At 44.9% G+C, this 117,011-nt stretch overlaps 3 protein-coding genes and 1 long non-coding RNA gene across 4 annotated transcripts; 3 read left to right on the top strand and 1 right to left on the bottom strand.

Annotated features, from left to right (window-relative positions):
• The first annotated feature begins 13,942 nt into the window (after positions 1 to 13,942).
• Positions 13,943 to 31,010, top strand: LOC8030749 (transmembrane protein 181). The gene is made up of 13 exons (XM_029987484.4): positions 13,943 to 14,049; positions 16,354 to 16,540; positions 17,564 to 17,654; positions 18,498 to 18,631; positions 18,723 to 18,848; positions 18,941 to 19,021; positions 19,170 to 19,269; positions 19,356 to 19,483; positions 21,034 to 21,183; positions 22,774 to 22,876; positions 27,163 to 27,387; positions 30,427 to 30,493; positions 30,765 to 31,010. Exons 1-13 carry the CDS (start codon positions 13,970 to 13,972, stop codon positions 30,829 to 30,831), a joined length of 1,539 nt encoding a protein of 512 aa, XP_029843344.4. The 5' UTR covers positions 13,943 to 13,969; the 3' UTR covers positions 30,832 to 31,010.
• A 447-nt stretch (positions 31,011 to 31,457) lies between these two features.
• LOC8030755 (E3 ubiquitin-protein ligase listerin) lies at positions 31,458 to 91,673 on the bottom strand. Its single transcript, XM_029987483.4, has 31 exons — positions 91,450 to 91,673; positions 86,280 to 86,495; positions 76,904 to 77,002; positions 71,794 to 72,024; positions 68,345 to 68,397; positions 66,535 to 66,706; positions 65,401 to 65,571; positions 64,548 to 64,738; positions 64,232 to 64,379; positions 56,890 to 57,657; positions 55,123 to 55,327; positions 54,102 to 54,250; positions 53,922 to 54,006; positions 53,611 to 53,761; positions 52,351 to 52,525; positions 51,340 to 51,594; positions 51,146 to 51,255; positions 50,910 to 51,029; positions 50,555 to 50,688; positions 48,373 to 48,520; positions 43,162 to 43,300; positions 42,851 to 43,070; positions 41,817 to 42,039; positions 41,613 to 41,681; positions 38,656 to 38,842; positions 37,387 to 37,546; positions 35,378 to 35,507; positions 35,198 to 35,285; positions 34,715 to 34,909; positions 33,130 to 33,297; positions 31,458 to 31,580 (listed from the first exon to the last, which is right to left on the bottom strand). Exons 1-31 carry the CDS (start codon positions 91,492 to 91,494, stop codon positions 31,521 to 31,523), a joined length of 5,265 nt encoding a protein of 1,754 aa, XP_029843343.2. The 5' UTR covers positions 91,495 to 91,673; the 3' UTR covers positions 31,458 to 31,520.
• Positions 91,674 to 91,890: 217 nt separating this feature from the next.
• LOC115326554 (uracil phosphoribosyltransferase homolog) lies at positions 91,891 to 95,260 on the top strand. Its single transcript, XM_029987481.4, has 7 exons — positions 91,891 to 92,133; positions 92,309 to 92,351; positions 92,936 to 93,005; positions 93,177 to 93,239; positions 93,343 to 93,504; positions 94,672 to 94,770; positions 95,000 to 95,260. Exons 1-7 carry the CDS (start codon positions 91,961 to 91,963, stop codon positions 95,104 to 95,106), a joined length of 717 nt encoding a protein of 238 aa, XP_029843341.2. The 5' UTR covers positions 91,891 to 91,960; the 3' UTR covers positions 95,107 to 95,260.
• A 7,289-nt stretch (positions 95,261 to 102,549) lies between these two features.
• Positions 102,550 to 103,778, top strand: LOC121836365. The gene is made up of 2 exons (XR_006077900.1): positions 102,550 to 102,832; positions 103,555 to 103,778. It is a non-coding gene; the product is annotated as an uncharacterized LOC121836365 (long non-coding RNA).
• The last annotated feature ends 13,233 nt before the right edge of the window (positions 103,779 to 117,011 follow it).

Here is a 117,011-nt window from a genome sequence, read left to right as displayed (position 1 = left end):
CTTTCGGTTCAGTTCCGGGGCGCAAAAATAACGGTTCGAACCGGTTTGAACCGCTAAATTGAGAATATATTTTCTGCGTTGTTCTGTCAATAGGCACTATTTAGGCCATGAAACTAACTGCTGTTAACAATCTGATTTTTGCGAGGACCTATTTTTGAGAATTTCGCGAGTCGCCTACAATTCGCGAAAAATGGGTCCCGCGAACAATTTCGGTAAAATGTAAACAGATTGAAATTTATAGTGAGATTCCACCGCGTCGAGAAAATTACAACCCACGAATTATTCCAAAACGTCAGCTTTGACCTAAATCGCGAAATATTGAGCCCACGAAAAATAAGTCGTTTACAGTATATAGTTTTCTTTTTTTTTATCGTTTGTTCAATCCAGTTTTATTTTCAGGTACAAAAATTATAAAATTCGGTTAATTATACCTACACAACAAGAAAGGAAAATCTCCATTAACATGCCTGACGTCGTGTTTATACGACTCAACCTCCCTTCGTTTACCAGAGTCACATACATTGTACCTGAATCGAAATGTTTTCGCGAAGTGAAGTAGGTTGCCTAAAATACCCGTGGCAGGTACAACTTTGTATTGCAGTATTAGATGTTGAATCGTGGTTTTGCCCTTGAACTAAGAAATTAATTACAGTGAATAAAATCATGAAATGGGCACCTCGTCGCCATATATACCATAAAATGTGTTTTACGGAATACGTTTCACAATATATATATGACGACGAGACGACTGATCTTAAGGCAATATAATTTTAAAAATGTCACGGAAGTCACAGGACAAGTCCTTCCACTCTATATTTTATAAAAACACTAAGCGACAATCGCAATGCGTTTTTTCTAACTAGCATTGTTTGCTCTCAGCACCATGATGCGGGCGACGAATCATGCGAAAAGGAGTGGCTGAAATTGTTCACTCTAACCTATGAGCACCTTCGTACTGAGATCGAATCTGACCTAAAACAGTGCTTACCCATGCGAACATTTTCTATATTGGATAAACTGGCATAGCCTGGTCCTGAGGTTTGCTCTTGACAAAATGCCGGTCAATTTAATTTGCAAATAAGCATCACCCTCTCTAATTGATGATTTTTATCAAATAGAACAAAGGGGGATTTCATGCTCTACTCAATTCGGAAGCTACTTAATTGGACACTTTCTGAGAGTTTAAGTGTGCAATCGTCATAGTTCCATCATTTGTTCCAGTAAAAAAAGGCGATAATAAAAACACATAAAAAACGCAATAATAAACTTCTATATATTTGAGAAGTTATATATGCGTGAGGAACACATGTAGTTATTTAAATTAGCTTCAAAATAAAATAAAAAACAACATTATTAAAGCTTTTCCAAATCACCTATAACGTGTCTATAGAGGATAAAAGCGCCGAAAAAGATTTGCAGAACAACTTTCAGATAATTTAAAAGTGTGTTTACTTATATATCTTTGAGGTGAGGATCTTCTATTTATGCTGCCAAATCTTCAGACAGGAATTAAGTATATTTTTATTATCATCGATAAATTTGACTTTATGAAGTTCACATAACCGCCTGAGACCGACACGGAAGGACGATACTCGAAAATACGCCAGCTGTTGAGTCTTCGGCAACGTGCTTTTGTTAGCTGTTTTGCAGTGTAAAATACTGGGTTGCAGGGTATGCCAAAAAACAATGTGGTCACATGATATATCGCAAGGCAAATACACGAAATGTGCAGAAATAAGGAGATGACACGCAATTTTTTCTAAATAATCCCTTACACAACGCTTTACTGCAAAAAGAGATGCATAGAAATGCATAAAATGATATTCCTAATTAAACATAGATTCCTCGCAGGGCAAATGAAGATTTTTAGAATCCTAATATAACTCACTTTTGGGCATCAGCTTGCCTCAGCTCGAAACGTCGCGAGATACTACTAATGTTATCTTAGGTTTTACGTGCACTTGTTTTGGGACCTTACTTCACGACTCTGTTCTTTATCAGTCATGTGCTGCAACATTTCATTAGGCTGCCGTATATCATCGCGAGACTGCTATAAATACTACACAACTTTACACCTTGGACGTCTACTGCTAGTGTTGCGAACGTCGCACTTCACCAGAAAGCTGATGTGACGTAATCGCGCTAGATACTGGTTGTCATTGCGAGTTGTTCTTGCTGAGAATATCAAATCTGATGGGGCAAAATGCACGCTGCAAAATTTTCGCGCTCAGTGCAAGCTATGTATTTGAGAGGCACACATTTTTCTTGTTGGTGCATCGTCGTTAGACACGGCGCGAGTATCTGGCGCGGCGAAAACGTTCTTTCTGGCAAGAGTGTTTTTACAAATAAAAGTTGTACCAACTACCCATCTGTCACTATCGTTTCCAGGCCACGCTTTCTAGTCTGCGCCGAAAGTGCGCGGTAGAGGAATCTTTACGACACAGTATGCTTTAAAACTACCCCCCTCCCCACTCCCTTTTTTTTAGTTGCTCCTCAAGATACTTTTTATTCCTCAGGGATTGCCTGCTCCGTATTGAATGGTGTTCACTCGACAATTATATTTGTGTCACTCGTTAACAGTAATTCTTCCTTGCTTTTACTTTGCACCAAACTGTGAAGGTTAAACAAAATACAGGGCGGTCGAAACTTGGAGAACTTGAGAACGACACTCCTGTGAGACTTAGAGCGGCTGCCAACGTTTGGCTATCCCCATGAGACCACTAGGATCTTTCTTTTCAGCTATCCCTCACGTACACACTAATAGTTTCATGTAACGTCGGACTAATACGTCACATTTAGACCCTTTAACACTTCTATTCTCGGTACAACTTTCTGAGGCAGTTCAGCAATAACGAAAACATGTTTGGGAGCCTCAATGGTGTGCATACATGTAAAATGGGCCGTGCAGCATTTTTTTTACCTTCAGTTCAATAAATACCGCCAAGCTGTAATCCCTGACGTTGATAACTTGCAAAAGCATCCATTAGTTTGTTCCTCCGAGAAATGAGAGACAGTCGAAAGGAAGAAATGAAACAGCTTTCCCCTCCTCAACTCGCAATTAGAACTATCAGCCACGTGATCTGATCCTAATATATGCAGCGTCAGTGTTTATCATAGTCATAAGCAGGGGTGGCAAGGCGAAGCATGGGCTAATCTTCAGATATAGTTTTAGTTGGGCTATAATGGGGCCCGAGCCCCACTAAAGCGACAAACAGAAACAAACGACAGCGGCTAGCCTTAAACCAGAGTATTTCGCGATTTGACAGGCTTTGTAGAATAAAGAAGGCTATGCTCAAACACGAGTATCATGCACACGATGGTACCATTTGCAGGCTTGTAAACACTCCTGCTAACTTCGCGAGCACCGAACAACTCAAAGCCGTATAAAGGTACCATCGCGAACATGCTGCATGTGTCTGAGGCTTGTCGCTTTCGTTTGCTTCTGCTTCTAGCTCTAGTGGGACTCGGGCCCATCATAATCTTTGAGTTGAACACGAGCCGTTACCCGAATGTTTGGCGATACTGGGTGTCATGAACCAGAGCATTTGACTCGGGATCATGGCAATCGGGTACATCATGGTGTCACGGGACTCTCAGTGCGAAGTTGTGATGTCATGTGACGTCACGGTATCAACAACGTTAATAGATCTAGCGACGTCCTCAATTTGAATCGACTTTACGCGGTGAGTCACGTGACGTCACGGGGTCACGTGATATGACATTACTTGACAGCATGTCTTGACATTATGACGTCACGTGACGATGTGACACATGGCTATTCATAGTGCCAATAAGAAAGCGCCGCAAAAAAACAGGATTTATTATACATTGGAATTCTGTATATGACGATTTGATCAATACTTAGAGGAATTCACGTGCCAATATTTTATTCCCAAATATTAAATTTGTAATACTAACAAAAAAAATTACCGTGAACCGTTTTGAACCGGTTACCGTTATATTTTTTTCCGGTTCCGTTCCGGTTCAGTTCCAAGATGGCGGCGAAGATTTCGGTTCGGTTCAGTTCCGGTTCGGCTAAAAATAACGGTTCTGTTCCGGTTTTCGGTTCGGTTCGGTTCCGGTTCGACACCCTGGCCTAAAGTGAGGATTTATGCCTTGGACGAATCGACAGTAGTGACCTTCCATGCTGTCCCCCCCGGGTTTCTGCTCCCCACGTGTTTACGTTTAGGAGGTGCCGTCCATAAATGGCATTTGACTTTCAACGAATTATAGTAAGAAAGTATAATTTTAGAAATCCCCTCAAAAGAAGGAAATGTTCTTATTACTGTTCTGGCTCTAGGCAATCTAAACTTGGTTCTGACAGAATTGTGGTACGAAGATAATTGTGGGTTCTCACAAGGAGAAAATGATTACTACAATGCGTCTCTCTTTTGACAGCTTGCCTGGTTAAGTCTGAGTGCTCATCTGTCCAAGAGTTGGAGAAAACCTTGGAGGAGTTTAGCCTGTCTGGCTTGGTTCGGTGAATAGGCAACTCACTCCCAGTCTTCAGGGTCACACCTGGTCGCACTCCCAGTGACGTCATTCGGAGTGCCGTGTAGCTTCCCGTGTGCTAACTCGGAGGACGCTCCCTCTCCCCCTCTCTGCTGACATTAGCGGGCGTTAGGCTGCAGCTTAGAGCCGAGCGAGGTCACGTAATCTTTTCGCCGTAGTTCCTTCGGCTGCCACTTGGGGCTGCAGGTGGGGGAAAAGGGGAAAAAGCTCGACTTTTGCTTTGCGATTATGCAGCGGAATCGGGACATTTTTAATGAAGGAAGTGTTTTTTTATATTCTCCGGGACAGGATAAACAACGTAAAAATGATGAGATGCAAATTCTTTTAATCATAAAATCGTTGCACCGCCCCTTTAAAGAAGACGAAAAGAAGGGACGCTTCTCTCGCTCGGAATCTGGTTTGTGTAGCCGGACAGAGCCATTGTCCCCCTAGAAGATTAGCCCGTCGTTCAAAATTCAGACAAAAGTTGCTTTCCCCACCCCGTTCATCCCGAAGCTGACAGTACTGTTGAAGCTACGTGCTTGTTGGGCCAGCCACACTTGCCACGTGAGCGTGGCAAATGGGGCTGCAGAGAATGAGGTTAGGTGATGAAAGGGAGGCGGCTGATTGGTCCGGCAAGCGCGTGGCTTCCACCACAATGTCAGCTTAGGGGTGAAGGGAATAAGTGAGGTCCGGTTGCGTGTGACGTCAGTTTGGACCCGACGACGCGCTTTTGGGACCGCGGATGTATAACAGTGAAAAGGCAGAGAGGTTGCGAAGGGGAGGAGGTACGAAATAGTCCGCTCTGTTTTCAAATTTTCGCACTGAAAGTCGGGCTTTTGACTTTCTACCTTTTTTCTTTTGGTTCACTGAACGATGTGCTATTAGTAAAATCCCAATCTAAAATGATTTATCCCAACCCAAAAATCGTTTCATGGGCCCTTTAACTGTTTCAGGAGGATCGTGACGTCATAGCCCTCGCTCTTGATCGTGCCCTTCTTTTCCAAAAGTACGGCCATCCGTTTGAGATATCGGTGACTGAAGTTCGTAGCGTTCCGTTGAACGCTTCTGCGGCTTTATTTTGCGAAATGCAAATTTTTATATATCAGTCTAATTTTACTTAGTTTGAAATCATTGGGCTTTTCAATGATCTCCAGGCAGAGCCTGGCCCCTTCCCACTTCTCCTCCTTCTGCTTGTAGGCTCGGATGTGAAACTTTAGAAAAACTGCTTCCCCCACAAAGTCCATGTAAGGATCCCGCCCGACCGCAGGAGCGCCGCCCTATAATTATTTGATTAATCACATGCCGTAACTTCAATTTGCTTGTTTTTCCTTGTGTGTTTATGCGTTCCATGAGAATGTCGTCTGGGCTTGTTGCTGTACCTGCTGGAACCTTACTTTCTGCCTTATCCCATTCTTTTGCGGTCGTTTCCATTGTTACTCAATTCTGCTCCTCCTTTACACTGGTGCTGACCGGTCTATTCACTGTACCCTCTGCTCAAGCTGGAAGAAAGCCCCTTCGATTCCCCGTCTGATATATTCACGTGCCTCTTCCCCCTCTACTCTTCTCCCTCCCTGTGTGGTCAGTAAGTGTTGGAAACCCTCTGCCTTTCTCTCCTACGCTTTATGTCTCCCAAAACTTTTTTTACTGCATTCCTACCTTTTTTTATTTATGTCCATCATCCACTGCACTTTTGCACTCCCAATTTTGGCTTGTATTAAAGCTGGTGTCTCCCTTAATTTTCCACTCTTTGATATTGATGCTACTTCAGCTGGCAAGGCTCCCCTTTCCCTAAACGCATCTTGGCGCCGTAATATATGGCTGCTTTGACCTCCTTATCCCACCAGCTTTTTTATTTGTGTCTTCATTTTTGCTTTCCTCTTTGTTTAATTCGGCGCTTTTTTTTATTCTTTTAAAAATTCCTATTAATTCGTCCATTCTCTTTCTGGTTATTTCAATACTATGCTCTCCATCATTTTAGATACTTTCTCTATTTGAGCTTCCCTTAGTTTCGGCTTACCCGCTTTGTAGATTGTTTCGCCACATGCTGCGGTCCGACGTCGGAAAATGTCATCGTTGAGTCATTCCACAGGCGGGCTACACGGTTGATGAACGCGCTGGCGCGGCGAGTGTACCTTCCCGTTTCGACCCGGCTCAAAACGACCTTCCCGTTTCATCCTTTCCCATTTCGCCCTTTCCCGAAACAACCTTCCCGCTTCAGCCATCCTTCGGTTCGTTCGTATTGTTCGTTAACAGTTGATTAGGTTCAAGTGTCCAGTGTCTGTTCTCCTTGCTCACATCACTTCTCCCTCTCCCGAAACAACCTCGGAGACATGGCGCCGTAAGATAAACGCTGTGTCAGGGAGGGCTCACCCGAACATTTACAACTTTATCGACCTGCAAACGGGATGGGGCCTTGACAAGGATATCGCTGCAGCAGCTTGAAAATGGTGTTGCCGTGCGGGCCAGGTGACCGCCGCGAACTATCACAGTTGGAGTGTCGCCTTTCTGATGGCGCGATTTGCCTGCTCGAGTTCCTCAACCAAGGCGATAGCATTTTATGGTTTATGATTTTTGCCTGTGTACGCGACGGTTCTGTGTTTGAACTTGTAAGAAAATGAAGTCGCAATCATATGCCCGTCAGCCTGTCTGATTTATCACTTTTAAAAATATCCCGCTCACTATAAGGAAGTTTTAGAATAACGTACGCAAGCGCTTTGGGTAACCTAAAAATAGCGTCGCGATATACAAACTTAGGCAACGCTAATTTTTGCTTACTCAAAGTGCTTGCCTGCGCTACTCTAAGACTTCGTCAGGGAGTTTTCGTAGACCGCGTTTCCTCTTTCGCTAAGCCCTCCGCAACGAAGAATCCGCTACTGCGCCTGCGCGCCGATGGCCTTGACTCTAGAGTTCTGGGTATCGTAGCGGGTTGCGGAGGAGCGTCCCGTGACGTCGAAAACGGTCTACGAAAGCTCCCTGTTATGGTTTGCAGAGCACGAAACCGTTAGCGCGAACAAGGGACTGTTGGTTTTAGCTGTTTGTCTAAAGAAAAATCAGAAGACTGCCATCAATATTACTAATGTGTTTGAAAGTGCTTATCTGGGCCACTAACCTAAGCGGTAAAATGTGGTACCTTCTAATACCATTTCGAAGAAAAATTCCAAAAATCACCAACATCGTGTTGGTAACGTTGTCGCGCAGTGTACATATTTTGGGGACCATCTTGAAAGAAACATTTTAAGTAGTTCAAGTAGAAATATATTTCGTTGAAGCTTGTCTGAAAGTATTGCATATTTTAAGAATACGTTTACAAGCAAAAATATTTCACAACATAACTGAATTGCTCGCCTGTACCTTTGCATTAATTACATCAACATGATTTCGGGACATATTCCTAAGCAGAAAAACTGTGCAAACCAGGATTAGAACGATGGACACTTTTTGCGAAGAGGTTGAGATGTGCGGGGCTTTTTACCAACGGGTTCGAACGGGACGAATTCAAACGTAAAATATATCTTGACTACGGGTTCAAATATGAAGGGCGTTTCGGCAACGGGTTGAAACGGGACAGGTTCAAACGAAAAGGTCGTTTCGGGAATGGGTCAAAACGGCACGGGTTCAAGCGGGAATGGGTTGTTTCGAGCTACACTCGGCACGGCTCTCCGACTCTCCGAACACGGTTGAGCCGCCAGAGTGAATGAGGGATTAACCTATCAACGACTGTAGATAAACAAGTAAAATGGAAATTCCTTACCTCCGTCCTTTGAGAAACATTGAGCTAGGTCTTCTCCATGTGACGACGAGTATCCAATCATTCCGCAGCGCTGAAGAGGCCATGAAATGACTTTTTAACTTCCTCCTCCTCAGCTGTTCTCCTCAACTCAAAGGCAAAATTACGTAATCGTGACGTAGTATTTCATCGGATGCGATGACGCCAAGCTTCTACCGTCCTTTCTAAGCACATCATGGAACATTATCATTCGCGAGTGATGATAAGAACCGTCACGGCACTCAGTGGCCACGAACGCGAATCCAAATATTCGTCAGTGGATCGATTGTTGACGAGTGCGTACGTTCGGATGACGCAGTGCTCGTGTCCCATTCGTGGGCTGGGGCCGGCTGACGTGCTTTAATTGAGTGCCGCGGATGTATCAAAGTGAAAAGGCTGAGAGCTTTCGAAGGAAATGAGGTACCAAATAGCCCGCTGTTTTCACATTTTCGTACCGAAAATCAGGCTTTTGACTTTTTTTTTCTTTTTCTTTTGACCCACTCAACGATGTGCAATTCGTAAAACCCAAATCTAAAATCATTTATCAGAGCCCAAAATTAATTTAATGGGGTTGTGACACGCCAAAAATAAATTATATGAAATAACTCTTATGCTAGGACCCATTGTATGTTCTTATAAACCTGCTAAATTTGTTTTGAAAATGGCGCGATAGTTTCGCGGATAAACCTATTTATATGCGGGTCCCTCGGGTCCGCCCCATTCGAAAAGGCCTCGGTGGCTGGGAGGCTGGTGACGCAGCCAGCCTCCCGCGCGGCGTCCCCCGCACGCACTTTCAGACCTGGCTCTCTTGCCGTCTCAAGCTTGAGCTTCCTCGTTTACCTTCCGCGTTTCGAGCATGCGGGCTGTGACGATTATACATCTACGGCATCACTCGCCTTGTTGCAAAATGGCAGCAGCGGTGAGAGTGATTGATTTAAAAAAATGTCGGAAGCTGTTCATTTTTGACTGCGAACCGCTGGCGACCAGCTCCAGCGTCGGCGAGTTACGGACGAGCTCGCCGTGGTCACCATCGTCCGGGAGTATCTCGCAGGGGCACGCAGGATGGAAGGTCAACGGGCCGGGGGCGAGAGCGAGAATAGCGTTCGGACGTCCGGGTTGCCGAGTTGCGTGAGCGGTCTTTCCAAAAAACGCTCCTAGGCCGCCGCCATGTTGCTGATGCTGATGCGGCTGGTGTGACTCTCGCGCCCTCTATCAGCTAGGAATTTTCTGCCACTCTCTTGGACTGTGAAGACCCACTCAGCGCGGTTCTCTACCTACGTTTTTGCGGTTCTACATTCGACGTTTTCTCGCACTTCTTGAAAGTTTCCACTTAATGTTTTTTATGCGTGCTGCGTACCCTTTTTGTGTTATCTTCCATTGTGAGAAATAAGGCTGGTAAGTGCCTGCCATTCAAGCTTTTCTGCTCGACATTCACGGGAAACGAAGAAGGTGAAGGGCGTCGAACGACCCTCGACGCGATTTTGCGAACATCGTTCTCCCCCCTCCCAGAGATAATCCGCGTAGAATCCTCAGTCATCTCCAAAAATAGTTGTTCGGGTTGGGGTGAGAAACGGGTCAGTCGCGTTTGTTTCTTTGCCTTGGTGCGGTTGTGAAAAAAGGAAGCTCTCCCCAAAACGAAGTCATCTCGGATTCCGTCCGTTCGTCAAGATGTGACTGTCGTCGACTGTGATTGTGTTATTTGAGATCTTTCTCAAATAAATTCTTTTCGGATAACGCTGCATCATGTTGTTATTGTATATATTGTTCGAATGTTAAAGGGATACTTCAACGAAATTGAAATATTCCCGTCGTGTTCAAAAATAGGTTGAATATGATCCACAATATCCGTAAATGACAATCACACGTTTGTATTTTGATCCTGGTGGCTGTATTTTTCGTTATAAACGGCCCACTCTAGCAAGCGCTCGGAGAAGGCCCAGCTTAGAGCACGTGACATCCAACGCAATCGTGACGTAGGTCGTCTCAAGACGAGCAAAGCTACGGCGAGGCTGACGTTGAGAGGATGGCCTAGTCGTTCCAGCCACCGAAGCGGCTGCTTTTGTACGAATTTTGAGTGACGGGTTAATCTTCTATAATCGTCTAGGGGGACAATAGCGACTTCTGCGACACACAAAAGGGATTCTCGGGAAGAGGGGAGTTCCTCCTTTCCCCCTTCTCTCGTCGTGGCCGGAGACGAGACAACCTCCGTCACTAGCTGTCAAGGTTCCTAGACGAGCATTACAAACGAGGCGTTAGCGACATCCACCAGGTGCTCTTTGCTAATCGTTTAATTCGTTTTAAAATTCCTTTTCGAGACTTTTTTAACAAGATATTGGTATGTTCCATGTGATACTGCTCTTTTGAACACATATAGACCAAAAAATGAGCGCCGAAATTTCGTTGTAGTATCCCTTTAACACTTCCTCAATTGTATGTCCGTGTCCTGTCCATCGGTAAACACGTTATTTGTGAGCGTGAAAAAGGCATGCCTTTCGGCCCTCTTCTGTTGTTATTTATTTTTGACAGCAAAGCGCTTTGTCGTTTCGCATGCGGCGAATCCCGCGGCGCCGTCAAAACTTACCGTAAGAAAAAAAACAAATAACGAACTATGCATTCCAGTCGCATTCGTTCTGTCGCGCGCGTACCCAACAAAAATTGTTTACAGTTTATTTATTTATTTTTTTGATGTGGCACAATGCTTTCTCAATGTCCTCGGGAAAATACATGTACAATGAAACACAAAATATAGCGGGAAAAGACGAGAATTTAGCCGCCAGCAGCGTTTGAAACTGCGCCTACGCAGGCTGCGCCTATTGAAATCACAGTCCACTCGGTTAGGGTTAAGAGAAACGCCGGTGAGAGTCCAGCCTCGAACTCAGTGACTGGGCTCGAAAACGGTTTGTTGTCGAGTGTTTTTTGGAAAGGTGTATGCCGCGGCAAGGAGAGCTTGGGCTATCATGGGGGCGCCTAGAATGAGAGAGCGTTCATGGTCACGTGGTTTATAGACACCATGGTGCAACTAACTCGGGCAGTGTTGCCTGGTCGCTAGATGAAAATAATTTCGTAAATTGATGATTGCAACTACCAGAGCTCTAAAAATCGCGTAACTTGGCGGTAGCCTATGAGCATTCCATTTCAAGAATAATCTTATCCGTTTAATTTTCGTGTCATAACCCCTTTCTTTAATCATTAGGAAAGCCGAACACGTGCACATCGGGCTGTGACATCACGTGACGCCGCGACGGCATGTGACACTGTTGAAACCGTGACGTCCCCCAATGTGTAGCATGACGTCACGCGACACTCTGGCGTCAACTGATGTAACTACGTGATATCGTGACGCACGATGCCAAGTGATCTGACGTCACGTGGTCACGTCATATCAAATGACACCATGACATGATATGACGTCACGTACCGCAAAAACGTCCCGAAGACTTAACACTCCGCGCGGTTATCCCTGGAATTAGCAACTGTATACACACTGGCAGAAACTACCGAAACACCAAAGGTTTCATATAATGTTTCGTTATTTTGTTATTTTAAAAGTACGAGAAGTAATCCGTAGTTCGAGCAAGATATTCATAATATTCAGTTAAAACAAGTTACACATTTTAAGCACTTTTTTTGTTTTGCTAATAATTCGAATTACGAGATTATGTCTTGTACATTATTATTTTCTGCCGGCTGTTATGCGGTGTATATGCCATAATTGCTTATTGTTTATTGTTTTGCGTGTAACTGATATCTATAGATGATATCACCATACTATAACATTACTATGTGGGTTCGTAAAAAACACAAACCCACTCAAGATTTTTTTTTTTTTTTGGGGGGGGGGGGGAGGGTTTTTTTGTACGTTCTTTTTTTTTTTGGCACCATGTAATTTCTGCAAGTTCAAATAAAATATGATCTGATTTGAAAACATATCTTTGCGGGAATCAAAAAGTTATGAAAACCTACGTTCCCAGGTCCCAATCAAAAACAACCCTATGATATACTTCTCTTTCTGAAATGCCATCCAAACAAAGACCATAAAACGCAGATGGAAAATTTGAACGGGATTCGTCCCCGAGTGTGGGCAACAAAACAAAAGTATCGCTTTTTTTTTTTTTTTTTGCTGCCTAATTTAAGGAATAAAAAAAAATGCTCCCCCCCCCCCCCCCCCCCTTCCCACCCCTACTGCGCTCTTCCGTTTCAAATGTCTAAAAATAACTTGTACAAACGACTGATTTTTTTTTTTTTTTTGTTACGGAAAAATAACTGTTAAGCAAAAGAAAAAAGAAGCATTTAAAGGAGCGATGCAACAATTTTTGTACTTTGCGCAAATACCGTTTAAAACGGATCCATAACGTTAATGACCTATGAAACACGCGTTCGTTTTTCACCCCACGCAATAGAAGTCCCAGAAAAAAATTAAAGAAAATCGAGCTGCGTTAACCCCCTCAACTCGCAGCCAGAACAAGCGGCCACGTGATCTGGAGCCGATTATATGCCGCCAGTGTTGATCATAGCCACGCGCTGGGGTTGGCAAAGCGCAGGACACGCGCTGAGTTCCAGACATTTTTATGGCTCGGCTGTTGTCGTCGTTGCAGCGATTGGACACGGGTCACTACCCCAATGCTTCTCCAGCTTGCAATTATCACGAGCCCAAGTCGAGTGCCCACGCAATGCTCGGCTCCAATCTATGAACCGCATTCAAATATCGTCACTTGGGTGTGCTGCGATCCCCGAGTTACGTCATCAAATTTTGCAAAGGAGAGATTGAATGAAAATTATCGCTTTTGTCCTTGAAATTACACCGCAACAAAGGAGTTTCTTGGCCAGTGGCGTTGCATGTGAGTATCCTTGAGTCCCAGGTGTGCCAGTAAGCTCGTGTCAAGTGAAAAACATTCTAATTGAATATCGTTGCACAGCTCCTTTAAGTATTCTCTGTAGCATCGTACAAGGTTTCGATCGGAACACAACTTCAGCTGCGATATTCCCAGTGTCGACCAAAGAACGACTCAATAGCCCTGAAGTCAACGTAGAGCACTTAATTTGTCGCGCCGGAGCTGGAAGTACGTACCCCGACCAGAGACGAGTGACGAGAACGAGCGAACACACCAGCGAATCACGCATATGCTCTGAGCAGCACCAGACAAGGGGGAAAGGGGGATCGAAAAAGAAGATGCAACCATATTTGATGCAACGCATGCAACGTCTATTTGGAGGAGGGCGCCATTGTTTGGTTGTCTCCCAAAGCCTAGATTTACGAGAGGGAGCAACCCATATCACGGAAAACGTTTGCAATTTAATGGCGGACATCACCCGCGCAGATTGATAACTTATGCGCATGCGTGCATCACGGCGTGGTGAGAATAAGCGGCGGTCGCAATAAGCTGAGCTAAACTCGGAGACGCTCGACCGACGCTCTCGCCTCCTCCTCGCAGCTTGCATTGCAAACGCGACCCGTAAACCACGTTGGATGCACTCTCGAATCTAGGCGCGCTACTCTCCCTAGGTCTCCCCATCTCTTTCCCCTATCTTCCGCCCTCCGTCTCTGAGAAAGGGGAGAGAGACCAAGCGTGGCGCTGCGTAGCGCCACCGCGCCGCTCCTGCCGAGAACCTCGCTCCACCAGCATGCCTCACCCGACCAACAGCCATCCACCCGGCGCGCCTCGTCGCATGTTCGGTAACTTCGCCAGCTGGAAACTCAGAACGCGATACATGCTCTCGCACTTCGGCTTCTTCTTCAGCCAGTTCGGCAGGTTCATCGCACCCGCCTACTACCATGACCGCTGCGAAAGGTAAGGCGCACTTCGAACGCGTCGTCGCTTCGACCCATCGGGTCCCCGCGCCGCCCAAAGTGCGTCGTCGCTTCCATGGCTGCTCGCGTCGGCCGCGGAGAGGGGCGGCTCTAAGCAAAACTAGCGGCGCCTCGCAAGTGTCCCCAGGTTTCAGCCGGCAGCGAGGTCCTTTGAGCGAAATACATATTAATCACGTAGTATCTCGTTTTGCAGCGGTAGCTCTAGCACCGCCCGGAGGCAGTGTGACGTTTTGTTTACCTACAGAGCGAAACATCCGGATTAAAAGTGCTGCTTGAGGGTCACTTCTCCGCTGATTGTTGTCGTCATCCCGATTCGTAGAAGGAGTGATGCAAGAACGAAATATGAAACGCTATAAAACCAAGAGCGATGTCTGTTATGCTTAGTTACTAACTACGGCGATAGTGTGGTCGGTATCGATTTTGAGACGGAAAGAAGTTAGTCACGCGAGCACTTTCGCGGTAAAACCATCCGGGTTCCGGTTATATTAGGAAGCATAAAAAGTGAGCGTTCGCTTCACGACTTTCAATGAAACTATATCGGTTTATTTTTGTCATTAAAGGCAGATAGTAGTGTTGGAAGTAGATTATTGCACCGTTCAACCTTGCAGCGTTGCGAAGAGCCTCCGGCTCCTGCGCGTCAGGCTCCGCCGCAGCTGTACCCACCATGCGGCTAAGCACGAGTCTCAGGAGCCTACGGCGGTTTCCCGCCCCCGATTCCCCCACTTCGAGATCAAGGCAAAACTAAACGTGTATTGAGGCAAGCTGTCGCGACTTTGTAAACGTTTACGCACATTAAGATGCAGTAAGGCCGTCACAATAACGTAAACACGTCTGGTATCCACTTCAAACAACAATAAAAAACTGTTGAAGTTCCACTTTCCTTTTCATATTATCCTTTGCACATAATGGTTGCACTTTCCTCCCACGTCTAACAGTCCTCGTTGCGACAACGTTTTGTTTCCACTAACTAAAAAACAAAAGGTGTCGCGTGAAATGGTTTGTTTTTTTCCTAATTTATTTCTGCCCAAACGATAACATGCTATCAGATGCAGAAAACAAGTCGTTTAGCACTCTGCGCGCCCGCATCTGACACGGAGCATCTGACCCGTAGGCGCTACTCCTGCTCCAACCTGATGACCCAATTTAGGTGAATTTGACAGGCCGCGCTTATCCGTCACGGGTAGCGTAGCGGCGGCGCCCTTGCATCATTCCCAGTGTCTCGGCTGCCCGCATGAAGCGTGCCGATGCAATCTGCTTTCCCCTTTGTGTGCTTTTATAAAGCCATATATGCCGCACTCCGTGTTAGAGAAAAAACAAGAAAACAAACAAACAAACAATAAGTCTATTAGCAATGCTCTTTGCCCGTCTAACAACGCCATTTATTATCTCTTTCTCTCTCTCTGATCTAGCAATGATTAGAGGGAAGATGAAACTTGGTACTCGATATTTGCGCGTGTTTGTAACTCACCCTGGGGACCATCGATAGAGCGCTTCGCTGGGCCTTGCACGTTCCCAAATCAACTCCGCAGAAGCGTTTACGCACGTAAATTGCCTTTACACGCACTTTTTGCTCAAATTAAACAGTGATAGGATCCCCAAATCGAGGTGTGCTTCCATTAATTTTCCGGAGGCATCCACCACGTTATATGAAATGCGAAACATATATACCAACTATCGACGAGAGTTATTACGAACTGCCTCACAAAAATGAGCCTTAGATCACTCGAAGCCGGTGACAGTGATTCATCCGGCTTAATTGCTTCACCGAATACGTCCGAATCAAATATGCTCGCTTATATACGTCTCTGCGTAACAGGCCGGGACACAAGACCTATGCAGAGCGCAAGTTCGTCCGCTTCTTGCCCAGGGCTTGTTGTGACGTCAGAACGACGAGCTCTGATTGGCTCCGATAGTGGGTAGAGCTCAATGCTAAAGGAACTTGCGCTCTGCACTGTGGTACTCGGGATACACAACCGCGGTGTCTTTAGCCAGTTGTTTATCCAGAATTTTCCTTTCTTTTTGGCCGGGGGAGGGGGGGAGGGGAGGGGGGCAGGCGCTGATATATAAATTATTGTCTTTCGCATATTCCGTGGTCTTCCCTTCCTCCCTCTTAAGTACAGACATCGTCGCTGCTGTATCGTCGAAAGCAAGACTTGCATGACGATACTGTGCTTGTATAATCATTAGCCAATAGTGCTATTGTTTCGGTTATCTTTCTCCTTTCTGCCGCATTTTCATCCTGTTTGCATGGAGAACGAGTTCGGAGCTTCCTCCTCCTCCGCAGGTCGGTCCAGATGCGGTTGTACACGATGCACAAGCGCGAGTTCGTGGTCGTCTTCCTGGTGTTCTTCGCCTGCCTCTGTCTCTGCCTGTTCGTCGGCCTCGCCGGACCGCCCATCACCTCCACGGTCGTCCGCACCGCCTCCGAGCTCACGCCTCCCGGGGAGAACGTCACGAGCGTCAACATGGCCGTAAGACTGCGCCGAGCTGAACAAAAAAAAAGAACAAATGAGATGGCCGAGAGCTTCCGTTGTCCCGCATGCAGCGCGAGCCTACTACCTGCGATAACACGTCGGCGCCTCGTGCACCTCTCGAGCGCACTCCCGCAGCCAAAGCACGGCGGTAGACATGGACGTTCTGAACCACGGTTAAAAGCGCTAAAAAGATAAATACAAGAGAGAAGACAAACACAGGCGCTCGCGGCCTCACCAACTAGCCCAACAAAAAGTACTTTTACGGCAGACACGGAGCGGGTGCCGGAGGCCGGGCGTTCCTAAGACGCCGCCCTGCAGTCCTCGTTTCGTCGGAGACTGACCGACGTCGTTGTAACAGCCGGACCGCGTTGGTTTCCGTGTCGAGAAACTGAACAACCTGTTGGTCATGTATGGGCGTGCGTAGACCCGGTTCGTTGTAACAGCTTAATGCAAAGAGATGGTGTACAGCTTATCTACATTGGCCTAAACTAATTTTTGTGACAGTGTTCCAGTTATTTGACCAATTAGAGCGTGCTGTTAAAGTTACGCGGATAAAGAAAAACAAAATGAACAGCGGAAAGGACAGGACAAAACATGTTTTGCCCTGTCCTCGGTTTTTTTTTTTTTTTTTTTTTTTTTTCGCTGTTCAAGTTGATTTTTTTTTTTTTTTATCCCCGTAACTCCCACTTATGCTTGCTAAGGAACATTAGTTTACTAAATTTCTTAACTTGATTCAGATGCATGCATTCGGAGAGTCCAAAAGTGGTCTTATATCGTTTTAGGAAAGTTTCAGAACCCGATAAGCGTTTTATAGGCGAAATAAGCGAACAAGTTATAATAGCTACCAGCCATACAAGAGGATCATTAAAACATATTAGACAATAATTAAGACACCCGCGAGTGTTGTAGTCAAGTATAAATGGCTAAACATAGTATATCAGTGTCTCAATTTTAAGACAGTGAAATCAGCAAACCTATTCGCAGTTTTGCGAGGCAGGTGTCTTCATTGTCACATTTCAGACAGGTCCTTTTGTCCTCAAGACGCCGCCACTCACCGCCTACAGTCAGCAACTTTGGGTCATTGCACAGATCAGCATGAAGGAAGAAGATGGTAATTGTGCATTCTGCTTTCTCTCTGCGCATTTTAACAACCGCCGACATACAGGGTGTTTCCGGAAACGTGGGCAAAATCCTCTCCTGCAAAAACCGCGCATCGCACAGAAAAAAAGGTTCATGCCATAGTGGTCTATGACAAAGGGCCCATTAAGGAAAGCTTTCAATATAATTGAGTAATTAAATTGGTTATTGATATTAAAGGAATGGTTTAAATTAGAATCTTGTTGGGCATCATCGAAAGTTACTAAATATATCCACATTGTAATGATGTAAGGCACGCGTAACATCCTACGGCGCTCCGAAAAGAATGCTCAATTTGAACGTGTTTCTGGGTTTCAGTTTCTTGTCGGAGTGCATCACCGCTCGGGCAATCCCACCCTCCATGTCTAAAACGCGCAACACAGACGTCAAAAAGGCAAACCTCATGCGCGTGTTAGACACGGGCGGCGGGATTGCCCGCGCGGAGATGCGCTCCGATAAGAAACCGAAACCCAGAAATGCGTCCAAATTGAGCATTTCTTTCCGAACGCCGTAAAATGCTGCGCGTGCCTTACATCATTGTAACGTGGGTGTATTAAGAAGTTTTCGATAATGTCCGGCAGCATTCCCTTTAATATCAATAATTAACAATTACTTAAAATTAATTACTTAATTATATTTAACGGTAATCCTTTTCCTTACTAGGTCATTTGACACAGATCACTACGAAATCAACCTTCTGTGCGACGCGTAGTTTTCGAAAGAGCGATTTTGCCCAGCGTTTCCGGAAACACCCTTATATATAATCACCATAAAAAGTTAAAAACTTTTTGCTTATTGTAACTATGTTATGTTTCAGAGGATGAAACATTCAGAAAGTCATTCCACGTCCGAATAAAGATCCAGGGTATCACAACGAAAGGTCAAGTGGTGGATGTCTCTGGAACAACAGAACCGCACATAAGAACACGAGAATTGGTGTGTTCCGGAAAAGTAAGTGTGTTAGATTTTGCCTTTTATGTGTGCAGAAATTCTGGTTCAGCATTTCGAGTCGATGCTGCAGCTCCCGATACCTCAACAACAGGTGTGCGAGGGTTTCACGGTTCTACACCTGGGCTTCCTGGATTACTCTCGTTATTTACTCACCGTAACATTCTATGGCCTTGAGACGATAGACGAGAAATATCACATTGAAGACGTCACGTTTTATGTAAGTGCATCTCAAATTGCCGTTCAGATCAAACCGCTAGTTCCGTTCATCGGCAGAAAGAGCCATAAATGACCCTATTCGTTTCCATCTAGTACAAGAGCTACAATGCTTCGTTCACACAATTGGAAATCTGGTTCAGGTTTATCTTCCTTCTCGCAACATTTGCAGTCACGGTAAGTAAAACATTGCATCTTGCTTCTGAGTAGTGTTGAGTGCCAGTGGAAAACTAGCATGAGGCATGCTGGTGTAATGTGTTAAAATATGTATATATATAAATAAAAAAAAATATCTAGGTAACTTGACTTTTCAATCCTTCTGCAGTGTTGGTTTGCCCACACATTACGGAGATTTGTGTTCAGAGACTGGTCCATCGAGCAGAAGTGGATGTCGGTTTTGCTACCATGCCTCTTGCTACACAACGGTAAACGCACCATCAACAAGCTCTCTGCATTTAGCCAGAAACTGCCCGAGGGACGTTAAGACCAAAGTTATGTCGATCTCTTCCAGACCCAGTGTTTCCAATGTCGCTGCTGGTGAACAGCTGGGTACCCGGAATGCTAGATGCCATGTTCCAGGCCACTTTCTTGTGTGCTCTGCTGCTGTTCTGGCTGTGTGTTTATCATGGGATCAGACAGGTGAAGTGTTCCTTTTTCTTGTAATCTGAGGCCTAATCACAAAGTATTCTAGGGTGAGACTGAGAAAACGACAAAATGAAGTATTTCCAAGAAAGGACGATTTGTTTTTGCCAACAAATGACATCCAGGAAGGACCAAATGTGGTGCAGTGCATCCATGACTACCCCAGCATCTTTTGCATCTTTGCTGTCCTTCCTTAGTTTTTTTAGTGAACTGCAACTGTCATCATGGATAGGAGCTAAAAGGAATCCCAAATTTCACTTTGGACTCGGCACTCTTTTTTATTGATACGACGCCACAGCACTGTCGCCAAATCAAACCCAGGTCAAATATGAGCTGTTAGCCAATGCAAACTAACCTGCCGAGATAACATAATCGAAAATCAAGTATTTTGTAATGCCTCTTCTATTCTTCGTTAGTGAGGCCTTCCAAAGCCAAACAGTTTTCTAGCATTTTTGTCATATTAAGTCAGAGTGCCATTACAAGCCAGACATTTACTTACTATGAACATAACCATGACGGAAATCTGTGTGGGGAAAAGACAATACCGAAGGTAAAACCCTGACGTACGTGTCCTCTGTGTTTGTCCTGGATTTTTGTGCACTTTTTATTTCATCATAAACCACTAATAACTACCGTTACCCCTTTAGAACGAACCCACTACAACGAATTATTGTCGATATCGAACTCACGAAAAATTTAAATAAAAATGCATGTAAAAAATACTTTTTATAACGAATAAAATTATGGCTATATCGAACTTTTCCCCCTTGGGAAGGCTTCCAAAAACGAGCAAACGATCGTCTTCTAGCCTGTCCCTTCCCCCCAAAAAAAGCTAGGAAAGAAAGAAAATTCCAAAAGCTCAAGTTGCGAACAAAATTGAGCGAAGAGAAGCGATTCAGAAGGGGGAAGAAAGCTAAAAAAATACAGTCTGCATGCATGCACGCACACACACACAAAAGTTTTTTTTTTATTTTAAAGCGTTTGCCCACGAAAAGTGATTCAAAAGGGGAGACAAGCTAAAAAAAAGAACAAGCTCTGCACGCATGCAAAACAAAAAGAAAAAGAAGAAAATGTTTTAGCGTGGGGTTACAAGGCGGAAGTGAAGAGATGAGAAAGAGAGAGAAGCTCTCGCCTTACAACGAAAGCATCGTGGAAGTTTGTTGTAAATGTTTTTTGCTATTTTGAACTGCTTGCTATATCGAACTGATCGTGGCGTTTCCTGCTGTTCGTTATAAACGGGTTTGACTTAGCTTAGCTCTCAACCCTGCTCTAATTAAGGTTTATTAATAAACACAAATCACAACCTTCCGATACCGCTTCACTATCCTGGACGAGAGAAACATGACGTTCCAAAGTGGAGCCTAATATCTGCTACCTTGGTTATTTGGTTTTGTCAACCCACAGATGCAATTGGCGGGTTATGTTTTCTTGCTTCCTTTAACGAACAATCAGTATTTATACTTGTGTTTGTCTTGCTTCTTGATCCAAATAAACTGGTCTTCAGAAGTAGTAGTCCGCAAATTAATTTTAATTGGCCGACACTGCAGAATGAACGACATCTAGCAACTTTCTACCTGCCCAAGCTTTTTGTCGTTGGGATGCTGTGGACGTCAGCCTTTGTCTTAGCTTCCTGGCAACGCTACAACGAACTCAGGGACCCCACTTACAACTACAAGGTGGACACACAAGCATTTGCGGTAAGCCATCCTGCAATTGCTTGCTCGAATATATATACCGTAAAATCCCGTAAGGACGCCCACCCCACATTAAGAGATAAATGGTGAAAAACATGGGGTGGGCTACCTTTGGTGATGCCGCAGCAAAACTTTATCAAAAATTAATGGTAAGCGCGGGGGAACCCGCTACAAACCACGTGACGCGGGAACCAATACCGCAGATCGCGACACGGCGAATTCGCGTTTCACGATGCGATAAACACGCGGGAATTCGCTACAAACTCCTGTGTCACGGGAAAAAAATACCGCAAGTGGCCGACGCAGCAGATTCGCGTGTCACGATGCGAAGGACTCGCGGAAACCCGCCGAGAACTCGCATCTCACGGGAACGAGTGCGGCAGATCGCGGACACAGCAGATTCAAGTTTCATGGTGCAATGAAGACGCGGAAACCCGCTACAATCTTGCCTGTCACGGAAACCGATATCGCGTGCGCAGACCGCGGACAAAAACACGGGAATATGCTACAAACTCGCATGTCACGGAAACAAATGCCGCCGATCGCGGACGCAAGAAAATCGCATTTCACGATGCAATATACACGCGGGAATAACTCGCGTGTTACACGAGCCGATATCGCGCGCAGATTGCAGACAAAAACGCGGGGACCCCGCTATAAACTCGCTTCTCGGACACACCGGTACCGCCGATCGCGCCATTGATGCGCGATTCCCGTCGAACATCGCTTGACGTCCAACGGGAGTCGAAGGGTGGGCGATGTTTCGGAATTTTTATGTTACAGATACTTAGAAAAACGGGATGGGCGATCTCTCGGGGGAGGGCGCCCTTACGGGATTTTACGTAGTTGTCTGCATTAACAAGTAAGAAAAAAAAAACATTGCACAGTTGATAATATTCAAAGTGACAAGAGGAAAATAAAACATAGGTGTTTTTATTTAAAATCCTCCCCATCTTAATCGAAAAATTTAATTTTGATTAAGATAGGGTGCACATGTACTAGATAATAAGGTGCTCATGTAAGTACTAATATTACAATGTGTGAAAATTGAGAACATACCTTGGCCAACCAAATATTGTTAATTGGATTCTTTAGGTTAAAAGTTGAACCCTCTAAACACCCAAAGGGCATAATTTTCATAATGTTCAAAAAGAGTAGCAGCCATGCTCTTTGTCAGTTTGGAGCTAATTTCAGCTTCACCAAGGGCAAGAGAGAGAGAGAGAGAAGCTGATGGAACTGTAAGAAAACAAAAGTTATACTTTTTGAAGCCACCTTCTAACAAAGGCCCTCATGCATAGCAGCTGATGCAGTACCCAAACCTTCTACTATAGTCAATGACAGGCGAAAAGTTCAGGACGCCCCTGCAACCTCTTCCAACCTGAGCAGAGCGATTGCTGGAAGGTCGCCTCCTCTCTAACGTTCGCTCTGCTAAAGTGGAAAGCGACTATAGACATACATGCACAGACTATAGATATGCATGCACAACTTGCATTTTCTAGGTTCATAAAAGGAGGGCAGTAGCAACCATGAAACAAGCATGGACAAGATGTGCCACCAGTCTCTAACAAAAGAGCTCATCTTGTTTCACTGCAGGGGCTCAAGATATTCTTCTTCACCATGGGATCCATATACCTTGTCTACCTGCTGTACCTTGTGGTCCAAGCATACACAGAGCTTAGGTCTATGCCTTATTTTGGTGAGTGCATTTTATTTTCCATTCCATATGCCAGGGAGTCTATAACTTCCCAACCTCGAGAAAGCCTTGACAACCCTGAATGGCAGCCGTGGAACCCCCCCCCCCCCCTCCCCCCCCCCCCCCCCTTCAGTCTCGGCATTGAAGCCGTAAAGCAGTGCGGAAGCTTAGAAACACAGTGATGTGATTGGTCAGAGTAATTTTGAAGCACTCTTTGGAGCAACCAAAAATCCATTTTGGAGTAGATAAAACTTTTGGAGCATACGCACACATTTCATTTTCCTCAATACCACTGCAAATAGAATGTTCAGATTTCTGTTGGCCTGTTGAACTGAAAGACGGTGTTGACTTTGCCTTTCCACTTTTGTGAAACCTTTCGTAAGTGTCAGTTGCACGGCAGGTTTGATTCCCTTGAACACAGAATATGCTTAGTTGTGCCTAGAAGCAAAAACGCGGCAACTAGATATTGATTGATAAATGACATGAGCTGGAGTGCACAGTTAATATTGGTAAAGAATCAAGGATAACGCAAATAGTATATTTCACTAAAATAATGATAACAGGATAATTGAATGCACGTATATTGATGTTTTGTTCAAGTTCTAAAGATTCTAATAAAACTGCAATTCTTAAATCAGATTTTAATAATGTTTATCCCTCCTCCTCTTAAAGGGACACTGACAGGGTATTTATGCTCGCCGAGGTTTTGATTTGTACGTGACATATGAGAGCTCAACTACCCAGAACAGAATTTGCGGCTCGAAATTCGGTTTCTTTCCGCCCGAAAACCGCCGATCAAGAACTGGTCGGTTCGAGTCTCGCTCACTCTCTTTTCCGCGGTCACGGGCCGTTTTCTAAGGTATCGATGCGACCACCAAATTTAATCAAAGTCGTAGGTCACTGAAGGCACACACTCAATATTAAAAATAGAAAAAAATATGAAACCAACTTTTTGTGGCTTCTAAAAAGCTGCAAATACGTTGATTGAAAAAAAAGTTCCACAGACAACCGGAAGCATTCTGTGCGTTCGTCTTTTCGCGTATCGTGGTACTCGCGGGGACGGCGGTGGCAGCGGACGACGGGCGTGGGACCTCTATTTCAGAACTGTCGTTCGCGGTACCGGCGAATTCTGTCTACCTTTAAAAGAGAAATTTGGGACTGATCAAAAGAATTGGTATTCATCCCGTACGACACGGCCGACCACCAAGCCGATTTGCACGAAGACTTCGCCGAGCCGTCGCTCCCTTCTCGTGGCTGAAGACATCGCTTGCGCAAACGTCAAGCACGATGTGTCTACTTCGAGTTGAATATGCACGCGTACGATTTCTTTACAAGGTGCGAATGTCGCCAATGCGTGGTGCTTCCCGACTTCGACCCGGGAGTGCTTTTGCTAGAGGAAAATCGGCAGCTAACTCCAACTTACAGTTTACCGGCTGAATTATTACTAAGAAAAGAGATCCCGTGACGAAGCGTTGCCCCGTAGCTCAGTGGGAAAGACGCCCGCTTCACACGCGCTAGAACCGGGTTCGATCCCCGTGAAACCTTTTTTTTTATTTTTTGATGTTTACATATCTTTTTTTTTTTTTACAATTATCACTGAAGAAACAAACACAAAAATAACAAACATATGTTGTGGACGACACTTCGCTGAATTAAATGGTATGGGATTTCCTTTTTGACACCTGGGAACTCAATGTAATCACTTTCCACAAAATGCAAGGAGCATATAAATCAGGTAACGTCCGCTTTCCGAGGTGTCCGTATATGTTCTACAGGAATTGCAGCCAGCCATTGGTTCCGATCCCGTTGATCTTTCGAAAACTCTGTCGCACAATGCCCCTTTTTTTTTTCGGACGCAGGACATGTGAGCCAGCTCTTCACGCAACATCTTGGGTGTATTCTTTTCGGAGCCGATCATGGAAATTCACCACGGGCACTCACTACTCATCTCCAACTTCTCAATGTACAAAACAACTCATCTTGGAGTTCAGAACAACGAGCGGAACAAACATAACTCACGGTGAACAGTTCCCGCACGCCGCATCGCACGCCGCATGTCCTGTCGTCTGCTACCGGAGAGGAGAAAAAAAAAAAAAAAACGCACGGTCGGGTGTAGCCACGTGACTTCCGCCAGTCACTCTCTTCTCTCCACTTCTCCGACCTCCGTCGGGTTTCGGTTTCGGTTTCGAGCAGTTGCGTCTTTTGGCTTTATTAAAAAAATACGCTACGCTGTTGCAAAATATTAATTGGGTAGTCCTCCGACACCATAATGAAGCGCCTGGCAAAATATGAAAAAAAAATTTTGGGGGGTGTCAGTGTCCCTTTAAGTCAGATAAAAAAAAAGCTGCTGTATTTACTATGAACATCAATAACATTTTATGTCTAAAGCTTACAAAAATTGCCATGTGAATGACAGATATAAGTGCTATTAAAAAACAATCCCACCGAATTCGTTAAAGGAGCTGTGCAACAATTTCAGGGCTTTGCTTAAATAATTGTGGAAGTTGATGCCTGACACTTCTGCAGTGTACAGAAAACAGATTTTGCCTCGACACCCTAGTTTTTATTTTAAAAAATAAAAAAGATCCAGGTTTTTGCCGCCTCTCAACTCGTACATCGTCTTCCAGGTCACGTGCGCAGTGACGTCACTTGAGTAGGCGCGGGGTTCCGGAAAAGTTCTCTCTTTAGAGCCATCAGCAAGCAGCGAGAACTCATCCGCTCGCGGCCGCGTGACCACGTGCTGGCAGGCGCCCCGCGAAATATACGGTGAAAGGAGGAAAGTCTCATCCGGGTCCGGTCATACCCGTCCTTGTCCGTCCGGCGCCGTTTCCCTCCCCCTCCAGCTCCTGGCGGCTATTCGCGGTTTCGTGGACCTAGGATAGATGGCGCCTCTAAAACTCCGTATAATAAAAGTTTTGTCGATGATACCAGGGTTTTAACGCATTTATATATATGTTGGAACGACAAGATTTATAGAAAAGTTACCTTTTATCGAGCAGGTATTTGCACAACTTGCTATCTTTTTTACAACTACCCAAGTGACGTCACGCCGGTTGTTTCTCATGGCCGCCGCTCGTGGCTGCAGGTCGAGAAATATTCTAAGTTTTGCCTCGCTATTACGCGGCGGAATCGCAACATTTCGATGAAAGGAGGTGTGTTTTCTGCCATTTGTGACACAGTGAACAATATCAAAAGCAGAAAATGCCAATTCTTTCAACGTTAAAATCGTTGCACAGCTCCTTTAAGGTTGTTTTGGGGCTTCTGTCCACTGCTCCAGATAATTGTTTTAGTGTATTCTGTTGACTGTGTTATCGAATAGATATGAAGACATGTAAAGGTGATAACTAAACAAAAGAGTCGACATCAAAAATAAATCGATAGAGCAGTCCACAGAAATCGTTTAGCAATACTCAATTATCCTTGCCGAATCTCACATTTTAAAAATATATTATCAGAATATTGCAGTTCATTATACAATATATAATAGCCATAGCTTTATTAAGAAACCTCGTCATATCCTGCCCTGGAAAGGTGCTTTCCCTTTAGCATGCAAGTGCACTGTGACAAAACAAGATATGGAAAATCGCGATGTCCATTTGGCGATATTCGCTTCATTGTATTGCACAACTGCGTGGTGAGAATCTCACTAAACAAAGCTAGCTAACCTGCTAGGTCAAACTATACGCATAAGGAATATTGTGAAACTTCAGAATACTGTCAGAGTTTGACAGAGATGAAATTAAATAGTGCAGTATTTGACGCTGTAATCAAAAGTTCTGAAAATTTGACAAAGCCTAACGTAGCAATCCGGCCGTGTAGCGGCGCCTGAGCTATTATATTTTAAGTATTTTAAGCGATCTTGACTTTTGGCATCATGTTGGTGCAGATTCCTCAAATATGTTGTAACCAATAATGCAGATTATTAGGCAGTGTCTGGACTACAGTTGAGCACCAATGGGTGGAATTTAATGTGCTAAAACACCACTTAAACTGGAAATATACTTTACTAAGAGACTGGGAGAGTTGGGGAAATTTCTGAATTCAAGGAAGCAATAGGGCATTCTGGGGAACACCTGCGATCCTCGGAATCCAGTAAGAGAAGCAATTCCATATGCAACGTAAAGAAATAGTTTTTGCGGTCAGTAGAAACAAAATTCGAGGCAAAATCTTCTATATTTCGGTGTTTTCCGAAGCTTTTCCAGTTACCTATAACGATCAATATCAAAACAAAATTTCTATTTAAAAAAAGAAATCACAAAAAGCACAAGTCCTTAAATCTGCTTCAATAGATGTCCGGCTCAAGTTTATGACGTCGCTGATGCTGATCGTCCTGACGCTGAGTGTGGTCATCACCGTGATGCGGTTCGGCATCTCTGTGCTGGAAGACAACTTTGTGGCCGACCTCTCGACCAGCTACGGGAGCTCGGCAGAGTTCATGTCCTTCTACGGCCTGCTCAACTTCTACCTGTACACCATGGCATACGTCTACACCCCACCTCCAAACGCTTTTCTAGGTAATGACCTTGGCAACAATGGGCTCATTTGATTGACCTGTACCAGCCTGCACTGGTGCAGAAAAGGACAGGGCAATGTACTTCTAGCTGTGTTTTGAGATAGGCTGCAATTGTAAATTGAATACGGCAATCTGCACTGAGTGCAGCTGGTGCAAGTAAATTGAATGAAGCAACCAGCGATTGCAATAATTCCTAGACAAAGCACAAAAGGCGATAAATTGTCCAACACGACTAACACCAAACATTCCGGGTGCTGTACGATTAGGCCCGCCAAGGTACTGTATCACAAAGCTCAAAATGATACCCTCTCACAGTATTAGGGAGTTTTAGAATAGCGTATGCAAAAGATAGCATCGTCGCCACTGCACATGCGCTGAACACCAACCGTGTTTTGCGCTTTGCATGCTCTACCTTTCAGAAATTACGCGTATATAAAAGGTCTTTGCGCTCCTCCAAGGAGGATTCGTGATGTGCGAGAAGTTGACTAAAGCCAAGATGAGCACAGTTAGAAAGTGGCAGCTCCCAGGATCACAACTGCGGCTGCTTTGGCGGTTGTCATGAGCGCAGCGTCGGAAACATCCTCGCTACTGCGATTCTCAATACAAGACGACATTGCACTTCTACGGGAGGTGCACGTCCCAAACGGTTTAGAAGACCCAGCAGGTGGGCAATAATTGCCGGAAACTAGCTGCTAGCGATGCGCAAGCAAACATTTTTCGGTGAACGTTCGTCGGCTACTTGCGCAAGCTCAGTACACGAGACCTCTCGTGCTGAGGGGACGCTTGCGTCCCGTTCTCATGTTTAAACAAATTTAACATGTTACCCTAAGTCAAAAAGCTGCTTCTTTTTTTTTTGGCATGTTACATTATTTTGTGTATGGAATAAAAATTTTTACTCTATCTTGGCAACACTGCAAGCGTGAGACGGTTGGGTCTTTCCGTCACGACGGAGGAACACCATTCTAAAACTCTTTCGTAGCATGCACTAATGCAAGCTAAATTAAGCGCTAGCGCGCACAAAAAGTGCATACATTATTCTAAAGCTCCCTACTAAACTTATTTGCAGAGGGAAATCGTAAGTAAATCAGACACCTATAGTACCTTAAAAGTAAGGGTTGAGAAGAACAGCGATTACAACTATAGTCGCTGACAAGGTGAGAATGACAGGGCGTTTCTTTCGAACTTGCCCGATGCCTTCCGCCGTGCTTTGACTACGCGTGCCTGCTCGAGGCTCACAAGACGCACAAGCGTCATCGAAGCTGAGGAGCTTGCGCTGGAGGCGGGACATATTTTGAGGTTGGGACTCGTTGTAAAAGATAGCAAAATAACTGCCCCCTGTGTCCGCTCCTGCCAGAGGCACTGCAGACTAGAAGCATATTTTAATAAGAATGAATTGGATCATATGATCAAGTGCGAAATTTCAGGAAAAAGCCAATTGGGGACTAACTATTGTAAAAATAAAGCTGGGCGCCGCCAAGCGAACAACCCAGGAAGGACCCGCCGGGAAGAGGACCCCGAGACCCCGGCCCCCATCCGACCCTATCCAGGACGAAGAGGGCATGAGTGTGTGGCACAGTGGGTCAACGAAACTGCAAGGCAACCATAACTGAACCAGGCGGTCCCGCTGCAGTGATCTTTTATGTTCCCACGGTGCGGAGGCGGGACAACTGGAACTCCTCCCTGCCGTTCTCATCTTGTCATTGAATATACCCATGAAATCCCGGGAGATGCCCCACCCCCGAAAGATAACCCGCCTCCTATTTTTTATTTCTTTAAAAACGCCAAAAGATAACCCACTTCTAGTAATTACAGGGCCCTGGCCGATGTTGACCTCAGAATGAAATGGTGTTACTTAGCCATGGCGGGAGATAAGCGAACATTGCTGGCTGGAAAGGACAATTGTCTTTGGTTCCTCGCCCCTCCCTGTGATTACAAGTTTCACAGGTCGCAAAATTTAAACCTAGAATTTTTCAACTTTTTTTTATTGCCCACAGAAAGTTTGTTTACTCATTGTTTTCACACGATTTGCTTTTGATTTTAGGCGGGCTACCTGTCGGGATATTATGGTAGTTTGATTTTCATTTATTCCCAACTTGAAAATGGACTTATTTTCATTAGGAGTTGTGCAATGTAGAGCAGTGCTCGGCCTTACATAGGCAGTTAGCTTATAACTAATTATGTATTATCATTATTCAGGTGCCGACCGATTTTTCGGACACGTTCGATTATTCTGACTTTTTCGCCAAACCGTCACTTACCTCACAGAGTTAATGTTATAACATTGACCAAAATCGGACGCCATAAAGCTTATTGCTCGATATTTCGGACATAATTTGCGTGATTTCCTCAGTTTACAGCCACAAAACAGCCGCCGCAATAGTGCCGCGAGCTTAGCCGTTGCCATTTTGGTTGCTTTGATTTTGCCCCGTAGCCTCGATACCAAATCCTACGCAATAAACAAGATGGGTTGAGGCTATAGTCGGGTTTTCCAGTTCTGCTATAGCCAACATGCCAGTCGTCTGCCCATTCTTATGGCTCTTCCAGTTCTTCTCGTGGTCCGTGTTTTTTTAGTGCGACCGCGACGAGATCGGCTGTCTGCCGTTCTTGTGGTCTTGAGCGAAAAGGTTTTTTGGCGATAGGCTTAGTATTCAAAACGAGCTTAGTGGACTACACATTGTCTCCAAATAGTGCCAAATAGCGCCAACTTCAACTTCGCTGTTTGTGTCAACGAAGACGTAGACAAAGTGCAGCATCATCATCAAACAGACCAACAAACAAGTGAAAAGTGAACAATATAAAGCGGAAGTTGCACGCGAACTTAGAATTGACATCAAGCAAGCAGAAAGTGGCTTATACACATCGGAATATGCGTAGAAGTTTGATATTTTGGCTGAAATCGATTTTTCAGACCGCTTGATTATTTTGAAAATTTCGGGGTACCCTCAGAGTCCGAAATATTGGTCGGTGACTGTACATTCACTACTGCAGTATTCAATGGTGCCATCATGAACTGGGATTTCGATGCGACATTGCCTTGCAGAACCTCACATCAAGGACAACCCAACCCTTTCGATGATGAACGACTCCGACGAAGAAGTAATATATGGGTATGGACTGGAATGTATTTCTCTAATGCGGTAAAAACACTTTAGACTGAAGTCAACTTACAACCATTTTTTTTTTACTACTCTATTAGTATTTGTCGCATAGTATCAATCATTAAAATGGCTTTTTGAGCATTTAAAAGTTTACAACATTTTTATACAAGAAAGCCAAAGTTGTAGCGAGCTTGTAATGATAGTAAGCTATTTGAGCTACTGATATAATCAAGTACCGACGTTCTAGTAGTGCTTCAAGCCATGCTTGGAATGTATTCAGGTCAGATACGGAAGAACGGCTGCTGAACCCCGTGCGCTTGGGACAAGACAAGGAGGAAAGCGACTGAGTGACGACATATCAAGCTCGGTGAGGACATCTGGCATTCAGCTACCGATCGAAGATACAAGGTTTACGGACCGGCCGAGAACATCTGGGCTTGCAGATAACTTCAAAAACGACACTTGCAATGTAATACAGGGCTGACAATAAAAGCAGATATTTTTTTATAAGCTTGTTTTCCTACGGCAGTTGCAACTACTGCTCCTTTTCCAATAAAAAATAATGAAAACAAAATTAATAATAACAACAAAAAGCATAAGAGCACTATCACACTTTTTCTCTAACACAGTTTAATTAATGGGTGAAATCCAAGATGCTGATATCCTTACAATTATCGGCTGAGGGCCAGAGCAGAACATTCAGCTGTTCTATTTACAATACAGGCATTTAAACACCTGCACAGTCATAATTCTTCCAGCACATTTGTCTTGAAAGTTAGAAAAAAGCATTTTACACATGCATTTCTTCGCAATATTCAGCAGGTGCTGCATTTTAGGAGATTTCGGGGCAAGTGATGTGGGGTTCCGGAGGGCCAACTACATCGCTGCCCCCAATATGCAGAAAACACATTGGGTATTAACTGCAAGCAGTGATAAGGACTAAATAAGAAACTTGCTAAAAAACAATCTCTTCTGAAACGCAAAAACAGCCAGTTCTTTTATTTACCTATATTACATTGCGAGAGAGTTCCAGAGCCTAGAACACATTCCGGCAAAGGGGGCAGGTGGAATTGTTGCTTGTGCTGAACCATTTGAACTGTGTCAAGAAAAGAAATAAATGGCAAACCGTTAGAAGTTAGTCAAATTATTAAAAACGTGACAGTATAGAATCAACACCAATCTTATCTATAGAGCCTTTTCGTGACAAATGCCACTAGGCAGTGCTCCAGTCTTTGACGTCCAAGAGAACTTCAGGTTCATAAAAATAATGAACAAAGCCCCCCTTAACACCGCTGCTTGAATGTCGATAAAACATTTAACCACCAATTCTACACGTGAATGCCAAAAGAACAAAGAAGTGCGAGATCTGTTAAAATTTTTCTAATATTCTTCCAAACCAACTTGCCTCCTCTGAGACATTAAATTGCACAGCCAAAGGCTCTCATTAAATCTCCAACTTTGTTGTCCATGTAGCATTAATACTTTCTAGCACCGGTGACATAAGCAAGCTAGTCAAGCTTGCAAAGATGAAGCGATCGGAAGTCGCTTGGGGCGCAGGCCGCAGTTCATGCTTGTATATAAACAGTAAAAGGGGTCTATATAGAACTTCATGCTTATAAAGTTTATTTTTTTCAAAACTTATTAATTTCCCAGTTTTTTTTTTTTTTACTTTGAACCGTGTCTGGCTTTATCTCCCAAAACTGACAATACTATGCTGAACATTATAGTGCACAAAGGACAAGGACAAAGGAAAGGAACACACAAGACACACAAGTGCTGTGTTCCTTTCCTTTGTCCTTTGTGCACAGTTATATTAAACATGTGATTGTACCAACTGGCCCAGCTCACCACCCTTCTACATGCAATAACCACAAAAAAAAAAAAAGTTATGAAGGAAAGTAAACAGAAAACAAAAGCTAGCTAACAAAGTTGAACACGAGCACTAAAAAAAATGAAGGCAGCAGCAAAATCTAGTGGGAAAAGTATGTCTAGTCTTCCGTCAAACTTTAGTGCATTTGAAATATGTTTGCAGGTATCCAGGTATCAGGTGACACCAGGATGACATGTAACAAGATCTGGTAAACTTCCCCGCTAAATTTAGTGGGAAAAGGATGTCCGTGACGTTAAGTCTGACTCTGACGTTACTACCCTAAGAGTGGAGGCCGACGTTTCGGTAATGGGCTTACCTTCTTTGGGACAATACAAAGCCAAAAATCTTAGTGAAACAGGTTATACCTTCGAGGCTACCAGTAAGTTCCTTTGAACATGAGTTCCTTATTTTACGATGTGTACAGGGCGCGGAAATATGAGTTGACCCAGCGGCATCCAGTCTTGGACAGCACAAAAGCCATGTGGGAACCCCTGGCACAACTAGGTGATAAGAAAGAAGGCAGAAACGGACTGGCACACTTCCCATTGTCGCAATGTGGTAGTCGGTTTCGTAGCTTAGCATGCCAGAGGTACCCCGTGCGGCATTTTACCCATTTCGGCTGGCACTGAACTTGGCCAACTCGTACTGCCTCCGACTGTATGGGATAGGTAACCCACTGAACGGGGGCAATGATCTAGGCACACAGGCAGCAGCAGATGAAGGTGACAGAGCAAGACTATGCCGAACAATGTAAAAGTCCAAGTGTCATCCTCACCAGACAGGCAGAGTGGAACCTCTTCTTGCAGGTCCGGCAAGTGAGCTTGGGCAGTTGGCAGGTGGCCCCGTGCAGGACGTAGAAGCAGATCATGCACTCCTCCACACCCTCAAACCGCTTGTCCACGTTGCGCTTCCACAGCGCCAGCCCGTCCAGAATGGAACCGTTCTGCGCCGCGGGGAGGACGCCCTTCCTTTGTCACGCTGGAACCCTCTTTTATGAATACACATCCCGACGTTGTTGCGGCAAAAAAAAGTACATTCTGGGGATTTACGTGCCAAACCAACAAAGGGCATCTGGCACGCCTCGCAAAAAACAGGATCACTGTAAAACTCTTTCTTAATGTTTGCGAGCCCATAGCTTCATCCAATTTTAAGGGCATGCAAATATTTCGATAGTATAGAGAGAAGAATTCCGACCTTCAGAATCCGCAAAATTCAGCGGTTGTGAGAAACCAAGGCCATGAAAATGAAGGACTTTGCAGTAATTTTGACCGCCCGTGAACCTCTCAACTTGCAACCAAAGGTTCGGTTACGTGGCACCTTCTCCGCGACCAGCCTCCGTCAAATTTCAGCCATTTCGGCTAGAGTTTGAAGTTGGCAACTGAGGATCCGTACGCTTTGCCTTGGGGCCCCAGGAGTGGCCGAATTTGTCATGGCAACGACGTAAGTGCAGAAATGAGGCTGAATCGAAAGTGAGCTGGACGTGACTTTGGATTGAAATCATTATGTTTTTCTGACAATGACATTTGCAAAAAAATTTAGTTTGGAGATTTCGAGGCTCATGTTGCCGAGCTGTGTAATCACCCATCAGACATTGCGTTCCATCGGAAAGTGCTTAATTAAGATTAACAAACGTGCAAACACACTTAAAAAAATTCACACGGTCTCTTATGTTATCCTTAAGACAACTTGAAGGCGAAAGCCCAAGCGCCGATCCCAGTAATAACGAACCTCCGAAAACAGCACGGTCTCCGACGACGCACTTTCGGTGCCATTAATCTTAAGGCATGTCGCATGCGTGCTCTTCACCGCTGCCCCAGCGAGAGTGCCCTCCTCTCCCGCTGGGTTTGCGTCGCGCGCGCGCCTCCGCCAATTTTGGTACAAGTAACACCAACTTGTGGTCCAGTGGCGAACCGTGGGTTTTGGTACCTCCCGTGTCGCCGACACATTTGCGCTCAAGGACTGAACGATGAGACATATAGAACCTTAAAATAACATAGTCTGGACGCTGCTTTCAGACTTGTAAGCAGTGCTAGAATGCAGGCGAGCTGGTAATGAATCAACATCTTGTGGACCCTGAGATGGGGAACAATAAAAAAACGGACGAAGACAACAAAATCTCAAACGAAGCTGAAACCTATTGATTTGAACACACCAATAAATAGACTTCTAAACAAGTCTATTTATTGGTATGCTCAAATCAATGAATTTCAGCTGCGTTTCAGATTTTGTTGTCTTTGTCCGTTTTTTTATTGTTCCCCATCTCAGGGTCTACAAGATGTCGTTTCCAACTTGCTGGTTAAGAAAATGAATAAACGACGAATAAATGAAATGGAAGGTCAGACACATGGCTCGGTATGTACCTGGTGGGTGAGGAAGGTCGTGAGTTGCAGCAGCCAATGGCGCCACTGACTCTGGTTTACGCCCACTCGGCGCCCGCTGTCGATCACCACCACTCCGAGGGGGTGATTGGCTGGCAGCTTCACCACTAGCTCGATGGCCACCTCCTCTATGGTGTAGGTTGCCACGACCTCCCTAGCTGAGGGCCGCCCCTTCACCTGAAGCATCGGAAGGAAAAGACATACCTGTCGACTGAATTCTTCGCAAACCACTGGAGTGGTAAATGCAGCAGAATGTTGGCAGATCATCAGAGTTGCTAGACTCACTGTTGTTGTTCATGCAAGCTTCAATAGATGGCTATTGTACAGTCGACACTAAAAACTCTAAGGAAACACCAGTCAAATTAACTAGAGATGTATGCGAAGAAACCCAAGTCAGTCAACATATTTATCTTCCCAAGTATGCGAGAAAAGAGACAAAAGCAAAACAAGGCACAATATACGCACGGTCATGTTCTCGAAAGTGACATCGGCACTCTGGACAGCCTGAATTTCCATGGAAGAGATCACGCCGGTCACATGGCGGGATGTGAATCTGCACAAAGTAGGTTTAGACATGTGAAAGAATTTCTTGCTCATTTCTAAGAGAAAATCGGACTAATGAAAGAGCAACGGTGGATGACACACTTTTCAACGTGGTCCATGATCCGCTTGTTCTGGCTGCTCCACCAGCTCCTGACAAGAGCCGGCAGCTTGCAGATGGTGTCCAGGTAGACACGGCAGGCAACATGCTGCAGCTTTGCAGAGCTGAACTCTTCTGCTCGCAGAAAAACGACAAGAGACAGTGTGGTGGGTCAGAACACTTGGTCCTGTTGTGCTCAAGGAACCTTTGGGTTTGACAACCAATCAGTCATGCAAACACGAGCATCTTGTTTCTCGTTTTCGTCGTTACACACCAGACTGGTATGATGACAGAATGTTGAGCATCAATATCATTTGTCTCGTGGAAGCGTAACTAGCGATGCACTCAAACAAACTATGAGCTGCCTACATAAAGCTGGTACCTGTCGGTTAGAAAACACCATATGAAACGCTTCACTTGCAGTCACGCAGGGGTATGTGACTAGACAGGCCGTTTCCTTCCCGAGCTCTAGGTGGATACGGTAGGAAGCCACAATATTGATCGTGCTGTGCCCCTGCTGATTGCAACTGTGTTTCCAATCAGCAGGTGATAAGCCTAATTAATACACAAATTAGACAAATTACCGCAATATTGCGAGTCATTGTCCATTCCCCTGCCGCCTGAAATTTATAAAAAAAAAAAGGGGGGGGGGGGGGGGGTGGGCCATGTCTCGGTGGGTAAGCACAAAAAGTTTAGAAAAAGCTAAAAAAAAAACACCCATTTTTCTGTACATACCTAGGGCGGCTGTACAAGAGATACTTGAAACTCAAAACAGTTTACAGAATGTTAGGGTGGAAACGAACAGGAGTCTCAATATGAGGTGCCTGTTCTTCCTCTCCTTCATTGCTGTCTTTCTCCCTAATCTAAGGGTTATAGTTCATAGAACAGTTCCATTGTTTTATGCAAGAAATGCTCATGAAGGAACGTTTCACTATCGCAAAGTTCATTGTTTGCATACGAGCAATGAACACCGCCGATCGGCATACAGCACGAAAGTTTGTTCCGTGAAAGCATGTTTCTAACACTGCTATGTTATCTTCGTTAGTAAAAAAAAGAAGAAAAAGAGTCACCAAGAAGACAAAACCAACCAGGCGCAACGAGCGAGCGGGCAAAAGAAGCGACGAAGAGCGATGCTGGGAAAGCGGGAAAGCCGGTGATCGTGTTGGGGGCCAATGCTTTAGCATCGGGCCAAGATGGCCACTTTGTCAACCACAAGGAGCAGGCTCTTGTGCAACTTTCTTGTTTGGTGCATACATGCGTGCATCCATGCGCAGCATGCTATCAACGTGGGTTGAAACGGTGTTGCTGCTTGGCATGGATGGCACCACGAATGCAGAGCTCGAAATGGGATGCTTTACAAACATCTGTGTGTAGTGTTCAGCAGACCTTTATTTACCCGTTGGCTTCATCCCCAACATTGCACAACCCTACCAACCACGGTCGTGATGTTCCGAGGGAGAAGCGGGTTTGCGGTGAACTTATTTTGGTGGAGCCAGACCTTATACTCGGCGGTTACATTCCAGGATATGAGGCATTTGCTGACCTTGCGATCCCTAAATAAGTTGTTATCTTTCCGTCTTTTTATTTTTTTTGTCCGAACAAAGTTTTTTGTAAGCAAAACAAAGTTTAATTTTGTTATCTCTGTTGTTTTTCTTTCGCACGGATGTATTCCGACTTTGGGGTTACGAAAAATGGGGGGGGAACGTGTGAATGAACTGAAGTGTCTCTCCCTAATTCGTTTTACTTTGTTACAAACGTCTTCCAATTGTAGGATTCGTGGCCGCATTGTTCGGGTCGGATGAATGTTCGCAGATTGCGGAGTCCACGTGTTGGGGTATTTGCAGGGGTGGGCAAACACTCTGCGTTTTTTTTTAATTGATATTTTCCCAAAATGTGGGGTGGTCAATGACTCGGGGATGGGCAATGAGTCTGGATATTACGGTGAGTCTTTTCAGCTGCAAGCTCAACGAACTAATGCTTGACTTTCCGGTGGTTAAAACCTTTGAAAACTGACCTTGGGGGTTGAGGGTGGCAGGTTCGGTGAACATGGTCCTTCCTCTGGAAGGGGAGGCCGTGGGCACGCTGATGTTGCTGGGCATCAGGCAGAAAAGGTGCTTGAGGAGTGACGACAGCATCCCTGACCCATGCAGGTAGCTCGCATACTCTGACCGAGCCTAACCAAAAAAAGAAAAGAAAAAAAGAAAACAAGCAATTTTACCACAAAAAAAAAAAAAAATACATACAGAAAGCACCAACATTGCTTTTCTCGCATCACATCTGAATGGAGGTCCCTTCCGGAAGCTAATTTTTCAATCACCTAATTTAAATCAAGCCCTTGAACAGTATTTTATTCGCTAACACGGCTTTCATGCAGTATAATTTACTTTTCCCTTTTCATAATTGTCGATTAAATAATGTTGAATTTCACCTCTGGTTTTGAATTTTTGGATTGTTGCGTCATTTGTCGTACACGCAACATGCATAGTAACATGTTTTTCGCCCCCCTTGCTTGGGCCAGGAATCTGGCCTGCAGTAGATTAAAATAAATAAATAAATAATGTCAAGGAAGAAGGCTGGGAGTCGAATCACAAATATCCTATTACATTGGTTCTCAAACTTTGCAATCTCAAGGAACCCCATTTCGCTCCACTGATAGCCGAGGAACCCCAGCAGCCTCTGCATTGCAACAATAAAGCAACGCACAAAGCATGCAGGCTTAGTAAACAATAATTCACATACTAAGGAGTGTTTGGCTCATAGCTGCGCATAAATGGGAGGCTCAGATATGCCAGAATATAACTTCAAATCCCGAGCAAGCGCCCACTAAACATTTGAAAATAATGATGTAACACTGGGGGATGGGCGCTCCTTAGGTCAACAATATGTAAACCTATGTCCTTCACATATTTTTCAAATGCTACAAAATTGAGAGGTGGGAGGATGGATGCTCTGTATTTTACGGTAGTGTTTAAACTGGAAAAACACTTATCTTGAAAGCAGGGAAGGTCAAGAAAATTTTACAGCTTGGGGAACCCACAAGGGTACTCAAGGGAACCCCAAGGTTCCCAAGAAACTAGTTTTAGAACCCCCTTTCTAGCAGACGACACGAGGTGTAGGGTCAGCAGAGATTTAGGGACTAGAGAAACTTCGTAACAGGCAACAAAATTAACCGCCAAACTCCGTCTTTGCCCCGAGAAGATACCTACTAGGTACAGAAAGCGAAGCTCGGGAAACGCCCGGCGGCCCGCGGACAAGCAGACGCTCCGATCAAGGGTTTGCCCACCTCGGCGGGGGAGGCCCCGAAGAAGGAAAGCAGCTGTAGCCAGGAGAGCAGGTAGCCCAGGGTGTAGGTGTAGCTGTCCGTGCCGGGCACCACCAGGCAGCAGTCGCCCACTTCGAACTCAGACAGCAGGACTTCCACCACCTGGCCCGTCTCCCGCAGGGCCCTCAGCAGGGGTTCCGGCGGGGGCCTGCGCATCGCCAGGAGTGCACAAGTGGCGGCCCGTCTAGTCAAAACCGCGCAACGGCTAAAGCCGTCCCATAATACGACAAACAAAGAAAAAAGAGAGAAAAAAAGAATCTGTCTTGCTATTATCTTGCGTTAAGGTTATCATACCTGAAGCTACAGTCACTTTAACATCGGTGGACCAAAATTAATTTTAAAAAATTAACTATGCAGTGAAAACAAATAAAACTTTCTGAGAATACTCTCTAGGTGTTTGCAAATATAAATATAGCATTTTTCAAAATAAACTTTTTTTGCAGAAATATTTTTTTCTGGGTAGCGTCTCCCCTTAATGTGCGTCATGCAGTCTCGATTTGTGACTGCACGCCGGTACAATGCTTGTTCAGATGGAAACAGGCAGGGGTGGGGACCGAACCCAGGATTCCTCAGTTCTGTGGTACGAGCTTTCGGTTAAGTGCTCCGAGCCACGGTGCATTGACGCACTAGGCCACAACCAAATGCAGGAGTAGTAGCCGGTGCAATCGAAACTAGACAACAGCCATAGCTATGCAGTGACATAGGAACCAAAGTGAGACACAGCCCGGATTTTTCCAGCAGCACACCATGCAGTCGCCTAAAGGATGCAAGACACACTTCACTTTGTGTCACTTGGAGACTTTTCCTAAATCATTAACATCTAACAATAAAGTGTAAGAAAGAAAATCCCTGTATGCTCTATGACGCCGTCATCTTAAGTTAGTTTAAGGACGTTTATAACTGATGCTAGAGCCAAAATGCAAGTGATAAGACCGGCATTGCATTCCTGAAGAGTAGAAAAAGGACGACACAAAAAGCCAATTTGCGCAGTGGAAACAAAGAAAAGGCAGCCTTTCCTTCGTCTCTGCCCTGCAAGGTTAGTAGGCCGCCCTTTCTCTTTGTTACGATGTACCCGGCTCACCGAAAGGAGATGGCCTTGCTTACACGTGTCAAGTATGAATAAAAGCTTCCGCAAGATACCACCGAACAGATACATCTCGAAAATTGAAAAATAGCATTGTCAAAACCAAAGTTGGGTACTTGTTTGAAACAGATTTGCTTTCATTGTCCAGTCCAGGGGTCTCTAAACGTTTTGGCTAGGGGCCGGTTCGGGGACCTGTCGCAGTCTCGAGGGCCAGAAATCGGACAAGACAATGTAAACGAGGAAATAGTAGATAAATCAGTCTAAAGAAGCATTTTTAAAGGAGGACACTACCCAAAAGGATCAACTTTCCAACCAATGGCTCAATGTAAATGAAATTTACAGTATATACTGGCAGTTGAGAGGCAGAATGCAGTGCAAATTTTTATCTGAGTACATGAATTGCAAAAGAAATTATACTTGTTTTAAAAAAAAAAACACTCTGACATTGCTTAGAAAAAGTTATTGTTAGAAAATTAATGTAATATCAAGTACTATTTATACCAAGTAGAAAGGACTAGGCACCCGGGCCCGTTTGCTCGAAGCCGGTTAACTTCAACCGCGGTTAAGAGTTCCCTGCCCTTCCCTAGTAGGTACCTACAAGTACCTAGCCAAGTTGTTGAAGGCTAGATGAGCGATAGCTCCGTGTTTTATTATGGGGTGGTAGCTGGTGTCACCTAGTGGTTGTAGCGAATATAAGTGGCTTCCGTGGAAAGAGTTCCCAAAAAGGGGGGACACAAAAATGCGCACTACCAGGTTTTCGTGACACAGCGCGACATACATTTGAGCTTAAGAAATATTTTTGTTGCCTGTGGTACAGATACTAGGGTAAGGTAAAACTAAATTAACCCTTGTTCGGAAAATTTCTGAATACTTGGCTATTTGAATTGAAGACAATAATACCCTTTGAAATTTCCTTCCAAGTTTGAAAGAGGACGACGAAGTTCAGTCCTAGAAACAATAAGGAAGAAGTGAGCAGTGAAAGGCGGGTGGTACACCGGCAGCGTGGTTGGCCAGCATGTAAGAACTGCATATAACACCATCATAAATTGAAACGCCTGTTTATTTGGCTCCAGTGAAAATAAACCTATTGGTAAATTACCCAAGCATCGAGGAGAACGCTGGAAGTATAATTCTATGATCCGCGCGCTGGTCTTCCCGTCATAAAAGATTTGAAGTAAATAATCATAATAAGGCTTTGACGAACGTGCGTGCAAGGCAAAATTTGTTTTAGACTTTTTGCTTTAGAACAGTTACTACTGCAGACGCCAGCATGTGCAGCGCGTGTGACTACACTTGTAGCATGCACCTCGGTGCTTGGGACGCTGTCTGCTTCTGCGTGCTATCAATACCCGGTTGATTGAGTCAGGGCAATCCACTTTCCGAAGACGTTGCCATGCCGACAATTATTGTGTTCATTTAGACTTAAGAATGGCCAGAATAGAAAGATTATCTAAAAAGTGCGGCGAGGTTATTGCTCATGCTTTGCGATTCAAGTGAGGTAAGGCAAAGCAAAAGCCTCTTGAACCATTCATTACTGACTAACGCGCCCGATATTGCAGCTGCAACGACATACTAGTTCCAAAGCGAGCGGCGCTCTCTCACCAGGCACCGCCATGTTTCCCCGCCGTCCTTACTCTGCCGCTCACGTGGCCTCAAATTTCCCCTTCGTAGGGAAACGCGGTTAACTTCTAACCGCGGCTGGAGTTAACCAGCTTCGAGCAAACGGGCCCTGGTCTAGTCCTTTTTACTTTATATAAATCACCATGCCTTTCACAAACTTTCTGTCGAATCACTGCATCACGACAAAATTCAATGGGTTCTTCCACCTCCTTACCTCGAGGTTTCCTCGTCGTCCGACTTCGCAAAACCCTGCGCCTCTTCTCTGGCTATGGATGGCACGATCCTGGAAAAGTCGACAATGGTATGAGTCACAATTTCCGGACAGGCGTACGAAGAAAACTTCTCGGCCACAGAGTATTCTTTTGAAATTCTTAATCCAAAAATGACACAGCATTTGAAGCACGAAAGCTCCGCTTACTTCTGAAGCAGTGTGTGTGCTCCAAGCTGCAGCGCAATGAACTGGGATGTGATGAGGGGCGTCAGCTTGGAGAGAACCCCGACGAGCGAAGACTGGTTTTCTGAGGAGCTCTCCTGGAAGCACTTTGTGAACTCGATTGCCTGCTTTTCACTCACAAACTCCAGGGCCGAAGACAATTTCTCGAAAACCAGTGATGCAGCCTCGTTTGAACTGCTGGAAAGCTCTGGGAATAAAAAGAGACAGACCATGCATACTTTATCACTCTTCCAAATAGTAGCACCACGTTTCATAAAACTTTTGGGTCAATTAAAGACACCTTTAGCCATGCATATAAATTGAACACTATCAGAAGTATAGAGATAAACAGTGCAACATATATTTTTCTGCATTTTTCAGATTAGTAGTTGCTGCAAGTCTCATGATATACCCCACTTCTCAAGTTGTGCCTCTTCATACACTTGCTCATCATTTTTAAAGATTCTCACAGTTTTGGGGTAACTTTTTAACATGAAGAAATTACATGCATCTTAATGGGCCAAATGCAATGAAATGCAGTAGCTTTACAAAAACATTGTTAGTGAAAAGAATTGGGAGAGGAAATGGTATGCTGATGAAATGGTTGTAATATGCCGCACACATCGAGGATGACCTTTAGGACGAGTAAAGGACGTCCTAGAGATCGACCTCTAGAACGACTTCAAGGACGCTATGAAGGATGAACTTCTAGAGGACGATGTCAAGAATGACGTCTAGGGCAACCTTTAAAACCAACCCAAGGACGTCGACAACGTCAGGTCACATCAGCTTCAGCTACCGGTGCTTACGAGTGTATGTGAGTGGCTCTTATGCGAACAGAGCTTACGCAACAGGCGCTTACATGACTTCGAGCTTCAGCCACAGGCGTTACGTGACTTTGAGGGCGAGGACATGACCTTGAGTCTGGTTCGCCCTATAAAGCTACTGCTTTAAAAGAATGGGATGTGTTTTCCATTATCCATTATAGCTTTCCTATCAAACAAGAATGACTTTCTCACGGGCAATGTCCACGAAGCCAGGAACCAGAACGGAAAAGACAGCCCTGGTGTAAAACTCGCTCCATTCTGTGTCAAAGTTCTCGGGGAGCTTGCAGCTGCTCCTCACGGATGATGTCTTGTCAGTCACGTGAGTGACCTCGAGAAACAGACTCAGCAACTCGCAGGCAAAAATGAGGTCTCTTGTCGGAAACATTTCCACTGCCTTCCTCCAGCTAAATTTCTGAAAGAAAAAGCACGAGCCGCTCGTTATGCTCACTTGCACGTTTTGGAGCAGCTGCAATGCTGCTCTTCTAAATGAGGAGAGTAACTACCTCAGTCCACATTGCAAGGCTGAGAAGGACAAAATCCCAGTTGCACGACGACAGAGCCTCTGGGCAGCACTTGAGCACGACGAAGAAAAAGCGGCACGACATTCGGCTCAGTTCACATTCGTCTTCTGTGAGATCATCCCTGCGGAGGGAAAAAGTTGGAGTGAGCAAGAAGGGACCGATCAGAAGACCCTTCAAAAGCGGTACCCTATTTTTCGGTGCCTAGTCTGCACATAAAAAATTCTCATACACAGCGCACCTTGACAAATGTCTGCTTTATTAGCTCGCAAAGCTTGTGTCATACATAAATCCTCACTAACATACCCTGTCCTTCACAAAGTCCATCACATCTCGTCGTAATGGATTATCTAGGAAAAGACGCCCCTTTGCCCTACTAGCGTGGCAGAGGCAGTGGTGACACAGAACGTGATGTGTCAGTGGGGAGAAACTGCGTACAGATGTGGAGCCTGGGTGGCACTACAGTCACTAAATAAGCTACGCTTTCAGAGTACCGCATTCCTTTTCTTTGGCATTTTGCCGACAATACAGTCGCTCTATTCAACAACATTCTGGTTCGCTGCGGCATCATTGGACAGCGGCAGCCACGTGAGTCGCTATCATCCTCATCGCGTTTTTTCAACGCCACCATCTTGGGCTCAGCGATCCGCTGCCTACTGCTGTTTCACTGTTTACTGCGTGCGCACGCTGAAGTCCGTCGCTCAGCACGCGCTTTTTCCTTCTGAAGTCGAGATACGAACAACACGACCTTGATTCGCTGCCACAGCTGCGTCTGCGACAGCTGGCGCAGGCGACGGCTACAGCTCGGCTTGGCTCAGCTATAGTCACTCCTCCATCTGCGTGTGAATTCAAGATGGCGGCGCCCGACGTGCTTCAGATGCGTAGTTTGGGAGTTTCGGTACTCTGAAAGCGTAGCGTTATTTAGTGACTCTAGAGGGCACGAAGCAGCCCTCTGTCGTGCAAGGTAAGCGTGTGAGCAATCGGTGTAAATGAGACTTTCTCAGAGCCTGTTGTAGTGTGAGACACAACAAAAAAAGCGTCCGGAAAACAGAACAATTGGAACGTGGCAGCGCCGAGTAGAACCCTGGCACCAGCTTGCAGCAAAAAAAAGCCTAACATTCAAAACCAGAGTGTTAAACCGAAACTTTTATCGGTTTGGTTCGGGTTCACAACCTTTGGTTCAGTTCCGGTTCAGTTCCAGCGAGCCAAAATAATGGTTCAAACTGGTTTGAACCGGTAAATTGGTCATATTTTTCCAGATCATATTGGCTACTAATTTAGCCGTGAAACGAGTAACTATACTGTATAGTTATTTATCGTTCGTACAATCCACTTTTATTTTCAGGTACCACAAATAAGAAACTGCATTATTTAATTTCGACGAAACAGTGAAAGGAAATCTAGATTAATATGCAAAACGTGTTTATACAACTCAACATCCATTTGTTTACCTCAGACCCATATATTTTACCTTAATCGAAAGATTGTCATGAAGTAAGGCAGGTCACCAAAAGTATGCTTGATTGTATAACTTTCCGTCGCAGTCTTAAAAGTTGAATCGTAGGTGTACTCTTTAACTAAGGCATTAATTACAGTGCACAAAATCATGGCATGCGCACATCGTCGCCATATATAACTTGAAATACAATTTACAAAATATGTTTCACAATATGTTTGATGACTACGTAACTGAGGTAAAAGCAATATTTTTAAGATGTTTCGAAAATTTTAGGACATGCCATTTTAGTCTACTTTGATAGAAACACTGAGTGGCAGTCACAATACTTGTATTGTGAATGTATTCTTAAAAAAAATTCAATACACAATGCCTTACTGCAGAAAGAAATACATATAGATGCAATGATATTCCTAATTTCACATAAATAGTGCAAAGGACAGACAAACATTCTTATAATTCTAACATAAATCACATTTGAACATCAGCTTGCATGCATACTCGAAACTTTGTGAAACACTGCCTCGGGCTAATGTTATATTCGGTTTTACATGCATTTGCTTTGGGCCCTCACTTTACAACTCTGTGCTCTATCAGTCATGTGATTTAAAATTTTATTAGGCTGCCATGTATAATTGTGAGACTGCTATATATGCTGCACAACTTTACAATTTGGACATCTATATTTGCTTGTGTTGTGAACATGGCACTTTACCAGAAAACTGAACTGTTTAACATGGTTTGCACATGACGTCATTGCACTCTACGCGGGTGGTCATTGCGATTTGTTCTTGCTAAGGAAATCAAATCCGGTGCTACAAAATGCATGCTGCAGAAGGTTTGCGCTAAGTGCAAGCCATGTATTTGAGAGAGACAGATTATTCTTGCTTGGTGCAGCGTTGTGAGGAACGGCATGAGGTTCTGGTACCACGAAAACAAACTTTCTTGCAAGAATGTTTTCACAAACATAGTTTCTGGGCCACGCTTTCTGGTCTGTGCTGAAGATGCAGGACAGAGGAACTTTATAACACAATATGTTTTTAAAACTGCTTTACAGCATGTCCTGACTACATGATGTTACATGATCATGATACACATAATTAATCATAGTGCCAATACAAAAGTGCCACAAAAACCCACAATTTCTTAAACATTGCAATTCTGTATATGATGATCTGATCAATACATAAAAATACCAGTCATGGGTAAGTTACTTTTAAAAAGTAATTCGTTACAGTTACAGTTACTTTCAGAAAAAAGTAGCGAAGTTACCGTTACAGTTACTGCAACAAAAGAGTAACTCGTTACAGTTACAGTTACTTTTAAAAAGTAACGACGTTACTTTTCAGTTACTTTTCTATAACACAAAAAATAAAAAAAAAATAGAAAACGCCCTTTAGAACGTTTTATGGCAAAAATTAAAAAGTACGCTTTTTACTTCATATTGTAACTTAGTAGCAGTCGCTTCTCAAAGTTAGTGTTTGAAAGTTTCTACGCCAGAGTAGTGGCGCAAATCAAAATACGAAACGTGCGCAGTGCGGCGTAGTGGAGCTAATCAAAATACGAGACATGCGCAGTGCCCTTCACGTGTATTGTTTTTTACGGTGGATTCAGCCGATTAAAAAGCGCTTGCACAGAAAAAAGAAAAACCACAACATAGGTAGTGCTTCAAGACACTAAGATGTAAGTGTTGAGGCACAAAGTACAAGCGCGTGCGTAAAGATAACTAGATATCTTTTTATAAAATCTACACGTGGCTATATTCGGGTAGTGACTCGCGAGAAAGAACGTATTCACAACTTTGTGCAAGGCCAACTTGACACTCGAAATGTCGGAATAGGCGATTTGGAAAGTGCAAGGAATGGCTAAATTACACCTCGTTCAGTGATATATTATTCATAAAACACTGGAAAGTAACGACAAAAGTAACGTCGTTACTTTCATCGTTACTTCAGAAAAAAGTAATAGAACTACAGTTACAAGTTACATTTTTAAAAAGTAACTCGTTACAGTTACAAGTTACCAAAAAAGTAACGAAATTACAGTAACGCGTTACTAGTAACGCGTTACTACCCAAGACTGAAAAATACAGCTGCCAATTTTTTTATTCTCAAATATTCTACTTGCAATACTAACAAAAAAAAAATACCATGAACCATTTTGAACCGGTTAGCTCTATATTTTTTCCAATTCAGTTCCGGTTCAGTTCCAAAGTGGCGCTGAAGATTTCGGTTCGGTTCAGTTCCTGTTTGGCTAAAAAAAATGGTTCAGTTCCGGTTCGACACTCTGCTCGGAACTCCCTCAACCTGTTACGGCAAAGGTGTCTGAAGAGGTTTTGCCAAAACTCCCGTTGCTGGCACCTAACCGTATATGGTTTGGTGCCAGCCATACAACACATTCTGTATTAAAAACAAATCCTTGTGTAGTTTGCATGCAAAGATAGATCACACCCAAAAAAATTTTAACTATAACATATTTTACCACAAACTATAACATGTATAGTTTACTATAACATGTATAGTGGTCTATTTATGGCACTAGCAGGTTGTAGTCAACAAGTAATGTATCCAGGACCACATGGAAAGGAGGGGAAACTGGGGCCTTCAGCGCGCGTAAATCTTATTGCTGAGCTGGAGTCGTGGCTGAAGCTATATTGTTTAACCTAGCATACAAATGGTTCCATAAAAACCATGAATAAGGAACAGATAATGAAATGGCAAGGGTCTTTTTGGGTGTCAGAAAGATGCCACAAAAATTCACATCACTACATTCAAAATACCCAATATCCTGACCATAGCCACGTTTCATTTCAATGTGTACCCGTGCTAACCATTACACATTTTAAAATTAATTTCTAATGACAAAAATAAACATTTTGCAGGCATCTTTTAATTTCCTCCAGATTGCCGCTTTGAAGATCCAGTGAGGTTATGGAATTGTCATTTTCTCAGTAACTCCGTATCAAAGGTAGCCATGAAGGCTCGTCGAGACGTTTGTGTCCAGGTGTGACTGAATGCGTTACGACCACTTGTGACAAGTTAGGATGACGAGTTGCTATGGCAATCAAGTTGCGCGCAACATATCATGGTGCAATGCATCGGGTCATAACAAGGGTTCTGTGTTTTCAGTATATACTGAGAAGCCCCAAAAGTAAACCCTAAGCCGGTTTAATTAAAAGCAGGGGAAACCAAAAAAAAACCAAAAAAAAAAACTTCTAATCGGAGTTGTTTTGAAACAAGAAAAACCCTGAGCTTCACGGGAAGAAACTTTTTAATTGCAGCTTCATTTTGTCATTGCACGAAACAAAGACTACACTGAACTGTCCCCAAAGCTGCTGATTCCTTTGAGAACTGCACCCTTCAGCTCCTTTTTGTTTTATTGTTTTCTTCGAAACAAGTCTAAATAAAAGCAGATTTTTTGCATGACACCAAACTAACCCCAAAAAACACAAAAAAAAAAAAAAAAAATGCCAAGAAACACCTTAAAATTTAAAAAAAAAAAGACCCAAAAACACAGAACCCTAGTTATATCGCAGTGAGCTGCGCTCAAATGCAAATGTCTGAACCGGCGCAAGCTATGCCTCCACATTAGTTTTCTTTCGTGGTAACTGCACAGTCCTATAGTATAAGTAACCTCCGATTAGCAACATACGGGTGCCCAATGGTTACTGACTGTTGCGAAGCTATCGAAACATTAATGCTCCTCTCTTGTTGAGATAACTTGCAAACCAGGACACTTACGCTTCTCTCAGGTATAGCTTGGGGTTGCGTCCCCTGATCCCCTGCAGCAGGAACAGGACTGACACCACTTGTGGGTGAGCTTCTGCCATGTGAGCTGCTCCCAGACTGCTCAATGTCTTCGACAACAAACCCAACCAATCGGCAACCACTGTGAAAGGGCAGAATAATGAGAACCAACGTCCAATTGTTTCGGCGGGCAGGTAACGCTCGCCAGATGCCAATGGTGGGCAAAGTGAGCACGAGTTTTATTAAAGGGAAGCACCGGCAAAATATCGATGGTCATTGATTTTTATAAAATTTTTACCACGTAATAAATATCCACCCATGAGTATGTCTACAAAATATTTAGACAGAATATATGTTTTATTTCGAGAAAATTAATTTTGAAGTTTATGCATACACCCTTGAATCACTTGCTGCCACCCTACTGGCAACAACGAGCAGGGTCAGTCGCGATGTCAAATGTTGTATCGAAGAGCAGAGGACGTTCCCTACTCCGTGGTGTTGTATGTTGCAGTGATAGGGAGTGTCTGTGGTTTTGCGAGTTGCGTCTGGTTTAAGCTGTTTGTGGCATGCGATGGATGGGGGGGGAATGGCGACGGGCTGTGAAGTGCAGTACCGTTACGAAGAAGTACAGCAGAGTGACATCTTATTGGTCTCCGACCGGAATGTCTTTGCGACGGAAATGGGTACGAGCAGTTCGACGTGAATGCTGGCTCCTAGCGTTTGCGTAGTGCTAGAAACCAGTCTGCAACTTGCTAGTAGATAAAACCTTCCATGCCATTCTGCTTAAAAGCGGCATTTGGGTCAACATCTGGGCGGATTGTGAACGCGACCCCCACGGGAGGTCCCCTTGGAGGCGATGCAGGCGTATCAAATGTGAAAGGAAAATCATCCAAAATCTCGTGCTGAAAATCTTAAAACATTTGCTGGTCACTGCTTGACTAAGGCAAACTTGATGAATCATAGTCCATTATTTCCCACGGATGATCGCGATGACGCCAGGCAAAACAGGCTCAAGGCGCCCATGTGCTGATGTTTATACAATATCTATACAATATACAAAAAGGCTCGTGGGGGTTGTGGCATTACAGAGCATTTCTGGAAAGTGCCTAGAAATTATAATTTCCAGAAGCAATTGTTTTATCCACAAAAATATTGAGATGAAATTTATGATTTGTTTTATTAAGTATGGCACCATTCCTAAATTCTTGAGTAAAACAAAAACATGCGAAGTTTTGGTTGAGCCCTTTAAATATGTGGATTAAGTTTTAAGGATTCTTCTATAAATCCAACATATTAACATTATGCTAGTAGAAAAAACCTGATATAATGCTTCGCTTGCATCTGCTGCTCATGAGAGGAAGATACCTAGTAGAAAGCTTTGTTTATAAATCGCTTGACTGTCCTCATACCACGCTTTTGTTTAGCTTTCATTATACATAGTAGTATCCAGGTCAACCCGCTCGTCCAACTCCCCAATTCAAAAGTGTACAAATATAGTGCAAAGGTGGTCCTTAGCCACCTTGAAGGACAAGCAGTGCACCCCCAACCCCCCCAGAGTGAGTTCAAGAGTACACAAAATCTGCTCACTGAACTAATTCAGAAGAACATTCGAGACATCAGTGAGAAAGGTGGTACTGCTTAGCTTGGCTCAATGCTCCAACAAATGGGCCAGCAATGCATAAATTGTACCAAGGCTGAGGAACTCTTCTAGGAAAGCAGAATGATTGTGCAAACTAGGGTGTTGAGGAATCTCTAGAAATTCTGCAGAGAGTAAAAACCCACTTTGGGAACCCCCAGTTCTCAAAGCAGCTACTGAACCAAGGAAGTATTCAGCAACTGCTTGCAATTCAGATAAAAGAGGCGTATAAAAATGACTAAGCCAACAGCTGTGATGCTGTTCTCACCACTTGGAGAGGTTTCTATAGTCTGTTGTAGGCCGAGAAATCAGGGCAAGGCTCTTCCCACAAGGCCCTCCACTCTTTTCAATATAGTAGAGCAAATGCTGGAGGGACTCTCTCTTCTCCCGTGTTTTCTCTGCTAAAGAGCAAAGAGTGTAGGGCTTTATGGGAGGAGCTCTCCCAGTTTCTTAACCTGCAACAGGCTATGAAGCAGTGGCACAGCCTGTACATCGACTTAGAAGTTTGAACAGTAGTCATACGATGACAACGGCCCCTACCGGAGTATGCTCCAGAATCCCAGGAGAGGAGGCAGGCAACGCAAGTCGAAAAAACGTCCCAACGGTGGTCCTCCGGAAGGAACTGAAGCATTGACCTCACAATCTGCAGCTGCTGGGTTCCTCCAGGTCCATAACTAAAATCAATTAAAGGTCAATCAGGACCTTATAAGGAAGCTCAGCAGTACAGGCAATTAAACAACAAACAAACTTACAAAGAAAATGAATTGATACAGCCTTTTCTAAAATGCAACTGAAGGGAGATGTCTGCAAATACACTCTAAAGTGACAATACAAATAATTTCTAATTGTAAAGAGCAATCAATAAAAACACAAATATAGAACAACCAAGGCTCACAGACTGTCCTTGACGGACTCGTAATAAGAGCCACAGATCCTTCTTGCAACCTCCACCTCCCTCAGACGTTTCAACAGATAGACCAAGGGCTCCAGCCAGATACTTCTCGTCGAATGAATCCTGCAATATATCCACGATAAAGCAAGCTTTTAGACCGGGAAAAAACATGAGCACTAAATCTGAGCACTGAAATGCAATCCTAAGAGCTTAATTAGAAACCGAAAAAGTCCACGCACCTATCCACCAGAGCATTGAAGATCTCGGCAGGGTGTTCTTCAACGGCAGCGTCTAATGCAGACCGTTTAGCTGTGATGTTTTCCAAATGCTCTGCACAGGCATGGAGCCTCTGAGCAAGAAGAAAAACAAGGAAACATCAACCAAACATGTCTGTAAATCATGAGAGAATGTGAATAGGAGAGTTAATGTTTACCTGACGTGGAAAACAACGGGCCAAAAGCAGAAATGGAGAGAACTTCAGCACAATTGGGCTGCTCGTTGTGGGATTGGTTTCTTTATCAACACAGCTCGAAGCAAGCAGGTGGTTGAAGATGGCTTCTGTGAAGTGTGCAACATCTGTTATATGTGCTCGCTCCTCCACTGCGGCTGAGCTGTGCCGAGCGAGATAGTCTTTCGTCGCAAAAACCGGGTGTTCTTTCGGATTTCTTAGGTGTGCGGGGAGCAGTTCCTGGGGAGTACCACACAAGCAACCAATTACAGCATCCTGTATCTCAAATGTCTCTTTTGCAGATGTGCATTCGTAGAACTTTACATAACATTTTTGTTACATGAACCCACTGGTTGTCTTTGCTTTCGTTTTGACACTAGGCTGCCTATTTTCTTATAGCCTAGGCAGGTCCATTTGCTGCATAAATATCCACACAGCAGAGCCAGATCGAAAACTTGGACAATGTAACTAAAGTTCTCCATGCACTATAAGCTTGAGTGAAAAGAATGGATAGGAAGGACAAGCGTAGCTTCTTATGAGATGTACTTCATTAAAAGTACTAAACAGTCAGTCCTTCATTTATAGTTGGAGCCAGAGCTCTACTTTCTCCTTACTTAACACTTAACATACTTAACACATTCTTCAATGCTGCATTTGCATACTGTTCAGCTGAAAATTGTATCCTGAAACATTGCCAAATCCCCTTAAGAACTGGGAAAGCTCCCCCCCCCCAAAGAAAAGGAGTTCTGTTAAAATATGTAGAATGCAAGAAATAAGGCATATCTAAACGTCTGCTTGTTACAGGATAGCGCACTGCACATGCAACTGTATCCTGCATCACACTAAAGGCTTGCTCTCACATTTGCACTGAGTGCGCTGCACTGCGTTGTGCTACAGTGCGCTGCACTACGACACAATGCAAGGACCTCGGTTGCCGTGATAACACTCAATGTAGACACTCATTAGCAGTCGCAGCAAACGCAGGAAGTGGCATACCAGCAGTGTAGAATCCTGCGCAAGCTCTTCCCACTGCTCCAGTGTTGGGAGTATGAACTCGAGGACCAGAGAGATGGTCGGATCCGCAGCGGGTGCAACAGGACCCTGGTCTTCCTTCGGAATGGAGGCAAAGATGCTGTCCAAAAACTCACAGCAGCTCTTCTCCAGTGCATCACTGCAAAAACAAACATTGGCAATGGTATTACCGACTGTCTCGACATACACTGTGTATTGCCTATGCAGTCATTCATGAACAGTTCTTTGCACATACACATTTAAAAGTTTAAACCAAAGCAAAGCCATTAGCTGGTTGATTCCTAACTAGCTAGAACTCGGAAGGAACAGAAACAAAATTGGTAGAAATATGTAAACAAAGGTTTGTAAAAATCAAATAAGCCATTGCCGGTTTTTTGTTTTCTCTGAAAAGACTGCCATCAAGTACCATAAATGGTGCAAAGTGCTCAGATAGAGTACATAACTAGGTGGTAAATTTTTTATGCCCGCCAGTATCCTTTAAAAAAAAATGGAAAAAAGTGCCGAAGACGTTCTCACGCCAAGTGTCGAGCAGTGCACAGGCATCAGTGTATCCGCAACATTGATGGTAAAATACTGCACGAGCCAAAGGGATCGCTGGCCCTTTGCCTTTTCCGCATTCTCAACTGTTCGAAGAGAATCGTGACGTTACATTCCTCGCTTGATCGTGCCCTTCTTTTGCAATACGGCCATCCGTTTGAGATATCAATGTACGAGTAATGTTTTGGAGTTTGTGATGTCCCGTTCAACGCTTCCTGGGCCTTATTTTGTGAAATCCATATTTTGGTTCAGCATCCCTTTAACATATTGAGCTAAGATTTTGTAGTGGCTAAAGATGATGCATTTCATGTATCAAAATTTAAAATAAGTGAGCTTACCCGAGTAAAGAGTAACAAATTAAGAGGCTGAATTTGCAACCTACAATGTTTGCCTGCCAACGAAAGGAGTCCGATTGGTGCAACAGCTGACAGATGGTAACAGCTGTTGACATATAGCCCAAATTTCCCGAAAAAAATCTTTCTTTTGTGTTTAGTCAGTGTGTTTTGTAAGGAAAAAATTAATGCACTACGCAAAAAATACTCTAGTTGTATTTGACTAAAAAAAACTGTCTGCTATCGAAGAACAGTCTCTATGCCCTTGCTCTCACCCTGCCCTGTCCCCATCTGTCTTCATCTAATATGTCGCGACAGTGGGTGAAGAGCTTTTTCTTCAGAAGAAGCAACTTACCGCTTTCCGTGGGAGAGCTTTGCGAGAGCCAGGGAGTTGAGCTGTGACGAGATCTTGTGTAGCACCCCCTCGGGAGCCATGAATCCACCACGGGCCTTGACGATCATCGAGATTCCCCGCTGCCACGACTGACTGACTTTTTCGTTAATTTCTGCCCAGAACAAAAAATAAAATAAAAAATTTACAGGCAAATAAAATCTCAGAAGTCTCAATATACGACGGCATGGCAATGTTGGCCAACAGCCCAAAAATTGCAACTAGACAGTGTAACAAAAACGATCTATGAGACAAGAAATCAAATATGTCCTTACCAGGTGTAGAACACAGAGAATTTTGGCAGTCCAAGAAGAAAAGGGTGTAAAGGAACTCCTCAGATTCAGGCAACTTCCAGCAGCCCTAAAAGGGTCAAGATGCGTTAGGTCACAGAGTGAGCAGCCCTCGCAAAAAGGCGATGAGGTAGAAGAAAATGTTGAAAGAGAAGAATGTCGAACCTCATAACTGGAGAAGAGAGTCTGTGTGACTTCACAAACAAAGTCTACCGCTTTTAAGAGCTCTTCCCCTTCAACTTTGGTGAATTCTTGAAGAGTCTGACGTAACATGCTCAGAATGGCACTCAAGTTGGATGTCGAAATCAATGGCTCTGAAAAGAAACCAGTCTCAGGACATTGAGACAACACAACAGTTTTCTATTCATCGGCCCAGTTCTCTACCTGATATATGCTACATCAAAAAGTTGCAAAAAATTTTGTAAATAACTGGTTGACTGTCTACAAAGCAGGAAATGTGACAAGCAAAGATTGGTAACAAAATGTGCGCAGTTGCATTTCAATTTATCAATCAAACCACCATATGCAGAGTTGCGTTTTGAGGAATGCGGTGGACGCTAATTTCAATTTCAGCCTTCCAGGCACAAAGCAATCTGTCAGTTTTGCAACATCCTTCTTTGGACCTTTTTTTTTTTTTTTTTTTTTAGCTTTTGCAGCTGGCAAAGTTTTTTCAAGGCACCTCAAATTTCTCTTTCCTGTCTTATCTGTTTTTTTTTTTTGTTTTTTTTTATAGTTATGCTGTGTGGCCGCCGGAGCTCGCGGCGCAGGTGTTTGGTGGCAGGCCAAAGCTTTTAAACTGTGGCATGCTTTACTATTCAAGAGTACATCAAAGAAAGCTTCAATAAGAATGCAATTCTACATTATAACTACTGTAAACAACTTATTTTTCGCGGGCTCAATATTTCGCAATTTAGGTCAGAGCTGAAATTTTAGAATAATTTGCGGGTTCCAATTTTTGCAACGCGGGGGGATCTCGATGTTGGTTCCAATGTGTTTACATTTTACCGGAATTGTTAGCGGGACCTATTTTTCGCTAATTGTAGGCAATTCGCGAAAATTTGCTTTTTGCGAAAATTAAGTTGTTTACAGTATTTGCAATTTATTGAATACATGAAAATGAATGGAAACGTGACTGTAGCAGCAATATAAAAGACGAGACCAAAGCCAGGATAAGAGAAGAAACTACCAGGGAGGTTTGCAGTCTCCAGCCCTGCCCTCAACACCCTCCAAATGAGCTCCGACTGGGAAGCACAGCTTGGGACGAGCTTCCGAGAAAGCTCCAGAAGTTTCTCAGCCAGTCCGGTGCTCTTGAGCCATTCCCGGACCCCCGGATGGCTCTTCCAGCAGTCCAGCGACTTCTCGAGAAGGATGGCCATCATCTGCTCATTGTCCTGGGAACATTGAGATAAAAGCTCTAAAACTGGAACAGCCATTAGAAAGCAGCATTTGGAGATGATGCGCCCCATTTCAAACCAAGGTGACTGAGGTCTTAATTATACAAATAAGGTCAGGCACTACAAAAAAGCCTCAAAGTGGGCATTAAGCAAAGGGAAGAGGAGAGTTCTGATCACAGTGGCAGTAAAGTATATGCCTGATGAGCAGTTCCTGATTTCTAGGGCTCGGCTAATTCCTAACTTGAGCTCGAGTTCTCTCAATTAGGCAGCATTCTCTCTGAAATGTGAGAGGTTTCTAAAGAAATGTGCAAGAACAAGTACAAACAAAAGCATCATATACTGTCGCTGTTAGATGTCTCCTACTTGGAGAAGCCCATATAATAATAATATCTTTATTTTCCATTTACAGTGGTGGAGGTGTTAAGTGAAAGGCTTAAAAGTGTTGTGCAAATACCGATGTGAAACATTCTTTGGCTTGGTGTTTGGCATTCCGAGATGACCAGATGAAAGAAAAGCCTGGATAAAAGCGTGGCCGCAAGGCTTGACATCAATTGGTTTAAGGGTGGGAGAGGAGGTGTGAGGTGCTCGATGCTGAGTGGTTAACAGGGAGGTCCTGCGACCAGAAAGGTAGGCAAGGGAAAGCTCGACCCCAGTGTGCACTGAGGAAGAGGAGCTCCAAGTATGGAAAGCTCTGGAAGATCCCCAGGTTTATCAGCCCGATAAGCCGAAGTATCGCTTTGTTCTAGGAACAACTATCAAATGTACACATGGTTTACGTTAAACTATGTGATGAGTGCTGTGAACGCAGGCATCTGGAAACTCAGTATCGCTAAAGGTTTTGTTAAGCTAGAATATTTTATGTATGCAAAAATGTGCATACATAAAACCTAACAATTTACCATGAATTTTCAAATACAAGTTTTGAATATTACGCTATTCCGTATTCGGCAAATGCCAAATAGCATAAATTAACCGAATAGTAACCTCTTTTCCCCCCGGCGCGATTATGAAATAGCAGTCAAGCAGCAATGTCTTGACAGCCTGTGTTCATCATTTATGCTTGTTTTGTTTTAATTTTGTCAAATTTGAAATAGAAGAAAACATATTTGCATATACCAAGCAAATTTATAAATCACCTCGATTAGGATAACTGACAAATTTTTCGCTTACATGCCACAGTTCATATAGTAGTTATATCCAAATAACTGAGCTTAGAAGGGGACAATCTGAAGGTTGGGAAGCTTCACAAGCTCAGCTGCATTTTCGTTTAAGCATGGTGCACGGTAGTGAAAGACTGAGAAACTATTCAATATTCAATTTCAAAATATTCTACCAAAACCACTATTCGAACTCGAAATCTACTATTTGCAACTGACTAGGCTTAACACATATAGAATGCATAAAAATGCAAAGAAACAGCCAAAAAGAATCATGCAGGAATTCCAGTATACCTACTACCATCTAATCTCATTGAAGTCCCACCAGAACAAAATGGCTCTATTAAAATTCCTTTATAAGAGGCAAGCTTTCTGGGGTTTTTTTCACAATTTTTTACTTACCAACAAGCTCCCAGAATTGAAGAACTCCACAGCTTCATCGACGTCGGCGCAGAAGGAGACGATAAGAAGGCAGTCCACAACTTCAGAACAGTAGCCCTCCACATCCACAGTAGCCGGTACCTCACCGACCAGCGGCCTGAGGAACTCCAAAAACATGCTCGCGACACTGCCGTTATCCACCTTTCCGGAGTGCCCCAGTTCGAGCTCACCCAGCAGAGCTCCGAGAAAACCACTCGAGCAGACGGCCCTCAGCAAACCTGTGACCGCCTCCACGTAAACCAAGTCCACACCGCTGCCAGATGGAGCCGCCCTAGCCCTCTTCAAGACTTCCGAACAGATCTTCGTCGTGTTCTGCATCAAATCGGGGAAGGCCTCCAAGGGAGACGAGGAACTGTCGAAGGATGGCACAGTCTGCTTGCTGCGCCTCGAGGGCAAACCGGGCTTGTCGTCTGCCGAGAAAATGGCAACTCTGCGCTGGCTCCTTGGGGTTGTGGGCGGCCGGTGAATGTCACGCAGCAGCGTGGTCAGTCGGCGTAGAGAAGCGGAGTCGGGGGGAGAAGAGGTTGCCACTTCCAAGCCCACTTCGAGGAGCTTCTTCCAAAGAAGCTGCAGACACTCCTCGTAGCCGGCCTTCAAAGTTTGGTCGGTGTCGTCTGCGAGCGCTTTCTGCAACAGGTAGGTGTGAAGGCTGGAGAACTCGTAGTAGAGCCGGGTAGGCCAAAGACGACTTGAGGAGTCCACGAGGCAGGATTTCATGACGGGCATGAGCTGAAGGTGAAGAATGCAGTTAAGAATAATCGTCGTATAGAAAGGATTTTGAGAAGATACGGCTGACCTTGCATGTACCTACTCAGTTTGAATAGTAGAGATAATAAAGCTTCTAGTAACTGGACAGTACTGCATTTCATATCCATTGGCGGTATTAGAGAAAGCGCATACGGAAGCACTTGATGTATGAAGGGAATACTAGATTTTGTACTTCCAGTAAAATAAAAAAGTAAACTGAGTGAAATGAACTACCATGTAAACTACATCAGTGAAAATGTACTTTTAACAAGAACTATTTCAATGTGATCTCCTTTGGTGCACTCTCTTTATTACCAAATATGTGATTAGTAAAACAAAATCAACTTGAAGCAGGGGTGGAAGAATAAAAAACTGAGTGGATGAAAAGGAGGCAAAAGACCTTATAGCTGACCCCTTTGTTATTTTTCTATATTATTGCTTCAATCTACTACTATCACTACCTTGAGCTAGCAGCACACAATGAAATGCCAGTAAAAATGCAAAACTGATATAACAAGTGTTACATCTAAAAAGACAGCACATGCACAAATGCACAACGTTTAACTTTCATCAGCTTGCAAGCATGAAAACTCTGCCTCTGGTTTGAGAAGCTTGTGATAATCAGTTAAGCAAAGGGTTGTATTCTCCCCAGAGTGGGCGGCAGTGGCTTCGCCGCCCACCGCTCCGAGAGACTGCCCATTGCTCTGACTGTCCATCCACCACTCAATAATGCCACAGGATGACTATGCGATTTTACCTGGGCACATAACTGCAGACTGAGGCCTGCACACCGCCACGTTATTGCGTGTGATTGCATTGCCGACTGCCACCACTCTTTCAAGCAAGGAGAGCGGAGCCGCAGAGCGCCGGCAGTGAGGGGAGGGTAAGGGGGGGGGGGGGGGGGGGCGGGGGGCTCGGCCAAGGAGAAGCACAAAATAAACAGATGCCACCAACACGCACCACGCAGCAGTTCTCTACGCAGCCGGTGAGTGGCAGAGAGCAGAAAGCCGAGAGGACTCTTCTTTCACTGTTCAATGCTTGCTCGTGCGGTGGCTTGCTTTACCTCTGCCTCTTCACTCACTCCCTGCCTTTCCTTCCCCACTTTATTTTTTTTAACAGCAGAGCTGTTAAGGGCTAGTTTCCCCAGTATCGTGTCTGTCAGCAAACAAATGATGACACTAAACTCCGGACAGCTAACGCCATCTATGAGCGGCGGTGGCAACCTCTCCAGCCTTTCCACTCTGGCTTGCCGACTTGCAGCCGGTCATTACTTCCTTCCCACCAAAGTACAGCTTCCCTGGTTTTCCTTCTTCCCCAGAGTGGAAAGGATGAAAGCTTTTTTCCCCCAAGGCAATTTGGTTTTTGTTTTATCACTGCAGTGTGGCGCCACTCACAAGGCCAAAAAGGAGAGCCTACACAAAGTGCGTTCTGCTGGCAAGCCAGATCCTACCGCACTGCAAACGACCTCTCACCCCCCCCCCCCCCCCCCCCTTCGTCTGTATGGTGCCCCCCCCCGCCGCTCGCATGGTGGTTATGTCAACCTATCAAAAATTCTTGGAGAGAACTCTGGTCAAAAGGTTCCATAATCCCTTCAATTATTCATCACAGGTTGAATTTGACAAAAGTATCATCTAGTACTGTCTGTTAACAGTAGCTGAGTCAACAACTGTCTGTTCCCAGCAGTACCAAAAAATGTTGCCCAACCAAGTAAAGTGCAACTCTTGGAGTGAAATACAAGTACTTAAAGCATACAAAAAAAGCATATCTGAAGTACTTTAAATACTTTACCACACAGAATAATCGGTAACTATTTATCTGAGTACATACTGTCAGCTGCATATAAGACTGAAAATAGGAAGATATATCTGGCTGGTTTTATGAAAATTACCAACACGAAGATAGACATTAACGAGAAAAACAAAGGAAAAAAACATAGTTTCTGCTCATGTTTTTACCATATTAGAAGCATGCCCATCCTATTGCTGCCAGTCAAATGTCCCTCTTTTTCTGCCCATCGTTTTGAGTAAGCTTGTAAGGTCATGTAACCAGATGCTTCAAGACAATCTAGTCCCAGCTCGTCCCAGCTAGATTGTGAGCAGGTACGCCAAATTACTAGGGTTGTGCAAATATAATATTCTTCAGGTGGTAGTTTGAAATAATAATTCAATATTCGCTTCGAGACTAACTACGATATCTGCGATGTTCTAAGCGTTGATCGCGGTGGGTGAGCCCTGTCAAGTATGCTTCTTACCCGGCACCAGTGCACTGCGGAGAAGCATTACTCACAAGAGCTGACACCACAATCCCGAGAACCTCGCTTTGTTGCAGCGCAGCCACGTGCTTAAAAAAAAAAGCACAGCTTCAAAGCGGGGTGGTGCACACGGGCACCCGTTGTATATAAAAGGAAACCAAATCTTTGTAAATGTTGATAGTCGAACAGTTATATCACACTCGGGTATTTTGAAATATTGTTTATATTAAACAGTCCAAACATCCCCTTGAAAATAACATGTTATAGGAGCCTTGTCTTTTTGTATCCAATTCCCATGGCGGGGACACTCGATATAGCGAACAAGAATGAAGCCCGGCCGCCCGTTGCTTTTCTTGCGGTCTGATTGCTAATTGCACCGGTGGCAAGCACATCGCTTGTTTTGCGTGGCTAGCAGACCGCCAGCATACACGTGGGAAGAAAAGCAACAAAAGGGCGGTTGTGGGAGAAAGGGGGAACAGTGAACCGTAAAAACAAAAAGTGGAGGATGGCAAAAGCAAGGGGAAGGGCACGCGCACGCCCGTAGGGAAAGCAGGGAGTGCCCACTGTTGGAAAAGTAGGCTGCACCTTTTCCCCGAACTCTGCTGATGCTGCGACTCCCTAGCCCCAGAAATAAAATAAGAAAAAGAAAAAAAGACTTCGGCAAGTCAAATGAGTGGACACAACAATTGTGCAATCACACTTTGAATACCTTATCTTGATTTACCTTTTTCTTTTGCCGTTTTTGCTTTACCCACTTCTTTTTTTTTTTTCATTTCTTTTTTTACTATTTGAATTTAGTGAGTTTTCTTTTTTGTTGCTTGCTTAACTTTTTTTCTATGGATCAGAAGATTTTTTTATGCACCTTGCTTTTACGTTTTTCTTTCATTTCTATTTTTATTATTTTCGTGTTTTGTCATTTATGCTGTGTGGAGGCCCCGGCCAGGTGCGCGTGTAAGTGCGGCGGAGTTTGCCGTCTCTGCCAACTACGCTCTACTGTATTTAGTGGCTCTTGGATGCTCTATTTGGTAAGCTCCCGTTTGTTGCAACCTCTGGTATTAGCAGAGGTGCCAAGAAATTTTAACTCGAGCTTAATTTAAGATATTTTTGTATATTAAATTATTGATATATTGAACTATTTTACAATCGTTTTTCAATTCAATATATCCGGGTTCGACATATCAACATTGCAGTAAGTTTTTTAAAATTAAAATGTGGATATTATGCAATAGTATATACTGGGCAGTAATGTCCTGACAACCTGTGTTCATCGTTCATGCGCTTGTTTTCTCTTTCTTTCAAATTCGAGATTGTTGAGAAGATATTTGCATATAACAAGATTTATAAATCCTCTCAATTAGCTATAGCTGGGTAAATCTAAAGGTTTAACCCCTTAAAGAGATACTACAACGAAATTTCGGTGCTCATTTTTTTGGTCTATATGTGTTCAAAAGAGCAGTATCACATGGAACATACCAATATCTTGTTTAAAGAGTCTCGAAAAGTAATTTTAAAACGAATTAAACGATTAGCAAAGAGCACCTGGTGGATGTCGCTAACGCCTCGTTTGTAATGCTCGTCTAGGGACCTTGACAGCTATAGTCGGTTGCAAGCTAAGAAAAAACCAGAAATGCCTCTCAGAGGAAAATGTAATCCTACGCCGAGAAACGCCAGCCAATCGTTTTCATGACGTCACGATTCCGTGGACCAATCGCGATCCTTTTGAAAAAAAAAAAAGCTCAACATGGCTGCTGGCCTTAGCAACGCGACGCTAGTTTCTCGTGACAATTATTCTGCTTTTTTGCACCGTGTTTTACGTGCCCGAGGTTACGCCACGAAATCTTAATGGTATCGGCTTGCGTTTGCAGCCGTTTTTGAGCGACAACGTGAGAATCCAGCGACGCTATCGCCAAGGAAAATTTCGAAGCGGGCGCGAGGCTTAGCACTGCTGAGAGGTATGTTAGACGGTATGTTAGACAGTATCTTGGACAGAAAATGAATTGGGAAGACGGTACATTGGACATGACTTTATTTCTTTACTAAACAGCTATTTCGTTGACAAAAACATATTCTAACTTATTTAAATGTCCTGAATGAATTAAATAAAGATTGTAGTAGTTTAAGACACGTTTCCTGAAGGAAGAAAAAGCAACGTTGCTAGCGAACTACTTTCTCGACGGCGGAGGCACTTCAGATGGGCGCAATGCGCTTGTGGGTGGAGCTAAAAGATTGTTCTCAGGTTGCATCCGACTATAGTGACGGAGGTTGTCTCGTCTTCGGCCACGACGAGAGAAGGGGGGAAGGAGGAACTCCCCTCTTCCCGAAAATCCCTTTTGTGTGTCGCAGAAGTCGCTATTGTCCCCCTAGAAGATTATAGAAGATTAACCCGTCACTCAAAATTCGTACAAAAGCAGCCGCTTCGGTGGCTGGAACGACTAGGCCATCCTCTCGACGTCAGCCTCGCCGTAGCTTTGCTCGTCTTGAGACGACCTACGTCACGATTGCGTTGGATGTCACGTCCTCTAAGCTGGGCCTTCTCCGAGCACTTGCCAGAGTGGGCCGTTTATAACGAAAAATACAGCCCCCAGGATCAAAATACAAACGTGCGATTGTCATTTACGGATATTGTGGATCATCTTCAACCTATTTTTGAACACGACGGGAATATTTCAAATTTCGTTGAAGTATCCCTTTAAGTGCCAAAAACTTTTTTTCCAAAAGTAACCTAATAGTGGTTACTTTTGGACTTTTTTTTTTTGGAACTTTTTTTCCAAAAGTAACCTAATAGTGGTTACTTCTGGGTAACTCACACTAACTACGTAACTAACAACGCCAATCGCATGCTTGGATATCTCAAACGAAATTTTTCACAGTCACCAGTGTCACTAAAACTCCTTTTATATACTACTTTAGTACGTACTAAACTTGAATATGCATGTTCTATCTGGGACCCCGGTCATAATACTATCATTGAAACATTGGAATCGGTTCAAAATCGTGCAGCACGTTTCATACTCTGTAATTACCATCGTACATCCAGTGTTACTTCAATGAAAAATACCCTTGGTTTACCCACACTAATGAACCGTAGACGCATTTTTCGCCTCACTTTATTTCACAAGATTTACCATAATAACCCTTTCATGCGCCATGAACTTCTAACGCCACCTACTTATGTTTCATCCCGCGTAGATCACCAGTACAAAGTCGGTATCCCCAATTACAAAACTAACACTTATTATAACTCCTTCGTTCCTCGTACTAGCTCCGATTGGAATCGCCTTTCCGCTGACATAGCCTCCATAACCAATATTATTGATTTTAAAAATGCCTTGTTTGTTAGTTTTCATTAACCATTTTCTAGTTGTTATTACTGTTATAACATTGTGTAAATATTTTTGAAGTGTCTAAGCAAGCGTGCATTAATTACTGTATCATATTTCATGTATCAACAACTGTACCCTGTCACCTAATCCCCCCCCCACTCCCCTCTGTAATGCCCTTCGGGGCCTTGAGGGTAAATAAATAAATAAATAAATAAATAGTGCTATACTTTTTTTTATTATTTTGAGTTGTTATTCCGCTAGTATTACACATAAAATTTGAAAAGTTTATTACACAAAAATCCGCGGAGGCGAAAAAAATATTTGCCAACTAAAACGAATGCTGCCATCTATGCTGCAAAACTACTCAGACAAGCCTTAGCTTGTCCGTGCAATTGAGGGCTACCGACAAAAACCACTGGACGAGCTGAGCTCATCCACGGCATTTTTAGCCAGAAAGTGGCTGATGAGCCAAGCTCGTCCAAGGCACTTAAGGGGTTGATTTTATGACTAATCAAGCCCAGCTCGTCCAAGGCACTTAAGGGGTTAATTTTATGACTAATCTGTTGTTTACTTGCCACACCAATGTAGGCAGTGGACTTTCTGAGGCCACAGTCCATAAATATACTTAGATTTAAATTAACTGAACTTAGAAGTGGACAAGTGGAAGCTTGGTAACAACCTTCACACGCTCAGCTGAACTTTGTCTAAACGTGGTGCAGCACTAATGAAAGGTTTAGAGAAACTATTCCATATTCGATTAGAAAATGTTGAGCCAAAACTACCATTTGCTTCAAACTGAAAAATTCACAATTTGCACAGACCTGCAAATTACAGCTGTTTCACTAAAATGCTCTAAGAAACCCCTATGTTTGAACTCAACCCCGGATTACTTTTCCAAGCTCTTGTTCTTAGTGCCCTGCAATAAACTCAATGACACTAAAGAGACCAGGGCTATAAGCAAAGCCATGAACATGGAACTTACCTGTTCTTGCAACAGAAGTTTCCTAATTGCCACTGAACGTTCATCCGACCCCAAATGCTGCGTGACCACGTAACGAAGGCATTCCGTGAACGACTGGATGACAGCATTGCACTCTGACACAGATCCCTGAACCTTTGGGTTGAGCAGCCTAGTGGGAAATAGGACACTCGCTAATATAAGTAAGTGCATTTTACAATATCCTAAAACAATATTTACTGGGACACAAAAACAAACAATTTAATCATTGTGTTGCAGCAAATCTCCATACTATTAAAATTATTTACTAACTTCATTACAGCCAACGAAGTCCACCCACCCTTCCCGAAATGCGTCGAAGAACACCCTGTAGAACTCGACTGTGTCCCCCATCACATCCTGTGGAATCAGGCTGAGAAAGGGAAGTAGGTTGGGGTGGATGTGGACAGCACTGCCGAACCCGCCATTCTTCAGCACCCTCCAGAGCTGAGGTAGTACAGCTTTCCTGGCATCCACATGCTTCCAGCAGTCCTGTCAAGAAAAGAGTCCCAGGAAATACTCTAACATCAGGAGTTTTCATAAACAGTTTTATATTTATTTTTTTCCAATTACTCGGTTATTTTGGGTTACTTCAACAGTTTTTTTTTTTTTTAGGCAAGCAGCAATATGAAACAATGACAGTGAATGCTTGATGTGTTTGGTTAGGAAAAGTGTACAGTAGTGCACAGAGCAAAACCAAAGGCAAAACTCTGGACAGCAGTCTCGGTCAATACAGTCGAATCTCGTGAATTCAAACTCAAGGGGGACCGAAGATTTGTTTGAATAAAGCAAATTTTGAATTACCGAAGTTTTCTCCCATAGAGACGCATAGGATGGGACCTGCGTGTTAGTTTAAAATATCCAAAAGTTTGAATTAAGAGAGTTTGAATTAACGAGATTTGACTGTACTACCAGACGAAACATCAAATTTCTTTTTCCAATTCTAATAGAGTAGGCAAAATGCTAGTATCATCAACTCGATCACAAGCTAACCATTGCTCTGTTGACTGCACAAGTGCTTCGTGTTACACTTTTTCACCGAGACAAAACTACCAGATGAAAACAAATAAAACATGTTCCCCACCAGCATACCTGTGATACAGCCATCCACAACTAAGAAAGAGAACTGAAATGTGGCGACTCCAACAACGTACCGGTATGGCCGACACCACAGACAGGGTTGCCTCCCAGATGGGCACTGCGACTAGTGGCTCCGTCTCAGCCAATGAACCCAGCGTGAGGGAGCACAGCTTGGGTGCAAACTTCCCGCTTGCTTGGGGAATCCGGCTGACCGTGGCTGTTAGGCTGTACCATGACTTGCGCACCTGAGCCGAAAAGCAAAGCGCTCACCAAACTTTCATGTTGGGAAATTTATACGAAGTATATTCTTTTAGAAGGCCAACTCGTAGTACTTTGCAGAGGGCACTTGAAAATAGTACGAGCTGCGACTCGGAAGCTGGGCAATAATTCCACCATGGTTTGTTTCAACGTGTCACAATCGTCGTCACAAAGTAGGTGTCAGATTTTGTGAGCCGAACAGTATGTTATTGTTTGACAGGCGAATCCCATCACAAATTGTTTCAGCATGTAATGATCCCCGTCACAAAGTCAGTGTCAGATTTTGCAAATAAAACAATACCAAAAAGAAGCAATGTGCATCATATGAAAATCTAATACCGTAATATCCCGAAATGCCCCACCCCCAAAAGATAACCCACCCCCTATTTTTTGCATCATTTTCTATTTTTCCTTAGACATCGAAAGATAGCCCACTTCTAGAAATTGCAGGGCCTTGTCCAGTGGTGACCTCAGCAGAAATGGTGCTACTTAGCCGTGGCTGGAGATGAGCAAACATTGCCGACTGGAAAGGGCAGTAGTTTTTGGCTCATTGCCTCTCCCTGCAATCACAAGTTAGGCAAGTCACAATATCTAAAACTAGCATTTTTTTTACTTTTTTTTTTATCACACATTGAAAGTTAGTTTACTTATTTTCACACAATTTGCTTTTGATTTCAGCTGGGCTATCTCTTGGGATATTACAGTAGGCTTTTCTTTGTTTAAAAAATTAGAGAAAACAAAGGTCTGGTTCAGAACAGCCTCCTTCCAGAATCCCACAGATTACTGCACCTACAATATGTGCATCAGCTTCCCATGAGTATAGAAACTCGCCAGCCAATCCCCAATGATGACCAGCACAGACTATGCCCGCATAATTTCAAAGATACGTTGCTCCTCTAGTGACTGTGAGAGTGTGTGCAGATGCCCAGCCCTTCCCTCCTCTTGCATACCATGATGTCCTTGTGCTTGGCCGCCTTCCAGAACTTCCCTTCCTCGAGAATGGAGAACAGCTGGTCTGGACAAGACTCCAGCGAGAGAGCTTCCAGAAGCGTCTTGAGGCCGAGAAGAGAGCAGCTGAGCCAACGGTAGTACTTAGACTGCTGTTCGTCTTTGGACAGGTCCCTGACGAGAAATGATGAACCATTCACGAAAAAGTCCTAAATGTAAACAAACTGACAACACGGTGCTATGCACCGAGTCGGGCACTTGGAATGACGAGACACTGGAGTCAAGAACAGTGATGGAAGTGCCATTTGACCTTTTGGAGCAGGCCTTGTAGCAGGCAAAATGTTATTTTGGAGCAGGTAGTGGCCCTTTTGAAACAGGGTCCGGCACATATTGCCATATTACTCGAAAATGAAATAATGCTGCATTGCTATATGAAGCCCTTCTCTATTATTGGAACACAGCGCCTGTCGCCTTTTTAAGACAGGATATATAAAATTCAACAAAGCAAACACAAAAAAAAACATTTTTCTTTTAAATAAAGTTTATCTTCTTGTCAGATAAAAAAAATACAATTAAATATGTCACACTGAGTTCTGATGGTACAGGATATTTAGTTTTATCAGCCTGCACTTCTTTTAAGGTATCTGCAGCAGCATCTAGCGACCCTCACTGTTGTGGAATTTTTTAGTTCAGATTAGAGTTGTCTTTCGGGCAGCAGCTTCAAACATTGCGGTATCTGATATTGGCTTCAAAAATTCCGATGCATTTTCGATGTGCTGGCGAAGTCACGATCGGATCACGGCGAGTTAACCCGTTAAGTGCGCTCCTTGGCATGCACCGAAGCACTGCAGAGAATTGACACCCGCGGAGCAGACACCGCAGTCGCGCGAGTCGCGCAGTGCTTTGTGCTCCGAAAAGGACGGTGAGGCTTTACCAGCACTACATCCAGAGTTAGGTGCAACTCAACTATACTTCGTTTCAGCTTCGGTGCGAGCGCAGCCAAAGCTATAAGCGCGCGCATGGAGCCCGTAACGGTGCCCACACTGCACGAGCCCACGCGCGGGTCAGGAATGCAAAAAGCATTGGGTTCGCGCTAGCTTTGACTTCGCTGGTATACTTCGTCTCACCTTAGTATGGACTATTGTTAGCCGCGCGTGCTAAAAGCGCGAGCTAGCTGCTTTAAATGAAGCTGCGGCGGCTGCACGAGCGCTCGTGCAGCAAGTGGTCTAGTCAAGGCAGTCAAGGCTGGCCGCTCGCGCTAGCACAGCCTTCGCGGTTAGTCCATGCTAGGGTGAGACGAAGTATGCCCGGGAACAGGGCGGGACAACATTAAAAACATCCACAGCTCGGCCTTAGGCTGCTCAGTGGGATGGTTCTTCGCTTAGCCTCTGCGGCTTCGGTCTCAGATGTTGCTAACTTTGTTCCTTTCAGTGATGATGATGATAATGCGCCTTCGCAGTTTCGGTTTGCGTAACAGTTACGGCGCGGAAAATACCGCGGTACCGCCACGCGCTCTGATAAGACTTCAATTTGTATTTTTTATTGCTACATCTCATCTCGGCGCAGGCATGGCGCAATTCTTCGGTAAGTGACAATTTGGCGCTACATGTAGCAGGATTGCGTCCTTGTCGCAATTTGGCACAATTGGCGCAGCACTTCCATCACTGCAAGAAGTCTTGACGCTCAAATTTTGTAATCAATTGGTCTTATATGTCAGCTGGGTAAGTTTTCAGGCACACTACAAAAGCACTACAAAGAAGTAGTGTGACTAAATACTCAATATGATCATAAAGGCCAATAAGTAGCACGCACTTTGAATCTGGAACAGACTCTGGAGACTGCTGTAGGATGACATCACTCATGTACTGCAAAGAAGCAAACGAAAGGAGGTTACCTGCGCAACTGTCCAGAATGTGCGCAACAGCATTACTAGTATTCATAAAAACTGCTAAAAGAAACCATCTCAGATTCAGCTGGCGTTTTTTACAGTGCATCTTAAGAGAAGTCTGCAATGCTTTGGTTTCATTTTTAATTGCAATAGAAGTGCTGTACAGGAGACACTATCGAAATAATTCCTTGTTTTAAGCACATGGAGCACACAACCTCAAAAGTAGCAATAGCCAGAAATCGACCATTTTTAGGCTTACTTATAACAAAAGCCTTGCTACGAAATAACAGATTGCAAACGAAGTGAACTTCAACACACAATGTAGAAACATCTATTCCAGGGGTTCTCAAATGGGGGTCCGCAAAGGCATTCTAGGGGTCCGCGTTCATCAGTCAAGCCCGGCAATAAAAGTTTTTTTTCCAGTTCGAGAAGAAATCTTTCAGTTTTTGGGCGAGTTTCGTTGTGTGCATGTCAATAAGAAAGGTCTACTTTACAGTAGCTCTTAGTAAATCAATTTATTCAATTATTACTATATTTAACCTATACCAAAGGGGTGAAATATACTATATTTAACCCCTCACCCCGAACGGGGTCCTCCATCATCTCCGCCGATCCACAAGGGGTCCGCGAAACATAGATGGTTGAGAACCACTGATCTATTCTATACATGTGGGCAAAGAGTTAATAACTCCACATTGAATGTTAACTCTTTTCATTTCACGAGCTCCATCTTAACTCGTGAAAGTTGCAGAACCTGAACCACAGTTTTGTACGACAGGCATACAGATGAGTCATTGAACAGGCATACTGCTCAACTACTGACGACCACAGAGCTGAGAAAATAAGCCAAAAAGCTGGACAAAAAATCTAAAAAACACTAGAATAAAATAAAATAAAATGTTCTTTTATTTAGAACATACATCTTTTATACATCCTTTATTTTTAATTTTTATGCCCCAAAAATAAAGAGATAAAAGGATTGTGCAATATTTACGCTGTTAGACGCAGTTTAGGTGAAGGTTGCCAGCTCTAGGCCTCACTCAGCAGCGTAGCTAGCTATGCTCCATTTCTTGGCTCTCATTGGTCGAAGAGATGATTGACGTGTGGAATGTTCATTGTAAAATTGTTTCTCCCTGCAGTGGCAGTCTTTTACTTTTTTTTTATGATTGAGAAACAAAGTATATAGATAGACTCACTCTTGTCAAAAATGTCACGAGATCGTCTTTTCCGCTTTGGTTTCAAAAGGTAACAAACATGGCTGCTGGCGAGAGGTTTCACAGACCGTGCAGCTAGTTTAGCTTGTCTATTTTTACAAGTGCAAGTCATTTCACATTCATCAAGCTATTTAGCGAAAGATATACTCAACCGACGCAGTTTGCAGCAAACAACTGTCGCAAGTATGTACCTTTGGAAGCGCTGTGAAGGTGCTTGTTTTTGTAGCGTAGTGTAGCATCTCACGTCAACTAATTTGCTTGATGTGGCAAGAAAATGTACCATCTCAACCCTTTAAAAAAAATTTTTTTTCATTTCAGTGTTTTTTAAAAGGGACACTGACAGGGTATTTATGCTTGCCGAGGTTTAGTTGTACATGACATATGAGAGCCCAACTACCCAGAAGAGAATTTGCGGCTCGAAATTCGGTGTCTTTCCGCCGGAAAACCGCTGATCGAGGACTGGCCAATTTGAGTCAAGCTCACTCTCTTTCCCGTGGTCACGGGCCGTTTTCTAAGGTTTCAACGCGACCATCAAATTAAATCAAAATCGTGGGTCATTGAAGGCACACAGTCAATATTAAAGAAATAAAAAAACATGAAACCCATTTTTTGTGGCTTCCAGAAAGCTGCAAATATGTTGATTGAAAAAAAAAAGAGGTAGCACAGACAACCGGAAGCATTCTGTGCGTTCACTGCACAATTCTCAACATGGCGTCGTTTCGCGTATCGTGGGACTAGCGTATGGCAGCGGACGACCGGCATTGGACCTTTACTGCCTCTACTTCAGAACAGTCGTTCACGGTACCGGCAAATTCTGTCTTCCTTCGAAAGAAAAACTTTGGACCGATAAAAAAAACTGATATTCATCCCGTACGACTCGCCCGACCAGCAAGCCGATAGCACGAAGGCGTCGCCGAGCCGTTGTCTCTCTCGTGGCTGAAGACATCGCTCGCTCAAACGTCAAGCACAAAGTGCGTAATACAAGTTGAATACGCACGCATACGGTTTCTTTACGAGGTGCGAATGTGGCCTATGCATGGTGCTGCCCGACTTCAGGCCGGGAGAACTTCCAACATACAGTCTACCGGCTCGATTATTACGCGTGAATGAGTTCCTTCAGTCGCTCAGTGGAAAAATGTCCGCTTCACACGCAGCGGGCACGGGTTCGATCCCTAATGTGGGTGTACCATTTATTTATTTTTTTTCAAGCATTTTGTGATGCTTCCATTTTTTTTTTAACAATTATCACTTAAAAATACAATTGTTGTGGAAGATACATCGCTGAACTAATCGGTATGGGATTCTATTTTTGAAACCTGCAAACTCAATGTAGTCACTTTCCACAAAAAGCAAAGAGCACATAAATCGGGTAGCGTCTGCTTTCCGAGCTTCGCGTAACTGTTCTACAGCAATTGCAGCTAGCCATTGATCCCGACCCGTTGATCTTTCGGAAACTTGGGCACTCTGCCGCACAATGCCACTTTCAGGTGCAGGACATGTGAGGCAGCTCTTCATCCAACATCTTGAGAGTATTCTTTTCGGAGCCAATCACGAGAATTCACCACAGGCACTCACTACTAATTGCCAACACTTAAATGTACAAAGCAACTCATCTTGAAGTACAGAACAGCAAGCGGAACAAAGATAACTGCAAAGGAATCGCACAGCAAACAAATTCCCGAACGCATTTTGTCTGCTACGTGCAGAGAAAAAAAAAAAATAACACACGGTTGGGTGTAGTTACGTGACTTCCGCCACTCACTCTGTTCTCTCCACTTCACTGTGCAGTGCAGGAGTTTCGGTTTCGGTTTCGAGCAGTTGTGTTTTGTGGCTTTATTAAAAAGATATGTGACTGTAACAAAATATTAATTGGGTAGTATTCCAACACCGTAATAAATTGCCAGACAAAAAAGGAAAAAAAATTTTGGGGGGTGTCACTGTCCCTATAAAGAGTAAAGGTACTAACTCCAAGCTCGACTGTACATGCTCTCCCTGCCAAAAAACAAACAAACAAACAAACATAACACGCCCTCCCCCGTCTCCTCAATCAAGGGCTCATTACAGCCCGGTCCAATTTGACGACACTAATGGAGAGGATTCCACTACGTTGTATGCTGTGGCATGTCTCAAGAATGCCCCCAGAAATGGGAAGAACTCACGCTGAAGAGTTCCTGGCTGAAGAAGCTGAACACCTGTCCCTGTTTCTCCAACGGAAACGCCGCTTCGAATGCGGCCCTGGCGGCACTTGCCGACGGGGCAAAGGGGTCGTTCAGGGATGTTACCCACGCTCCAACAAGGGTCTTGGTGAAGGGGGCCAGCCCCTTCTTGACCCGCAGGCAGATCTGTTCGTGGACGCGGTGCGTTGCCTCACGCACTCTCCGGTCGTTGTCCTGGAGGCAATGCGCGACATTTGTTAGGACCGAAAAAAGATTTCGACTGAAAGTGCATGCCTCGCATGGCCTCCGGCAGTTTCAGTTTAGTGCCCCATGAATACCGAATCGGTCAATTCGCTCAAGAAGAGTGCTAAAAAATTTTGGGAGGGTGAAGCTCGTTTTTGTATAGGCTCACAAAACTCCCAAAAACTGTTCCTGGTAAGTGCTCGGGTAGCACACACGTCATAAAACAAAACTTCACTAAAATGTAAAAAAAAAGATTTCGAGCGACCTTTGCGTTGCGAGACACGTCTTGTATTGGGAGTGATGCCGATACTTCGGCACGTCAATTCGAAACAGAGGCATTTTTCAAAATCGCTCCTAGGGTCCCTGAACGCCCCCAAAAATATCTTTTCAAGCGTCTGGATTGCAGACGCATGCCACAAAATAAACTTTTCCACCAAAACAAAAATTTCTAGCGTAATACTTAGGTTGTGGGACTCATTCTGAGTGAGGAGCGATTCCAAATGTTTCGTCTATTTTGGCACGTCGTCCCGGAATAAAAGCATGTCACGATATTCAGAATGAGTCTCACCACCTAAATGTTGCGTTAAAAAGGTCTCTTGGAGAAGATACCATTTCATGACTTACACAGGCGCACTAAATAACAAAACTGAGTGTCTTTTTAACAAGAACCTGCGGGAAGCTTCAAAGTGACATCCGACATGTGCAAGTAAATACAGTGCGATCCACTTACAACGACACCACATATAACGATTTACCGCTTCTAACGATCAGTTCCTAGAGAACCATGTGTTTTTGTGTTGGGTCTACGTAAAAATAAGCCACACATAGCTATGAAATATATCAGGGAAATCGGCTACAACGATCATGAATGTGTGGATTGGAATATATTTTAAAAAATCAGACAAAAAATTAAACTAATAATACAAACACCCGCCAAACAAACGACACCCAACTTGCCGCGAGCGTATGCCAAACGGAGCGCAGTATCGAAAACCACCGCAAGTTGTCGCCATGCCAACCTATATCATCAATATGGGCGTCAGTCGTCACATTCGAAAGACGGCACCAGCAAAATGTATGCAGTGAAAACCTAAATTTCGGCAGTTTCAGTGGAGATGAAAGAAACATTTCTGTCGCCTGAAGCCTCGTCCAAACCTATGAGCTCTACCCATGCGCCACCTTTGCCACCCCGTGGCAACTTCGTGGCCCCACGACCTTGATCGCCGTTGGCGAAGGCTGTCAGAGCGACAGCGATGTCGACAAGGGAATTCTCAACGATGTCAATGACATCATCTGTGCCATCATCGATGATTGTCTGTCTCCAATTTACGTTCAAGCTGTTTTCCTCGACATTCAGTTACTGGCTGATTTTGTACATGCGATAAGACTGCGCATGGCACACGCGTAGCAGCTGGATACGTAGCGCATCAGAATCGCGTACGAAAGTGGAGCTTTCTTCCCTTAAAGGGCAACTCCGGTCCATACTTTCGATTTTGGGATTATGACTGTTTTTAGTGCAGTCAGCGTCCCTGAATTGCAAGGTGTAATTTTTTTCCCGTCATTGTGCGTAGTTTTAGAGATATCGACGCCTCAAAGTTTTGTTTGGGGTGAGGCCAACAAAACCGAAACTAGCCGCTCGAGGCCCCGGCAACACCAGAAATCAGCCACTATATGAATCTGACGTCAGGATCGTTCTCGTTCAACGAGTATGCAGGCCAAGCGGCACCTGCCTCTGTTGCGCTAGCCGTCTAAAGATAGGAGGTAAGCTGATTTTGTTTTAATTCTGTATGCGTGGTAGTTATCCAGCATATGTAGCAAGAGTTAGTGCGTATACCCAAATGCTAATGACTGGAAAACCCGTCAATTCGTATGGTGCCGTACTCGGCGGCCGCCGCCGTGCGTGCGCTATGTTGTACTCGTCGCTTGTATACCCCAGAAGCTAGCGATTGGAAAACGAGTGAACTCGTTCGGTGCCGTACTCGGCGGCTGTCGCCGTGTGTGCGGTCTTCCGTATTCGTCGCTAGGTCTAAATTGTCATCGGGGCTCCGTGGATGGAGCAGCGTTGCTCTGCGCCGCGCTGCCAGTGACGTAGAGTACTAGGGTCCCACTTGCTTTCGCGCTGAGGGTCGGTTCCAGACACGAAGCTTTGAGGTTCTCCGGCGCGGGCTGCGGCGCCCGAACACACGTGTGCTGGGCTGTACACGTCTGTTTTTTCGTTCTTTTTTCCTCGGACGCGTAAAAGCCGAAGTCCAAAGCCCACTCGTCGAACAGCGCTCACCCATACCTTCTTCAATTTCCGGTTCGTTGGAAACTTGTGAAAAAGCACCTCCGGTTTGCGCAGCGGGTTGTTTGAGCAACCCACAGCGCTACAAGTTCCACTCGGCATCTTTCGAGGAACAGCTGCAGTAGTCTTGGGCGCACCGAGTTGCTCGCTAGAACAAGTCTTAGAGTCCTCACAAGCAAATAAACAAAAGGCTATACTAAAGCTACGCGGGCTACAGATAAAAGCAACGTCTAAACACGCCAATCACAAGCAGAAGTAGGGGTAGTAGCGGCTCAAAGAAGCGCACTCTGCGCAACGCCCGGACTGGAGGAAAAAACGAGAATGATACTGGCGTCACGGCCCAATGTTGCTTTAGCAATCGGCAACCCGCTGGCCGCCCGCTAAGGAGCAGCGGCTCGCGGCGGGTCGCATTTTTATTATCGGCATTAGTTGAGAATGCGGCGTCTCACGGACGTAATATTTTGGCTGGGGTCCTATTTTGTGTCACTACAGCGATACCACTAATTTATTTCATTTTTAGTTTTGGCCGGAGTTGCCCTTAAGGGGGGACACTGGCTCGAGGTCAAACTTTTGAACTACTCAATTGATCGGAATCAAATTTGCAGGGGAGATATTAAACTTCAGACGTAGGTGTAGTGTGCAAACTTTCAGCCCTCTAGGACAAATTTACATACCTATATAAGTTGATGTGTCACTCTTCGTTAAGAAATCTATGATATGCAAATGAAGCTATTAAGCACCGTTTTGACTGCTTGAACATAAAGTGAGGGATATGGGACTTCGGGCTATCTAGTTCTAATAACTTAAATGTAAATATTTCAGGAAGAGTTATTACCTCAAAATATGAGATGCCTATCTGTCCTATGTCAATTTTTGAAAACCTAGTTTTTTTATCACTGAGGACTTCATCTTAAAACAAAATAAAGTAGATAGCCCGATTCCCTAGTAAATTTCAGTGCAGAAACATGTTGACTGTGGTATCAAAATACTTACACCTTCGAACAAAAGATTCCTTCGTATGAAATTTGCAGCAAAAAGTGGAACTGAGAAAAATGCATCCAAACATTGAACTCCTTTACTTTGTTAGTGCTTCACAATGTCTTGAAAATGTTTTATATCAACATAACTATTAGGCATATGGTTATCAAATTTAGTGTAAGGGTATATAATTGATTTCTAAAACCGAAAACCCCAATATTGAAAAATGAATTTTTTCAAAAAAATTCGGAATTTAGGCCCATGTCCCCCCTTAAAAGGGGCCCTGCAAGCACTTTTCTACTGGTTTTCTATTTGCACCGAACCTGAGCGCACTGACCGTAGTAACTTAATAAAACTTTTCTTTTCTCAAATTTCGCTTTAGTTTAAAAGTTGTAGGCAAATTAAAATTACAAAAACAAGCAAAAAATAACCTCCCTCATGGCGTCCTTGGTTGCTTGAGCGGCCGTGAACTAGTTGAGGGATAGTGAGCTCAGCGAGCGCAAACGGCTGCCGCAATCCGTGTCGACGGCGCGAGAGGGCGGCACTAAAGCGTGTTCTGGATAGGCTGTATAAAGCGGGCAGCGAGAGCGGCTCTCATTGCATTTGCTGCGCGATTAAACACTACTTCGGCATGACACTTCATTGGCCACAAACGACAGCAAACACGGTGTGAAGGTCAGTTCAGAATGGGAGTCATTTCACGCTGCCGTACCGTGAAAGGGCCAAAACGCAAGACAAAGCTGCTCGCCGAAGGCCTTCGGAACGCTCGGAGCCGGTCGGATCCTCCAGTCCGTAAACGACCGCAGCGTCGCCGCGTACATCCGGGACCTTTCGGTGTCGGTGCCTGATCCCACTACTCTTTTCTAGTATGCGCCGCCTTTTCCATCGCTTGGTGGCGCGTATGTCAACGGGTCATTTCTTGTTTCCGTACTTCATAAAGTGCATTTGTTTCTTTTCTTATCTAAAATACTGAACAAAAACTACTTTTATAAATAATTGAAACGGTTCGCGCCACTTATATTTTGTGTTTCAACTAAAAAGAAGCTTTTAGCGGCTCTGACCAGTAGTAAGCCCAGGACCAAAGACGTCACATTTCGCGCGCTTTCGGTACCGCGGGTCGCCCCCGTCGGTGGAGATTTCCGCGTCGTCCGGTTAAAATATGATGCACAGATATTTAGTTACTTTCTCTGAGCCCGCTGGTTTGCCCGAACCCCAAGAGACGTGGAAACCGCAAAAAAAGCAGACGCTTAAATATGTTTGCAGGGCCCCTTTAAATGCACAATCTGTCAATTGCTTGTTCACATAAAAAAAAGATACTACATAAAGAAAATGTTTATTTTACAGCTGATATTGTATGATGTGATCAGTATGTTCCATCGCTGAGAAACTTGCTCCATCGCACGGCGTGGATGTATTACTTCGGGCACTTTTCGAGGCCAGTCCAGACACAATAATCGGTTATAACGATATAATTTTCAGGTTTTCTCATTAAAGTTATAAGTGGGTTGCACTGCATTAAAAAATTGTAGAAATTTCTAGAGGACTGCTGCCATGTACTTCGAGTTACAAAAGCATTAAGGACACGCCTAGAGAGCACAAAACACAGACCAGGGCCAACTTGTTGTAGAGTCGAGGCCAGAAGGGAAGGGCACCTTTCACAAGTTCTGTGTCTTTTTCTTTCACCAAGTCCAAGAGTTCCTGCAGAGCCTGAAATGCAAAAATAAGGATGTGCGAACCGTTGAAAAAAATCTAGGCAATAAACCTTTCAAATAGTGTGGAACTTCAATTAGAGCGAGAGAGGGTGTTGTTCTCCGTTCATCTATCTTCCCATCCACCGACAAAGCTCTTTTGCTCCTTGTATTCTAAAAAGTATCTTCACAGCATGTCTAAGATTTTTTTTCTCAACAACGCCCATTCAAGAGATGCACACTACTGCAACCCGACCCAGAAAGAGCTTTTAGAATATAAAAATGTTGCATCTCAAGAACAATGAAGACATAACAAGGCGGTAATTTTTATTGTGCTAAAGAATCTGAGATTAGCAGAGGTCGGCATTTTAGGTCGCCCTCACTCACCCCACTCTCGCAGCAACACTCACCTAAACCCCTTACTCACCCTCACCCTCACGGCTACACTCACCTTCAGCCCCTCACTCACCCTCACGCCCCTCACACACTCATGGCCCTCACGCCCCTCATGCACTCACGCCCTCATGGCCTTCACGCCACCCACCGCACTCACGACCCTCACTCACTCATGGCCTTCACGCACTCATAGCCCTCACGACACTCACCGCCCTCACTGCCCTCGCTGCCCTGACGCACTCATGGCCCTCACGCCACTCGCACACTCACGGCCCTCATGCCCTCATGGCCTTCACGCCACCCACCACCCTCAAGACCCTCACTCACTCATGGCCCTCACGCCACTCACCGCCCTCGCCACCCTCACACACTCATGGCCCTCACGCCCTCATGGCCTTCATGCCACCCACCACCCTCACGACCCTCACTCACTCATGGCCCTCACGCCACTCACCGCCCTCACCGCCCTCACACACTCATGGCCTTCACGCCACTCACCGCCCTCGCGGCCATCACACCCCTCACGCACTTGTGGCCCTCGCGCCACTCAGGCCAACTTCAGATGGGGCAATTTCGCCCACAAACTTGACGTCACAACACCAGCAACACGGGCCGCCCGCGATCACACGCAGCAACCAATTGCTGCAATTTGCCATCATCATAATGAAATTTTATTTTTCTTGCACTATTTAGACACAATTACGCATTATAAACGTGTTTTTATGCGTTTCTATCTCGTTGAGAATACTAATGTACCTTTCTGAAACAGTTTATTTCCAAAAACGATTGATTTCAAACCAGAACCAAGCCTTTCGGTGTCATCATCTCCGGCACGAGGTATCACGTGAAACTTTTGCGTCCCTGATTGGATGCAGCCGCTTCAAACGTCTTCGAATTGCTCTGAGTTGCTTGATTATTTCGAGCCAGACACCATCTCAGCAATTCGTGTCGATCTAGGGAAAGCTAGAGAACAACCCGCCATCAACACCAAAATTGCTGAGAAAGATGCTCCGTCTGAAGGGGGCCTCACGCACTCACTGCCCTCACGCACTCATGGCCCTCACACCCCTCATGCACCCACCGCCCTCACGGCCCTCACGCCTCTCATGCCACTCACTGCCCTCACGCACTCATGGCCCTCATACCCCTCACGGCCCTCACACCACTCACTGCCCTCATGCGCTCATGGCCCCCATACCTCTCACCGCCCTCACGGCCCTCGCCGCCCTCACACCCCTCATGCACTCATGGCCCTCACGCCACTCACCGCCCTCACACACTCATGGCCCTCATACCCCTCACCGTCCTCACGGCCTTCACCGCCCTCAATCACCCTGATACTCATGAGTTTTCCTGGTTCAGAAACCCGCTCACCCTCACCTCACCTGTGAAGATGAGCGTGAGTGAGGGCCCTCATGAGTGAGGTTTGCCGAGGTATGGAGATTAGCGGAATAAAAAAGAGGAACATTACAGCGACTCTAAGAGAAGATTCGCACCTAGTGTCCTTCTTTGCATTTACACTATCTCACATATTGTATGTGACACAATTTCCATTTTACCCGGAGTCCCTTAGTGGTGTTTCATGTCTTATAACAACCTTTCAAGACTTTAAAGTAACACCTTGGACAGAAGTACACTACTCAGAGCTTGAACAAACAACATAAAGACAACCACATTCAAGATGAAAGTTGTTTGCTAAATACTTGCTGTTCCAAAATATTCTTTAAGAAGAGAACCTTATCACCAAAAAATTCACATCAACAAGTGTCAGTACTTCATTCCCCCTTAGGATGGACCACGGAGGATGCAATGAGCCGTCAAAGCCAATTTCCCACTGTGGGAGCGTCACATGACCTTCGGGAGGGACACAACAAAGTGCATGACGTAGTCACGCAATATATTCACACAACTGGGCTCACTGGAGAGACTCGTAGTGTATGCCGTGGTCCCTCGTAAGGTGAAACAGAGTATAGGAGTATAGTTAAAGGGGCACTGACACCCCATAGGTCGTATTATTTTTTATCGTCTAAAACGATGCAAGTTATAATCATAGACAAGCAAAAAAAAAAAAAAAAAAATGCATCGCAAAAAAAAAAATTTCTTACGCGCGCGTGCGCGCCTTTTTATTTTTGTTGTTTATATTTCCCGCACTCACCTCCTTGCTTCTTCTGAACGGTGACGTCAAAAATCAGGAAATTTAGAAGCTTTGTAGGCGACATTTCTATAACATTTAATAACGGCAATCGTAAAACATGTTTTTTAACACAACTGCGAACGCACTACGGCCCCTCTTTTTGAAATACCAAAAATCAGATTTCGGTGTGATGTCGCTTCCTGGATTTGTATCCTCCTTCGGAAAACTTGGCGGCGCTCGAGCAGAGGCTTATCGGCGAGTCGGGGAAAAAACCATTTTTTTTTCCCGTGCCGGCACCCTTCTATCCCGCCTGGTCACCTCCTCCTCGCTTGGGGTGGCGGTGTGTCATGATTTATAAGACAAGGAAAAAGAAAAGGAACGAAGGAGAGATTTGTGGCAGCATGAAAAAAAGAAGAAGAATAAGGAGGCGCGAGAGGGGTTCGAAGCAATCCGACGAGGCGCGAGATTTGACGGCTGTCTTCTGGGGTTGCGGAGCTCGGGTCGGCTATGTCCCGTCCTCGAAATCGACTCCGCCAGGCTTGAACCGGTCGGCTACGTTCCGTCCTCGCAAACGACTCCGCCAAGCTTGGATCACCGCGCTCGGCATCGTCATCTTGGTCCGAAGGGCACCAGCGGGCCGGACATCATTCTCCGACGATCCGCCCGACGACGATCCACCCGCCACATCCCATGGTGACTATACAGGGTGATGACTATTTGTGTTGACAGTATATATCTTTACTTTTGAATGCAATATTTATTTAATTTATCCGACGCTGATCGTATTCCAGTTTTTTCTTTTTTCCTTTTTTTTTTCTTCTTCTTACAGTAAAGTATGTTTGAGTTCTCCCGCTGGCTCTGGCTTCCATGATTCTCCCTCACCTTCCCGAACGAACCTGACAAATTGGCGAGCCTGCCAGGATACGTCTAGGCCCATTAAATCCTAGTTGCGTTTTTCCGGGAAGTGAGAGAGTTGAGGGGAAGCTCAGTCCGTTGTGTTAATATGGAGCTAGAACGAATAATCGCGTTGGGTAAGGAATTGGGGTATGCTGGGGACGAGCTAAAGAAATGGGTAGCTGAAGAAAGAGTTCGAGCGGATGAAGAGAAAGCGCGCGTGAGAGCCGAGAGAGCTGAGGAACGTGATAACGTAAGGGAAGACCGGGAAGCAGCCGAAAGAGCGTTAGCTGCAGAGTGCGCTAAATTAGAAAAGGAAAGGGAGATTCTGCAGCTGAAAATCGCTGCACGTGAGATTAGTCATGAAAGTGCAGGAACTGTGGGAGACGAGCGCGGGGAAGCGCCAGGCTTAGTAATTCGAGGGAGTCCCCACAAGTTAATCCCGCAGTTCGACGAACGGAGGGATGATCTAGACTCGTATCTACTGCGCTTCGAGCGTACAGCAACAGGGTTGAGCTGGCCTTTGGAGAAATGGGCCACCACACTAAGCTTATGCTTGACCGGGGAGGCACTGTCTGTGGTTGGCCGGATGGCACCGGCGGATGCGTTGGATTACAAAAAGGTCAAGCTAGCGCTCTTCCAAAGATTTAGGTATACTAAGGAGGGGTACCGCGAGCGGTTTCGCAACGCCGAACCCGAGAAGGGCGAAACGCGCAGACAATTCGCTGCCCGATTGGCCGGATTTTTTGACCGATGGCTCGAGATAGCTGGAGTTGAGAAGACTTTCGAGGCATTACGAGACCAGGTCCTGGTGGAACAGTTCATGTTGACCTGCTCCAGCAAACTGGCCGTCTTTCTTAGAGAGCGTGATTCTCAGACTTTGGAAGACGTAGCAGCAAAGGCAGACCTGTTCCTAGAAGCCCAGACACCATCCAGCTCGATTAGGCAAAAGTCAGACGAGGTGACAACCAGGCAAGGTGCTGGAAACGGAGACACTCACGCAAGGGGAGAAACGCGAAGAGCTATCCGCTGCTTCATTTGTGGGAAGGCTGGACATAAGGCCGAAAATTGCAGAGGCAACGCGCAAGGCAAGAAAACAGTGGCGTGTTGGAATTGTGGCCGCGCTGGTCATAGGGCGGAAAACTGCAGGGGAAGGCAGAACGAGAAGCAGCAAGCCTCGTGCTTATGGACTGCGTCAACAGGGGCTGTCGACGTGCCTGACGACTCCTACGTAACACTGGATAATGGTGACAAAATCCCGGTAGTAAACGCGGCCATGGGAACACCTCCAAAGTTCTTAGTAGAGAACATGCCGGTCGTGGAAGGCCGTCTCGGGGAGCACAAGATAACGGTATTAAGGGATACCGGGTGTAACACCGTCGTGGTCCGTAAGGAGTTGGTTCCCCGACAGAGCCTAACAGGAAAGTCAAGTCCGGTGTTTCTGCTAGACCGCACGGTTCGATATCTGCCCGAGGCGGATATAGTTGTACGAACACCCTACTATACAGGGAAGGTGACGGCAAAATGTGTAAGTAATCCTCTCTATGATCTGGTACTCGGGAATATACCCCAAATGCGGGAGGCCAATGATCCAAACCCAGACTGGGAAATTAAAAACGAAGAGGGTCAAGGTCAAGTCTTGGCCAAGCCAACGTCGAAGCCGGAAGCACTTCCGAACGCCGTTGAAGTCAGCTTCAATAGTCGCATGACACCGAGATTGTCTAAATGTACTGACGAGCTCCGGAAAGACAAACCAGCAGAAGTTGCGTCCGCGAGGGCGAAGGGAGCAGATGGTCAAATGGAAAGACCAGACCGACCTTTGAAGGTATCGCAGGCGGCAGTGATCGATGCGACAACCGAGGAGCTCGCCATGGAGCAAAAGGGGGATAAAACTCTCATGAAGTGTTTTGGTAAGATAGGGGAAACTACCAGAAAACACAAGGGCAGGACGAAGTTCCAGTTTTTTCTCAAGAATGGTTTGCTACATAGGGCCGTTGAATATTCATCCGGCAGAAGGATAGAGCAACTTGTACTCCCGAGAAGGTTCAGGAGCGCCGTCGTGGCTCTAGCACATGACAGCATAATGTCAGGACACCAGGGCATGAAGAACACGCTCAACCTGGTGTCGGAAGAATTTTTTTGGCCTTGTATGCAGAGCGAGGTCAAGAGATACGTTCAGTCGTGCGATGTGTGTCAACGCACAGTACCCAAGGGCAAGCAGGGCAAGGCACCCTTAGGAAGCATGCCGACTATCGAGACGCCCTTTCAGAAAGTCGCGATAGACATAATTGGCCCCATTGTACCAATCGCGACCTCGGGAAACAGGTACATACTGACAATGGTGGATATGGCTACGAGATACCCGGATGCGGTAGCGTTGAAGAGCATTGGATCCCAGCAGGTGGCCGAAGCACTGGTGGAGATGTTCACGAGGTACGGTGTGCCACAAGAGATCCTTAGCGACCGCGGGACCAGCTTTACCTCAGAACTAATGAGGGAGGTGAGTCGACTTCTATCAATGAAGCACCTCCTGACCACCCCGTACCATCCCATGAGCAACGGCTCGGTGGAGAGATTCGACGGCACAATCAAGCAAATGCTAAGAAGGATGTGCCAGGAGAGGCCCAAGGACTGGGACCGATACCTTCCAGCTCTACTGTTTGCCTACAGAGAGGTTCCACAGTCGAGCCTCAGGTTTTCGCCTTTCGAGTTACTCTACGGGAGAAGAGTGCGAGGACCTTTGGCTATTCTGAGAGAGATGTGGTCAAACGAAGCTCTCAAGCAAGATCTGAAGACTTCGTACGGATACGTGCTGGAGCTAAGAGAAAAGCTGGAGGACACGTGCAAGTTAGCACACACTTGCCTGGAAGAAGCGAGGGCAAAATACAAAGGCTACTACGACAGAAAGAGCTCTAACCGAAGGATGCAACCGGGAGATCAAGCACTCATTCTTCTCCCCACCGATCATAACAAAATGATCATGCAGTGGAAAGGACCGTTTCCTGTAACAGCAAGAAGGAATGAAGTGGACTACGAGCTAGAGGTGGGAGGCAAGAAGAAGCTATTCCATATCAACATGCTCAAGAAATATGAAGAAAGGAAAGAAACCTCACAACATCCACCACTTTGCAATGCGGTGGTGAATAAACAAGAAACTGACGAAAACGAGTCTGATGCCGAAGAATGCGACATCCCGATGCCAATCTGGACCAGACAGCAAGGGTGTGAGGATGTGGTCATTAATAAGAACCTAGAGAGCGAGAAGATAGCCCAAGTGCAAGAATTACTAAGAAAATTCGAAAACATATTTTCTGATGTCCCCGGGAGGACAAATCTTATGACGTGTGATCTTCATCTCACAACAACGCGGCCGATATTCGTGAGGCAGTACCCGATACCTCTGGCAGTACAAGATGTGGTCGAGGATGAAATCAGCAAGATGCTCGAGCTGGGGGTAATCGAGAAGTGCACATCGTCGTACAACGCTCCGGTCGTGATTGTGAAGAAAAAGGATGGATCAAACAGATTTTGTGTCGACTACAGACGATTGAATGACGCGACAATGACAAATGTAGAGCCAATACCCAGAATTGATGTGACATTTGCTAAAGCGGGACAGAGGAGGTTTTTCTCGAAATTAGATGTAGCTAAGGGCTACTGGCAAATTCCCATGGAAGCAGACGCAAAAGAGAAGACGGCGTTTTCGTCAACAAGCGGGCACTACCAGTTCAGATATATGCCCTTTGGCCTCAAGACCGCCTCTGCTACTTTTACCAAGTTAATGCGAGAGGTTCTAGACGGTATTCAAGATGCATATCACTACATAGATGATATCTTGATCGCGACGAGCTCGTGGGAGAAGCATGTGGAAACACTCAGGACGATTTTTGAGCGTCTTTGCGAAGCCAACATTACGATCAAACCAAATAAATGCCATATAGGGTTCAGCGAAATCAACTTCTTAGGACATAAAATTGGACTGGGGAATATCGCTCCTGACCCAAAGATCCTGGAAAGGATTCAAGACGCACCAAGACCCAAAACGAAGCGCCAAGTTCGGTCATTCCTCGGGCTTACGGGATTCTATAGACAGTTTGTACCAAACTACGCAGATATCGCAGCGCCGTTAGTGGATCTAACGAAAAAGGGAGCCCGCAATGATATTGAGTGGAGCCCAAGAGAAGAGGAGGCCTTCACGGAGTTGAAAAGTCGACTTGGACAACCTCCCATCCTGCTATCACTGGACCCCGAAAAGGAATTCGTGCTGCGCACGGACGCCTCTGAAGCAAGCTTAGGAGCAGTTTTACTACAGGAGAGAGATGGAATACTTCACCCGGTTGCATACGCGAGTCGTAAACTCAGTAGCTCCGAAAGGAACCTTGCTACTGTAGAGAAGGAATGTCTTGCACTGGTCTGGGCAGTCACTAGGTTTAAGCTGTTTCTTTATGGAAAAGCCTTCCGCGTTCAGACTGATCACCAGCCGCTAGAGTTCCTCAACAAGGCGAAACACACTAACAGCCGAGTAATGAGGTGGAGCATGGCTCTACAAGACCACACGTTCAGTGTAGAATACATAAAAGGTAGAGACAACGTTGGAGCGGACTATTTAAGTCGCGTTTAGGCTTTATTTATTTGTTCTTGCTTTATAGGTGGCAACTAATTGATAAAAATCAAGTGTATCGAATGTCCTATGTGTATTTTTTATATTTTTTATGCTTGTTTATTTTTTTTTTTATGAAGGGCGTTCCTTTTGTGTGCGCGCGTGCGTGTGTGTAACGGTACCGTGCAGTCGCGTCGGTGTGGTTGTGCATGGTGCATCAACCAAACAAATGTGACTCCTGCAAGAGTTCAGCGTGGCCAAGTTGACGATGAAGACGAGGTGCGGAACTGCTGGATTACATGCCTCAATTTTGGGTCGACGATGACGGAAGGACTCCCTGGGCAGAAGATAAGGTGAAGAAAGAAGTTTCTGCGAATAAACTTCTCGTAGTTCGGGGGTATTGTCATGATTTATAAGACAAGGAAAAAGAAAAGGAACGAAGGAGAGATTTGTGGCAGCATGAAAAAAAGAAGAAGAATAAGGAGGCGCGAGAGGGGTTCGAAGCAATCCGACGAGGCGCGAGATTTGACGGCTGTCTTCTGGGGTTGCGGAGCTCGGGTCGGCTATGTCCCGTCCTCGAAATCGACTCCGCCAGGCTTGAACCGGTCGGCTACGTTCCGTCCTCGCAAACGACTCCGCCAAGCTTGGATCACCGCGCTCGGCATCGTCATTTTGGTCCGAAGGGCACCAGCGGGCCGGACATCATTCTCCGACGATCCGCCCGACGACGATCCACCCGCCACATCCCATGGTGACTATACAGGGTGATGACTATTTGTGTTGACAGTATATATCTTTACTTTTGAATGCAATATTTATTTCATTTATCCGACGCTGATCGTATTCCAGTTTTTTCTTTTTTCCTTTTTTTTTTCTTCTTCTTACAGTAAAGTATGTTTGAGTTCTCCCGCTGGCTCTGGCTTCCATGATTCTCCCTCACCTTCCCGAACGAACCTGACACGGTGGCAATGGCGGAGGTCCGAAAGAAAGTCGAGTCGCAGGAGACCGCAAAATTTTACTCACTGCACTAGCACGGATTGCACGGGAACTTCAAATTCTGCATTTTTGAAATTGTTTTTTTAATTCAGAAATACTGAATTCCCAAGTTTCGAATTTTGAGGGTAATGTCCTGGCATTGTTTTCTATTGTTTTGGATAATGAAAAAAAAAAAGATTTTGATGTGCCAGTGCCCCTTTAAGTCCTCCTGTTCAGAACGACTTTCAATGTTTTGGTGCACGCCACGTCAAGATGACAGGCAAGCTTCTCACTCACCTTGAGCCGTGTAGTCTGGTCTCGTTTGGTGAGTTTGCGCATCACAATGCGGAAGTCACTGTCTACGGTGGCATCCACGTCATCCACCACGTGCTGTCCAGTCGGGGGTATGTACGCCGGACAGTCTCCGCTCAGGGCACCAAACCCCACAAATCCAGACAGTCCTGCAGCTCCACTGGCAGAGAGAAGCTGGGCACTTCTGCCGCTGCTCGAAGGCTACAGAGCACGAAGTGTTGTATCAAAAGAGCACAGTGTACACATTACATCTGATGTGGCTGGTGTGCCATTCTCAAAACTCGTTCGCACATTTTCCTCTAAGATTTGTCCGAGTGCATTACATTCCCTTGTAACCGCTCAAGACGAGAAAAGACAAATTTTTATAATTTTTTATACATCATTTCTTAACAATGTGTGAACCAGTCTTCACACATCTCATAAATAGACAAAAAAAAAGGTCTGGTTTTTTAGGGCTGCTTATCCCCAGAAAGTTTGTACAAGTATTGACTGGGTAGGTGACATATCAAGTGAGCCTCTTTTTTCATTTATCTCAGCTACCTACTAGATCTGGTCCCATATTTTACTGCCAAATTCATTTAAAACATGCAGAATTTAGTTGGTGGAGGAAAGCATGGTTCCTTCAACCATGCCCTGCGTACCCCGCTGCATGTGCACTCCAAAGCATACAAAGGTTACAGATTTTTCTGTGTTTATATCCGGGTAGAACCTGCAGATGGTTTGCTGCAGTTATTTTAGTTGTAAAGATTGGTGTATTTCCATCTCTGATTTACTTAATGAGGGTGCTACAAACAGTGATTATCGGCAGTAATTATCTGCTTAAAGATATGCAGGTAACGTTAAACGAGGATATTGAAACATTCAATTAGCAAGGCAAAGAGCACTCGTCACACTTCCGTATTCTTTCCTTGTAGCACTTGGCTCGGAAAAGCAGCTGTCTCATTGTCAAAAACAAAAGGAAAAAAAAAAAAGATGCAAGTTCTTGATTCCACCTACTTCTTGATGTTTATAAGATCAAGACATATCCATCTAGCCATGACACGCAGTTTGTCTTCATTCAACTAGCTCCTTATTTAAACAAGGAAGAATAAAATCTAATTACAATGTTGTCCTATCGGTTGTCTTGCTCTCTTTAGCACCTTGGAACACAATTACGTAACATAAACAGAAAACAAAGTGATATCAGCAGACTGGAAAAAAGTCGAGAAAATAAGTATAGGGTGTCTGAAGTCAACAGGCTCGATCTAAAATGGGCTGTAAAAATTGATGCCTGCACGAAAAAATCTAAACTTTCCATCAAAGGTGTATTTCATAGGTTTGTTTTTTCTTGTAAAATTACAAAGCGTAGCTCCCTTTCCACAAAAAAAATGGGGCCAAAAAACTTGCCAGGGTCAACGGTGGGCGGCGACGCAGACGACCGAGTTGAGCGGCAGGGCGCATGGGGACGTCTGGCGTACATATTGATAGATAGCACTACCTCCTTATCGAGACTGCTCACGACAACCGTGATTTACTAAAAGTAAGATAATCTTTTTGCAGTGTAACTTTAATTTAAAAATAAAAGTGGACAATAAAAACAAAACTTGAAGTTCAACAAAAAAAAAAAATGGTTGCATAACGGCATTTTTGCTGCCAACGGATTTCGTCTGCGTTTCGTCTGCTTTCTTTCGCTGGTCGGCTTTGTCAGTTACAGGTTAAGGAAAGTATTCGAGGGAGAGGAGGGCTGGGGAGGAGGAAGCAAACGGAATGCTTGAGAGAAAAGAAGGCTTCCTTCTCTTTCAGCCTCCCTTTCCCTCGAAAGCTTTTCTTAGCCTGAAACTGACTACACATCTTCCGACGCCGCTTCGACGCCATCTATCAATATGTGCGCCAAACATGCCCCGCCCCGCCACTCAACTCAGTCGTCTGCGTTGTTGCCCACCATTGACGGGCAACGATAACAAGACGTTACACCAGGTGACTGCGGAGCTATGTCTAAGCCCTGGATGCAAGTGCCTTGGGAGTGGCAGCCGTCTACCAACACTGGGCCACCTCCTGGACCTCACTGCCTTCACTAAAGTGAGTGGTGACACCACCAAACCACCAGGGATTTTCCATCTGAGACGTTCATTGATCAGCCTGTGGGAAATCATTTCAGCTCTCGCTGGCAGACTCGATTGAACCTTTCCCGAACCTTCGAGCAACTGTGCTTGCGATGTTGAGAAGACCACGTCATCCTCCTTTTATACATATCATCTCATAATCACCATCGTTAAGACATGGCACCACGGGCCTCCACGGTACGGGTTGTCGCCTTTCCGCAGTGCCACGGCTTTCCTGAGCCAATAAAGATTAATATTATTGTTATTATTATTGACCCTGGCAAGTTTTTTGGCCCTATTTTTGACAGAAAGGGAGCTATGCTTTGTAATTTTACAAGAAAAAGACGGACCTGTAAAATACACCTTTGACGAAAAGTTAAGATTGCTTCATGCAGGCGTAGATTTTTACGGTCCTTTTTGGATTGAGCCTGGTGACTTCGGACGCCCTATATTTAATAAAGATGCCGCTGCATTGGAACTATTATTTGTTTCCAATCCAGACAAATTTACATTATCATTATTCACAACAACCCTGGGAATGATCGAGATTTGGAAATATCCTTCACGTGTAGGAGTATAAACAGAAGTAGTAGGCGAGGTAAAATTAGACATTACAAACATCATGTCGTATTACACCTGAGACTGCGGTGGAAGAAATCGGAAGAACTTTCAGTAGAAGGAACAGACACAGAGAACGTCTCAAACTCAGCTAACTGGTTTATTTCTCAAACAGCCTTTAAGTACCCTCGGAACTTTTTCCCAACCACACTCTACACATAAACTCCTTTGTTGCAGACATTTCGAACCGGATGGATACAAAAGATACAAAACAACCCACACATGAGACGAGGACTTAACAAAGGGACACTGCGGATCATCGCAGTGACCTTGAGAGAGATATGTCCCGAATCATCCTAACAGTCGCGTCAAAACGCACACACAATAAAAAAAAAAAAAAAAAAAAACCACACACAGGCGGCCCCTAAATTGTGGCGACACACCCAGACATAAAAAGACCACAAAGAGAACGCCTTTTTTTTCCCCTTTTCTTTTCCTTGGGAAAACACACCCAAGTGATCTCAAAACCGCAATCACAAACACATAAAAAAAAAAAAAAATTTTAGATGTATATACACATATACATTGTCTCTCCCCCCCCCCCTTTTCTCGTAAACCGAATGCGTTCGTTCAAAGTCTGAGAAACTTTTTGGAGTTGCGTCCAAGTTGCATCGATGCTTGGCTTATGCAGTTTCCAATAGAAGTTATTCTTATTGTTTCTTTAACGATGCTCTTAATGTCATTTCGCTCTTTATGCAGAACTTCTGTCTCTGACCAAAGCGCATTACAATTATTGCATTCCTCTATGTGTTTTGCTATTTCGGAGTTCGGCGCATGCATGCGTACATTTCTCTTGTGTTCTAGTAACCTGTCATTGAGGCATCTTGAAGTTTGTCCCACATACCTAAATCCAAATGTCAACGGAATCTCATATACTACACTCTCTTTGCAAGGAACTAAAGGTTCCCGATGGGCCTTCTGACAACCCTTGTGGTCCGACAGAAAGGGCGTCAACCTGCTCATTTTTAAATCTGGAGAAAACACTACGTCCACGCCGAACTTTTTTGCGAGAGCCTTTAGGTTGTGGGAAATCCCGTGGAAATACGGGATTACTGCTATCTTCTTTCTTGCTTCCTTTTCCCGTGGTTCGTTGTTAAATTTCAGTTCTAATTGTCTTTTAATGAATTCTTCTTTATAACCTGCAGATTCTAGCCTCCTCCACTGTTCTTTCACAGCACTACTCATAAAATGAGCGCATGATTTACCCAACGCAATTGTTACTAAGGACTTAACTACCCCTGCTTTAACCGACTTGGCGTGACAACTCTCTACTTAACACAGGTTTTTCGGCTTTCTTCCCGTATTCCAACAAAGACCTTGTTCGACATGTACGCGTAAATCTAGAAACTGCAGGATCCCATTTTCAGGTTTTTCAGTTGTAAACCTAAGCTCCGGAGCTGCTGCTTTTATAATCGATTCTAAACCCTGAGCATCATTCTCTCGAAAAGCGCAAATAAAAATATCATCCACGTACCTTTTAACAATGCAACCATTCAAGTTATTCTCTTTAAGTGTTTCACTTAAGCAACTATCTAAGGTGTTAAGATAGATTTCTGCTAACATCGGAGCCACCGAAGATCCAATGCATACACCATCTCTTTGAACATATTTCTGCCCATTATATTCAACTGTTGCTTGAAGGTACAAATCAAGAAGTGAAAGGAAACTGTCGACGGCGATGCCCGTCCTGGACTGAAAGTTTACCAGGTTTAACTCTAGCACCTGCCGAACTCTTTGCATCAAGCGCACTTTCTCAAGCGAATAGTATAGATCCTTAATGTCCATTGACATTACAGTGCATTGTCTTCCATGAAAGCCCTCTAGAACATCAATTAGTGCCTCTGAATTTCTCAGTGAAGGACTCCCCTCCAGTTGAATTACATTCAACCTTCTTTGCAAAAATTTCGAGACGCTACACTGCCACGTTCCGAGTTCGTTGATTACTGTGCGAAAAGGCATATCCGGTGTGTGATCTTTCAAAAAAAAATTTTAGACTTAACGAAGACCTTGTTTGGTTAACTACTTGTTTTGCCAAATTATCCATCTCATCTTCCTTGAAGATTTCAACAATATTCTTCTTAATTTTCTTAATGTTCCCTTTCCATTCAATGAAGAGTGCGCTGAGGGCTTCGTCTGAGGGCTTCGTTACAAACATATTTTAAGAACTTCTATGCAGTGTATACATTGACGGCCACATTGATGAATGTGGATTAACGACCTCTAGAAAATTGATTAACGAAATCTAGAAAACAAAACTTCTCAACCTGTCAAGGCCACAAGTACCCATTGAGTATTACACAGGTTCAGAATCTATGTGTCACGTCCTGGAACGACTGGAAACATTCACAAAATGCAATCCCCAGCACATTAACATGTGTCAGATGATGGAGCTGTAACACACTGTTTTGTGTTGGCACACTGCGTCGGGTGGAAGTATGCAACACCGATCAACTTACCCGAGCATTGCCTTTTGTGCGTTGCCCCTTCTTGTTGCCGCCCATGCTGAAGTTCACTGAAAACTCGCTCGAAGTTTCTTGTATGGCCAAACCGAGTTTCTTTTCCAGACAGTGCGGGGTCTTTGATTTGAAATAACGAGGCGTAATTAAAACATATTTCTACACGCGCGGCAACCACCACGCATCACCCAGCCCACGACGAGCGCAAAAGAAATTTTGTACTTTTTTTTTTTTTTGATAATTAATGATGATGATCATCATTGCATGCTGTGCAAATTTGTGGAAGTACAGGAATATTCTAAAGGAAAAGTTACTAAATCCATGTGAAGAAACAAACGTTTAATGAGACACATCGTGGGCAAGCTCGTTGATCGTGGGAACTAGTGAATTGAAAAAATAAACCGCAACTGTATCCTAAGTCACTAGCGGCCAATCCAATCCGAAAAAGAGTCAATGGACGAAGTGGGTCGACAGTTTAGGCAGTTTAGGATCGTAAAACGTAAACATTGTAATGGAAAACACTGCAGAAAATGATACACCCGACGTTGTGAAGGGACTAACTGCTATTGATACTTCGCCCCAAGTTATGTATCCAACTCTTGACAGCCTTGCGACGAGCAAAGCCTTAAGAATTATGCCGATGAATGATCAAATAAAAGAGCTCCAGACGATAATACGTGACAAGTAAGTCCACCATGCCCATAATTCCGCCTCTTAGCATTGTCTAGATAAATGTATTATATAATTCATTGAATGTAGGCGAAATAAGCTTGACTGCACTATAAGTGACGTGGCGCGAATGTTGTATGCTGTTGTTGCAGGTTAGCATTAATGAAACCATGCTCGATTTTCGTTACAGAAACACTAGTCGGAGTGAATTCGTATTTTATGCCGATAGACTAGTAAGTATCATATCTACGATTCCCTTTTCGTCTCGCATAAACATGGAAGCTTTGCTATTTTGTCCTTACACAGTTGCGACGCTCCAATTTGCCTGGAGTGGAGAACATTCGCGAGTGTGTCACACCTCAATAGACTGAGCCATTGGCCTGTTTTTGTCGGCCAAGGTACGCGAGCGCGCCCGTAAGACGCGCGCATGTTATGCTGGCATCCAGTATAAAGCGCCACTGCAGCGTTTGATCGTGCTCGAGTGACGGTTGTTTTGCAAGCGTGCGTCAGCGTCTGTTCACGCACTGTGGAGAGGGTCAGAAGGACCTAAAAAGGATTACATAAACAAAGGTAAAATGCAGTTTGTGTTGTCCTAACAAGACAATAACAGTGCTTTTCTTTTAGCTCTTCTGTTGCTTTGTTTTTTTTCCCCAAAAATATTTATTTACCAATGAAATTCTGACAGCTTAGCTTCCGCCGAGTAACATAACAAAGCGCAATGAAGCGCATCCGAAACACGGCCGAGAAATATTGGACTTCGACTGTCAAAGGCGCTGCCCGAATTGGGGCGCTACAACCCTCTTGCCCTATTTTTCAGATACGCTTGGTTGTAGAAGAAGGATTGAACCAGCTGTCATACTCAGAATGTACTGTCATAACACCAACAGGCAAGTCTAAAATTGTGCAAGCATTGCCCTTAAATGAGTACTAGGGTGTCGTTAGATATTTCTTGGTTTCCTTGTCACAATGCCGAATTGCCTTGACATTCTGGCCGATTAATAAAGTTACTTTGGATCTTAATAGAGTTCCCCAATTCATGGCCACCATTTTCCACACAGGATCTCCTTACAAAGGCATCAAATTCCTCAGGGGAAGCTGTGGGGTTAGCATCATCCGAAGCGGTAAGATGCATAGCTGTTGCAGGGGATAGTTGTGTCTTGTACAACGGATAGTTGTATCTTGATAATAATGTAGTGAATAACTAGAGTCGTTCATCTGTTATAGGAGAGGCAATGGAGCAAGGGCTACGAGATTGCTGCCGATCCATCCGCATCGGAAAAATCCTCATACAGAGCGATGAAGAAACCCACGAAGCAAAAGTCGTCTATGCAAAGTTCCCCGTTGACGTGGCATCTCGAAAAGTGTTGCTCATGTACCCGATCATGAGTGAGTAGATACGACGTAAAGAGTGTTCTTTAAAAGTTAAGTAGGAAGGACTACTGGAGTGCTCCACTACCAAGAACTGGAGGGGTTAAAATTAATTTAATGATCTTACTACCAGTCATTCAAATAAGCGGAAGCAAATACAAAAAAAGCGTTTGGCGTCGTGAAGAGAATAAAAAACAGGTCCTGCAAGTTTTCAGCAGGGCAATAGTTAATTTAACTGAGGTTACTACTGCCCTGTTGAAAACATGTACGTTTTTTTTTTTTTTTTTTTTTTTTATTGTCTTCACCACGCCAAATGCTCCCTTTGTATTTGCTTCCGCTTCTTGGAATGACTGCATACTGTAAAATACCAGGGGAACACCCATCCAACTTTCACTTGAAACTGGGTCAATCTAGACACAGGCGCTTGCACGGCAAACTCGGCAACTTGTACGGCAACCTGTAACTTCCAGAATTTCGAAGTTTTTCAAATGTTGATAGGGGGCGCTTGAACGACGTGGTGGGCACTTTTACGGTATTACACAATATATATATATAAATATCTCTTCTTTTTTTTTATCACTGAGTGGTTGTATGCTAGTTTGTCCAACACTGTTATTCTTCAAACTATACTCTATCTCCCTAGTTGCCTACAGCATTGTGCAAGTCACAAGTGGGAGGTAGAAGAAAGTCCTTTTTGTATGCTTTTTGAGTGACAAGCTAATCCCAGAGGGGGACAATAGCAACATTCGAGTACAGAAAAGTGGGTTGGGCTAAAAGGGGAATTCCTCCTAACCCCTACTCTCGAACAGCTTGCATCATGCTTTTCTCCCCTACACTCTCACCAGTTAAGGCTGCTCATAACTGGTAAGATAGTGTATACCATAAAATACCGGGCAAGCGCCCACTCAAACTTTGGAGATAATCGCAAAAAAATGGGGGATGTGCACTTGTCCGGCCATCAATTTTACATATAAATGTACTGTGCTTATTTTCTCAGATCTCGCAAGTTTTGTAATGGGCACTTCATGTGGAATGGGCGGGGATGCGTGGTATTCTACGGTAGTTTCAGAGACGTAAAATATTCTTAGAAAAGTGGAAAAGAGTGTTTACTTACATACTTGTTTTGCATTTGAGGAAGTTTGTTTTGTGTCCATTCCATGATCTTGGATGCTTATTTGTTGACAGGTACGGGAAACACGGTGATCAAATCAGTGCGAGTGCTTAAGGAGCATGGAGTTCAAGAAGAGAACATCTTTCTGCTGAATCTTTTCTGCACTCCTCATGGTAATACACCTTTTATTAGCATACATCGACTAGGAAACTCAGTTGTAACTTTTCATCACCCTTATGTAGAAACTACAGAAGACTTCCTCACAAACCTGTGTGTGAGCATATCTCTAACCCTGTTTTTGGAGACGTCTTGATTCATGAGTTTCGCAATTGCATAAGCATTGTCACCAAAGTTGTGCAGCTTTCATTTTTAATCAAAATCTGTGGTGTTTTCGTTTTGCAGGTGCAAGGCTGGTAATGCATGCCTTTCCCAACATGACAGTGCTGACATCTGAGCTGCATCCAATGGCTCCAAATCACTTTGGGCAGAAATACTTTGGAACAGATTGATTATCACCCTTATGTATGTTTTACAAAATGTTGGTTATTTCTAGCTTTCTTCCATATGTGCTATGTAGAGTTTTAGAAATGTGTGCTGTGATGACTCTTGATTGACAAGAGCAAGCATTTTAGTCATTTAACTAAATTAAAAGTTATGTTTACCAAAATCACCCCGTGTTAATTGTCTTTCGGTTTTGATTTGGCTAGACTTCCCTAGTATAAGTCGTGTGCCTGAAGGAATTGCCCATAGGCCACTTTCCAAAAAAACACGTCTTATTATTTTTTTTTTTTTGGGGGGGGGGGGGGGGAGGGGGCACATAACATGAGCAATTTCAAAAGTTATAACAAAAGAGCAATTTTCGACTAAAATATTTTTTCCTAAATATAAAATTTCAAAATTAGCTTCAATGTCAAATTTTGATTTCAGATCTGTTCCCTTCTGAAATTTGTCTTCTAGATTAAAAATATTGCCAACAGGCACCCGTTTGCATGAAAAAAAATATCCTCGGGCATCAAGCTTGTCTGGCGTAAAGATAGCGGAACTCTAAACTAAAATCCAGGGCAACGTTACTAGAACCCTCAGTTGGGAAACTCGCCGTTGAAACCTGGACCGCTGGCGTCCACCGAGACCGAGCTAAATACGACAGCAGCCCCACCCTTTATCATTTGTCTTTACTGTGGTCCCCTTGAACTTTCAGACGCATGTTTTTGCGTAAAAACCAACGGGAAAAACTAATTTTGTAGTAACTTTTATTGGAGTTTATTACAAATTGAGGGCGCGTGATGTTTTCTAAAATCTTGTTTGCTTGTAAGGTTTTGCGGCACAATTAATACAACCATGCCTCAGCGGTGATTTCAGGTAACGCGTACCGACCAACGTTGGTCCCGACCTAGGTGCATCTTAGCCTTCCCGGACATGTTCCAGGTTTCGCGACCGGGGTGTGCGTTCATTTGCTTTGAAGCTGTGCAAAAAAGAGCAGCTCTCTTCAAAACATGCCCCAAAACACGCCGGATTCCATCTGATCGCCGTGAAGTGACTCGTCGACACTGTATATACTGTGTTATTTGATACCTTTCTCAAATCCTGTTTGGATAATGCGGCACCGTGGGGTACGTACATTATATGTTGTTTGACTGATGAGGCTCGTTGAAGTTTATCCCCGCAGGGGGCACTTGTGAAAGCAGGTGTTTGGTGAGTGGCGTCACCACGGACCCCGAGCCATGAGGGTTCGCCCGCCCACGTGTGGCTGTGCGTGGCTTTCCCGTGTTCGAGGAAAAGGGCATCCTGGTGGTTGAGTCGAGCCCGGGGTAGGTTTGGACCCTTCGGGGCCCCCCGGGTGAGGCAATACACCACTTCGGCCCCCGCTTCTCGTAGACGGGAGTCCTGGTAAGGCCCGGCCAGGATGATTCAGCCTAGTCGCCACTTCTACTATCCCCTCCTCTCTTTCACCCTTGTCTTCTCCTTCTTTTCACTCTTCTTTCTTTTTTCAACTCCTTTGGCGGCAAGGGCGAACCTTGGGTGGCGACAGACTTCTTGTCCAGAACCACACTTGGGTATAGTACCTGGGCAGTGCTAATAGCGTAACGTCTCCAGCAAAGCCCTGTTTGTTATGGTGCGTTACCTATTCCCGCGTTGGGCTCCGTGGTGGGCGGCACACCACAGGTTCTGAAGACTCTCCGCCTCTTATGGCTCCCCCTTCCTCCAAACCGAACACGGCGCGTGCCCCTAAAAAGAGGTTGCTCCGTACTTACTTTCGAGAAAGCATCCGAACCGCCAAAGTTTCCAAGATTTTTTGTCATTCAAGCCCTAGATGAAGAAAAGCCACTGGCTAAGCTGTCGCCTTTTCTAGTTTCAAAATGTCTTGATGCCATTATTGGCAAAGCTCTCAAGGCGAAAAAGCTTTCTGGTAACCTTGTCGAGGTTGAAACAGAAGTTCAAAGCAGGACGCTTCTAAAACAGACATGTCTAGGCGAACACCAGATAAAAGTCGGCCCACATCGGACACTGAATAGTGTTCGAGGTGTTATCTCTGAGCCTGATCTGATAGATTGCACTGAGGATGAAATTCTGGCTGGACTGCAGAAACGGGCAGTGGTGGCCGTCATGCGGATCATTATCCGTAAAGACAGGCAGGAGCAGCCAGCCAAGCATTTGATCCTGACTATTGAACTGCATACGCTTCGTACGACCTTTTATCCTCAACCCACAAAGAAGTTTCCGGTGTCAGCGCTTCGGGCATGGCTCGTGAAACTGTCGGGGCCGTGAAACTTGAGCAAAGTGTCAGCAACGACCATGTTGCTGACATTTGTGAGAATACTCTCAACTGTGTTAACTGCCAAGGCAACCATGCTACTTATGCTAGAACATGCCCACAATGGAAGCGGGAAAAAGAAATCCTAACCCTTAAAGCACAAAAGAACATTACCTACCAAGAGGCAAAACAACAGTATTCCTTTTTCGCAAAAGGAACGTTTGCGCAGGCGGTGCAAAGGGGACCAGCACCGCGAACAGAATTGAAGGCCACTCGGGTCTCTCCTGAGGTCCTGGCTGTGGCTCTTCAGCCCCCAACCCCCAGCAGCGGCAGCAGCTTCCCCCGGTTTCTGGAGGAAGCGCACCAGCTGCCTCTCGACCAGGGCCGTACCCAGAAAAACATTTCGGGGGGGGGGGGGGGGGGGTTCGGGGACAACGGCGGCCATTTTGAAAGTGTCTATTGTCTTATTTTCGCCTATGAATCATGTGCAGCGGTGGCATATAATGGAGAGTTGCAGCAAACCGGTCCCGGTTTGGTACCCGGTAGCCGACCGGCGCCACTGCGTGTGCGCAGATGTGGAGATTAAAATCGGCTGGCTGCAAGTGCACCGACCAGGGCTGTACCCAGAAAAAAATTTCGGGGGGGGGGGGGGGGGGGGGGGGGGGGGGGGGCGGGCGGGCGGGGAGGGGTCAGAACCCCCTAACCCTCCCCCCCTGGTTACGGCCCTGCTCTCGACCACGGGACGGGCAGGGAGCACCCCTATCTGTCTCCACTCCAAGGTGTCTCCCTAGGGAGAAGGAGCGAGAGTCTCGCCCCAACTCACGGGAGAGGGCCTCGTCCAAGGAGCGGCATCACGCCGCTCCTTCAACAGCTGAAGGGCGGGGACGGATGGAGTTGGGCGACGTTCAGCCCAGCACCTCCACTGCTGCCCCTTGGAGTGAGGGCGGTCGTGGCCGGGGAATCCGGCCCCGTGCCTCGACTTTGCCCAGACCTACACAAAAAGGCTCGTCTCAAGAGGTGGAGGCGAGCCTCAAGATTGAAACATGGCCCCTGTACCAGGAGCGACTAAACGTTTTCTTCATTATACTCAACATCGTCGAGGAGTCCCCAATATGCGCAGTCCCGTGTAGCGTTTGTGGACCGACAATCTACTCCGTCGTATGCTCGTTGTGTGTGCCAGTGGACTCCCTATGCGGACATTGTGTTGGAGCTCACCGCCCACTTCACACCGTGCCTGTCAGTGATTGTTCAGTGCTTTGCGTTTCATAAGTGCAGCCAACAACGTGGAGAAAGCATCTCGAATTTCGTCCCCGCCCCACGCCGCTTCTCCGAACACTGCAACTTTGGTGAGACCTTGTCAGCCATGCTATGGGACCGTCTGGTGTGTGGTGTCCTGGACAAAAGGGTGCAGCGTCGTCCGCTGGGCAAACCAGTGCTGGAGCTCAAAAAGGCGTTTGAGGCTGCAGATCCTTTGCCTTTGTAGGATTTGCAGCAACGACATTGATTTCCGTCAACAGCCTAAAGGGGCACTCAAGTGGATTCTGAGATCGTCTATTTATTGGCATAACTCAATCTATGGGCTTTAAGCATTCTAAAAAACCCAAGATAGCATTCAAGGGCAGCCGATTTTCATAGTAAAAATCCAATTAAAGATTGTGGCACGCCACCTTTTCTGTGCCGTAGCGCAGAACACCAGGCGGTGCCACCGGACAGGAAGGCAGCATGGGAGGGCACGCGACAGCCAGTCACAAGTGACGGCTTCTTGGCGGACTGATTTTTCAAAGGCGCACATGTTTGAAAATTTAGTGTGCCGGGAAGCCATTATTCGTGATTGGCTGTCATGTGCCCTCCCCTGTTGCCTTCCCGTCCGATGGCACCCTCTGGCGTTCTGCGCCACAGGGCAGAAAGGAGGGCATGCCGCAATTTTTAATAGAATTTTAAATAGCGAGATTGACCGCCCTTGTATGTAATTTCGGGTTTCTTAGGATGCTTAGAGTCCATAGATTGAGTTATGACATAAAATAGACGATCTCAGAATCCACCTGAGTGCCCCTTTAAGATGATGACCGCCTTCTTTATTGAAAGTAGCTACCCACTCAGCGTTCTGTGCAGTACGAGCAGTCGCGTCTCTAACATTTCGCGACACAACTCTCTATTTCCCCAACCAAGATCTAAACCACCATGCAACACCCTCATCATCACGTTCCATCCCTCCATACCCAGGCTCAGCAGACTAATCATCGAGACCACTTTCCACCTGGTAGACTCTACAGTTATCTCTAAAGCACCCGCCCTAACGTCCTATCGAAGCACAACTTACGATCCCTTCCAGTATGCAGCAACCACTCCGAAACCCCCTCATCTTCACGTTCCATCCCCCCATACCCAGGCTCGGCAAACTAATCATGGAGACCACTTCCCACCTCATAGACTCTACAGTTATTTCTAAAGCACCCACCCTAACTTCCTATCGACAGCCCATCTTACGATCCCTTCAGTATGCAGCAACCACTCCGAAACCCCCTCATCTTGACGTGCCATCCCTCCATACCCAGGCTCGGCAAACTAATCATGGAAACCACTTCCCACCTCGAAGACTCTACAGTTATTTCTAAAGCACCCGCCCTAACTTCCTATCGAAGCCCAACTTACGATCCCTTCCAGTATGCAGCAACCACTCCGAAACCCCCTCATCTTTACGTTCCATCCCTTTGTACCCAGGCTCGGCAAACTAATCATGGAAACCACTTCCCACCTCAAAGACTCTACAGTTATTTCTAAAACACCCGCCCTAACTTCCTATCGACAGCCCAACTTACGATCCCTTCCAGTATGCAGCAACCATTCCGAAACCCCCTCATCTTTACGTTCCATCCCTCCATACCCAGGCTCGGCAAACTAATCATGGAAACCACTTCTCGCCTCGAAGACTCTACAGTTATTTCTAAAGCACCCGCCCTAACTTCCTATCGACAGCCCAAGTTATGATCCCTTCCAGTATGCAGCAACCAGACCACAAAGCCTCAGACTTTGCTCCCTGGTACCACGCCGTGCGGCACTTCGACATGTCTTGCGTGCAAACACACCGGCCCTCCTTACAATCTGCCAATGAGAATTCCTCCGGCCCTTCAAAAGTGTCACAAATATTAGATAATGCTGCTCTCCAGCTAGTGAAGGCACATCTAAGATATCATAATGACCACTGTGCCCAGTTACACCAAACGCTCACCGTCGCTAAGACTCCTCAAGTCCCTTGACTCATCTTTCGATTCACACTCATGCAAACTTGTTGACAAAATTCTGGAAGTCAACTCATATCTCTATGCCGATGGTCTCACCTGTAAATCAAGGAAACTATACACTCTCTTGCCCCGAAATGATGAGGCTTCCGTCCAACGCATTGATGATGTCGCCATACGAGACGATTTACCCCTCACTGCCCCTGAACACGTTATCTTATCGAAGGGCCCGTCCTTCGTTCCTGCACTTCAAAGCCGACCTTACCCTTTTTTGTTTTTACATGTGGACAGCAAACAATTCTTCTGATGCCTACTTTTAGATGCCCACTTCACCCAGCATCCGTCTAACTTTAATCGCACCATGTTCGACACCATTAACCCAAAGACTACTATCCGGACCCTGCTTCCCGCCAAACACCCTGAAACTGACAGTTCAATCAAAGCATGTCGTAGCATTCTTGCCAACTCCTCTAGCAAACTAATCTCTAAATACCGCAATGCAACCCCACAAGAAGTTACTGCTCTAAACTCCCTTCGAAACCGCGCTAACCTCATAACCAAGCCAGCCATAAGGGTGGAAACGTGGTGGTCTGCACTCTGTAACGCCTACCCCTCCCTCAAGTTTACCTCACTGATATCGACATGCGCTGTCAACTTCCTAGACTTAAAAGTCACTAGTGACGGTCACAGGTTCCACACCTTTGTGCACTATAAACCCACTGACAGCCATAGCTACCTTCTTTACTCCTTGATCCATCCTAGATCCCAAATCAACTCTATTCCCTTCTCACAATTCCTTCGCCTCCATAAGATTTGCAGCGACGAAATCAATTTTCGTCTTTAAGACGATGACCGCCTTCTTTACTGAACGTAGTTACCCACTCGACCTTCTGCGCAATGCGAGCAGTTGCTTCTCCAACATTTCGTGGCACTGCTACTGCGACTCGCATCTTCCGAGTGCTCTAGTGGGGCATGTCGGGCTGCTTCAACGAGCCGAAACAGCTTCTATGGCTATGTGGCCTTTTCCTTTTCACACTTGTCAGCTCAGCTGCACATTACTGTTTGTGCCGGCCCTTATACCACTGCTTCGTCGGCCTGTTCTGGTACTTGTGGCATCATCACTGACATCGCCACTAGTCTCAGGTATCTTGGCGTCAATACCAGTGACAGCCTTGATGCTGGCTATTGGACTGTCATCGTCAGCCTCACACAATTGCTGCTGCTTTTCTAGAAGGTACCTCACCCAGGTTGCTTTCTGCGATACTTTTACACTGCACGTCTGAAAACAAGTGAGGAGAATGTCACAAAAGTGGCCATGACTGCTAGAAACTGCCACTTATTTAGAGACAGTGATCCCGGGAACTTGTAGATTCCTTTGTAATGTAGCCAGCTCACTACTTTGCCTACTTCTATAGTGGCCCCCAGCAGCAGATGTTTTCTGGAACACGTAAATATCTCAAGTAGAAACTGTGCAGCAACTGTATTCAATGTATATATGCAATGCATTATTAAACAATTTTTAGGATGTTTTGGAATAAAATTGTGCACGTATCATGTAAACACACGTAACATATTTCGCTTTGAAACAGTATGGGATTATCCAACATCAAAGAAAGCTAGAAATAGAAACATTGAGAGACTGACTTCACGCAGCATTTCTTTTTATTTCATTTTGGAGGATGTCAATGGGAATGTAAAAGCCGGTCAAAAGTCAGGGTGACGAATACCTACACTACGTTTATTAGAACAGGGCATTTACAAGATTTGTACCACTTAAAGAAAAGTAAACTCTTTTTGTCGTATTGCATTCTTCCCAGAATCTCTACTTCGCGGCAGCCAAGTAAAGATTCAGCCAACTTCGCAAGCTGTTGCCAGAGCAACAAACGCGAAATTTAAAACGCTGCTAGGCGAAGTCAGCTAGTATTAGAATCGATTCGCCCAACCAGGGGGCGCTTCGAAATTGCGATGGTAGCGCCACCGCAGTACAACACATGGTCGTGTCGCGCCGGTCGTGCTCGTAGCGTTGCATTGGCGTCGCAGGTATTTCGAGCGTACGGTGAAGATTTAGAGAAGGATAGAAAGCGTGCAAGAAATATTTCTCATGGTGAGTCAAGAAACGATAGAAAAGCTTCAATAACACGCATCTTCCACCGAGAAAGCGGTTGATTTCCCCGCAAACGAGTCGGGTCCGCCTCGCAAGTACGGCCGTGCCGGCCGTGCGGCGTCTACTAGATAACTTTACAGGTGAGCGGCACTTGTTTACATTTTGCGCTGTAATAACATTGTGCCTTTAAGATTACTGATCACGATAAACCACTGCTCTCGTGAGTCCTGTTAGACGACGTCGGGATACTATTTTTCGGTCGCTGAACCACCGGCAGACTACGTTCTCGCACTAGAGGCTACGAGTGGGATAGCTTTTCGGGCTCGCCCACGTCGAAGAAATATTAACGTGTCGGGGATCGTGCGGGCCTTGTCTGATAATTCTGGGATGAGATAAGAGCCCCGCGTACAGTTGCGACTACAGGTCCTCGCTGGGCTGGAGTCGCGGACCGGTGCGAGCATTGTGCCGACGCTCGTAATTTTATTAGTATTGTTGAACACGCGTCCTCATCAGCCTGCCTCGGCAGTAGGGAACTAAAACGCCAGGGCACGACCTGAACAAAGGCCTCGTAGATTTCTTACCAGGTTTTTTTTTGTCCTACTTCACTGAGGCAGTAGTTTGCAGTTACTGGGGACCTGCTCCTGCTGATTAATGGTACTTTTTCTGCGAGTTTGAACAATAATGTGCCGCGAGATTCTGTCAGAAAGAGGGGCAAAACAGTTGAAAACGAAAACAGGCTAGCCTAGACTAAATCTCCAGCATAAATGTCTGCTATGCATATGACTGCACATAATTTTAGTCAAATTTTCATGACAATGTTCAGTTGGATGGATTTATAAAAAAAACTTCATTTCTCTTTCAGGTTCAAGTTGTCCAGTCCACATGCAAGATTTTCAAATATTGGGTGGGGGCTTGATTCATACTTTCCTGTGTGGGACATTTGAGGAGGAAAATGTTGTGTAGCAAAGAAAACACCAGTGACACATGATAGGTTGTCATTAGTAGAACAATTTTTATTTTCTGAAAAAATAATCCATGCCTGTCAGTGTTTCATTGCTGCTTCACTGAATAAAGGTTCTTTCGTGGCATGTTTTCAAGCGTTTCCAGGAATGTACCGTATTTTCCGGGCTATGCTTTTAAAAATGAAAATTTTAGGCTGTGCGGACTATGCGGGATTTTTGTTTTTCAATATCGTTGATTATGACGATACGGATTTTGTGAATGAAAGGGTATGTTAATGATAATTTATGTATAATACCAGCTTCTTTTTGCGCTAAGAAAGCAGACACTTCTCAAGGTGTGCTGTCTATGAGAGGATATTCGTGACAACTAAGCACCAGGTACAGACGATGCACTGTATGTGTACAATGTAAGCAAAATCTATTTTTTACCCCAAATTTGCCCCCGTGGACTATAGTCTGGAAAATATGGTACAGCAGCATAATGCATCGCTTTCAGAAATGTTTTGTTGACAGTGAAAACGATTTTTATTGAGTTTTGTCACAACCACGAGTAGGTAAACACACAACCTTGTGACGGTGACATTGGCGCAGACTCGAAGTATGGCTGGCAGGACACTTGCAGATGATGTACACATCTCGAGAAGCAAGGACTGTCCAAGAAATTGTAGGGCCGAGAACCCCGACTATTTCAGAGATCTTGCACGGCAGATCAGCTGTTCGAAGATATTCCAGATCTCACGAAAGATGTCTCCCAGTTCGTGAGAAAGCAGTCGTCACCTAAGCTTATCCATCTTTAGCCAAGCTATATTGAATCTTGGGGTACAGACTAAACCAAAACGTGCAACTCGAAGACGACAGAGACTACAGAAGTTGCCAATGAACTAACAATACTTTTAACTGGCTAAGAACCGGGCACACATAGAGAATGCAACATAGATGAGGAAAGGTCACCTGTATCTTCGAGCGAGGGAGTGAAAATTAATTTAAATTAACTAAGAATCTTTCACGAGCAATTACAGGGTTGGTAGGTTTCCTGCAATTAGACTTTATTAAACACCTCAGCTGGCATCTCGTCTAGTGACTTGTTGCAGGATGAGCCTCAGCGTTGTCCTTGCAGGTGTTCACGAAGTGCACGCTGCAGATCCTCGCTGACGTTGGCGGAATCAAAACGGAACCGCCACCACTGAAAAATAAGTCAATAATATAAGATCTCTGGTGTGATCAGCAGAAAATCGACACGAAATAATAGAAACTTTTATTGTCCCTAGCAAGTAAAAACATAATCAGGCTTTCTTTTTATTTTAAAAAGGAAGGGGGGAGGGGGCTGGCTGGTTGAGGCTGTTTGGAAGTGCATTCCTTGTGTGTGTTGTTTGGGAGGGGGGGGGGGGGGGGGTGCATGTGTATATTATAGCGTCGTACATGATGGCTATAAACAGCTAAAAAAAACGGGAACAGCGATTAAGAAACACACACGGCAGAAGAAAGCTGCAATCGCAACCCCCAAAAGCCCCTCCCCTAGCTAGAAGTGTGCTGACAAGGTCAGAACGGCAGGCAGGGCGTCTCTTGTGAACGGCCGAGCTCCAGCACGTCTTCGTTGCCCTTCGTTGCGATGTGGCTGCACGTGAACGCTCGACGGTCGCGAGATAGAAACCTTGTCGACGGTTCGAAGCTAGTGCTGGAGGAACTGAAGCTTCTCCCTGCCGTTCTCACCCTGCCAGTGATTGTAGTTGAAATATTCGTGCCAAAGGGATCCAACATCGCGACCGAAGCCCCGTCAAACACCTCGAGGGAAGCGACAGACGCGCACGAAAATCAGATATTCCGTCACGCAGGCACTGCCAACTGACTTTCCCGCGTTCGGTAGTGATTCTGTTTCTATTCTGACACCAATTCTATTTAGTTTTTCCCGCGTATTTAGCAAAACTGATCTTCCAACGAACGAGAAACTTACCTTTGTCGGAGCACCGACGTGGTCCAGGCTTGGCGCCGTTCGAGTCTCGCACGGCTTTTCAGGGAAGCGGTAGAATTTTAAGGATCGACTAGAACAACATCGGAGATTGTTGCTGCGATCAACAACGAAATATTCGTGCTAGCCGGGCTTTTATGTCGTCTCTATCGCAATGAATGTTATATCCGACCGCCTACGACGGAGAAGCGAGGCGAAAAACAACGAGCCACTCGGACTCGGGCGTCCCGCCAGGGGCTGGAATGGCGTTGTAGTCGGCGGCGAAACTTGAGCGCTTCGGTGTTCGAGGTACGCAGTACTCGTTCGAGGTAAGCAGTGCTGCGACGACCCACACACACAAAACGAATACTAGGCGGCCGTTCGCTCTGATAATTGTTTTGCGTGCTCCTGTTGGCTATGCCCACCGTTAAAGTTATATCTTACCCAAAAATGTTCCTTGAGGTTTCGGTAGCGCGACGTATATCTTGAGGAAACGGAGGGCTTCTCAAATCGCCCGTAGGCCGGTGCAGAACCCGCCGTTCCGCTTCTGCTACCGAAGACCATTCGAGGTGCTCGTCTCACATAGTTTGAGTACCGACGTCTCGCGGGACAGGTCGCCTTTTTTTGTCGGCAGGCGCTCCTTCCGATATCGTAAAAACGCGTAAATGAGGAGCGCATCGCAAGTGGAACCAACGAACCGAGAGCCGACCGAGGCGAGCACACGACAAGTTCAGCGGTTCAGAGCCATTAGGCCTACTGGATAACTGGAATCGCGAGTAGGTTAAATAATTAGGAATGTAAAGTGCGTGCGAAATACGCGTTAAAGAAATTATTTTCGCAATTAAAACGATGTAAAAATTGTTTCCGCAATATATGCCTTCTTTTTTTTAAAAACAATCCCGTAATAGAGTCCCTGGAATACTGGCTAGTCTGCCGTCCGCCGGCCGCGGCGCGTCTTTTCCGGGATGAAAGATGCGGTGGCGCTGCAAGCAGTCGGCGTGCTACCGACGGGTTCGACGGGCGCAGCTGAGGAGCAGCGAGTTTTTAGTTTTGCGCGCGTTTGCATTTGACTGAGTAAAAGTGGCCTGCGTTGCCGCCGCTCTAGTGGAAAACTTTTTGCCATTATGATGAGATCAATTATAGTTGTACAGTGCACTTAACAGCACTGGCATTACTGTTATCTGTGCAACATAACAGGTTCTCGTAAAAATATCCCAGTAAAAACACACCATAGTTTCTAACGGTTTATTACAGACACACAGTGGCTGCTCTTTTTTCCAGACTACATACCACAACGAACACAGAGTCACCATTAAAGCAGCTTATTTGTAGCTTCAGGAAAAAACAACAACAACAAACAAAACACTTGCTTATAATTAGGGTTTTGCCTTTTCGGAGTTAATTTTTTTTTTTATCTCAAAATATATTTTTCTTTTTTGGGAGGGGGGGTTATTTTTTATTTTGTAGATTCGGTGTTTTTTGTGTAAATTGGTTATGACTTAACCAATTTACACAAAAAACACCAAATCGGTAAAAGAAAATTAAGCCCCGAAAAATAAAACAAAAAAACTCCCACTTTCGAGGAAAAAAAAATGAATAAACTCCGAAAACGCAGAACCCTAGTTATAATACACGCTTTCATCTTACTTCAGCCTCCTTTCTTTCAGTAGCTTCATACGCTCCTGTTTCGCCATCCTGTCATTGTTGAGCGCCTTCGTGTAAAATCGAAAACGCAGAAGTACATAATACTTTATTACACCTGTTGTTATGGTGTGTTCATGTGCTAGACAACCTAATCTGGGAAACTCTACTTTCACCAAGAAGGAAAAGAAGTCCTTAATGCTCCTGGAGTGGAGCTTGTGTAAGCTGAAATAAGTTGTGAAACTATCTTCAAGGAGAGTTATAAGGTTCCTAAGGGGGCCAGATGGGTACATCAAACCTCCATTGTCGAAGTGGGCTGTAAATGACGAAGCCTGATCCTCTTCCATGGCGGTGTACTGGTCAGTTTGCAGGAAGGATACACAAACCTCACATGAAGTCTTGTTCACTGTCTTTCTGACTACATATCCAGCAATGTAGTAAATAAGCAAGTCATTGCTTTTTTCTGTTACGTAAGCACTGTGGTCTGACGGCGTGCAAGAGCTGAGTGCTTCTTCTGCGTCATTAAGCTTTCCTTTGTCGATCAGCCCGTCCAAAATGTCTATCGCTCGCTCCTTGTGCAGCTCTGATCCAACGTTTGAAATGAGAGAGCTGATCAGTTCTGGAGAGCAGTTGCCTGACTTGGGTGGCCTGGCTAGATTGTAAAATGCGAGTGCATTGACTGTGATTAAGAACTGGGCAGCAGTAGGGTGATCGTTTGCACCAGATGACTGTCGAACGACGCCAAACAGGTTCTCAAGCCTGTCCTGGCTCAAATTCGCTGTCATTATATATTTAAACCCGATTGTGTTGATGTAGTCAAGCAGATGTAGCGTGCTTTCAATTGTCACATGTAGCCCTTCTGCTGTGCTAGAACTCAGAAAGCCACCCACAGTAGATTTCGCGTGGCTTTCCCACTTTCTCAGGTACTCCAGGAACTTTTTAAGAAACTGGTAGTTTGGCGAGCTAGCGTACAAGGCTGCCTTTGGGAATCGTGAGGACATTACCCTGATAACTTTGTTTATCCTCTTGACAAAACTTTCTGTTGGTTCTACTGAGCCACATGCAGCTTCCAGCTTCGCGCGGTAAAGAAAAAGTCCTTTGACGACTTCGTCACCAAATAACTGAAAAGCTGGCGCAACCCTCATTTTTTCGAAAGAGTTGGGGCTCACATGAACCCGAGTAATGGAAGGCATTACTTTCAAAGAAACAGTCTTGCTGTCAATTTTCCAAGCTTCTTGGATAGGGCGAATATGTGCGCGACCCTCTGGAGTGTTGAAGCCCTTTGCTATGAAGGCGTTCCTCACATTTTTTAGCAAGTGGGGAAAATCGGACAGGAAGTGCAGATGGTGCGCTTGTCTCACAGGGTGTGGGGTCTTGCACCTTGTTCCTTTCGCTGTACCTAAATTAATAGAAACCAACTTTAGCTGCACTGTAGTGACTGGTGAAGGCAGAAAATAGTGCATTTGATCCCTAGAATTACCTCGTATGCCAAAGATCCTCCACATTGACCTGTTCCAGCTCGCTCCATCGCAGGTGACAAAGTCTACAAAAAGACCGGCTTTTTCACATAGGATTGTTGCCTCGACAATGATTTTGGCCAAGGTGTCAGCTTTAACATTTCCACGTGAAGCAAACACACCAAGGACCTGTGTCCACTGACCTAAGGAAAGAAGCCAAAAGACAATAAATAAAAGTTTTGTTTCACACCTGCAATGCAGCACAATAAATGCAATAGCAGAATGGAATCGCTTACCTTGGAAAGGTTGGAACAGAACAACCATCCCATGATCGCAAACTTGCCCCTTCTGTGATTCTGGAGTAAACTGTGCGAGGTCAACGAATCCCTCTAAGTCGCCTAGAAATGCAAAACAAATGTGCATATAAAGTACACAGCAGAGACAAACACTATAGCAGTGAAGAGCCACAACTTAAGAACAGGTTCTCACCAGTTGACTTGACATCCAAGTGCTCTGAAATCTTCATCTCATCAAACACAATGCCTCCATGGCATGCAAACTTGTCCATACATTTCGTCTTCTCAGAAAGGGCTTCAAATATTTTTTGGTTAAAACCGAAGCCGCCTTTGAAACCAAGAATCCGCTTTTGCAGGCACGTCCGTCCAGGCAGGGCAAGTGTCGTCTAATGTGTTCATAGAGTCTCGGACTCTTCATGCGCATTAATATGCATTCAAGAAGCCACTCGTTCGTGTACTGCATGCCCTTTGCCGACTTACGTCTGGCAGCTTCAAAGCAAGCTGTAACAGCAAGCTGCTGTTTCGAAGGCAGAGCACTCATCCTTTGTTGAAAGTCTGTTTTCGACAGCTGCTCGTTCTCGTTTTTCATGCTCTCAACAGCACTCTGTGCTTTTGCCAATTTCCTCTTCAGTACCCGTAAAGCACGGCTCTTCGAAGCTGATTTTTTTGCTTTGATGATTCTTTTCTTCCTGGAGGCTGCATTTTGGCTCAGTTTACGCATATACTTGCACGCCAAGCAGGGCGATTCAGAAATCAGAGAGCATTTTGCTGAAAAGTAGCACCCATTGAAACAAACAAAAGTTTTTGTCATAGGTTTCAGACCATAGCCAGGGCACAGCTTCATGCTTCCGATCTCGTGCAACAAGACTTTGACGTCATTTGCGCTGCTTATACTTTGATTTTTGATTTCCTTTCCACGAAGATAGACTGTTGCTTTTGGAGTTGAGCCCTGTGGCGCAGCAAAATCAAGCACAATGCGACGGCTCACGTGCAAAACACCTAGAGCACCTTCCTCACTCAAATGGCAATGAGCAAAGGTTATTTGATCTGTGTTGCCGTCGAGGTTGATCTTAGTCCACGGAGGTGCAGGCAGCAGATCAAGGCACTCGCGAATGAGAGCAGTGTCCCGAGAAGCATCACTAATGGGCAGGTCAGCATCAGGTTGCATTTCTACATCCACGCAGTGCCTCTTGACAAGTGGCAGTGGCACCTGATCACACAGGTTACGTTCCTTTCTTTTTTTAGGCACTGGCTTCGAGAAGTACTTGGGCGCGTCCGGAAACACGCTCGGCACAGCGTCCTTCGTCAGCTGCGGCACACTACGTGGTAGCTCAATGACTTGCCCTTGGACGACGTTCTTGAAGGTTCGTTCGATGAACTGGGGCTCAAAGTGTCTCTCACACACGACGCTGGCTTCGCCGAGGGTTCTGTCATCACGCTTGATTTTGCACGCCCACTCTTGCAGCCTCGCGGAGTCTTGAGGAGTTCTAAACAGCGAAAACTTTTCTTTGCACGAGCGGTATCCACTCCTGCAGCCAGGCACGAAGCAAGTGCTGTCGCGGGACTGTCGCTTTCTCCCCGACATCATGCGTTGAGATCTACGAAGTGACCAAAAACGCCAGCCATATCAGCCATTCTACCTGCAAAACTACGCGTGGAGCGTGGCCGGCGTGGCCAGAGCCGTATATGTAGAGAGTTTGGTCAATGGGAGGCGCGGGCAGAGCCAGGGCGTGCGGCAGACTCGGAAAGAGGGCTTGGCATGCTCTCTTGACCAACCAGAAGCCGAAAAGAATCCCCTAGCGGTGGTAGCGAGAAACAGTTCTGAGCCGATCGATCATCGAAGGTCTATGTTCGTATATGGTTTAAATAAGTGCGTAAGAGTGAAGTGTAGTAACTCTTTGTGGTTGAAAATAGGGTCACGTGTTGTTTTATCATGATTATGCAGAAAGATGTAAGAAACGAATGCGCAGCTCAACTCTGTTTTGCGCGGAAAGAGTGTGACCGCTTGGAGGGGCAGATTTCCGGCGCTCGGCGTTTGGCGTAAGGATTATGTCGATCTTTCCGCTAGTCGCACTCTTCCACCATCATTTTAGATGAGTGTGATTGAAACATCACGTGTACCATATTTTCAGCCATCGAGAGTTACTCCAATGCAGTTATCAGGTTTGTTTCTCGCGACCACCGCCAGGGTATTATTTCCGGCTTCTGGTTGGTCACATTCGAATTTCTGAAGGCGCCCTGGAACACGCCCAGCCCGCTTTCGGCCAATGGCGCCGCTTCATTTGTCTCCTATACTTCCCAACGAATGGCCAAACTCTCTACATATACGGCTCTGGGCGTGGCTGGCGCGACCGGTTTGACAGCACGCCGATTCTCCGCAGCGCCCTCTACGCTGTCATCATCGGCGCGACACCTCGCCCCATAGGGAGAGGAGCGCGGACGGCAGACTAGCCAGTATTCCAGGGACTCTACCCGTAATATGTGTCGAGCGCTGCCGACGAGAGTACGCTTTGCGAGCCGTAAATGAGTTTGGGGAACTCTGTTTACCCGAAATGGCATTTAGGTTAAATGCCATTTGAGTTGCCGTGTGGCAGTGCCTAAATGACATTTACACTGAATGTCATTTGGCGTTCAGTGTAAGCATGAGTGAAGTCCTCAGGCATTTCCAAGTGTTTCGGAAAGATCGGCAGCATTCAAACCATCCATCTGGAGGTTCTGCTGTCGTTTTGCAACGCTTTGTACCATGTTTGGAAGTACCCTTAAACACAGAACTAGAGGCTGTTGCTACCCGTTTACTGACTAACCGATTGATTACTGTTTGTTCAGTATATACCTCCAAACAAGAAGCTACGGAGCTTCTTGGAAAAAATGAGTTAGAAGTGAATTCTAGTGTATTTTTACCCCGTGAACCCGAATACCCAAACCATTTGCTGCGTAAGTATTGTTAAACGCAAGAAAAACGCGAAAGACAGTCGCTGTCCGTGACGTCATTGACGGCTCTTTTGGCTGACCAAGGCTAGGGAGGCGGGGCTTCAGTACTATTTTGAAATTGCTCGAATGACTCTCCGGCGCGTCGCATTGAAATACAATTTTGATATCTGTTAATCTAAAGGCCAAATGAACGCAATTCAAGCATTTTTTCTCAAATGTAGAAGTGCCCCATCTTCCCTTTAAGTGTGAGGAACTTGAGTTACTTTGTGATCAGCTTCCTTCTCCTTTTGTGCTTGTGGGTGATTTTAATGCTCATAATCCTTTCTGGGGAAGTGGACGAAAAGATACACGAGGAGCACTTATTGAGCGTTTTTTACTGTCATCAGGATTATGTTTGCTCAACTCGAAAGAATCTACACATTTTTCATCAGGAACACGTTCACATCAACTGATCTTTCAATTGTGCATCCCACATTATTTCCTTTTCTAACATGGAAAGTCATTCCTAATCCATATGACAGTGATAATTTTTTCATTATTTTAGACTTTCACAATCACCCGATTACACTTCCAACTCGGACACCTACGTGGAAGATTGACAAAGCCAATTGGACACTTTTCAAGCAATCCTCTGTTTTAGCTATTACATCTCTCCATCAACTTTCTATTAAAGAGGCAGTAGACCATATCACAAAGCACATATTGGAAGCTGATATGATCGCAATACCCATGACATCCACTCACCTTCCCAAACGACCGAAGCCATAGTGGAATGAAGATTGCCAAAAGGCTAAAAAGAAACAAAACAAAGCATGGGCATTTTTAGGCGGTACCCTACACCGAGCAACCTTGTTACTTTCAAGAAAATGAAAGCTTCTGCGCGATTTGTTCGCAGGCTGTCTAAAAGACATTGTTGGGTGAAGTACTCGTCATCTATAAATAGTTAGGCGACACCAAAGGAGGCATGGGATCGAGTCCACAAAATAAATGGCTCTTGCCATGCTTTTTCCATTCCTCTCTTGACAAAAAATGGAATATGCCCTTAAAGCCTCGAAGAGCAGGCAGACATTCTTGGCGAACACTTCGAGTTCGTTTCCAGCTCAAGGAACTACACGCCTACTTTCCTTCGACACAAAGCACAGGCAGAAAAAAAGGTCTGTCAATAGTTCGAGTGGCTATCAAGACCCATATAATGCTCCACTTACATTGCATGAACTTGAAATGGTTCTTCATTCCCCTAAGCAGACTGCACCTGGCCCAGATGGAATTCATTACATTATGCTTCAACATCTTCATCCTTCAATTGTTCAACTCATTTTATATCTTTTCAATAGAATTTGGTCTGAAGGCCACTTTCCAACTTCTTGGAAGGTGGCCTTTGTAGTACCCTTGCTTAAACCGGGAAAGGATCCTTCTAGTGCTTCCAGTTATAGGCCTATTGCGTTGACTAGCTGTCTATCAAAAACTCTGGAACGAATAATTAACAGAAGGCTTATGCATTATCTTGAAACTCACAAAATTCTAGACGGGTATCAGTGCGGCTTTCGGTCGGCACGATCCACAGTGGACCACCTGGTTCGCTTCGAGACAGCCGTGAGAGAGGCATTTGTGAACAAACAGCACTGCCTTTCTGTGTTCTTTGACCTGGAGAAGGCTTATGATACTGCCTGGCGATTTGGAATCCTGCAAGATCTCATCAACATCGGTATTTGCGGGAGCATGTTCGGCATCATTAAAAGCTATTTAGAGTGCTGCTCATTTCGTGTGAAACTTGGAACAACTTCCTCTCGGGATTTTGTACAGGAAAATGGTGTTCCCCAGGGTGGTGTACTTAGTGTCACTCTTTATTATAAAAATAAACTCCATTGCCCGAGTAATACCTCCTTCAGTTCAATACTCTATTTATGTTGATGACATCCAAGTTTCAGTATCATCATGTAACCGCTCCATATGTGAAAGGAGAGTTCAACTGGCAATCAACAAATTGACGAACTGGGCTGATACCAACGGTTTCAGGTTTTCCACAGAAAAAACAGTGTGTGTATGCTTTTCTCGCCGGCGAGGAATTTTTAAAGATCCTTCATTAACCACTTATGGACTGCCTATAGCTGTGAACAGTGAACACAAGTTTTTAGGTCTTCTGTTTGATTCAAAATTATCTTTTGTTTCTCACATTAAGCAGTTGAAGTTGAAATGTACAAAATCACTTAATATCCTAAAAGTATTGTCTCATCAATCTTGGGGTTCTGATAGACTGTGCCTCTTGCGCATTTATCGTTCAGTGGTTCGCTCCCGTTTAGATTATGGCAGCTTTGTGTATGGATCAGCTAAAGCATCAGTATTGAAGATGTTAGACCCTATTCATAACCAGGGGCTACGGCTGTCTATCGGAGCATTCCGCACATCGCCGGTTCCCAGCCTTTATGCGGAGGCCAATGAGGTCTCTCTTGAGAAAAGACGCTTTGCTCTAGGATTTATGTATTCACTCCGAGTAAGGTCTGTTCCTCTCCATCCTGCTCATGATTCTGTTGTAAAAATTAGGTTTCAAAGGACTTTCCAAAATAAGCCAAGTTTTGTTCCTCCTTTTGCCTTGAGAAATACTACGGTAGTAGAACTCTTTGGTCTGTAGCCCATACCCTGCGTGACACAGCACAGAAACACTATAGCTCCTTGGAATTACTCCCTCGTCCATTGTGACTTTACACTGACAAAACACAGCAAGAAACACACTCCGGACGAAGTGCTGAGGCGAGAGTTCTTCGAACTACAGAGCCACTATCAGCACCACACAAGCTTTTATACAGATGGTACTAAAACTGAATCCTTTGTAGGCTGTGCAATGATTGGACCATCTGTTTCCAAGGTAAAAAGACTGAACCCCTTTGCCACAATTTTAACGGCAGAGTTGCATGGTCTACTTCTTGCTGTTGAACATATCACTGAGAAGAAGCTGCGTCGCTCCGTAGTATACACCGACTCTTTAAAGGGGCACTGACACTTCAAAATCATATTTTTTTTTTATTATCCGAGACGATTGAAAACGATGCCGGGACATTACCCTCAAAATTTGAAATTTGGGAATTCAGTATTCGTGAAGTAAAAAAACAATTTCCAAATGCCGAATTCGAAGTTCCCGCGCGATCGGCGCCGGTGCCTTGACGTCAAAAATTGCGGAGACCTGAGAGTCCCCTTTCTTTCACCACTCCCTGCTGTTGCCATGGCGACCCAAAGCGAGGGGGAAAGGAGCGAGCGGCGGCGTTCCGGCGGACCGGTTTTGAGCGGTGTCGCCTGTTTTCCGTTGGAGGATACAAATCCAGGAGACGGCACCACAACGAACTCCCGATTTTTGGTATTTCAAAAAGAAGGGCCGTAGTGCGTTCGCAATTGCGTTAAAAAACATGTTTTAGGATTGCCGTAATTAAATGTTATAGAGATGTCGCCTACAAAGCTTCTAAATTTCATGATTCTTGACGTCACCGATCAAAAGAACCGAGGAGGCGAGAGGCGGGAAAATCAAACGCCAAAAATAAAAAGGCGCGCGCGCGCGCGGGAAAATTTTTTTTCGCGATGCGGTTTTTTTTTGCGTGTCTATGACTGCAACTTGCATCGTTTTAGACAATAAACATAAATACGACCTTTGGGGTGTCAGTGCCCCTTTAAGCTCATTGAAAGCCCTTGTTTCCCTGAATATCCCCACAAACCCGTTGGTTTCACATCTGCAGAGTAAAATATTCTGTGCCATCAAAAACAAACGTGATATTATGTTCTGCTGGGTGCCAAGTCATGTTGGTATTCCGGGTAATGAGGAGGCAGATCAGGCTGCGCACTCTGCGGCCACACAAATTGTGCACCTTAAAGAAATTCCCCACAAGGATTATCACAAGGTGGTTAGACATTGCATATTGCAGAGATGGCAACATGAGTGGGATACTGAGATAAACAATAAGTTGCATATGGTGAAACAACTCTTGAAAGAATGGGAGAGTGCTCGGCACCGTGAACGATTCTACGAGGTGGTACTCTGCCGTCTAGATATTGGCCATACACGGCTCACACATGGGCATCTTTTGCGGGGTGAAGATGCCCCACAGTGCGAACATTGCCATTGTTCTTTGACTATACTTCGTATTTTAGTTGAATGCAATGCGTATGGCCTAGAACGCCTTAACCACTTTTCACGGCTTTACAAAGAGCATACTCCCCTACATCTGATGATTTTACATGGCGATGAACCCCTCATGTCACACTCTTGTGTTTTTAACTTTCTCAAAGCAATCGGCTTTCTACACCGACTGTGGTTTTACTGTGTTGAACTCGTGTCCATACCTTTTACACTTATACATAGGTCATGTCCATTGTTTTATCCTATCATTTTGTTACAAAAGCTCTTTTTTCTCCTTAACTTTCTCCCAGCAATAGTTTATGTACTTGGCGCATTATAGCCTTAGATGCTTTTGCGCCACTAAAACCCAATCAATCAATCGTTGAAGTTTATGTTGTGGGCGGGGAATATCCATGCAGTTCGGATATCCTGTGTGGTCAAATATTTTCGACGGTTAAGATCTTTGTAGATTGACACGGCTGAGTGTATGGTGCCGTAAAAAGATGAACATAATATGAAACTAACATTCCAATTGCATTTGGTCTGTCGCGCACGGACTCACTAAAACAGCTTTCATTTCTTCGTTTTGTTCCCAAAAAATAGTACAATGCATTCTTGAAAAGCCCAAGAAATTTTATTCGCCATAGAACACAAAATAAAAAATAGAACACGGCAATTTAGCCTCCATCAACGTCCGGAAACGCGCCTACGCAGGCTGCCACAGCCCACTGATGAAAAAACCCACAGCCCAGCGCGGTCAGGCAACACTGACGTGCACTCTCAAAACCAGGGACGCGCGCCCGCGCGCTGTAAATCGCTTCGTTCGAGACTGCCGCTGGAACAACGTCCAAGCAAATCGGATGAACCAAAATGTAACTAAAACAAATAAAAAAATATTGCACCCTGAACAAAAGTGCTACATTTCGCGCAAAAGTTCCATTTTTTTGCAAAAAGACTGCGCCGATGTATATACACCAACTCATGT

The sequence above is a fragment of the Ixodes scapularis genome, unplaced genomic scaffold (assembly GCF_016920785.2).
Source record: "Ixodes scapularis isolate PalLabHiFi unplaced genomic scaffold, ASM1692078v2 PGA_scaffold2__306_contigs__length_199485367, whole genome shotgun sequence".
Lineage (NCBI taxonomy): Eukaryota > Metazoa > Arthropoda > Arachnida > Ixodida > Ixodidae > Ixodes > Ixodes scapularis.
This window is presented reverse-complemented; position numbering and strand designations above follow the sequence as displayed.

What these genes read in the sequence shown, in the direction of transcription:
- LOC8030749 (XM_029987484.4), top strand. Translation starts at nt 13,970, where the DNA reads ATGCTCTCGCACTTCGGCTTCTTCTTCAGCCAGTTCGGCAGGTTCATC. An exon ending in TCGCAACATTTGCAGTCACG is followed by an intron (nt 19,022 to 19,169) that starts GTAAGTAAAACA and finishes ATCCTTCTGCAG; the next exon opens with TGTTGGTTTGCCCACACATT. An exon ending in ATGCCTCTTGCTACACAACG is followed by an intron (nt 19,270 to 19,355) that starts GTAAACGCACCA and finishes GATCTCTTCCAG; the next exon opens with ACCCAGTGTTTCCAATGTCG.
- LOC8030755 (XM_029987483.4), bottom strand. Translation starts at nt 91,494, where the DNA reads ATGGGCGGCAACAAGAAGGGGCAACGCACAAAAGGCAATGCTCGG. An exon ending in GGAGACTGCAAACCTCCCTG is followed by an intron (nt 54,251 to 55,122) that starts GTAGTTTCTTCT and finishes GTTTCTTTTCAG; the next exon opens with AGCCATTGATTTCGACATCC. An exon ending in TGCCACCCTCAACCCCCAAG is followed by an intron (nt 35,508 to 37,386) that starts GTCAGTTTTCAA and finishes TTCTGCGAGCAG; the next exon opens with AAGAGTTCAGCTCTGCAAAG.
- LOC115326554 (XM_029987481.4), top strand. Translation starts at nt 91,961, where the DNA reads ATGGAAAACACTGCAGAAAATGATACACCCGACGTTGTGAAGGGACTA. An exon ending in CAGACGATAATACGTGACAA is followed by an intron (nt 92,134 to 92,308) that starts GTAAGTCCACCA and finishes TTTTCGTTACAG; the next exon opens with AAACACTAGTCGGAGTGAAT. An exon ending in GCTCATGTACCCGATCATGA is followed by an intron (nt 93,505 to 94,671) that starts GTGAGTAGATAC and finishes ATTTGTTGACAG; the next exon opens with GTACGGGAAACACGGTGATC.